Below are 138,634 nucleotides of genomic sequence, written 5' to 3' on the forward strand. Positions count from 1 at the left end.
AAGCCGGGTGGGAGGTGATTAGTGCGCGGTGCCCGGTGGGGGCTGCGCTGCCTTTGGGCGCCCCGTTGGCCTCAATGGGGCCGTGTGCTCGGGAGCGGCGTCTGGTGTCGGGGCTTCTCCCCTCACAGCTGCTGCGGTGGTTGAGCAGAGCTGTCCCGAAGCTTTGCAGGTGTCAAGTGTAAAAACGCTCGAGTTAGGTGTCTGGTAACATCTGTAGAGACAGCTTCAATGTCTTTTCTTTATATAATTACACAAATACATAGCGAAACGTACTGACTCACTTGAGTACAGTGGCTTAAGCTATCTGCCTTTGTAGAATGTAATTTGTCACATTCCTCACAACTACACGTTTTGCGGTGGGTCAAACTAGTCTTGGGATGGATTACGAAAATTCCACATCAGCAGTTTTTCACAGGAGGCACTCAATATCACATTGTGACAAGGACAATGCAGTGTCACTGTGCTTTTTTTTTTTTTCCCCCAGCGTATTTTATAGATTGTACCATAGCACCAAATGTGCCAGCAGAGAAATTCTCAAATGCTTGATTGGTGGCCCAGAGCTGTTTTGTGCAATGGGCATAGTGGTATAGCCAGAGCATGACTGCACCTTTTGTGGTGGCTTTTATCTCTGCTTCCTGCTGCTGGATTTTATCTCAACTTAATATTTTCCTGTCTTAGCAGTTTTACAGTTTCTTATAAGCATGGAAAGTGCTTCCATACGTAGGTGCCTTTGCATATCCAGTAAAAGCTGGTGTATGCCATGTGTCTTCCACTCCCATTGGGGTAACTGTAAATAAGCAGAGAGATAAATTACAGCAGAATTAGAAAGGGGCTTATGGTGAGGAAATTTTCAAACATATAGTAAATTTCAGATTAAAATAAAGATATGGAGACATAGATGAAGATAAATAAGTGGGTTCTGTACTTTGTATTTTAATGATTAAATGGCAAGCCTTATTAAGGCAGGTTTTGTGTTGTCCAAGTCGTTCTACATTTTATCTTCACATGTTTTGCAAATTCACATGCAGATTTTTATGTGAATACTAAAGTATGCATATCCAAGAATTCTACTGAAGATAAACCTGAGAATTATGTAGAATTGAGGCAGTGAAATGAGATTGATCTTGTACTTGCTGTGTGGTTCAAACTTCAGTCACAACCAGTATGTGGAATGATTAAACTTACAATGGGGCAAAATATGAAGAAGGTTCTATCTGTCTTGCTTGCTCTTATTAGTCATGCACTTGAGAAAGGAGGAGGTAAGCTCTAAATGAAAGGATTAGAAGCATGCGTTGTTCCCATACATGCAGCTTTAATCCAGTATCATGATAACATTATGGACTGGCTGATGATGATAGAATGAGGTAAGTGATAACTTTGTGCCCTGAATATTAAGACGACTTTTTAACTGTGGTGGTGTGATTAGCAGTATAATAATGTTGCGTTAAGGTGATTAATTTAGCAGAAGTTAAGCCCCATGCAAGGCGGCTAGATAGAACTCCTGAGTGATGCAAATAACGGCAAGTCAGCACTGTAAGTCTGATCGTACTCAATGGCCAGCCTGGCACGCAGATCCACAAATAGTATAATACATACTGTAAGTCTGAGCACATTAATATTGAATTCACACAATTAGATTCATGAATAGTGCAGGCCAGTCACAATCATTGAATCTAGGTGCTGTACAGATTCACAAATAGTATAATAAAATCTACGTGCTGCACAGATTCATGAACAGTATAACATATACTATAGGTCTGGGCACATTCAATGAGAAATTCTCATTAGTAGATCCACAAATAACCGTTTATTAAACCAACAGGTGCAGGTTCTTTTAGATGCTGTTGATAAACACTATCTGCAAAAACACACTTTAGTTGAAATAATGTTAGTTTTAAGAAAGTACTGGTACCATATATCTATATAAATTCTAAGATGGCTATAGAGCTCCATTAATGTGATTACAAATACGATCTTGATGTCTAAACTTGGAATAATTAAGTGCACAAATTTTACCCAAGAGCATCCTCCTGAGGGTAGGGGAGATAGGCTCAACCCATCGACTGGTCGCAAAAGTCCTACTAAACTGTGCCCTTGACTTCTGAGTGATGGTGTCTTCCCCCCACCCTTCCTCTGTTGTTAGGGTATTTTATACTATTTTCTATGTTTAGGTGGAGCTTGAGTGACTCTAGTCATACATACCTTTGTTATTATTTGGTTTGGAAATCCTCCCTTCAATTTTTAAGGTAAAAACCTTACTACGCATGCTTGAAGGTAGGCTGGAGGCAGGTGTCCTTTGAGATGGAGGTGTGTTTTCATATTATAATGAGATTATGAGCAATATTCATCCATCAGACAAATTTCTGGCTCAGTAACTAGGAATTTGGTCAGAAATGAACATTTATCCTCTTTAATTGACAGCAACTATAACTTATTTTCAAAACTTGCATCTACCTAAACTAGCATTCTACCATCTGCTTCTTGTACATGTGCCTTGTTAACACGGCCCAGCCATGACACCTTTGTATCACTCAACCCCCCAAGTCTTTTAATTGATGCTACATTGAGCTTCCTCAGGCACTACCAATTAAGAATGCAGGCCAGGTGTGTGGGGGGTGATTTCTTCCCCACTGTGCAGCTGCCTTATATGCTGAAGATGTGGATATAGCTTTATTCTCAATAAGTATATCCTTGATAATTAGTTTCAATAATTTGCCCTTTCAGTAATTATGCCACAATTAAGTACAGTCATACCACATGAGGAATGAATACTCACAAAGAATATCAAAAACTACTGTTGAAGAAATGTTACTGGTTTGGATGTTGTCTTTTAAATACAGCAAGACAATCTGATCCCTTATATACCTAGAGATGCTGTAGGTAATTTTGAAATTATTGAACACTTTAATGTAAGAATTCAGTTCAGATTCTATACAACAAAATTCCAAGCTTGATTATCTTCTTTCTTTCTTTTTCTCCAAGCTCACTTTCTCAGCCTTGCAGGCCAAATGAAGACGCTTCGCTGATTTAAGGCACAAGAGATTGTTTAACGGTGTTAGGAATACGACTGGCATAATAGTCATAATTCCTCAAAGTGGCAAGGACCCCAGCTGAATTCATGTGTTTCACTTCCTTGTTATACTGAAATGAATTTCCATGGATATCAGTTATCCTGCCTGAAAAAAAAACATATATATATATATTCTTGCAAACAGGAGTTGGGGAGAGAGATTCTATTTTATTAGTACAAGTGATATAACAAAAAACCCCCAGTCTTTCATACACATGCTGTCTTCAGATGTGAAATACCTTTGCTCCCAGTCTAAGCACAACAGTTTTTTATTGACTGAAAGAACTAATGGTTTTATTTTCTTCCAGGAATACTTAAATTCCTTGTGTTTCAGTAAAACAATATCTCTTACGGATTCATTAAAATGCTTCCTGAGTAGTTTTTACATTGGCGCTTGACAAGAAGGAAAGAAAAATCTTTAGTTCAAGTAAAAGTCAGAGTCTGTACAATAAACTCTTAACATAATATAGAAGCACCCCAGCTGGTTTTAAGTAAGTTTCTAGAAATCACTTGGCAAGAGCAACACAGATCTTTATGCAAGCTAATTTAACCACGAGATACCTACATAACAAGGAGGCTAAATACAGCCCTGTGCTGCCCCAGATTGGTTGGTTTTCTTGTGCTAACCTGTTTAAAGCTATCCCAATTATCAACAGTAGAGACTGCAGAGGAGTTAAATAAGGTCATTATGAAGCTTTTTATTCTTGCTTGACAGAATTTGGGAGATCAAAGCCCACAGTTTTAGCATATGGTGGTAGGTCTATCAATGTGAACAGTAGAAAAAGTATAATAAAAATAATCATTCTTATATTCAAATTCTTGTCAGTGAGACTTCTTGTAACTTTTGTAACCACTTACCCCCTAGAAAGGTGAAGTGGCTTATGTTGGGTGAAGACCACTAATTTTACGAAATTGCATGAATGACTCAATTCTGGAGTGTGTACATCTCAGGAACAACTGTATGATTTGGCCTACTTTGGTTGTTTTAAATAATTCAACATCCACATATTACATAATATGTTACTAATAATAAACTACTATATCCAGTTAGTAGGACAGTGTGATTTTACTGTGAAATAGTAAGAAATAGAAAAAAAAGAGTAAAAAAGAGTAAAAAAGCCATTTGCTTTGAAAATATTGAAATTACTATACTGAAAATTTTGGATTTTGGCTTTTCAATCATTTGACAGTTATTGACTGTATTAGTTCAGGGCAAAACAGATCATCTCACGCTTTCCAGAGCATAATTTACTGCTCCTTTGGAATTACTATTGATTTCAAAGGGCTCAAACTCCTAGTGAATTGTGACTATTTAAAAATATATACATACTGCCATTTTTCTTTCCAAAGACATGTTTGGAAGGTTTTTGGGGTTTTTTGTTTGTTGGGTTTTTTGGGGGTTTTGTTTTGTTTTTCCTATAAAAAGTATAAATAACTTCAAATTGATGCAGTTCCATTTATCTTGGAATTTTGAATGCTATTAACTTACCTCCTACAGCATGTAGAATAGCTTCAGGTGCACACGTATCCCATTTCTTGCATCCAGGACTGGCAAACACATAAGCAGATGCCTTGCCTTCTATAAGTTGAATGATCTGTTATGAAGAGAAAGTCGCAATCATTGCAAAGGATCCAGGCGTTTAGAAACGGGTAAAAATAACACCAGGAAACAGGCATTAGATCACTGTCAGAAAAGGAACACCAGCCATTTCTAATATTACAATAAATTATATTAAGGTTTAGAAAGCTATACCGTATTACCATTCTGCATCATCTATTTTTGATTGTTATAGATACAGTCTATAGGATGAAAATCTGGTTTTAGTTTCAGAAACAAGGATTCCCACCTTGTGGAAGTACTACAAAAATAAAGTGGAAACTATCTCCATGTTGTCTTGGTGCCATTTTGGGCCTTGCATTTGTTGGAAGAAGGAGATTGGAGGGTCTGTTATTGACAACCATGACAAAACTAGGCTTTCAAAACTGTAGCAAATGAGTATTCTGTGTATGCAGAGAAGGTTTTCAAAGGAAATATCACTGTTTACTTCTGGTTTTATCCTTTGGTATGTGCTTCTAGATAGCTGCAACAAAAACCATCTTAACATAGACAGGAGGAAATGCCTAAAATTATGTTTAAATTGTATTCCCATTTAGTCATTCTGGTCTTATTTTTTATTTTCTTCTCTAGAAACAGAATATTGGGGAAGATGGATCTCAGCCATGGCCAGCATGGCCACTGTTACAAATAAACCTGTACCAAATTCTGACTCTGTGCCCTATAGCCTGAATGCTAAGAGAGAAGTTGTGCTGGGGAAGGAGGACAAAGTCTCCGCCACATTCATGCAAGTAAGCAAATTAGTTATTTAAAATTAGTTTCAATAATTTGCCTTCAAGCATGCGTAGTAAGGTTTTTACCTTAAAAATTGAAGGGAGGATTTCCAAACCAAATAATAACAAATTAGTTATTTAAAAAAATATTTTTCCTTTCCTAAAAGTAATAAGGTTTCTTTGTCCCAACAACAACAAAAAAGATTCGGAGTTTTCATACCTTGTTTCCTGCCCCTCCGACTCTGATGACACTGTCAGGGTTCAGGGCACTGATGCAGTCATTTACAAGAGTACTGCTGTGAGAACGAGTGGTAACAATGATGTGTTTCCCAGCAGGTGCTTCTGTGAGCTGAAATCCAAAGGCACCCATGCCCAGGACCCCCCAGATTGTCCTGCCCAACACAGCATTAGCTCCTGCCTAGGAAAAAGGTACACAGCTCCAAGTAATGGCTTATCACAGGGATCAACATTTAAAGCACAAGTGGAGAGAAGTACCTAGACAAAACTTTGCTTATTAAGGAGTATAATATTACTACTGGGATATACATTTAAACAGTGGCACGTAAAAAGAACTACCCTAGAGCCCAGAGTGAGAAATTGGCTCTCTTTCCCTCTAAGGCAATGATATCATTTACTGTTTTCTTATCTGTCACATTGTGGTGATGCATTATGTCCTGCGTCTAATTACTGGCAAATTAATATTTGTGTATTTCTCTACTTCATGCACAATCCGTAAGTGAAGATATTGTCACTGTCATTCTATACATTTCATCATAGATATCACCTAGAACATATAGAATCAGCTGATGATATGCATTACATCAGATTTTTCTTTAAATTCTAGTGAGTGTCACTAATCAGACTGCTTCATGAGCTTTTCAACCCCTCACAGATAGTACTGAAATAATGTCCAAACGTGTAAATGCCTGTAGGTTGGACTTAGACCTGAAACCCGGCCTGATGCACTCTAACCCAGCTGTCAGTGACAGGTACGCTTGTTTTATTTAGGGTTGCATATTTCTGGCAGTTACCACACATCACAAATGCGCCTATTGCATGGATTTACTAAAGAATTTCTAGCAAAGACTGCAAAAATAACAATCTGTAGTTGTTTAACAATATGTACTTTGTATGTACTGTAGTAATATGTATAGTATGTACATATTATATGCTGTATTAGTGCATTACACAAGCCTTAGGGTTTAGTGTGGCTGTTAGTAGGTCCCTGAGATTCAGTTCCTGGAAACCAACACTCATAATTTTATATATTCAATAAAAACACCACCACTTTGTATTACAACATTAACTCCACTACACACTGCTTTTCAGTTGAGACTGTGCTAACTAGAAGTGACAATTAGAAATCATCTAATGCTTTTAAACATTATTTTAAATATTTTAAACTTAATACCTCGTAGTTGTAGTATGGCTGGTTAATAACTCCTGCTATTGCTTTGCCTCCATAAGCAATTCCAATTAGAACTGTTACGTGATCAAGGAGACCTGCACAGAAATAATATCAATGTAGTCATGCTTGAAAAAGAGAAAGTATATATATAAAAAAAATAAACCTTCAATAAAAGTCCACAAATCAGTATGCAGGTTGGTATCTTAAAAATGCAAATACTAATAATGATTTTTCAGGTGTAATAGGTTGGTTGATGTGATTTTTTTTAGTCATTTAGCCTTCAGGTCTGCAAAAAAATATCCCTTTATAGAATTCTCTTAATATAACTATATTATAAATAATAGACAACTAAATAGTAGTATATTATGACATTCTTCTATAATTGTGGTGTGAATTCTTTAATGGTATTCAAAAATAAGAACTTGTTGACAGCTGTACATCTCTTTCCCTGAAAACAGGAAAAAAAAATCTGCCTAAAAGATTTTACATGAATCAACCAAAAGATGCAACAAGAGGCTAAAGTAAGGTTTCAGCATATTGTTTCTTCTTTTTTTTTTTTTCTTCATTTTAGGGTTTATTTCAAATTAGGCTTTGCTGAAAACATTTTCTTCCCATAACTAAAGAATTATGAGTTAGGGGAAGATGTTTTATTATTACAAATACAGATGTGGTATTTGGGTTGCTTGAAGAGGAGGATGTATAATTCAGCATATTGCTGTGCGAATGGGAGATTTAGTCCCTCAATTCAAAGTATATGTGAAATTGTAAGTTTGACTAAAAACTTAAGACAACCTGCCAGCAATCAAAGGTAGCCCTTTGCTCCCTGAAATGATGAAAACTGGTGGACACTCAGTAGCCCATCAGGAATATTCAATACTGGTTAGAACTGAAATGAATGATTAAACAATTCCATAGAACTCAAAAAGTACAGAAACAACATCAACCTTACGAAACAATATTGTATATAAATTCTGTCATAAAACCATCTACATGTACATGCTGCTTTATTACATTGCTGTAATTTTTTTGAATCAGCAGAATTAAAAGAGAGGCCTACCTTCAGTGTACTCCTTGGTTCCATCCAAGGGATCAACCCATATTACAAGCTTTAAAAATAAGAAAAATTAATAAATACAAATCATGTACATTATCCAAGTATATATAATTAATGTAATGCGCTTATTTCCATACAGTAAGGAAATAAAATATTCAAATTTTTAACATTATGACTGAAGCCTACAATAGAGTTTTACACAAAAAAAGCTTAAAAACTGACTGGAACTTCCCAGTAAACATCTTAATAAAGGTATGAAAGCTTAAGCTGAACATGGACATTACATTACTTTATGTCCAAAGTAGATTCCTTCCAAATAAAACTGAATAACAAGTTGTTAGAAGCAAATTTCTATTTCCCACTATTGCACACAGAGATATGCAGCATTTCCAGCTCTGGAGATGTGATTCTCATGGTATTTCAGTTTTCAAACCAAAAAAGAAAAAATCAGCAACATTGAAATAACCTTTTTTCTTAATACGTTCTTAGCTGAAATCAGTAAGTAATAGGGACAGTGCATAACATGAAGACACACCTATAGCACATTACCTCTTCCTCTTTAATTCCTGTGTACTGAGCAGGACAAGTTTTCATCAGTATTTCTTCAGAGTGACCATCTTCTATTAATTCCTCATCTACATCATCAGCGGGCAGGTCCTAACAAAAGGATTCCCAAAATTATTAGAAAAATATGTTGGACTCATCTTGATTTGCCTTAGAACTGTGGATTTGCTTACAGCTTACTTGATAAAGCTAATGCAGTGGAAAGATAAAATGGGATGGAAATGATTTTTTTTTTAAACCAGATCATTTCCTAAAACCTGCCAAAGCGAATTCCACTGCAAGTTACAGTAAGTTAAATTGTTAGCATGAAATCAATTTGGTACTTACTTCTTCTCCTATGATTGTCACCTTGGGAAACTTCCGTGCCAGGGAAGCACAAATGCTCATTTGTACCAGTCGATCAGCTTTGGTCTGCAAGTCATTGGCTCCGGTCTGTCAAAGGAAGGACAGGATTTTGTGCATTCCAAAAGAACAACAACAAAAGAACCCCATGGCAAATACAACCAGGCTCATACATCACTCTGAATATCTACCTTGTAAAGAAAAGAAGTCTAATTTGATAAATTATCAATCTAGTAAGTGATCTTGAGAGAGGCAGGCTAAAAAATGAACAAAGCAGAGCTAAGATATGATATCAGAACAATATTTATGTGCTGTGTTCTTCTCATAGAATCACAGAATAGTTTGGGTTGGAAGGGACCTTCGAAGCTCATCCAGTCCAACTCCCTGCAATAAGCAGGGACATCTTCACCCAGATCAGGTTGCTCAGAGCCCCATCCAGCCTGGCCTTGAATGTCTCCATGGATGGGGCATCTACCACCACTCTGGGCAACCTGGGCCAGTGTTTCACCACTCTCATTGTAAAAAACTTCTTCCTCATGTCTGGCCTGAACATCACCTCCTTTAGTTTAAAACCATAACCCTTTGTCCTGTCACAACAGGCCCTGCTAAAAAGTCTGTCCCCATCAATTGCACTGGTGCAGTTGTACTGAATATAAAGTCTAGCAGAGAAGGACCAAGGAGGGCCAAGAAGCTACAGGGAAATTGAACTGGACAGTAACACCCATACCTTTTTTTTTCAGCAAAAATACTAGAGAAAAAACAGTGGATTTGGCGTCTCAAGATGATATGAAACAATGACTGAGAGCCTTTCCAAAAGATGTAGCCAAACACAGGTTGCCAGATGGGTTACAGTAACTTCTTCTTAAACATCAATAGCCTACTGTATACTGGAAGCAGGTAATTTATTAATGCTTTCTTGCCTTGATCTTCATGTATCTATGAACAGAGGAGCCCTTTAGGTTCAGAGACAGAGTCTCAGTAAGAAGTACTTATGATAGTACAGGAATTAAGCAAACAAGTTCATCCAAGGAATCAAACAAAAATTGTATTTTATCTGCTTGTATCTTATTTGGTGACAACATGAAAATTGTTTTATTCAGCTACAGAAAATAGCCATAGGAATGGAATATTCCTTTTAGGATCATGTTATGGGTTAAATTTTACATGCTCAAAACCTAGTCTGTCCCTTATCCAATTGCTTATTTTTAGGAAACCTGGTATTTTTCTTTGAAATTTCCTTCTCATCCCCTAATATATTGGGTCAAATTTAGCACTGACTTTAGACTTGGCAACATCAAGTTATTGCAGAGAATGTCCTTTGTTCCAGGACACCAACCTAATAAAACAGTATAAAGCAGTTCTTCAAAATGGTCATCAATAATGTACGAATCACTGGACAAAATGTCTACCTATCAATTGTAGGGATGGGGGTTACGGGGAGGAGTAAAAACACTTCAAGGAGAAGCAATACAAATGGAGAACTTGGAGTTGACTGGGGAAAAGAAAACTCTGGATATCAGGAGAGGGAGGAGCGGAGCTAGCCAAAAATTTAACTGAACTATCCTTGAACTATTTTTCTGCATCTAGATAAATGGATGGAAGGTCGATTGTGTTGACGGAAAAGGTAGACCATTGTCTTCCTCGCTTTTCTAACACTTTCTATAAGGCCAGTTGGACTTAGTCTTGATGTTTGGTAACTGCGGGAAGAAGAAGAATGCTGAGAAGGAGCACTTTCTGCTCTCATGCACCTCCTCCCTCCGGACTGTAAAGCAAAGGCACAGACGGGTTCTCCTCCATTCTCTCACTTTCCTCACCAGCCACCTTTGATACGAAGTTTGCAGGAATTCTGAGATCGCTAGTCCTGCAAACAGGAGCCTCTTCTGTTGCTCATTGTTTCGGTCTAATTTTCTGTGTTTCTAGTATTTGTTTAAACAACAACAACAAAGTATAACAAGTCTTATTTTAAACCAATATCCGCTGTTACTTTTGATCATTTTTGTTATAAGGCATTTACAATTATTTACTTAATAGATTACAGAGCTTAAAATGTGATCATTTGTGCTTTTTTTAATATTAGAAAATTATAATGATTGAGCAATGGATTTCCAGTGTACTGGGAAAAATATTAACATACCTGCATTATTTTAAAGTGAAACTTCAATAAACAGATAGAGCCAGCATGTACTTGAAGTTAAAATTACCTTAACCTTTCTGGGCTCTTAAAAAATAAGCTTAATTAAACGTGCTTAAACATTTAAAATTAACTGGTTAATCAAACAAAGTACAGACAGTGCTTCCTTTGTACCTCTGGATGCAAGTATTTTAAGGCTTTCTTGTAGTGCAGGTGATTAGTTTTCCCAAGACCCGAAAAGCAGGTTATGTGGGAAAGTATATTCTACTTATATGTCTGAGAATCCTATTATGTATTCAAGTACTTTTGAAAACACAGATCATTGTTCTCCATTTTTAAGTCATTTTTCCCCTCATACACATGAATTTAATTGCTTAGAAAAAAGGGAATAAGAAACTTGGAAATGTTTCCTTAGTGTTGAATATAACTGACCAAATGGGGAAAAAAGGGAACTTTCTTTTTGCATCTACTGTCTGAACTGACAATAAAAGTCATAAAGGATCAGGCTTCTCTTCACAACTGGCTGAAAGGGCTTACTTTTAGAAAAATGTAAATACCAGCCATTACTTCAATGTAAAGGCCAAAAATAACATACGCATTTAATGCAGTCCATAATCTTGTGAAAACAGCTGTAAAACTAGAATTAACTTTAAAAGTTAATTCCACCTATTCTAGTACCATAGTCAAAACAAAGATCCTGCCTTATCAGTGCAGCTTACTAACTTACAGAAAATTAAGAACCTTCATGCAGATGATTGTAGTTTCATTTCTATTTAGAATTAAACGTGAAGCTCCAAATTAACTTTGAAAACCATGATTTACAATAAAATATAAGGTTCTTTTTTGTTTTAAGAAACTAAACACTGATTTATCCTAATCCAAAATTAATCATGGGCACAGTACTTCAAGCTGTACTACTGGTGTTAGGACATAGGTAGGGAAAATAATGGGAAGGAGTACATTATGAATTCTGCCATGCTATCCAAAGCTTGTGTTTTGTGAGGGGAATTGGGACAAAGTTATGGTGTGTTTCTTCTAAGTGTCTGAACCTTCTTTAGAAATACTGGTCAAAAGACACTTCTCCAGTGCTCTTTTAATTCCTTTAATAAGGAATACTTCTTTTATCAGAGAAGTAAGGTTGAGCAACTTGCATGGACTGTATTTCCCTCCCTAGCTGCTGATCTTCAAAATTGCCACTTTGACCTGTATCTAATTCAGCATTAATAAGAGACATTAAACTGAAATGAAGTAAAAGTAATACCTTTTCCACTATCCCCAGATCTCCTGCAGCCATTACATTTCTAACAATTGTCGCAGCTTTTTCCGCAACAGAATATGCAGAGGCGACCACACGCATGAGTAGAGCTGGAGAAGCCATGCTGAATGCTGCAAAGAAACAAAAAGCAAACTTGTAAATTTCTCTCTTCAAGAGAAGACAAGAAGGAAAATATTTTACATAACATCCCAAATGTATACAGTTTATTTAAGCTGAGTAGGAAGGGGAAAGTGGATTGCTGCCAGTGAATAGTAATGAAGTGAGCTTTGACTTTCTTAAAAGTACAACTAATGCAAACGCAGTGAAATAAAGTTATTTTAGACAAGATTTTTTAAATGTTCATGCTGTCTCTGACAGTAAACCTAGTTCTCATTAAAATAAAATATGGCATTAAAGAACAGCAGCAGCAGCAGAAACTCTTTATCATAAAAATTAAGAAAAACTGCAGCCTACACACAGAACTCATTTTGTACATTTTGAACATACGTTCATTTTTTTTCAAAACTGAACCTACAGACTTGGTTTTTGCCCAGATTCAAGTACAAGGCTACCAGACAGGATGACAAGAGCAACTTTACTTACTATTTTTATTTGCATAAATATAATATAAGCTTTTGCGGATGGTCTAACTGTGGACACAAAATAGGTTAATGATATGGAGATACTGCAAACACTGTGCTTGTATGTGGAAGTGTGTTCATCTAAATTTTACCGTCCTTTCTGTATTTCCTTAACTTCATTTCTTTGAGAAAATCTATTGCATCTTCCTTTCTCCCATCAACACCGCAAGTCTCATTCTTCCTGTTGTATCGTCTTTATATCTGTTCCCCAGAACACTTCAGTTCCCAAACAGAAGAATAACTATCACGCTCACAGTCATCCATCCCTCCCAGCTTTTCTCTACCTCAGGAAAAAGAAGTATTGATAACCATGCTGTATCCTTTAAAGCACAGAGCTAATTGCTTTTTATTTTCTCTTCGCTTTTGTCTCTCTGTGTACATTACATGCTTTTTGCATTGGGCTTACATGTATGATATACTTCCAAGTAAACACTTGAGCAGAGAGAGAAAAAAAAAATACTGAGGAACTCCTTAATCACCACATAGATGATGAAATATTAGGCTTCCCTCACAATCCACATTTGCAGCAATTGTCGCAAGTGTTGCATAAGCGGCAATAGGTCATTACACGATGCCTTTCCTTTCTTCCTTGAGAAATCTACTTAGTAAATTATCATTTAATGAGGCGATAAGGCTAGCTACTGTAGATTGTATTGATGTGACCTCAAGTTCATGTCTGTTTACAGCAAACAGCAATGTTAGACATATAAAAATCCCAAATGTAGCTGCTTAAAAGCTTTTTCAGTGTTTTATAAACACTGTACAGGTAACTAAAGGTCCGCAGATCTCTGAAGCTAAAAGGGTGGAATGATTGTCTATATATATAGAAAAAGCGCAGTTGCTACTGTTAATTATTATTTACTGCTTATGGATGAGGGCAAAGTGCTCAGGAGTCCTGTAAAACAGCCAAGGTCCATGCCCAAAGCACACGTGCTATCTTGGACTGGTAACAACAGTTACAGAGGAAATTTGGCAACACTACCTGTGGCACAAAGCACCTCTCAAGCCATTGAGAGTCGTAGATCAAATATGTGCCATAACAAATGGGAAAACAGATACTATTTTAAGTATATACCATCATGTAAAACAAGTTAACAGGAAGGAAAATTGAATGGACTAAATTCCATACTGAAAATATCTGGAAAATGAGTACTTCTGAGGAGCAGTACATAAATTAGAATATTCGATGGGAAGTTTGAGTTAAAGAGTTGAGCTCAGAAGAAGATAATTAAGATTTTATGCTCAGCTTCTCATTCTTTATCTGACCTTTTCCTGCACATTTGATCCTGCTTTGTAAAATGAGGTTAAAACTTACCTAATTGCTTTTAAGCCTTGATTTATTTAATGTTTGCATGAAATTTCAAAATACTCAGAAAAGAATACAGAAATACTACCTTATGTTCTTGAAGCTTGACCCAAGGTGTTTCTTGGGTACGTTTTTCTTGGACATTCTTAGGGCAAACAAGTCTACTTTCTGTAGTGAACCTGTACCTGAAATCTCTAAGCAAACCTTAAAGTTAAAATATTCTTATGAAAAACAAGATTTATCAAGAGAAACTGAAATGGGAGGTTTAACACTCCCTTCCCCCAATATAGAGTAACTAATCGATGAAGTGCAAAGTATGTTATTACCGCAAAAGGTGCCCTAGATTTTTACAGGGCTGTGTGGCACATTTTCTGGTGTTTTGGGGCTTTTTGGTTGGAAAAGCATGTATGCTGGTTGGCCATAAGTTTCTCATCACTATAACTTTCTGATCTTAGCTAGTTTATTTATAAGTTCATGGCATGTTCTTTCTGATGAGGGCAATGTCTAAGGTGTACTTCCACAATACATTCAAGAATATATTCCTTGCTTTGGACAAAGAAGTTTGACTGTTACAAAAACTGTACCGTTTACAAAGACTGCAGAGCAACTATCCCTCAAATTAAATTTGCATAAAACTTTCAAAACTTGTCCTTCAAAGACTATACATCCTTTCTCCTAGCCTAGCAACCAAATTGTTGAATATAGCGGTTTCAACTTGGCAAATCAGTCTGCTTTGGTACCTAGAAGAAACTTCTTCACGGTTAGGGTGACAGGACGCTGGGACAGGCTGCCCAGGGAGGTTGTGGAGTCTCCTTCTCTGGAGACATTGAAAACCCGCCTGGACACCTTCCTGTGTAACCTCATCTGGGTGTTCCTGCTCCAGCAGGGGGAATGGACTGGATGGTCTTTCCAGGTCCCTTCCAATCCCTGACATTCTTTGATACTAAAATAAATGCGTTCTCTAGTTCTTGTTACACATTTTAACTTTGCAATGTTTAAATATTACAGGATGGCTACAATTAATTCATCAGAACAAATCGCTGTCTTAGTGTCTTTTCTACAAACGTCTATTTTGCAGACTTGTCATTTCACCTGATAAAGGGGGAAAACGGACCTCACGCACAGCACGTCTTTACAGTGCTAACTACGACTTCTTCCTCTCACCTCTTCAAAGCCCAGGTGACTAGAGCTCCCTATTTCTTTACAATAAACTTTGACTCACACTTAGTAAAAGGTATTTATTTTTCTTCGTAACGCAAGGACACGGCGTTTCCCCTGCAGACCTCCAGCGGGAAAGGGGTTGTGCCCCCTCATTTCACCGCCGTGCTCTGAAGCCTTTTCAGTTGGTATTAAGGAACGCTGCCCGAGGCCAGCGGGGTTCCCGCGGGCGCCGGCACAGCCCCCCGTGCGGTGCCGCAGCGACTCACCGGCTCCCGCCGCGCTTGGCCCCGCGATCGCTCGGCCGCTGCCGCTCCTCTCCGCCTCGCACCGCTCACCGGGGCTCCGGGACGAGCGGGAGCCCTTCCGACCGCTCCCTCTCCCAAGCGATGAAGCGCCCGAAGTTCCCTGCCCGCCCCGCGGCCTCCGCGCCGGCTCCTTCAGGAAGCGCTCGCCGCTCTCGCGTCAGGACCGCGCCGTCGCCTTGACAAAATAAGCTCGGAACGCCCCAAACCCTTCCGGCTCCGGGGGAGGCTGAAGCGTTCCCCTGTTCCCCCGCCCTGCCCGTGGGGTGGCCCCGCGACAGCCGCTCTCCGCGGCGGGGAGGAAAACGCGTTGCTGTGTGACGCGTCCCTTCCCGCGGCCCGTCGCGGCAGCGCCGCTTGCCGTAGCGCAGGCGGAAGCAGTTCCGCAGCGCAGGGAGCCCGTGAGGATGTTGTGGGTCTGTCGGGCGCCGCTGGCGCGGCCCGGGGCGCGGGTCGGGCTGCGGGCCCGGGCCGGGGCCGCCGCCTGGGGCTGGGCGCGCTCGGCCGCCTCCGAGGCCAACAGCCAGCAGCCCGCGGCGGAGAGCCGGCAGGACTCCCAGTACCGGGACACGGTGCTGCTGCCGCACAGCCGCTTTCCCGCGCAGCTGCCGGGGCGGCTGCAGCCACAGACCGAGCTGGAGACGCAGCAGGTAGCGGCGGGGCTGGGGGGGCCCGGCCCGGCCCGGGAAAGGCGGGGGAGCGGCGGGCGGAAGTTTGTGTCCGGGCCCGCGGGTTGCTGCGGGGACCCGTGTGTAGGCCCGGGCTGTGTGGGGCGTCCGGCCAGGCCGCCTGGTGCTCGCTGAGGGGGGCTGAAGAACTCGGGATCTTTAGTTAGTTAGTTAGTTAGTTGTAGTCTGGATACTCTAAAGCGTGTTGTAGTTTTGTTTGGAGAAAGACTAATGACCCTCCTCACAATGGAGAGCCAGAATAATGTTTGCCTTAGTATCATGCCTATCCACAAGTTTTTTAATACTTTTGAACTACTGATGCATTCTGTTACAGAGTTAGGAAAGTTAACTCTCCACTTTTTAAAAAATTTTCTTTTATTATTTTACCAAAATACCGACTTTGTTTAAGTGCAAAGACCTGTGATGATGTAGGTGTTTTCTCATTGTCTCTACAGAAATGTGGTTTTTCGGAACTGTATTCATGGCAAAGGCAAAGGAAAACAAAGCAGGAATTTTGTCTCCACGATGGACCACCTTATGCCAATGGAGACCCTCATGTTGGTCATGCGTTAAATAAAGTAAATATTTACGTGTTCAAACCGTACTGTTTTGATACTTCCCCTTATGTGCTGTGTGCTCTCCATTCCCACTTAAGTCAATTGCACTTTCATGTGTTTTGCATTTGGAAGATGAGCCTTTTAAAAAGCAAGTGGCACACTAACATAGATACTGTATGGTACCATGGTGATACAGATACCATACCATGAAAAAAATACCATATACCATTATATGGTACCTGTATGCTGAATGCTTATTTATGAGGCTGAATGTTTCAGTGGAAAGAGAATGCTTTTTTTTAGAGAAGATCCAGCCTTCATTCCTAAGCAATATGAAATGCACAATTTATTTGTTTGTTGAATGGATCACATACACACCGCTGGCTGAGTGTTTATTTCCATATGTAATAATGTTGTTGTAATGTGTGTTTGAGCTGTGTCTTGCTGTTCTTTTTTCATTTGAGTATTTCGTGAGTTTGTTAAACTTATTTTATCTGGGTATTATCAATGGAACCACAATGACTAAATGTTTATAGTTTTAAAAAAGTAAATTTCAGCTTTGAAATAGTACTCCTAAATGTGTTTGGATACATTTAGATTCAGTGCTGCGAATGACAGTATTACATTATACTACAAGGTGGGAAAGACTAAAATGTGACCCACGGCTTCTTAAGGTACAAGTGCTAAAGCTTGGGCTTCTGAAAATGACAGGTTTTGGTAGGTGATCACGTATATCAGAAAGCAATAATGTATACTATCCCAATGCTGTAGATGCAACTCAATACTTTAAAAATGAGAGCAAGTAGAATTTGTTTGCTTCAAGTCTTGCAAGTTTATAAACTGCGTCTTTCAGTTACACTGGATGTAAATTCCTTTGATATCTGAGGTTCTTTGAGGTTCTGCCAGAATATAAAATGATGGGCAAGGCAAAATCATAAATAGACGGTCTTAAATGTAAGTGTATCATTCAGCCCTTTTTTTTTTTTTTTTTTTTTTTTAAAAAATAGGAATATTGTAATTAATAATGTAGCTATTCCACACGGGGGAGCTAAAGTGGCAGCTGACCCTTGTGTCTTTTCAGATTTTGAAAGACATCACTAATCGTTTCTATGTGATGAGAGGTTATAAAGTACATTATGTGCCAGGATGGGATTGTCATGGATTGCCAATTGAGTTGAAGGCATTGTCAGAAGTCAGAGGAGCTGAAAATCTTTCACCAATGGAAATTAGACAGAAAGGTAAACTACTGTCAGTATCTTTGTAGAAAAAGCTGGCTTAAGTATTTGTACATGCTACTCAGTGTGTTTTGAATTTTATGCTTTACACATAGCTTTTATACTCTAGTGGGTGCTTTCCTATTAGCTGTTGGTAACGTTTTCTAGGATCACTGCATTTGCTGAGTACAATGTAATCTTATAAAGTGGGATAATTGAACACAGGCTTGATTTTTTTCTGTCATGAGCATGCGTAGCATTAACCATGTGTTTAAAAAAAACAAAAGGACTGAGGGTTTGGATTTCTGCTTTGCATAACTGTCTAGCAGTATGAAATCAGTATTTATCAGATCAGCATGCTTTTGGGTTTTGAAGCCTGAAGTTGCTGAGGAGCTAAAAAGAAGTTCCTTATAAACTGGGAGGCCCTGCTTGAGCAGGGAGTGGGACCAGGTGACTTCCAGAGGTCCCCTCTGACCTTGACCATTCTGTGATAAAACTTGGACTTTATCAGTACAGCTTGGCTCAATATCACAATTAGGGATGTATTTATTGACTGCTCTTAACAATACTACAAAGCTATATGAGTGGTCCTTTCAGAGAAAGTTAGTCTGCGTTATATGGAAATATTTTCGAAAAAATAATTTCAAATACCTTAAGTATTGAAAGACAACAACATTCAGCTGCAAAACTATTTATAAAGAGCAATTTAAACTTCTTTAGCTCGAAACTGCAGCAATGAAATGAGCTAACTTGTTTCCACATGCATGTTGCTTTAAAATGTTTGGATCAGCTATCAACAGGTGGTTAATTTTCACTCTTACTTATTTTACATTATTTGCAAATACATTTTGAGAAATTGCTCTTTTTAACTAAATATTTTTTCCCTCTTTCTTAAAAAGAAAGTTTATGTCCTAGAGACGTCTGCCATATGTCCCATTATTAGTCAAACAGGATCTTTTTACTCCTTGCAGTCATTTTGTGCAACAACTATGCTGAAATAGATATTTTTTGAGCCATAATAGTCTAGTTAATACACATCAATAATCGGTGCATAATTTCAATATGTTCAGCTTGACCTTTTCTAAAGATGTCAGTAACATTTTTTTAAATGGTGTTATTTTGATCTTTGTGGCCTAAACCTTGTGCTTAATGGGACTATTCCCTTTCAGCCAGAGAATTTTCAGAAAGAGCAATTGAGAAACAGAAATCCGCCTTCATTCGTTGGGGTGTAATGGCAGATTGGGATAATTGCTACCGTACATCTGATCCAAAGTATGAAGCAAATCAGCTGAGAGTCTTCTATAAAATGTACGATAAGGTATGTTGAATTCTTGCTGAAATGTGTTTTGATTTGTCATGAGCTTTGATTCTCCTAACTTTCTTTTTTCCCTCCCTTTCCTCTTTAGGGTTTAATTTATCAGGACTATAAACCTGTGTTCTGGTCTCCTTCAACAAAGTAAGAATCAACTTACTGTTTTGTCTGCAAAATTTTAGCAAGGATATCAGTAGCTTTTCATGTTCAACTGTGTTAACTTATGTTTGATATCAACCCAGAACAGCCTTGGCTGAAGCAGAGCTTGAATACAATGAGAAGCATGTCAGTCGTGCCGTGTATGTGAAATTTCCCCTGCTAAAGTCGCCACCTAAGCTGGCCTCTGTGATAGGTATGACTTCTCTATGGATTTTGAGACAGATAGCTTTTATTTGTTGTTATAATTGTGAGTAAAGTACTTCTAATTTACATCTGTAGATGGATCATCTCCTGCTAGTCTGCTGGTCTGGACCACGCAACCCTGGACTGTCCCAGCCAATCAAGCAGTTTGTTACATGCCGGATTCAGCGTATGTGTCTGACTTGGTTCAGTGATCTGCATCAGTATTTATCAGTAACTTTCAGCAAAATTAAAACATTCTAGACTGTCATTACATTTTATTTAAGGCATCTTTTTTGCAGTTGCTTTGTTTTTTTTAAGTGACACAATTGTAAGCTTTGCTCTGTAGCTCTATTAATATATTGATTTCTGCTTTGATTTTTATTTTTTAAAGTTATTTCTTCTTCCTAATTTTACATTATCTTGCAATTCTTTCGAGATTTAAGAGTGAATTTGGCATGTAGATCTTAAACCATATTTTGCTGTCTTGTAGAGATGGAGCATTTAAAGAATTTGTAGCTTTATGCTGTTTGTAATTATTTAGTATCACAAGTGTATATTTGTATTGTAGATACTCAATTGTGAAATGTACGACGACTGGCGAACAGTTCATTCTAGCTGCAGATAGAGTTGAATCTACAGCTGCTGTTTTGGATACGCAGTTTGAAGTTATGTCAACGTGTAAAGGTAAGCTTTAATATTGTCAGTTTGCCCAGAAATCTGCTTGTAGGTGTCTGAAAACTGCTTCATTTTCCATGTATTAAGTTTGTTTATATTTTGAGAACATGATTCACTGAAATAATACAAAAAGGAGTCAGACTTGGTGTATTGTAGCTCGAATTTTCATTTCTAGATTTCAAAGTACTTTTAAAAATCTGGATTCACACTTTGAAAACTTAAACATGGAGTAGAAGTCTGTTCAGTATGGAAATAATAATTACACTGAATGCGCTTGGTCTTTCTAGTCTTTTGCTGATGAGAACAAGGTGCTAATTACAAGTGTGCTTGCTGACTGCCTGATGGCTAAATTCTATGAAAAGTATTGAAATTACCTAGTGTAGCAGAATATATAGCTCTAGCTACATGCTGCTCTTGTTATTTCATGTTACTTTCAAAGTTTTTCATTATTAATGTGTCTTAAGCCTTCACCACAACCATGAAGGCTATTGAGGTACCCTAGTGACTGTTGTCTGCATGGAAAAACTAAAGCAGTTGTGTCCCAACAAACTGCAAAGTGATATTTCTTAATGCTTCTGAGTCAGTGTCATGATTTGGGATTTAACTGTCATTTGTGAAATTTATTCATTTGCATTTATCAGTGATTCGGTGATGGTTATATGCTTATCTAAAGGAGGTGAGAAAGCTGTTGCTGTCACTTTCTTTTCAGGTTCTTTCGGTGTCTTTCTACGTGTTCTTTTTCGGAGGGGAAAAAAAAAAAAACTGTTTCTGCTTCATAATCTTGTATTTACGTAATGATAAAACTACCTGAAGGTAGTTTTACAGATTTACAGATTCTGCCTTCTTGAATCACATGATTTGCAGATAACATACAACAGTAGTTCTTGAAAAGAAGTTTAATATTAGAACCTTTTCTTTTTATCTTCTCATATATTTAGTTACTAGTTATGTTTGTTACTTTACTGTATCTGTGTATCTAACTGACTGCAGTTTCTAAACATGTTCCTTCTAAGAAGAAAGAATTCAATGAAGGCCATATTGTCACATGATGTAATTCTCAACTTTCAGCAAGGCTTTACTACTAAGATTCTTTCAATGTTCTTTTTTAACCTTAAATTATCACTAGCTTAATGTGTGCTGTACTCGCTTTAATTGTATGCAATTTAGAGAATTTAAATGAATTGTTCATGATAATATTTGTACTTAGTGGGAGAACTAGGAATAGATCCCAAATTCAAGGATTTTAGCCTATTAAATCATTCTTGAGGTCTGTTTCTGGAACACTGAGATAATGATTGCCAGGGAATGGGCAAGTGTGGAATGTCTCTAGGTTGAATGTTACTACTAACAAAATACCATTGTCTAAGGTAGAAGAAAAGCTTTTCCTTCAAAGGAGAAAAAAAAAAACCCTGTTCAAGATTAACAGTGCAGAGAATTTGAAAGCATTTGGATGGGGACCCACAAACAAGATAAAGAAGTAGGACATCTGAATAGCATCCTGTGCATACACTTGCTGGTCAATTATTTTATTTCTTCTCCCTGATAAAAGAATCTGAATGCACAAATTGTTTCTCTGTTTTGTTTTCTCCTTTTTTTTTTTTTTTAACCCAACCTCCAGGTGTAGATTTGGCAGATGGGTCTTGTGCTCATCCCACAATTCCTGGCAGAGTCTCTCCTCTGTTGCCCGCAAATCACGTGACAATGGCAAAAGGGACAGGATTAGTTCATACAGCCCCAGCTCATGGTATGGAAGACTACAGCGTGGCTTCCCACCATCAGTTATCCACAGTACGTTTTGGTTTTGGTTTCCTACAACTTTTTGATCATGTGCTTTTAATGTGATTTTTGTAATTTGTGCGTAAAACTTGAAAATGTTTTGAGGCATTCGCGTAAGTGTGAATATCACTAATGGCCTGCAGGAATGCACAACCAGCCTTGAAGTGTGAATCAAAATAAAAGGATGAAGGTTTTCATCCATCTGCTAATTAAAACTCACAGGGAAGTGGTAGAATAGAATCCAGTTTCTCTTTTCTCTCTCTGTGTTTTTTGGTTTTTTTAAAGGATAACACAGACAACAGTTCTCAGCCACTGTCTTTCAGTGCTCAGAATTGTCTTCTAAAGCTGTATCTTGCAGACCTGTAAATCACCAGTTATGTAGGTCATTCGTACTATTCTTTTTCAGCGAAGCTGGTTTTAAATGTATACATAAATACAGTTCAGTTATGCATGATCAGTTTGTGTTTGATGGAAATGAAGGTGCAGGGTATACTTTTTCACCTTTTTAAAGCACTGACTCTTGAGATGTTCCAAAACTTGATTATACTCCTATTTCTGGTTGGGGAGTTTTTGGGGTATGTTTTTTCTTGGGTTGTTTGTTTATGTTTTTCACTGTCAGTTTGAAAAGTCATTGAAATAATAACCAGTGACTTGATGTAAGACAGTTGTGGTATACCTGTAAACATGATGGGGGTCCTTTCTTCTGGTGTATAAAATTCACTTGCCTGATAGATTACTGAATTGCGTTTAACTAAGTCTGAAGTGTACTGAAATACAACATACTTTGCTGTTCATCAGGAAAATAGTTACTGTGCAGAGTTCTTAACTGGCTTTTGAATACCAAAAAGGTAATTAATTGCCACATGGTTCTTTATTGACTTGATTAACATACTTATTTTTAGGATTGCCTTGTGGATGAAGGTGGTTTTTTCACTGAGGCTGCAGGTCCTCAACTTAAAAACAAGAATGTCCTTGAAGAGGGGAATGAAACTGGTGAGTATTTGGTGTTCAGCCATTTGTTACTTGATCAGTCGCATTCCTGCAGGTATATTTTTGAGGATTCATTCATATGAACTGAATATATTTTTAATACGAATGAGGTACAGGTGTTGATGATGGAAAGGGATGAATTGAGGTTAACAGTAGCAGTATGTTTAAATTGGATTTTAATCTTGTCTCATATTTTCTCTCAGTCATTCAGATGCTTCAAGCAGCCGGGAGTTTGTTAAAAGAGGAGAAGTATGTGCACAGTTACCCTTATGACTGGAGGACTAAGAAACCAATGATCATTCGTGCCAGCAAACAGTGGTTTGTAAACACAGCAAGTGTAAAGGCTGCAGCACAGGTATATAATTTGGCTTTCTTTATGGGGCATTTAAAAACAGCTGATGCTATTTGAAGTCAGCAAAACAATCTTACTACATCTCACTCCAGAATATGTTCTACTCTTGGGTTTACAAAGAGTAATTGAAAAGTGTTAGTTATGTGTTGAAGTGATGAATGCTGTTGTTTTTTTGGTCAATATTGAAACAATTCAGGATAAATACATTGCCTGAGGTATTTGTTTAGAGTGTTGACATGAGACGTATAAATTTCTTGGAGCTACTGAACTTTTTTTCCCAAAATAGATTTCAAGTAATTAAGTCAGAAGAGACAATTTTATCACTATTAAAATTACCTTTGTCATTACAGTAGCCTTGCATGGCCAGACATCTTTGTTTGCTCCCCTATTAATTTTGCTACAGTCTTATTTCGAATAACTTTAAAACATTTTTGGTTTTGGTTTTGTTTGGGTTGTTTGGGTTTTTTTGTTTTGTTTTGTTTTAATGCAGTGCTCTTTGCAATTATGTACATTCACACAGAAAATTTAGACCAGCACTTGGGCTGGCTTGGGTAACAGGGATTTCATTCTAATTTAGGGCATGAGGTATTTATTCCATATTCATCTTCACCTAGAATGAAGGGAAAATATGATGGTTATTCAGTATGTATCAAGATGTGGTTTCAAAGTAGACAAAAGCCCAAGACACAATGAGCTATTAAACTTCAGATAGAGCGCTGATGCCATTTATAACTCACTTTAGGGTCTGCTCGAGAATCAGAGCTGGCAAAAAAGCGTTAATTGCTCTGTGGGGACATGTACGAAGTATCTTATTGAAGAGCCACATGCAGTTAAGTAAAAGTGACAGTTGCCCAAGACACGTTTTTTCAATGCTGGGAGTGGGAGTGTAGACCTGTACCTTTTCTAACTGGTAGCATAACCAGTGTTTGTCTGAATGCTGGAGTGTGTTCAACAATTCACTGTCTACCTTACAGGAAGCGCTGAAAAAAGTGAAAGTTGTTCCTACATCTGCAGTGAACAGAATGCTTGAAATGCTGGACAGAAGGACGTTTTGGTGTATATCGCGGCAAAGATGTTGGGGTGTTCCAATCCCTGTTTTTTATCAGAAGAACACAGGAGAGAGCTTGATTAACAGGTATTTGTCCAGCTTTATATACTGAAAAATGAAAGAATGAGCACTCTCTGTTGTGCTGCAGTTACACAATATTATAAAACTTCTAACTATTTAAGTATAAGTACATGGGTTTACTTGCAATTGTTTATACGCAGAACTGATTCACCTACAAGTTAGAACAATCAGAAACTCATTGCTGAAGGTGACTTGTATGTAAGTGATAGGAATCAATTTACTTAGATACTTAAGTTACCTGAAAAGTCCCCTTGATAGTAATTGCTGCGTTCATCCCTCATCTTCAAGTGGGCTGCCAGTAATCACTGGCCTTTGCGTTTAAGCAAGGAGTAAAATGCAAGTTGTAGTTAGAATAGACTGCAACTGTTAGCACTGTAAATTGAATAATACAGATACTGTGTCAAAATAGCTTTCTCCAATTGAAGAAGTGACAAGGAGATATCTGAAATGGAATAACCAAATTGGTTGCAGAATAAATAACTGCATATTGTTTAGAAATAAAATTAGAGGGTTTTTGAAGAACCAGCCATAGAAATTGTAAGCGGCATTTAGCTTTATGATTTGGTATGTCTAAAGCTTCAGGTAGTAGTCTTACTCTGCCATCTTTTGATTAAGTTAATAGTATCCAGATATTGCAAACACTGCATTTCAGGAATTCCAGACAATGTAACTCAGAGGAAATCCAAGCTATGTTTTAAAACAAGAAACCTCAAACAAATATGATCCTTTCCTGTGTTTTGAGGAGTAACTGAGTTCTGCTTTTTGGGAACAGAGGTTTTCAATTGTGAATATCGTCTAAGAGATTAGTTCATTAAAATAATATTGTGGAGTTCCACATTCATAGTTTATTTCCAGAATTGTTTTCTGACTTGAGATATGCTAGTGTAACTCCATTTTATACATCTTAACCTTACAGCAGTTTGTGCAAATTCATTATGGATAACAAGATTGCATAGCTGGAGATGAACTGAAGTAGTGTTGCAGAATAAATACACTGCAGAGAGACCAGCATGCTTTGCAGAGGCTTGACTGAGCACTAAGTGCTGTAGTAGGCGAGGCTTAGGGTGTGGAGAGCAGGGAACGGACTTTAAGCAGTTGGTCTTCAGCCTCACTTAGTGTCCCTGGGTGTGTAGGTGCACAGATCTGTACTTTGACTCCCGCACAGTGGGCAATAGCTGTGAGAAAAGACCACAATAACCGTAGCCGTTTATAGTACCTGAATAATGCTGACGCACATCAGGAAATAAAGGGATGGAGGCTCTGTGGGTGTTAAATCATTCTACCTGCAAAAACTGTTACTGTATTAAAAAGGAAGCATATGCTCACATTAAAAAGTTACAGTTTCTGAGGAATGCTTATCATAGTGTGTTTCCAGAGTGTGCTTGAGTGTGTTAATTGCGCTTGCTTAAAACTTTTAAATATGTCGTTTAACAACAAAATAAGAGTGTACTGAAAAGCAGTTTTGCAGTTGGCAGCCAAACGTGAGGGGCACTACGAAGCAATAGCTCCTTCAGAACATAGAGAAGCTAACTCAGCTGGTACAGAACACATTTGAAAGGAGGCATGCATGGCAATCCCTTTAGGTTGCAGTAAAATTACCTTGAAAGCCAGTAACCTGTATAAAAAGCATGTCTTTTGTAAGTACTTGAGCTGTGGGAGATGATTGCTGGAGTTGTACGATATGTGGCAATGGGGGCATTTTGATGTGATAAACTCTGCAATAGCTGAACAAGTCGACCTTTGTGTGTAGGTATTGGCCTAGCATGTCAGTGAATGAACAAAGGGACAGTATGACAGGTTTGGTTAGAGTTGATCTGGCGAAAAAGAGAGACGTTTAGGGAAAACAAGCAAACAAACAAAACCAAAAACACATCCAATATGCTTGAAAGTACATTTATTTCATTTGACTGGCAGCTTCTGATGCTCATTTATAATTGGTACTCCTTACTTCTAAAACGTTTTACAGTAGAAGTGAAATTTTCAAAGAAAACTGTAAAACCACACATTTAATATTAAAAGTTAGCTGTAGCAGACTTCTGTAACTAGAGTAGTAAAAGTGTGCAGAATATTGGCCTATAGAAATGACAGGCAAGTTTAGAAAGCAGTCTGTCAATTCATAGGTCATTTTCCTGGACACCAGTTCTTATTAAGCCTAAATATTTTGTTATATTTGCATTATCATTTTGCAATCATATCACGGTAGGTTGCTGACATATTTCTAACGCTGGAGAAGTTTCGTGTTAATATTGTGTGAATAATTGATGTCATTAAAACAACATTAAATAACTTACATTTCAAAACATAAGCTGTTTTCTTATCTTGAATGCCGGATAAATGTCCTTCACTGGAAGCTGCTCCGGAGTTTTTGAGAGGCTATCAAAAGTAACAGCATCTCCACTGGAAGTCAGTGTAGTCCACATGGAGTTGCTGTTACATCTGAGAGCGCCCATGGTCAGTCTCGAGTGATCCTGTATATGTATCACCTGTAAAAAGACTTCTAAAAAAAAAACATCTCTAAAATCAACCACTGTGTTTCCCTCTCTAAGTCAGAGTTTCCCCTGAATTTGTTATGTGAAAATCTGCAGAAAGCTTTTCTGTCAAGATGCACCTGCTCATCTCTACCAGAATGTTTTTCTCACACCAACAATCCTGTTTTGCGCCCTTGAAAGCCAAGAGCCAGATTGTGATCTTGTGTGCAACAAGTTTGATGCAAGATCCCCGAGAGTCTTCCTGTTTTCTGCTGTGGCCCCGCATAGCCCTAAAACACATTTGATTATATGACACTGTTGTATACAGTTATAAATTTAATACACTACTGAAAATTGGATCCTTTCTGTAGAGCAGGCGTGTCAGACTCATTTTCACTGGGGGCTACATCAGCCTCACGGTTGCCTTCAAATGGCCGAATGTAATTTTAGGACTGTATAAAGTAACTACTCCTGTAGGGCAAACCACATCATATTGTGATGACAAATTTTAAAATTCAAAAAAAAACCCCAACACCTACATGAGAGAAAAGAGAGAACATTTTTTCCATTATTGCAGTTTTCAGTAAGAATTATGAGAGTACACAGGTAAGAGTCCGTGTGATTTTTCTGTGCAAGTGGAGAAAAGAATTAAATAGAATACATGCACAAATAAATGCGTATATTTTTACCAGCTTTCAGAATTTAGTAGACTTCTTGAGAAAGCGTTCTGATTCTAGGAAATTCTGTAGCTGGTGAAAGAGAGAAAGAGATCCAAACGTAAAACGAGATTTTTTGTATTTCCAGTAGTAGCTCCAACCAGGTCATAAACATGAGATTTAACCTGACCTCATGCAATAACTTTTTGACTTTACAAATTCATTGTTCAGATACTCGTAATAATAAGTACTATTGCAAAGATTGTTGTCCCCTTCTCTATGACTTTGATTAACAAGTAACTTAATGTAAAAAAAAACAACCAACCAAAAAAAAAAACCACAAAAAAACCAAACCAAAACAAACAAAACACAAAACAAAATTCAACCAAACGAAAAACCCCACACCTGTTTTTCAAATAGATCTGCCCCGCACTCTAATTTGTTTTTAAAATGTTAAGGCTCGTGACTTGTAAGCAATAGCGTCTTAATCTAAGTACTTACTGCTGAAGTATCAACGTTCGTGTAAAAAAGAAGATTAACTTGCCCTCTTTACTGCCTTTTGAAAAGAGGTTGAGAGAACATCAGGCACTGTATTCTTCTCTTCACGACTATATCTTAATGCTGCCTAATTTCTGTTAACACATTAAATAAGTGTTCAGCATAATCAATATCAGACTCGGGAGTGATTGGCTGGTGTCGTGGTAGCGTGAATTGCCGTAGGGCTTGCAGTGTTAAAACGTAGCGAGTGACACGTAATGCGAGTCCTTCCAGATAGCGTATGAACACAGGGCAAAGTTTTACAATGGTGTTTATTGCTAACTCGGGGAATTATCATGCTCACGGTGAAGCCCGCAGATTATAAAGTGATGAGTAGTTATTTGAGAAAGGTGGTTTTCACTTGCACCTTACATAAATGTGCTTTGCAAAAATCTTCCTCCTTACAATACAGGTACCTCAAATAAAGTTACTTCTCTCTCTCGTGGTAATAGTTAATCATAAGGATCATGGGAAAAGATTAGAGGAGTGGGATTTTTTGTTGTTTGTCTTGGGTTTTTCAGACTGTAGGAGGAAAAAGTATTTGTTGAAACAGTATCCTGGAAATCTTTGGTCTTAACTGTCTCCTTGTATAAAACACTTGCCTGTTAATGTTCACTTATATTCAGTAGGGAAACTGAATATAAGGAAAAGAAGCTTGCACTGCTAATTTTTTCTTTACTTGATTTGAAACTATGATAGAATTTTGAGAATATCGGTCAATAGGAAGTTGACTTCACAGTCATTGACTGCTTATTTCTTGTAGGTGATTGATGACAAAAATCTGACCTCCTAGTTGTCTTAAAACTTATCCATAGTGTAATTGTATGTGTTAGTTCGCATGTCACAAAAATGTGTCTTAAAAGTAATTATGCCCTCCATGAGTTAACAATATAAGGCTTTGCGTTGCACAGCAATACGCTTGGTAAGATGTCGGTGCATAGTGTGTTTTTTAGGAATGTGCCTCTGCGCTGGTAGGCACTGTTGTGTGGCACTGGCAATACTTACTGTAAATGAAGGCAGTCGTTTTATGATGGTTTCCCAAGAGAGACTGATAGCAAGGTTTTGTATTTCCTTCTTGTCCCTGTCTCCGGTGGAAAGGAGCACAGGTCACCCTCACCACAGGTCACACAGTGTGCACTATCACAGTGTTTCAGGTGTGCCCCCGCCACCTCTATTAATTTCTCCAAATATTTGTGCAATAGGTTTGACCTTAGTCATTATCTCTTCCATTGAGATGTCACTGCCAGTAACAGTTGCACTGTCAGAAAGCTGCAGGCACTTCAGACCGTGTTTCCTTTGCTTAAAGCTTAGAACGTCTGACAAACTGAGATTGCTGCTGTGATCAAACTGAATCCAGACTGTTCCTGAAAAACATTGTTAAGAGTATATTCCAATATGTTCTCCAAGGTAGCTGTTAAGTTTGGGTCTGTAGCTTCATTTATCAGCTTTTAAAAATCTCTACGAACACTGATGTCAACAAATACCTGTTGAATGCTTTAAAAATGTATAGATGGGAAATTAATTTGCCACTAGAGTTTATGTCCCTCCACTGGAGTGTGTTTGCAATACGGAAAAGTGAAGTGGAAGACAAGCTTAGTTCCTGTTTAAATTTTCTATTTGCTTTATAGGGCATGCTCGTAGCTTTTCTGTACTAATTATGGGTATGATTCTTGATTAGAAAAAAATTCTGGCTCTGGTGCCAGATCCATTAGGTGGACACTGATTGACTTATTCCATGAATCACTCAACATGCACTAACATTTTATGTGGTAATAGGCATGTTTTAGGGTAAATGATCCTCTTTTTAATTCAGCTATTGTGGCTTCTCCTGGTGACTTCCATGGATAAGATTTGGCCATTTACAGGAAGACGTTGAGACTGTGGGGAGAGCTCTTGAAATTTTAACTTGAAGCCAACTAGTTATCTGTAATTGTCTTTAAAAATACACTGATAATTTATTTGAGAAGAATCAAAGATGGAGCCTTCTGTTGGCAAGGAGTGAAAAATAATATTTTATATATATATATATATTTTTTTTTTTTTTAATATTCACAAGTTGTAGGGTCTGTGTCATGGCTGAAGGTCTGGGTGTAAAGCCTCTTCAGTGGAACATACTGACCTTGCAAGAGAGAGAAAAATTCAGTGGAGTAGTTTAGTCTGGGCTAAGAAACAAATTTCTCCTTGGCTTATTTGATTTTTTTTATTATTTTTTAAATTTTTTTCTGGGAAGTTTTCTGGATTTGGAGATTTAGCCTGAAGGAGGCAAGATGTAAGGGATACTTATCAACTGCGTGCCAGCAATCTGCCATGGCTGGAGTAGTTTGCTTTTGTCTTGGAAAAGTAGCAATTCACAACTGGAAGTATAGGCAAATAGGCTTCTGTGCAAATATTTCTGGAAGGAAACAATACTATTCAGAACCAGAGCTCCTAAATGTTGTTTCACCAAGATAAATGTTAGGAGATATTTTACAAAGCCATAAATTGTGTCCTGTCATCATGAAACTGGAAGGTGAGCGATACCCATTTTAGCCTGAAACAGTAAGAATGGTGGTGGCATGGAGTGTTACTGGGATTTCTCTTCTCTTGAAAACCTACTGGGATGCTCTACAGGAATATACTTTGAGAGGTAAATTCATTACTCGATGATTGATTCATTAATAAAAAACTTTTGGTCCATCATTTCCATTTTATTCCCAGAATGAAGAGCAAAACTGCATTTTCTTCTTAATGTTGCACCTCATGTAATGTAATTAAATAATGATTCGTTCTATATCTTCTTGGAAAATATGTGTTTTCATGCTTATAATCTGTGTGTGTTAGAGTCCACTAAATGTTGTGGTGATGTAGCTCAACTGATTTAGCAGTGGAGAAAAAAATATTATGCTGAAGTCCAAACAGAATATCAAAGTGATGATGCTAAAGAAGTTAGATATGCTATTTGTGTTCTCAAGGTAATGATGCCCAAACATTGGTCTTAAAAATCACCTCTTTATTGTGTTCTGTGAGTCAGCAAAACAAAGTGAGGGGGAGTTATGTTGGTTTTTTTTAAGATATCTTAATTTATGTCTAGACTTGGTATTAAATGATACTAAAAATTAATTCCCCGTAGCCTTACCTACTGGGGACAATGATTGAATGGATCATAAATAGTAGACAGAAGTGCACGCTTTGTGGTAGTGTTACCTGTTCGCATCAGAAAAAAGGCTTAGTTTATTTTTTAATTTTTCTTATTTCCATAGTATCTACTTTTTCAGGACCTTTGTCTTGGCTGGTGCTATACCATACGAACTTATGTGTTGCCTTCAGAGTGTATGTTGAATGGTTGTTTACATCATTCCTTTACTGGGTACAGGAGTTTCAGTTTCCCACATTGTTGGGACTAGTGTATTTATATATATGTTTCTTACAATTTAAAAAATAGATTGCTGAAAAGGGGGGATCCAGACAACCAGGAGTTGAGTATTTTTGTATGTTACTTGAAATGCTGCCATTACCGAACTCTCCATTTCCGCAGGAGTTCTCAAGGTCTCTTTTTGCAGTGGAGAAAAGAAGCCTGTTGTCAAAAAGACCAAATATTGGGGGGGTGGGAAGCAGTTGTTTAGTTTCTGTAAATCTAAGGTCAAGAAAGAACAAGGGAAAGGGATTTTATAAGTTTTTAAGCTGCTGGCATCTTTTTGGGGTCCCAGTTATTGAGTATTTGCAGGAAAAGCTGTTTGGAATACATGCAAGCTTCTGTATGTCTGGGTTTTACACAACTCTACCCATCCTGCAAAGATAGGAAGTCTTCTTAATACAGGTAGAAAGTTCTCTGGAGGCTTGTCTGTATTAGAAGCTGGAAAATCACAAGTTTAAGTAGCTTGATCTGTTTATCAGTATATTTCATCACTTTGGATTTGGGATACTTGCAGAAAGGTACAATTAACTCATCAATTCTTAAACCCCTTTTTTCCTTCTAACCCAGTGAAACTGTCACAGATGTCATCAAAATAGTGGAGCAGCAAGGAACAGATGCATGGTGGACCCTTCCTATTGAACAACTATTATCAAAAGAGGCTGTAGCAAAGGTAATTTTTTTACTTCAAATACAGAAAGTGCTCAAGATGGTTCAGTGATGGGAAATAATATAAAACTTTCATAGAGTCCCATGGTGCTTTTCAGTCTTGTACCTTCATGAGAAGATGTCCTGTGAAAGGAATATTCAGAAAGTGATATCCGAGTATGGCAAAACACACACAATCAGATTTGTGCCATTAATTCAGGGCAGAGATCTCCCTCCTCCCTCTTTTAGTTCAGGAGGCAAGTGACATCCTAATTAACCAAATAATGAGCCCAAATATATACTAAGTTTTTGTCATTAAAAGAGATTCAAACTTTCATTTAGTTCTTCTTAACTCTTTATTCTCCATTTATTTATTGTGTTCTTTAACACCGCAGCTTGTGTGCTAGCTTGTCTGCCGTCTCAGTGTTTTTTAGTCATCTTTCTTTGTTCTGTTTTGGGTTTTCATCAGTAATTATCTGAAAACTGTTGTGGAGAATTATCTAAATTATTTGGTATTCACTCACAAAGTTGGCAGCAGACCCTGTACAAGAGTGGTCTGTCTTCAAAAAGCATTGATGATACAGAGTGTTCTGTTTGTGTTATTTAACAGTTGTTTTTCCAATAGGCTGGTGGTCGTGATGTTTTGGATTATGTCAAGGGACAGGATGTCCTAGACATCTGGTTTGACAGTGGAACTTCCTGGGCTCATGTTTTGGAAGGTACAGAGTTAAAATGTTGATCTTTCTTTTAGAATACTTGGAGAACAAAATGTGACTTTTCCGTGATGATGTTGGTAGCAGCAAAACTGAGTGAGATTATTCCAGCAGCAAACTGGTCGTGACTTCTTACTGCTTTTGCTCGTAAAGATAAGGGTTTAATGTTGGCAAACTCATTTCCAGCATAGTTGAAGATGAGATTTTTCTAATATTCTGACTCATTCTGCTATGTGTCATACCATATGTCTTCTAATTGGAACATACTTGTTTTGAGTATAGAAGTTTTGTGACACAAACGGCCAAGGTACTCTGCTGCTAGTTGGTAACTCTTAAATTATTTTCAGTTAACAAATTTCAGTTTGTGCTTGTGCATGCTATTTAAAGCATAAAAAAACTGAGACCAGATGCTAAATATAAGTAACTTCTATAATTATAAGAGTGTAGGTATATTTTCCAGTTTTGATTACTTTCAGTAACCAAAGCAGTATATTGTCACTTAAAATATTTATACTTGCTATATGCTATTTTTAGCTCCAACTGCCAGTAGTTGCTACTCAGCAGGTAGCAGATACATATTTGTGTAGAAATATATAAAATACACACGGTTTGTCTGGAGGATAGTCCGAAGTCAGGCGTCTCTTCTAAAGGAGGAATCTGGTCCCATACTTCAAGTCTGTTGGACTTTAAACCCCTCAGTACACAATCGCGTGATAACAATCTTGTTGAATTGTAAAACACGTTAGTACCAGAGGTTTTATTTCTTAGCAACGTGGTCAGGCAATAGTACCATCAGCAAACAGTCATTTTCTAGAAGACCTTTACATGTATTAATGTTCATAGTCTTTACTATTTCCTCATTCACTGTTAATTTGTGTGGGGCTCCTTTATAGATTCTGTAATGTCTAACAAATGTTGGCTCTTTCGTAGTACAGACTTCTTCTTTCGTGGAACCATTGAAAGTTCCTCTTCTCTATCTAATTTATTTTCATGAGAGTTGCTGGAATTGGGGTGTGTAAGGCATCTCCTTGTGCTGTCTGCCAGGACCGGTTCTAAAGTTGGGGGAAGGACTAACCAGCATAAGCCTCTTTATCTTCAGAAATGACACCAAAGTTGCATTACCTTTTCTCCTCTATAATGGAGGCTCCCAGCCACTGCCAGAAGTTGAAGTGCAGTCTCAGTGATTCATATGAAATTACTGTTTTAATTGACCCTTTATGAAAAATGCACTTTGCAGGAGAAATTGTTGAATTAATAGTTTTGTCTTGTATTTCCCAATATATTCCATCTGTTCAAAAATTTTGCAGAACTTCCTGTGTCGATAAAAATAATTGGCAGGGCTTAGAAACAGGCTAAGCAATGGGATTCTTTTCCAAAGTGTTCTTGGGATGAAAAAAAATGGATGAAATTCACAGGGAAATCCAAAATTGCTTAGAGAATGTCACAATGGGAAGAAAAACTTCCTGTGGGCACACGGGAGCTGGCGTGCTCCCTGTGAAGTGCTGCAGGAGGTGAGTGATACCAGCGTTTATCACCTACCTTCTCAGGAGTTCTCAGACAGATGGTGTGAATTTTGGGGTTGTCATATGCAGGGCCAGGAGTTGGACTCGGCGATCGTTCTGAGTCTCTTCCAACTCAGGACATCCTGTGATGCTATGACTAATGTTTAGAATTGTTTCACTCTACCATGAACTCAGGTTATTGAAAATAAGAAGTGAGTGATCTGTCTGTTAGTGACCAGCAGGAATAAACTGTGTTGCAGGTTTCTCTGCCGCTTCCAGTCTCGCAAAAAGAAGTTGTTGTCTTCAGTGGCTCTGCAGCTTGCAGAACTTAGGCCTGACTTTTCACTGGACTGAGACTAGCTATGCCTGAGCTTAGTAGATGAGATGCAGCGGGTATAAAATGCATCCCTTTAGCTGATGGCCTCGCAGATTTCATTTCAAAAAATATGGCAGGTTGGGAAAGGGGTGAGGAAAAAGAGGAGAGAGATATTCGGCAATATGAGGGTTTTTAACACGTTAAAGGAATTGCTCAGTGACAGCAAGCTCAGTGACCTAAATCACAGGTTGCATGGATACAGTCATACTTCTAACACTTGCCCTGCTGCGTTTCCTATCAGAGACTGGTCATAGTTCTGATGGAAATGACATAAAGTTGCTCTTTTATTTCATTAAATTATGGTTGACTTCCTTTTTCCAGCCGAGGTGTATCAAAGGTCCCACTTCTAGCTAAATGACAAATTAACCAAACCGTTCTACATCAGTTGTATGGCAGGCAGGAGGGTGCGACTTACACACGAAGATCAAAGATTCAGCTACTGTAGTCACAAACCCAAAAATGTTCAGCTATAACTAGATTGTCTGTAAAATAAATCCTGCCCCACTTGCACTGTCGAGAGCAGATCCACAAGTGCAACGTGCTCTGAAAATCCCCACTTCTACTAAAGGTTTTTTGGGATATGACTTGCTTCCTTAATGCTCTGTTTGCCTAACACTGTTTTCACTGAACAATTTATTGTTGTGCTATGTGATCCCATTTTTTAAAAAAAATCTAATTATTTCTTATTTTTTGAAAGAGCTGTTTCCACATTCTTTTATGCAGCGTTGAATTTGAAGTCTGAATACTTCGTACATGAGTAAATTCATTTTCACAGTGCTGCTGTGGGGTAGAGGAGTGTTAATACCCTGCCTCTATAAAGAAGGTGTGTTGAAAGCAAAATCTGATTCAGAAGCATCTGCTGGTTTTGCATACTCAATGTACTTACTGCCTATGACTTTTTTTTTAGTTCTTTGAAATTCAGTTTATGTTCAGTGCTTATTTCAGTAGCTGTCCTTCTAGCATCCATTTTAGAGAATTCTTTTGTCTTAAAATTCTCTTATGGGTCTGGACATTTCATGGGCAGAGTTCCATCTGCACTACAAACTTGAGATGCTAATTTTTCAAAATACTTCATATAAAAAGGCACACGGGACCATACTGTGATGTGACATGTCATTGGTAAAAGCTTTTCACCCATAGTTTTCTGTCGCAACGATGGTGGTTTTCAGCATCATAACTTTTTTCCCCTATCTTATTGGCTAATATTTAACTGAATGAATGTGAGTATTTTACAACTTACCTATCTAAGTGTTTAAACTTTTGTGCTGACTGAGAGACTTGAATTTATCTTAGCTGATTCATTCCTGGCATTAAAATACAAGACTTTTGATCTAAAAGTCAAAGTCTGTAAGATCAAAGTTATGAACCAGAAGGATCATAAATCGTAATTGTAATTCTCCTTAATGACCTATGTACTGTACCTCAGTGTAAAATAAACAACTGAGAAGTCTCTTCTGGGCTGTCAGACATGCTCTTCCATTTGCAAAGAAATGTGCGCGGTGTTTGAATTAATTTATATATAACCATCGCAGCTTTAATGAAATGAGGTAGGGGGGGTTACACGAGCACTTACAAGGTTTTGTATATCCAAAGCCCCTGTTTGTACTTTACAGAGATAAAATGTTCAGGCGTCCATTCAATGTGTAAGCTCCATGAGCCAGCCTGCCAGATGTACTCCAGTTCCTGTCAGGAAAGACCAATACAGTTTGCTGTTTGTAATCACTTATATCTTTACATTCTTCTCTAAGTTGTAACTACTTGCATTTCCATGAGAAGCTCACCTTTCTAAAACCAGTGGCTAGTAAACCAGTTGTAATAACAAATGTATTGTTGCAGATTTTTCACTGTTACTTTCTTCTTAACCAAAAATGCCTTTTTTTTAATCTTGTCCTCACAAGTATTTTTGTGATCTTTCAATACAAAGGTTGATCCCTGCTTATTCTCCATATAAACCCAAGCTCTTTGTAGATTTTCTTGAAGGAATAAGCAAATGTGTAAAAGAACTGTAACACCCACCCACAGGTTTTTCCTGTGCTAGCTGGAGCCACATGGCCTTGACCTTTGTAATGTTGAACTGCCTTTTATTGCAGGATTGCTCTAAATATTGAAACTTCCATTAAGTTAAACAAATAAATGCAGTGTGTCAGCAGCAGAAAGGAGCATTGTTTCAGGGGTCCTTGGAGGAAAGAGGATAAAAGGAGCTACTAGATAAAAAATGACTAGAGAAACTTTTGTCTGAGTATCTGGAAAATTACATCACTAACTTTTAGAGTCAACACTTAATTCGGGTCAAACATGTGTGTACTGTTGCACATTTGTACGCTTTGAGTTGCATGTTGTGTGCGCTCCACGTTATTCTGGTCTCACTCTGACCTCGTTTAGGACCAGGAGGAACTGCCTGAGTCAACACGTGTTGTACCCGTTCGTATGGTGACTGACTCCCACCAGTCAAACCATCAAAGCTTTGCCTCAGCCCCTGGGGCAGGCGGGTGTGCGGTTGTGCTGGCGCGTGTGCTCGGCCAAGGGCCGCGCCGTGTGCCCCGCACCCCGTTTCCTTCTCTGATGCCCCACAGTGCTCAGCAGCTCCAGCTCTTCTTCTCCAACGTTCCTCTTCGTCGTGTGTTTATAGGGAATAACATTTCTGCTCAGCCTTCGCCTGGTTAAGCTCCTCCAGCCCCCTCTCTCCCGCGAGAGGCTGTTTCCCACCTTGTATTAATCCTTTCCAGCGACCAGAAGTGTCAGTTCTGTCACAGGTGAGCTGCAGTCACTGCCAAAGCTCCCCCTGGTCTCTTCCAAAACTCCCTGATGCCTTACACAGGCCGGTCGGGCGCGTTACATCTGTGACTTGTATCCTGAGTGATTCCCCACTGATGGAGTTCTAGGTGGTAGTGCAGCTTTTATTAATTCCAAAGTATGTGGTCTTTACTTGGGTCCTTCAGTTGGTTTAAGCGTAAAGTATTTTGAGAACTTCTTATGAAGTGCTCTAAGCACAGTAGCCTCTGTTTTCAAATGTATTATTTTGTTTGGGGGAAAGCAAGTTTATTTGTTAAATTTTGGAGTTCATCGATTCTTGGATATAAAAAAAATCGTGATACTAATGAATCACTTGTATCACGTTGAAGTAAACATACACCATTTGTGTAAGCAACTCATCTACGGGCTTTGAAGAGCAGAATAACATTTACTCACAGAGATTTTCTGTTAAGTGTATTAATTGTTTAAAGACTTAGGCTGATGGTTTTTTAAAAAAACACTCTTCTGTTTTTAAAGGTACAGAGCAAAGAGCAGATACATACCTTGAAGGAAAAGACCAACTGGGAGGCTGGTTTCAATCCTCTCTATTAACTAGCGTGGCCACAAGGAAAAAAGCACCATATAAGTAAGTGAATGGATTGCAAACACATTGCTAGTTCATTTATTAAATATCAAGCTTTTGATAGTGTGGACATTAGTGTGCAAACAAGAGAAGCCAAGCCATTGCTTAGTATCTGATTTATGTTCATATGTTTTCAGTATAAAGTTTTTCTCAGGTTAGATTGTAATGGATTTATTGTTTAATTTTTTTCCATCATAATTTTAATAGACATTTTCTTTCTCGGTGATTCAGATATATCCTGTTATAGTATCAGATACAAGTCTGTTCTTTTGCCATCTCTCTCACTCACATAATTTCTATGGGACATGCCGTAGGAAAATCTCTTACAATCACAGACGTGTGAATTGCATGTTAGGCTGTAAGGAATTCAGAATCACTGTGTACATGTCTTATGCTGGAGCGGTGACTATTTGTTGCCTTGAAGATGAAAAGCACAGGGAAGAGGAATGCGGGTCAGTTGCAAGGAGGGTGTGCAATTTTTGGACACATATTGGCTTAAAGAGTAAATAATACTTTCATCTTACTTAATCTGCAATACGTGTGCCCTGGGCATCTGCAAAAAATCTGTTGCTCGCATGGTAAAATTAAATGAGGGAAATAGAGTTATATGCACCACTTGGAGGGTAGTGCAGCATATTCATGGTTGATCGAACTCAACAGATGAAACCTCGGGCTTACCAAAATAAAATATTTCTGTATGTTCTGACTTAGGAGTATCCTCATTAGAAATATATTCTTAACATAGGTATTTTTTGTTTTCATGATTTTTTTTTCTTCAGGACTCTAGTAGTTCATGGATTTACCCTCGGTGAGAAAGGAGAGAAGATGTCTAAATCTATTGGCAACGTGGTTGACCCTGATGTAGTAATCAATGGAGGCGAAGTAAGTCAAGCTCCTTTGAGTTTCTTAGAGTTGCTGGTTACAATTTGTCACTACCAGACTCTGCAGCTGTCTTGTGGCATGTTTTTCTCCAAGCAGCTGTCTTGGAGCAGAACTCCATAATGCTTTTCTAGACTTTGGCTACACTGCACTTCCTTTTGGCTGGAGTAAAAACCTTGAGTTGTTTGGCTTCAGCTGTAGCACCTAAATAAAATTACAAACCACCTTTGTTCTGTGCTAAGGGAGAAGAAAATGCATTATATAGAAGGTGTAGAATGGTTCCTTTTTACTTAAGAGCATAGAATGATGGGGGTGGATTAAAAAATTAACCTTTGTTTCCAAATTAATAGAAACCTGCAAGCTGGGCCTGGCAGTCGGGCAGTCAGAGCGATCCGTCCGCTGCCAGCCTGGGCTGTGAATGCACAGCTCTGCTCACCTGCTTCATTCTGTGGTTGGGGGGTTGCACTGCAGGTGATGCTCTGAATCTTTCCCCTCCCCAGTCCTGCTGTTGCTCTTTCTGAGGCTGCTAAGCAGATTTTGCAACTCTCTAGTAGGATTAGTTACATGTATACAGTCCTAAAATTATATTAGGCCCTTTGAAGGCAACCGCAAGGCTGATGTGGCCCCTGGTGAAAATGAGCTTGACCCCCCTGCTCTAGACAACAGAATCAGTCCTCACAAAGACTTGCTTATCTGACTCAATAGAACACACAATAGTTTCTATTCTTTCAAAAAGGACAGAAGCCATTTTCAGAGTTGAAAATGAGGTGAAAAACAATCTGAAAGGGAAAAAAAAGTGTGTAGTTTTAGATGTTAACATGGTTATTTTAATGTTAAGCATTCAAAGGATTCAAGGCTGTAAGGTGAGTTTATCTCAGCTGAGTTCTAGCGCTGCCCGCACACAGGCAATTGCTGTGAGTATGTATTGTAGCCCTGGCTTTAGCTTCTTATCAGGAATTACCATGAAGCCCCCAGATGCAGTGGGTTCTGGGCACACTCCCAGCTGTGGCCGCAGCACTGGCAGCAGGGGACTGCGCCGCTCGCTGTGGGGCAGGAGCCCCAGCCATTTCACTCCTGTGCCTTTCTGTCCCTACCCAGGATCACACCACGGACCCTCCGTATGGTGCCGACGTTCTCCGCTGGTGGGTGGCAGAATCGAATGTTTTCACCGAGGTGCTGATCGGGCCTGTTGTACTTAATGCTGCAAGAGATGACATCAACAAGGTACGAGGCAGATATTCTAATGCTCCTCATGCTAAGAACAGGTCCTCTTTACATTTGCAGTGTCTTTGCTGAGTAGAATTCATTGCAAGGCTTTTCAGCTTTTAGAGTAAAGAAAGCTTTTCCAAACTCATTTAGGCAGGTGCTGTTGCTCTTTACATCTGTGGATAAAATAGTAAAGTATACTAAGGAAAAGACTCTTTTTTGCAGCATGTTTTGGCAATAGCCAGTCTTTTCATTTTTTGATAGGTCCTTTTGGCATATGTTCTTCTTGGTACTTTGGAAAAAAACCAGCCTCAGTTAATTCAGTACATAATATTATCATCTTGTGTTTCATCTGAACTGCGGACCATTAAGGTTTAATTTGCCTGGTTTGTTCCCAGCTTCGGAATACGCTCCGCTTCATGCTGGGAAACTTGGCTGGCTTCAATCCAGAGACCGATTCCATCCCTGCTTCAGAGATGTACATAGTAGATCAGTACATGCTGCATTTATTGCAAGATTATGGCAGCAAGGTAAGGGTAAAATGTTACATATATATTCATCTAAACACAATTTTCATTGGTTATACCCTCTAAGGAAAATTCTTTAGGTGTATGAGTAAAGAGTGTGTCAAGTAGGCAAACGACAACCACAAAGGTTTATTTGCAATGTGCAATTCCTTAAGTCTATTTCAACTTTTGAGAGGATGGCTTTGTTTTTTAACATTCTTAACTTGGATTTGACATGGGCCAGTTTTTCTGACTCCCCCCCCCCCCCCCCCCCCCCCAAGGCCTCAAATTAGAAGTCTTCAGAAATAGTTAGAATAGGATATAAAAGCAAAACAAAAAATTCCACAAACAAAAAAAGCAACAGTAAAACCCCACAAACCCAAAACTTGTAGAGCTTTGGCAGCCTGCTGTAGCCCAAAAATTAGTCATTTCTGCCAATCATAAGCGTTCTGCTGAAGGAGAAAATATGGACATAATTGCTGGGGTTGCTAATGTCCTCTCCCCTCAAATTTGAATTGAAATTATTTCATTGTTCTCATTGTTACCTGAATTAAAAGATTCTCCCAGACTTTGTGTCACTCGTTACAGTTTGCTTAAGTTCTAGCTCATTGGCATTGTATACCATGGATGAAAATTGATCCTGTCTCTGCTCCCTCTCCAGGTTACAGAAGCATACAAGGAATACGATTATAGCAAAGTTGTTCGATTATTGCAAGCGTTCTGTTCCAGAAACTTATCTAACTTTTATTTCACCATAATCAAAGACAGGTAGGTTCATCGCTTCTGCCTTTAAAGGAGTGAAAAACAAGTTAATCAGTTTGAGATGGAGGTAGTAACTTCCCAGGCAAAAGCTGAGTGACTACGGCTCTCTCTGAGAACATTTCCCAGTTATGTCTCGTTCTTTAGTGCACTGAAGCGCCCAGGTGAAAGTTAAACTTTCAGCTGAGTATCTTTGTCATCACTCAGCTTCTATATTCTGTCTGCTAGGGGTACTGCATCATTTGAAAAGGTAATCAAGTGTACACATTTGAAACTAAATGCTCTTAAAGACACATTCTTGAGTCTATTTCTGCCTAGAAGTGTGCGCATATGGATTTGGGAAGGGCTTTTAGCACTTATTGGGCAACCGATTGTCTTTCACTGATCTAAAAACCAGCTAAAGAATCCTAAGGATGTGATGGATAGCTTGGTAAATCCTGACAGGGCTGTCTGACGGAGGAAGGAGGTGGGGGATTCTACTGATCTTCATTTTCCAGAATGCAAGTAAAGCAGGAAAAAAGCCCTAATGCTCAACTAGAACAAAGGGCTGAGAGAGCTGCAGGCTCAGCTCCCTGACAACGTTCTCTTCAATATCAATGCAGCAAATCAACATCTCATGTACAAAATCTCCTTTCCTATGACAAAATGTGGCTGAATATGCAAATGGTCACATACTTGTGCCACAGAGCTTGCCTGGGAATGGCAATTAGGAAAAGCTTTCCTTAGAAAGGCAAGCTAGGCCTGACTTGTGTACTTTCAATGGCAGTCTGCAAAGCTCAGCTCTTGAGCGAGAACAGTAACATGAACGTACAAACAAACACTTTCATCTCTGTCTTGCAGGCTCTATTGTGAAGAAGAAAAAGATCCCAAGCGTCGTTCGTGTCAAACTGTGCTAGTACAGGCTTTAGACATAGTAGTCAGATCGTTTGCACCAATTCTTCCTCACTTGGCGGAGGAGGTTTTCCAGTACCTCCCTTACAAGAAAGGTAAAGCACATGTAATTTCCAAGGACTTCTTCTAGTGCACTGTTTAACTGCACAGTTAAAAGGAGCACAAATACAGAGATAATGCCATTATTTTTCACTCATGTAATAAACACTTGACTAGAAAGACACTAAATTAGGAATTCCTTTGTTTGCTTTGCTTTCCAGACTCAGAGGGTGTGTTTCGTACTGGCTGGATTAACGCAAGCTCGGCGTGGAAGAAGCCTGGCATTGAGGAAGCTATAGAAGGAGCATGTGCAATGAGAGACTCTTTCCTTGGGTCCATCTCTGGCCAGAACGCTTTGGAATATGAAGCTGTCATTGTAATTGAGCCTGGACTGCTCTTTGAATTAATGGAGGTAAAAAATGCAACTAAGCCAAGTGTTATCTGTGCAAAAAATACTAATTTCTGTGAACTTTCTTCTCCTTTGTACTTTCCAGAAAATCAGAGAATCACCATCTCTGGAGGTGTTTAAAAGATGTGTAGATGAGGTTTCTTAGGGACATAGTTTAGTTAGTAATGTTGGGTTAATGGTTGGACTCAATGATCTTGAGGGTCTCTTCCAACCAAAATGATTCTATATTTAGACACACAGAGGCACTAACATGTGTAAACAAACTTGTGCTGTCATCATGACAAGGCTCTGGCAGCTCTTGCAGTCACATACGCAGTAATTCTGCTTTTGCTGTAACATTTTCTAGGAACAAAAAACAGGTTGCAAGTCTGAAAACTAACTCTCTTCCTTAGGCACTGCAGGCTGAAGAAACCTCTAGTGTTTCACAGCTGAATGAAATAATGATGGCTTCCCAGACAACCCTGCTGAGTGAGCTACCTAAAGAAACACCTGCAGATGCAAACATCACTAAAGGGACCTTTCTGATCAACTTGGAAGGTGAGAGAACTATTTCAGCCAGGCTCTGGTTCTTTTCTGCACTACTGCATATTTCGTTGTTGGCTTTGTTTGAATATCCAAGTATGCCGACTCCACCTACGCAATCTCAGCAGTAACGCTTTCTTCAACAGGTGGCGATATCCGTGAAGAATCTTCCTATAAAGTTATAGCCCTACCAATTGCCAAAGCAAAATGCCCTCGCTGCAGGAGATACACTTCTGATTCCTCCAGCACTCCCTGCCCGCGGTGCCTCAAAGTCATTGCAGGGAAAGGGAGCACGTGAACAGGAAACGGCTCTGCACAAGCTGCTCCAGAATCATAAGGACTGAGGTACGCAAAAGCAGCGGCTCAGCGGAAGGTTTGTGTACTAAAGCCTGTAGAACCAGATGCTTTACGCCCCAGCCTGAGCAGAATTATCATGTATTTGGGGAGGGAAGCTTATGTATATATACCCAATTGTGTATATCACTTTTCAGCTTAATAAAAAGGGTTGTTCAAAATAACTGACTGATCTACTTATTTTTAGCAGCCTGTGTTCTTCTGAAGTTCACCTCTGTTTAATGAAACTCCACAGTAAACCAGCTATTGCTTCTTATACTGTCAGCAGGTAGTTCTGCAGAGCCCCAGAGAACCAGTCCTCTCTCTCCTGGAGTGGCTACTCTTGTAGAACAGAAAAGGTGGTGACCACCATTCCCTGAACAGAAGGAAAAGACACAATGAAACCTCAAATTTTATTTATTCAATTTACACAAATCCACAGCAAATTAGACACAAAATAGCACTATATACAGAGTATTACTTACAATACATTACAGATTTGATTGGTGTAGTGTGTCCGCTCTGACATGATACTCAGTTACAGTAAAATCCTTCACACAGCTGTACCAGGATACAGGAATGTAAATGCAACTAAGAAACATTTTTGGTTTTCCTCAGGTTCCATAATGACCAAATCTCTGGCATACTCATTTCTGCAGAAGTCTGAAGTGCTGTCAGGCAAGGTAGTAAAGCCACCTGTACAATCTTGCCTTCTCCCATTTTTCCCCTACAGCTGTTTAAACCTCAGTCATGGAAGTATGCAAAACACAGATCAGGGCTGGCCACTTACTCTTATTAGAATTCTTGCTATTTACGCTGTCTGATCTCCTGTCACTATAGGAAGCCACACATTTAATATCAAAACATTTCAAGAAGCCTTCATCAGCTACATTAAAGTGCAGATGCTGAACCCATGAAGGAGGCTGTAGAACGAGCCACCTCCGTAACCTTTTGTTTTTAAGGGGAGTCTAACCCTTAGATGACAGCAGCACATACTTCAGAAAGGTGAGACCAAATTCTATCTCCGGCCAGGCAGAATACTATGAAAGTTTCTGACACAAAACGCAAGAGGAGCGGGTCACAAGATGAGGATGGCAAGTTCAGCTGACTTCAACACAAAAACAGTTTACAACAGTTCTGTTTTTTCCTCTCCTGGCTTCCTTTAGGTAGAAAGTAAACATTACTAACGGATGAAAGATAATCATGTTTAATACCACTCCAAGAGTGAAGATACTCACTATATGATTCCCTGTAGGTACCGTAAATAAAAGTGGTTTCTTTAAGGCTAAAGTAGTAAGTACTATAGATCACCAGTGAAGTTGGGTCAACTACGTAAGCAGTTTTTGACTACAAGTTAACATATGCAGAGATTTATAGCATACTACGTCTTCTACAGTGATAAGATGGGGGAACAACCTTACAGCAAGACACTCCTTGACCTACTTAAACTCAGCAGAGCATAGTAATAAAGAAGGATGTAAATCCAGTTTTAGCTGAAGCCCGGCAGCCTAGAGACAACAGCGGGAGATCCGGACTAAAAGCTGAGTCTGTATTTGTGTCTGGAGAATTGGATTGTCCTCCCCAAGCTGTTTCTGAGTGTGGGCTGTTCTCCCTTTGCATAAGGCCCCAGCACGTTTCATCCTACGTCTAGTGCAGTCGTCATTGTCACATATAATGCGGTTACAAGGCGTGAGCCCAACACCAGCTCGAGCTTCTGAAAAAGCAGCATTTGCTTTACATGGTAACTTCAGAGACTGAAGTTTTTCTCGGGTCTAATTCTACAGCTTGTTTTGAAAAACAAATCATACATGGAACATTGAAACCGCAGCAGTGACTGCCAGCATGAAATACAGAATTTCACAAGATGTGATTTTGTAAATGGACTAAAACTGCTGTCTAATATATATCCAATTTAGACTACCGCAAAAAGCGCTCAAGTCAGAAATAAATAACGAAGCATTTCAGATACTGACAAGTGTACTAGAAACTAAACATCTTTGTACTAGTGCAGAATTTAAAATATACTCCAATTTAAAATTACCTTCTGAGATAGGGAGCGGTGTTTTTAACAAGAGCCACACAAAAGTTTACTACTTCTGTAAGGTTCAGCCTCGTTGTGTAACATCATGCACTGTCGTGCTGCATCCACAGCAGAGCTGCACTGTCACGATGCGATGGCCTCCACGGCCTCGATCAGGTTCAAGGCCAGGCTGTACTGCCCATGGTTCTCTGGTAAGTGCTCGATGACCTTGGTAACCAGCTTTGCTGTCGTTGCGATTGGCACTTCAACGTTCTGAAGTTCCTGGGGATCCTATATAAAATAAACATGGCATTAGAGTCATTTTACAGGTGATCATCTGCATATATGACCTCCCAAACTTGTATACAACAGATTACCAAGGTTTATTAACTCAATTAAGCTGATGCATTGACCCACAAAACTGCTTTTACCATTCATGAAACAGAACTAGCAACAGGAAAAATGAGAACTAACTCTTGTTTCCACTAAGAAAGGGCCATTGAGATGTAATCTCTGTCTTGGTGAACAGAAGCTTCTGAAAAATCAAGCTGTTTTCCTAAATCGAGCTTAACTTACCATAGCTTTGATCCAAGTACACAGTGTCGGAGGCAGCCTAGCGAGGACTTCCATCCCCTCCTTTGTCTGCGTATGAAGTAAAGCGAAGGCCAGTCTCTGCCCAGCCAGCACGAGCAGCTGCGATGCCAGCACTTCTTTGTCAGTCACCTGAAGAAAGGCCTGAAAACAGAAAAATAGAAGGAACTAGAAACCAGTTGAGCACGACACAACTCATCTGGGAGCTTCAGAAGCTGTATCAAAAGTTTCTCAATACTGAAAGGACAAATAGTTTTGAAACTGTTTCTTGTGTTACCAGATACTGTAATAAAACACGTTATTAAATGCTTCAAAACAGCAGAAAAGTGAACAAAGGCAGAGAATTACTCTGTACTTTACACAGTGATTAGCACGAGGTCTTTTTTACAATGCAGCAACATATTCCTCACTTACATATAATCTCTGGTTTGCTTTTTCTTCCTCTCACGGAAGGGATTTTTCTTGTCCAAGGACTGGTAAACTTTTAGGAAAACAAGAGATTGCAAGCAAAAAAAGCAGATTCCTGAAACTACCAAATACAGTACCATGAAAAAGGTTGTACTGGTTCAGACTAGTAGTGTAACTTCCTCTCGTGTTTCCACTAGTTGCTATACAGAGATTCCTGTTGGAAAGAAGCAGAACTGAGGGTAATCATGTGTCTTGAAAAAGTACTTTTCCAGCCTGGGATTTTCTCTGAGCCTGATAATACTTGCCTAACCCTTCCAGGCACCTTAAGTAAGTGAGAAAGTAATTTTAGCAGAATCTCTGACATACTGCTGTATTGATTTATAATCACTAAAAGCTTTTATTACCTCTTCACCAAGATGATCCATCCCGTAACTATACAGCTCACAGGCATAATGCCTTCTGACCACATCCTCAGAGACTTGAAGATACTGAGCCAGGTCCACAGCCAAAGTTGGCCAATTCTTCCCCTTTTCGAAAGGAAACAATTCCTCTTCGGAGACTTCTTTGGCCTTCTGTGATGAACATAGTGTTTGGACCGCTGCACTCACAACTTTGACCAAGAACTTGGAAGCAAAACATGTCAAGTTACTTCAGTATTATTTGAAATTTTAGCAGTTGAAGAACTTTGAGTACAACAATTATACCTACCTGTTGTCGTATGGATAACACATTTGGATCCATATCCCCACTAGGTAGCAGCTGAATTGAAGTAAGGTCTTTGAAAAACGCATTTTTGCCCTAAAATTGAGAAGCAAAGTCAGGCCTCAGAGATACTGGGGAATAAAAGTAATCCATTTTGATCCAATACTAAGAAGCCCACTTATTTTTTACATTTATTTGTATGGTATCTTCTCTTAGGGGACAAAAATCAATATTGCAAGTTAAAGGAACAGAACGAAACAAACTTTTGTCCATGTAATCATAACATGTCAAGGATTTGCTTTCAAATTTAAAACTACCTGCCTGCTAAATTAGATACCTGATATTCTACCAACTAGAGCTGAGTTGGGATGCATTTCGCGGTCCCAGGCTCTAGACCAACATGCCAAGCATAATATGTAGGAAAAAATGCAAAGCAGCTGATAGAAAAATACATTTTCTTTACTACTTAATGATATAGTTGATGCCACAAATTTAAGGTCTCTTGAACTACGGATTAATCAAATTTTAGGTAAACTGCTGAACCATGGCATGTGGTAGCCTTTGTTTGAGCCCACCATGTGCCAGCAGTGATACACTCAATGCCAAGCAGGGAGTGGGGAAACTGGTACCCAAAAATGCTAATGTTAAACAACAGTGATGAACGTGTGCATCTAGACAGTGACCCGCCGTGTTAGAAACAAAGTAAGAAATGGTCTTTGAAACCTTCAATCACTTTTGCAGTCACCAGCCAAGGGCCTCTAAAGACCTGTTAGAAATTCTCACATAAAGCTCACAGAACAAATGGGAATCTTGCGTGACTGATGGCAAAAAGGCAGCAGCTGAGAATAAGAGTTGTAGTTGAAAGAAAGGAGGCACAGGAACACAATTTCATTTTATTCGAGACGTAATGTGCATTCTTAAGTGACAAAAGGTAGTATAATATAGTGCTTTCTGTTAACAGGTAAGCAAAAAAACAGGCGTAAGAATGATGGAATTTGATCAATGGTAAAAAGCTAAAACAGGATCCAACTGCTTCATCAGAGCTGGCACACAGACAAGAACCTATGGCAAAACAAGAGTAACATTCTGCATTTATAAAATTCTAGTAAATCATTAAGAAATCTTCTGCACAGTATTACAGAATTAAATAATTTTCTCCCCAAAAGGGATTAAATGACAGTCCACATCAGTATTTCAATTTCTTTTAGAATTGTGGTGTGGTAGAGCTCAACGTGTGGTACCTGCTTTGTATTAGGGTCACACTCCAATATACTGCATTTTAAATGCAGTGACTTTTTGTTTGTTTGTTTATATACATTAAATGTCAATCTCTTTAATCTCTTCAAGATGCTCAGAATTCTGGAATAATATTGGGCAATAACAGGTACAACAGTGACACTACCATAACATTTCTGACCTTAAATATTTATGTTTTCTTTGATCTGACACTTCTCAAGGCAACCAGAAGACCCTGTTTTTCAATGTTCTTACCATGCAGTATTTTCAGGCCAGCTAATCATGAAGGAGCTGATTCTCATGCACCTGAGGTCACTACAAATCTTTTATTCATCAGAACAAGCATGAAGTTTGGGTTTCAGCCTGAATTATGGTGACAACTTCAATAATGCACCACAGTGGAGTAAATGTCTTTCATAAAATTATGCATGGATTGTTTAAAGAGTAAAAGTGTGCATTATAGATACCAAGAGGAAGGACAGCAATATTAAGATGTACACACACAAGCTTCCAGAAGACGTACCTTGCTATCAAACAGCGAAAGAGGCTTGACGCTCTTCAAAGAAAACCTCATGATGGCATACAAGATCATACATAACACAAACTGGTGTTCGACCAGGGGGTAGTGAATGCGTTTCTGCTCAAGGGCGAGTTCCACTATCGATACTGGTCCTTCCACCGACATCCAAGCATCTTCGGTGTCTAAGACGGGGGCCTGCATTTCATCACTGCTAACGTCAGCCTGCCAGGGCAACACAGAGAAGCGGTCACACACAAAACGACACGGCTTTAATAACAACTTATCGCTTATCTGCGATAAAATTACAAAACAAAATGTCATGTTTTCTAAAAGCTCATGAACATTTGTCTGAACTGAATGGTACGGAAATGAGTATAACCGTATTCTTTAAAATTAAATTGGAATCAAGTAGTTCCTTACTTTCTACAGGGAAAAAAAACAACTTACCTCTAGCAACGTTTGCAGAAGATCTGAACAGCAGCCAAGAAAAGCTGTCATTGCAGTGTCACCCATACCTACGTCCTGTTAACAGTATGAGTTAAAGCGTTTCAGTTGGAATTGAAACAGGCTTTTATTAGCTCTGTATATTTGAGAAGACAGTTGTTGGCATCAAACACATTGTTAAGCTCAGTTTATTAACCTATTCTATTTAAAGGTAAACAGATATTCACTTAAGTACAATAAAGAATTGGAAATAACAGGGAAAAAATAAGAATTAAGTTAAATGTAGCCATTTACAATATTGTATCTCTAAAGAAGGCTAAATTGCTCAAGTAATCACATTCAGTAAGTTTTATTTTCTGAGCATATCATATGTCTTCCAAAAATGTTAACTAATGAAGTTACACATGAAAAAGAGTAGTAATCAGTCATATTATAGTCTCAAGTCTACCTTCTATAATATTTGAAGTTATTCTACTGTTCAAATTTGCTTTGTCAGAAAAAGATTAATTTACATTTCTTAAAATTAGTAACATTTTCTCTAGGGGCGCATTTTGAATTTTTCTGAAATTCAAATCACAAACTGGTATTAAAATTAAGGCATTTTTATTTATTATTTCCATTTTGACAGAAGTAGTATTACTTGCCCTTCTGCACAATCTGTCCTTTGGAGCTTTTCCAACCTGTTAAAAAAAAAAATCAGCATAGTTGAATAATTTTCATCATAAGGTGTTTGTTATACAGCATTTTAAATTATTATTTAGTATTTTCCTAGTATAAAATGAGAAAATAGTTCATTATGGCTACAGAATGCAACACATTGCATAGCTCGCTTTCAACAGAAGATTTGATACAGATCACACAACTCAGAAATGAACATCACTGATGCCAATATTTGGTTCATCCTTCTAAAAGTCCAGGATGGGAAAAAAGGCCCCCCCAAGGTCCTCATTCAAATCTCAAAAGGCCACTAAAAAGTCCCCAGTGAATTCTATAATCCAGGACTAGAGCTATAATACTAAGTGTGATATTAGAAAGAAACACTAGGGCACAAGGGCAGAAGAAGAGTGACTGCTCCACCACCTTCACTGCGATGCAGAAGGTCTAATAAGAAAGTTACGACACAGTTTTCATGCTTTGCCCATCTGAATTCTTCAGAAGAGACACCTAAATCACAACCTGTTTAGGAATATTACTACGAGGTGCAGTTTCTACAGGTTGAATCACATGCTGCACATGATGAAGCACACGCTCATCAGTGGAAGTTCTCCCGTAGAACAAAAAGATGAAAGTAATGATTACAACACCATGGCAGAGCCTACACAACGGCTGAAGTGAGATGCCAGAGTCCTGAGTTAAGGGATTATTTCAACTGGAATTCAAGTCACCTATCATGCTGTTTCAAAGTCTGAATTCAAGACAACTTTCAGCTGTCACTTTTGGGACTGATTAAGTGCCAACAGATTTAGAAATCGTATTTTTCTGAAAGTTGGTGAGAGATCAGTTGTGCTACTGCTTCTGTAACACAAACCCTGTGGCCTAATTCCCAGCCTTCAAACAGACCTAAAAGAACTATTCAAAGTGAGCAAAATTTGTCATTACATGATATTTGCTTGATGTAATAATTTACACAAAACCAGTTAGTGAACAAGCTGCACACTAGTACAGAAGCTGATTTACAATGCTGGCAATAGTTAAGAATGCTCAACAACATCCACAAAATGTTCCGTATTTTGCAGAATAAGAGCTCACACATGCAGAACTTGGATCACAACACTGGGTAAAGCTGCTGCTTGTGGGAACCTGAAACTTTCATGGCAATAACTTAAAGGAAACAGGCACAGAGAAAACACTTTATTCATTGTTTTCTAACTTAAAATTTTATATATAGTCTCAAATTGTTTCACAATACTTTTTATTTACCAATTAAAAGCTAACACTGCATATAAACCCTCAGTACACATCAGCCAGTCCTGACCAGCTATTACTTAAAGCTGCCTATTGCTGGTCGTTCCACAGATTTCATATTTTACAAAATGCATTCCTTCATCAGTCCCCAAAGTTAGCTACAGAATAAATCAAACAAGCAGAGGGATTTCAATGCTTGAATAAAAGATATTCCAAACTTATTAAAAAAACCACAAACACAACGGTTTAAAAATACTAGTTTCACTTTTCAGTTAATAATAAAAATTCAGCCTCAAAAATACTGTCACAATACTGCACTCACCTTGTCCATTAGATAGGTAGCAGAAGAAAGCCTTTTCACTATGAATGTATTCCACATCATCAGAGCGATACCTAGAACCATTACAAACTCGTAAACTTCACGTGAAACAAAAGGAGATATAAAAAGTATGGAGTGAAAAGCAATAGAATGAAGGTGCTTTAACAAGAGGGAAAAGGAATTAAAACAAGATGGTGAATGGAACACGAAGGAATTTTGAGTCATCCTCCCTGCTTCAGACTTAGACTTCAGATTTCTCAGGAGGAGACCACCTTGGTGATCAAATACAATCAGAAGTGCCATTAATAATTCATTAAAATTATTATATTATGCAGACTGGGTTAAACATCATAGGTACACAGAAACTTTGGCAGTAAGCGTGAGGGTTGAAGACTGGTGCTTTACGTATAGAGTGCTCCTTATTTATGTACACAGGCTACAAAAAAGACAATCGTCAGCACATTCACTGAAACAGAGTTATCAAGAAATGCATGAAATGTATGAAAAAGTGTCAAGAAGCATGTGCCACTATTTAAATACAAATTAAAAAAATTAGTTTCAGAGCAATTTTATTTTAAATTGTTTTTAGTTACGCACACTAACTTTATCTAACCAACTTATTTTCACACTTTTGATCGAACCTGAGTTTTAACATGAAGAACAGAAGCTTGAATGTCAGCAGAAAGTTTTGGGCCTTTTTTTCTGGGTTTGGTTTTTGGTTTGGTTGGTTTGGTTGGGGGGGGTGGTTTGATTTTTTGATTGTTTCAGTTTTTTTAGACAAAGTGTTCATCACGACTACGAACTGCATACATTCACACTAGTTAACAGTCATTATTCTGTTTTATAATTTCAAAGATTAATAATAGCTTCATACTTACCATGCTGAACGTGAGCATTAATGATGGATCTTAGATGATCTATAGACCTAATGAGAAAACATGCTTCCTTATGTAAAACAAAAAAGCAAAAGAACAAGTTATTATGTTATTCAAAACTTGTTTTAAATGTAAAATATTGATTCTTAAAGGACCTGGGTAGATTATTTTAAAGCTAATATTTTGACAGTTATAAAACTTGGAAGCTATTCTGATATTGCAGTCATCTCTGACAAACATACCTGCACGTGATAAAGTATGTTTCAGTAGTCATGAAACACATTGTCATTTCAGTGCTATTTTCAGGGCTTTGTTTTAGTGTGTGTACTGCTAACATACCCTTTGCTGAAAGGTACCACCACTGACTACAGTAACTTGTCAAATACAAAATCCACTTGTGCTAGAAGGATTAATCTTTACTCCATTTCATTATGATGGAGTAAGCTTTTAACAACCTTAAAGGAATCTTCCATTCTATAGCAAGGTGTTATGTTGCATAGATCTACGTTGTGTTAATCTCAATTTTAGGACATTTTCCAATCTTAGAGAAGCTACAGAAGAGCAGTGCAAAAAAGGAATTTTTTTTTCTTTTCACCTATGACAATTCCCAGCAGTGGTGATGGAATCCAAGAATATTCAAGAAAACTCTTCCCTCTCTAAATGGAATCAATTCTAGTCTATCAAATTTAGTATTCAGTGGCCTGCTTTAGCACATTGAGAAAAGGTGCATCGCTATTTTGCAGTACTTAAAACTGTTTTGTACTTGCACAAAATAGAGTCAAAATCCTCCTACACGATGCTTATTTGAATCCAGCTTCCACACTTTCAGTTCTGAGAATCTGATAGCTTACAAACAAACTGTCCTGTCTTGGTGAGGTGCCACTCAGCCTCAGGACCTGTATTCATTTTCTCAATTCAGTTTGCTCTTGTCACTTATCACAGAAAAATTGTAATATTTCTTCATGAAAGTTTTTATGAACTATTACAAACTTGTGAAACTGCTTCTATTGAGTTGGTCTTAACCATTACTCCCCACAAATGAAATTCTTTTACCTCTGGATCCTTATTCCACTGCACGACATATTCCCAACAGCAGTGGGCGTGGAGCACATCCACCTTGAGACTACATGGAAATTGCCGATACGCCAGTTGCAGCAGCTCTAGAAAAAGAAAATCTGAAGTTACAAGACAGACCTCTTCCACCATAATTTCTGCTACTTCACAACAGTAGCAAGTACAACTTCTCTGCAGACATTTAGAATTCAAAAAATCATGTTATTTTCTTACCTAGGATTGTTTCCAAGCCTGCATCTGCTTCTGGTTCCTCAAGAGAGATATTAGTATGTGCTTCCATAGATTCTTTAGTACTATCTGCATTGTTCCTGTGTTGGGCCAAATTCAGTACAAGAGGACTGAAGCCTTGCTTAAAAACCCACTTTGCTACAGTGTCAGCAATACCTCCTAGGACATTAAAAAAAAAGTTATGAGGTATAGCCCATCCCAGAAGCTTTATGGCTCAGAATCAAAGGGCAAGAGAAGAGAAAGGAGTTTTAACTTGCACCGTTAATCACATAAGGATAACTTTGCCAATTAGAAAACTTCCTAATAAACTTATTAGAGGTTTTCAGTGCACTCTTTACAATAATACTCTTTAACAATTTTAAAACGTTATTCTGTGTGGTTTGCTTTGATTTTTAATTAAGAAAAGTAACCAGCAGAACAATTTCCAGTGCACTGTATATCATAAATTAAGGTAAGGATGGCTCAGAAGGATATTAGAAAGACAGTCAACCGTCTTTCCAAGAGGAAAAAAAAATGTACCTTTTCCAGCTTCGAGCAATTTCTTTACAGAAAGCCTGCCCAAAGGCTCAGTCTGGAGTGAAGAAACTCTTTTTGTCCTGTTGCTCACTTTGCTGTGCAGCAGTGTTTGAAGGATCAGACAATCCTCTAACTGTTTCAGCAAAAGATTCCAATATTCACTATCAAAGGAAAGTGCTTCCCAGGATTCTGTGTCCGAACCTACAGTTATTTGGGAAAACTAACAGAACACGTGAACTGGTTTAGATCTCCTCACTTCAAGTAGCAAAGTTTTGTTTAAAAAAAAAAATGCATAGTATTAAAACAGAAAGCTATATCCTAAGAGCTACTCCATTTTAAAGAATAATTTAGTTCAAGACATGCACATTTAACTCTCATGCAACCATCAATTAATATCCCACACTGCTCACAAGATGCACAGATTCTTAAACAAAAGCATAAGGAAATAAGAGGACCTGAAAGATCACCTTATAGTTCCATTTCAAAGTTCATATTTAGTTGAAAAGTCTTTAAAATCCCTTAAAAAAATACTTTAATTCTAAATCCTCCACTAGATACACATTCCCTACATATACAATTAAGACACCAATATTTCAATTTCCTACCATATTAAAAAGTATAAAACATGCACCACGAAATACTGCATCATACCACATCACACTTCTGTGCATTATTTTGATAATTTTCATGTTTATCAGCAAATGCCCTACTAGGAACCTCAAAAATCTTCCCAGTAGGGTGCAGATCTGATTTTTAGCTTTGTGCACCAAGACAGCAAACTCCAGAGTTCTCAGAAGCCTGGCCATAAACACTTCTGGGATTCAAGCCAAAGGATGGTAGGAAAATGAAGAGTAAAAGATAAACAGCTTCATGGAAGGTATATTTTGAGGGAAATAAAGCTGTTCTTCATTCTTTTAAGAGCTTAAGAGAAAAAAATGTGACAAAGGAGAGAGCAAATGGGTAAAGCATAATATGTTGCAACACACCAACATTCCTATTTGGGCAGTGCTGACAATTTTAACATAGACAATTGCAATAGTTAAGATGAATGTGCAAAAACACTAAAACACTTCCCAGCAATCTAGTTATAAATAAGGAGTCTATTTACTAAACTGAACATCAACTAAACCCCATCTAATCTGTTAAGACAAGCAGTAAAACACACATATGCCTGGAATGGAATAACTTTTTCCATTTTGAATTGCAACGCTGTGTGTAGTTTGACATTCTTAATACCAACTTTGTGAAAAGATACTTCTTGCCAAGAAAACTAAACACCCATCGCCTTAAGGCACAGTTACAGAAGTGTTACGAAAACCCACCAGTATATTTAAAAAAATAATAATAATTTAAAAAATCACAACTACGTTAAAACAGGCTTACCATTCAAAGTTCAGTGAACTTCTCAAACTTATGTGGAAACTGTATATGCTTTAAGTTTGTCAACATTACTCGCTATCAAGAGAAAAATCTCACTGTACAGTTCCCATCATATATTTAAATACATTTAGTAAAATTCTGATATATCATTCATTCATTCTCCTCAGTGTATTATTATTCAAATACAAATTTTCAGGCATGCAAGACAGCATGCTTGTGCTCACGTTACAATGTCGACAAATGAGCGCTGAGGATGTTATTCCACCACAAAGACAGCAGTTTGCAGAAGAGGGAGGTCCAAGACGACTTACCTTTTTCTCTGTCACGCTGTCCATTATCTGCGCAGTTACAGAATGTCCAACGTGAGCAGACAACAAGGCAGCGGCGTTACTTTCAGACTGAACACAAGCTGAACGCATTTGCTGCCACCAGGGGGAAACCGACTGTGTATCCCACGCCTCATCTATAGCAACTGCAGAGCAAGGGAGAGAGGGGACATCAATCTCTGTCACAGGGTGTTAACAACAGTAAAGCAGCAACCAACCCTGAAAGCAGCACTTACTAATACAGCTTATATCAGGAGCGATCTCCAGTTACTCTACATTATCTCTTTCTAAATATGTAGCATATAATTTCTAGATTATAACTCAAATTTAAAATAAAGAGCAGAATGTGAACTATTCATTCTCCAAATTCCATTTGTGGGCAGCAGGCAATAGATTTAAATCACAAGGCAGTAAAACCTGCTGCATGCTTACTAGATCTAAGGAATACTACAAAATGACACTTCATAATGCAGACAGCTTCTTTTGTGATTTCAAGATGCCACACATTTTCGATGTAGTCAAGCTGGCTCTCTTCAGGCTACCTCATGTTCATCAGAATTAATTTATTGAGACAGCAGCAGGAGCTTATCCACGCTTCCAGTTTCAAGCTGATAATGGTACCCGATGGTGAACCAGACATAAAGGAACCTGGCACAGACACAGCCGTAGCAGCTCTGTGTGAGGATCAGTATTTATTGATTACACAACTTACCCAAATAATGGCAAGGTGACTTCATAGAGTACCCCTCGAGTTACAGAGATGTTCAATATACAAATGTTGCCAGAATAATGGCATCTAAACAAGTTAAAGCAGCTCATAGCAAAGCCAGTCAGCACAAGAGAGAGGGACAGGACTATACACTCAAAAAAATGAGGAGGAGGAGCTGGAGAGCCACCTTCTGGTGCCAAACACGAGTTGTGTCAACTTAGTGGAGAGTAGAAACTACAGGGCCTTTAACTGTGACACTCCCCAAATTGTATATTTAGTTGGTTCATTAACATGCTTCATTTAGCTCTGTGACAGAATTTGTGAGGAGGGAACAAGCCCAAGGTGATAATACAGGCTAGTCAGAGTAGCAAATTTCTAATAATAATTAATATCAGTTTTGTTTAAAGTGTTCCAAATGCACATTTCACCTTTCATTTTGCTGAGAAGTGACAGTATAGTGTGAAGGCAACTGACAGAATCTGGTTTGTCTAGAATATCTTTTTCCTTGGAAAGCCATAAATTAAGAAGGAGTGACTGTGAAAAAGAAAACAAAAAGATAACATGGAATTAAAGCAATAGAATGAAACTCCATACTGCATACTCTATACCTAATGCAAACACTTTCTCAAACAAATTTTGTGTCATGTAACAGAAATGTTATATCCATGAAGCCTTAATATATGAACATAGCAAGTAAAAAATATATTGCATAAGGCACTCTATGACAGACTTTGAAATGAAGCAAACTGTGTCTTTCATTTAGAAAGGTATCTTAGGAAATGCCCTCTTCTGAAGGTACAACCAGCTAACACCAGCATGCTAGCAATCTCAAATTGGTAAACATTAGTAGTTATTAATATTAGAGCTGAAAATCTTAGCACAGACAAGTTATATTGAAATAGATATTTCCACCATTATGTAATGGATGGAAGAAAAGTAGCAAAAGACTAAAATTACATGCAGATGAAAGATAAAGATGATTTTCTGAACACTACTAGTGATTCAAAAAAATTTACTTTTATTTCTTTTTAAACTTCCTTGCTTGCAAAAGGAATTAGAACAAACGTATCAGTGCTCGAAATCAACTACTGTCGTAATTTTTGCTGCTTTGTATAAGAAATGTTCTGCAAAATTTTACATCATTTGTAGTCCTAAGTCCATACTCCAATGTTCTTATCAGATTACCCACATTTTCTACTAGAAGATTTTCTTCTTTTTTTGGTGACATCTCTTAAGTGGGAAATATAAGCACCGAAAGAACTAAATGTGGGCGTATTTGAACATAGCCTGAATACAGCATTAATCCAAAAGGTCAATATACTCCAAATTTTTCTTTTCAATGTTTTGTTTTCCAAACACTAAATCCAAGTTTTAAAGTATGTTAAAAATATCTTACCAACAAGCCTTGAGGTCTAAAATGTGCCGATTCCAACACACGACACATTTCTTCTGTGGAACTCTCCCCACACAAACACTTCCAAAAGAAAAAGCTGCCTGAAGGAAAAATTAGTTGATGTTATATATGACACCTGGAGCCACAGCCTCTCCCCTTACACTTATACAAAAGATCATCTGCTGATCAGGTCCCACTGAGCGCAATATGAAAGACCAAGTTACACCCACAGGATACCCTGACGGTTTACCCTTAGGGGGACAAGTTGCTGGTAAGCCCTGTCCAAGGCCATGGGGAGAAGAGTATTTCTACACCAGTTCTTAAAACCAAGTACGGTGTTATAGCAGAGGAATGCAAATTCTAAGATTACTTAGAAATAGCCTGTGACCCTCATGCACATGAAAGCCAAGCTTTTCTGCCTGACTTTTCAACCCCAATTCCTCTCAAAAGTCTGACAATTAAAGCCCAAAAAAGTAAGAGGCTACAAAGTGAACACCATACAACACCTCTGCACAGAAACCTGGTTTTGCACCAAAATTTCCACAGAAAATAAATCACCTGGAAAGACAGTGCCTTTGAGACAGATTTAACTGAAGCTGCCTTCATTAGTTATTTCTCAAGAGCCCCTCAAGGACAGTCAAGAAAAGATTTGCAAACTAAAGCAGACTACAGAAAGTAACCTCATCCCACACACCAAGACACACCCCAGACACTCTCCCCATCCCTAATATTTCAGATTAATGTCGTCCAAAACCTCCTCAACTCCACAAATGAGGGGTCCTTATTCCCTCACCTCATGGTCCTGTGCTGCCCCTGGTCAGCCCCCTCCACTCTCAGGGGAGATGTCCTGTCATGAAGTGAACTCCTCAGGTGCTGTGACCATGAAAGAACCACAGCATCCAGCTGCTCTGTGAAGAACCTAATTACCACTGCCCAAGTTAGTGGCATTAATAAATGAATGAACGGTGATGACATGGCTTTAGGATAATTATATCCACAGATGTAGTTAGCCTGTATTAATATCATCTAGGTAGAAAGACTTGTTCTATGGCTGAAGGTAAGAGTGATGCACTAGCACTGTCAGACACTACCTCAAGGCAAAGTCAGCTTGTTAAAGCCCCAAATTAAGGATAAATGTTCATACCATCTTAGGTTATAATCAGTCTTTAAATCATTTTGCAAACAGTTCAGTATCTCTTACCTAAAGCCACATATTCTCCGTCTTCCATATTTTTCACATTAATCATGTCCTTCTCACATTCCAAATATTCTAAGAACATTTTCACAGACAATACACCATCCTTCTCATCAGCAAACTGAACAGGGGTTTGAGTGTTTTCTTTCTTGTAGTTCTCCAGTAAAGTCTGGAGTCTATGGAAATCCTTTTCTTCTAGTCGAAGCAGTTTAGCCAAGTCCTTAAGAGCAAAAGTCCCCAAAAATCACACAACACATGACTAATGCAAAAAGATGTTTATCAAAACACAGTAAAAGCTGAAACAAAAGTCATCAGAGTAAAAATATTTCATTTTGAACACTAAATTTCATTTTTAAAGGGCCAAAATGATGGAAGAATCTCAAAATCAGTTATTCATATAGCTCAAATGAAGACCTCGTCCAGCTTCATTTTTAAGGACTTCGCACATACATTTCACATATTTAGATCCTGGTTATAGTATAACAATCACCCAATCAAGCAAATAAGCCCGTGTCATACCATTCCATATTGCTTTTATAAATGTATAAGCAGTTTTACAAATTATATCAAAAGCAAGCCAAAGTATGATGATACACAAGCAAATGACAGAATTTGTAATTTCTATTGGTCTCAAAAATAGTCCTCAAAAACTAAACAAAGTTAAGAATATGCTATGTACTTAGGATAAAGGACTTAAATCAGGAGATCCTGGTTCTATTTGCACTTCTATCTCAAATTCATGTGACTGCTAAAGAATATTAGGTGGACGAATTACTAGGCATTTGAATATGAAAAAAAAAGGTATTATGAAAGAATTACATCTTTAAAAGTCATCGGCCACAAAAAGAGGTAGCCTGTTTACCTATTTATTTTATCAGAGGCCCTGAAAACCTATTTTTATGCTTAAATCACACGATTCTATAAGACAATTGAATTTTGAATTTACTCACATTGTCCGAGGGTGGAGTGTCTTTCCGTATGCTTTGGGAATTTAGTTTGTTAACTAGTTCATAAAGATGTAACAGCTTTAACTTGTTTGCACAGAACTGCAATAGTCCTTCATCCACACACTCAAGCTCTGAGGAGACATAAAACTACATTTGAACTTGAATATATAGCCCAGAATAGTGAAACATACCTTGCAGCTGCATTAAACTCCTCCTTCACCAGAACCAGAGGATTTATGTCGCTCCGTGTAATTTTTTGAGGCACTGCTGTTTGCAATGATAATATTTCATTCACAGCAGTACAAAAAAAAGAATTACTTTTATGAGAAGTATTAGAGAAAGGCATCAGGCTCATTTTTAAACCTGAAGAGGCTGACGATGTGGAACCAAAGACAAATTTACTGTTTTACTCGTTTAAGGCCAAACCAGAGACTGCCAAAAATTGAAATATACCAAGTCTCAAACATGTTTTCATTTATCAAAAATACCAAACAATAATATTTTACTCTTTTTGCCAATATTTTAAGCACATTCCTTGCATGAGAGCTTGATATCTACTGATATCAATTCAATTTCAACTCTGCAAGACACTGCCTTTTGTATTTCTACAATCTTAGTCTCAGGAATTTCATGCCTCTATTGGCATTCAAATTTCATTTACAATTAAAGCAATCAGAATTTAGGAAACTGACATCAACACAATGTTGGCAAAAACCCAACAACACTATTCCAATGTACTTGTTTTAAAATAAAGAATTTTACAGAGATCCTAAAAGGACCTTTCTATACAAAAGATATCTGTGAATATATCGTCTTCACCTGAAACAGCTTCTAAACACAATCTTCTTCTTCCAAACCCTTACACATTTTGACACATTGCTACTAAAAATCCTACAAACAAAAAAGAAACACACAGAGCTTGATCTTTCCTTCACAACCACAGTACTGACAGAGCCGAGCATCTGCTTCACATTATCTTTTATCTGCTAAGCACAAGCAGAAGGATACACCGCTACTCTTCTGAAATTAGAAGGCTGGAACATGAGCCAAGTTTGTTCTTTTTTGTGACTGTGAGGAATTAATGTTACGTATGACAATAAAAGATTAATGCTGAAAAATACAAACTCAAACGGACCTCAGTAAGTATCCTGTTTCCCCAAAAATAAGACACAGTCTTATATTAATTTTTGCTCCAAAAGATGCATTAGGGCTTATTTCAGAGCATGTCTTATTTTTCCATGAACAACAGTTTACATTTATTCTTGAACAAAAAAGAAAAATCAACATTTATTCAAATCTAGTCATGTCATCACATTCTGGAACATCATCACAACTCTCTGATCTGTGTGTGAGAGCCTGGCACTTGCCAGCCCTTATTGTTTTGGGTCTTGTGGGGTTTTTCGAGTGCAATTCTCTTGGACTTGTCTGCTTTTCTTGGTGAAGGGTCTATCTGCCCTGCTGCTTTCTATTGCCAATTAATTTTACTTTTTTACATGTATAGCTGCCTGGATGCTATTTAAATTTACTTTTTTTATGAACTGTAACTAGGGCTTATTTTTGGAGTAGGTCTTCATTTTGAGCATCCTCAAAAATCCTGAAAAAATCATGCTAGGGCTTATTTTTGGGGTTGGTCTTATTTTCAGGGAAACAAGGTATACAGTTCTGTCAATCCCTCTTCAGTGTAAATGGGCATGTTTCCATTTTTCTTTGCTAGTTCTAATAGAAATGTGTAACGTTAGTGGTTTAGAATGCCAGGCCAAAACTAGGTAGAGAAGTGCACATGTGAAGCTCTCGATCAACTCTACCTATTTCAAGAAAATAGTGGAAAAAAACCAAACCCTCTGGATGCAAGTGAAAGAAAGATTCCCTCTCAAGGCTTTGAAATGACAAAAATCTGTTGTCAGGTTCTCACTGAGGTAGGACAGGTGACACAGCCTAATTGACAGGTGGTTTATTAAGGATTTCCACACAACAGCCTTGGGGATTTCTTGACTCCTATTGCTAAAGCCTCTTCTTCTAAAAAGCTGAAATTAACCCAGTGACAACAACAAACAAAAAACACAACAGATTTCTATTGCTGAGAAGCCTCAGTACATGCAAAAGAAGGGGCAGGCACATGCTTCTTCACTCTGGTCATCAACATCCAGCTGGATCTCCAAACTGGCATCACCTCCAGTACAAAGAAGGTTCTCCCAATTTAGAAAGATCCAAGTGTATCATTTCAAAGAAACAATCTCAGACTTTTGGAAACACGATTTTGAGTGTGTAACAGCACTTCCTGACATTGGCTCTGAATCTCTAGCAAAATGTGAAACACAACTTCTGCAATGTTTACCAAGAAAAGATACCAGGCATCTGGCCAGAGCTCAGATCCTTAGTGATAAGGATTTTGTGCTTCCAGTATATTAAAATTTGCAGATCTAAAGCACCATGTGCTTACTGCCATGCTTGGAGAGAGAGAACAGACTAAAACTTCTACAGGCAAAACTCTGTGAAAGTTTCTTTCTGAAGGAAGCTTTTACTGGATGCAAGTACTCAGCCCACTTGGGTCTGTTTGTTTTTTAATATCGTGACAAGTTAGTATGCACATAGCAAGCATAGCAAAGCATACTTACTAGTAAGCTATTTGCAGTCTGCATTTTAAAAAAAGTATATATATGTAGAACCAACATCCTAAGATATCTAGCAGCAAAACTAAGCACACCAGGTCTGGTCTCCCTGTGGAATAAAATAGTTCTACAATAGCCTTACAGCACTGCAGACAAAGTGCAAATGCCTCTCCATATTCGCAAAATAAATATCCACCTACCCTGTTTTTTTAAATTATCCATTAATGTCTGAGTGATGTTTGTAAGAGATGAAAGTGGCACACGTTCACTTGTCAATATACTTTCCAGAGCCTGTTAAGCAGACGTTCAACAGAATTAAACATTTACTTACTTTTACTGTCAAAACATATAAAGTAAGCCAACAAAGCACAACTTTGACAACGATTTTTCATCTGTATTTTGTCTTCACATATACTTGTGGCATAATTTGATCCTACTGAAACATCTGCTCTCTTTTTGGTATTTTGACTTTTATTATGCCATATGCCTTGGGGAAGTCACAAGTCAAAATTAATTCCAGTCGAAATGTTGTCAAAAAACCCAAAACCACCAAAACAGCTTGATTATTTGTTTCAAGTAATTCTAGAAAAAATAATAGCATAACCTGAAAGATTAAAAGGATTTAGTACTCTAACCTGATAACACATTTTTTTTCCTAATATTAAAGTATACTGTCTTCTAAATATTCACCTGTTTCTTTGTAGCAGGGTATTTGATATCAAGTATTAATTCCTTTGCTTCAGCTTCAATCAAATCTGCAAAGACAATCATGGCTTTAATTCATATTTTTCAAATGCATTCTGAAAAGCAAGTCAACATGAACCACAATTAAGATTCATGTGGGTTCATGCTATAGAGATGAAGACACTAAAAAGGTTGCCAAAATAAGCTTGGAGAAAATGAAACAAAACAACAGTTCAGTGGCATCTCGTCCTCCAAACTTGTCTTTTTAAGAAATATACATTACTTACAGCAAGGAGGATATCTAGAGTCAAATGCTGAATTCTGTTACACAGCATAACAGATTGCAAATAGGTCAGCTTTTATGTAAGCACTCAAAGTAGAGTTAAGATTTACACGGTAGACAAGGCTTATACTGGACCCTCATATAATATAAATTAAATCTGGTAGCTTATAAAAAAATACAATCTACTTGAAGATCACAATTCATAGCACATACACCTCTCAAAATGCACCACAATCATATCTGTGGTTGTACACTTACAGGACACGTAATACTGGAACCACGTGATAACATACAATCTTAAGAAATGATACAAAAGAACCTACCCGGATCTGAGGTTTTAGCTTTGAGTAAGGCATTTAACTTCTTCACTAGATGCATATCCTTTGCTCGCTCACTCTTCTTATCACTGAAGGGAAATAATTTTAATTTTATAAGTGACAAGAACTAAAGTGATTTGTTCAGAAATAATATATATTTTTTTCATTATTTATGCTACTTTAAGGTAACATCACATAAATAAAAATTAAGCTAATGCATACAAACCAATAAGATTATTAGCAGAGGACTATTTAACTTGAAAAGGAACAGCAGAATTGCTCTAAATAAAACATTGTTTCCAAAAACAATAATGAAATTAATTTGGTTATACAGAGCACAAAAGCTCCTTACCTCAGTGCTAAATGGAAAGGTACATGGACAGTTTTTACACTTTTAGAGATCGGATCAACAAGGCATATCTGGTAAGTCTGGGGCTGCCAGCCCTGGCTGGTAACATTGTTTAGACCCATTATTTTATAACCAGGATACAACAATCTGAAACCAACAAAAAACACAGCTTTTACAGTGAGGAACAAAATGAGCTAACTTCCCTTTCCACACACTGAATAAAAAGAAGAGAAATTTTATAAAGCTAACATTTAACAACTGCTAAATGTGGTTATCAGGAAAGACTGTAGAGTGATGAAACATGGCAAAATCTCTTTCTATAAAATAACAAAGCAGCTGCATTCAGTAGAAACACCAAGGGCAATGCAAGAAGTCTCTGACAGCACCTTGCACTTTTATCACTGGCACTATCCACAAATGGCTTTATTGCAGCAGCACAGCCCACGTGCCCACCTGCTAACTGTTCCTTACCTACAATACTTCCCCACATTGAAGGCTCCAACCCGAGGCCCCTGCTGCGTGCTCCACACTTCCAGAATGCCCCTCCTGGGAGCATAGATCACAAGGAACTGAGCCACTCTGCTGGGACCTTGAGCATTTCCAAAAGGAGAAAAATCCATCTTCTCAGTTTCCCTCTCATGGAGGTCCTCTACAGTCTGTATCCAGCCAACTTCTGCATCACGGTATCCTTTGTAAGAGAAGACAAAAGTTCTTTCATGTACGGAAATTAATACATGATTAGTAGACATCACTGCCCGCTTCAGTACTATTCCAGCAGCAAACTGTGTCTCAAACTGCGCAACTCTGGCCAGCAGCAGCACTGCTGTCCCTGGTCTATCTACTGGGAGTTGGGCCCACCAGAGGACTCCTCAGAGCCAAATGCAGCCTCCTGCAAAGCTTTGGGAAGAAACAAGTTCTTCCGGGAGAAGCTACAAAAAACCCAAACTCATCAGGTCTGTGCTCTGGACTTTACACCAATGCAAAAGCTTTTCAGAGAGGAAAGATCTGTAGTAAATGCCCAGATTTCTCATTTTTCAAAACAATAAAAAAAGATTTAAGGAAGGAAATTGCATAATCTATTCAATAGGATATAAGTTTTTATTAGTATATTTTCAGCATTAAAATGCAATCTCTAGTAACCCAATAAAAATATTAATCTTCTCTCTCACTTCTCTCTGGGTAACACAAATACTTTCCCTCATAAAATGTTCTTAAACAAGAAAGGCAGAGATGCTCTAATGACATCAATAAACTATGTAATGGTTCAGCAAGTACAAATGAAGGCTCCAAACCACAAGTGAAATACTAATGTATAAAACAAGTTTATAAGAACATATATTATACTGACAAGGCTGGAAGTATTCACAACTCAATTAACAAGAAAAGGCAGGATTGAAAGTATTCCATTCAGCAGACAGTTTTGCTTAAAAAATATAAGCAATTTCATATCTCAGCAGCCTTACTGGGGAAAAGCTGGTAAATTGTAAATATGTGTCCGACTACCAAATAAAGTTTGGGACTCTAACAGCACTTCCTAGAAAATATCAAGCTCTCAGTAATGAAGGAAAAAAAATGTCCAAGAATATCAAGGAGCACATATTATAGGCAATATGAGAGAAGGAGAATGCACAGAGGAAACATGATTATTCTGCTGTTACACTGTTAGCATGTCATTATGCTTGGACTCCATGGTCCTAAGGGTCTCTTGCCACCAAAATGATTCTATAACGCTATGTCACTGAATTAGCTACTACATTCATGACCATTAATCTTCTGAATTGGTAGTGCAGGGGACAGATAAGAGCTAAAGATATTCTACCTGGTCTTAAAACTTACATTCCATCTCACAAAAAGCTACAAAAGTTTAATTCAATAGAGAAGATAAGAAGTGTTGTAACATTAGGTATAATTACAATTTGAGAACTTAACATCTGCATTACTTTACAAAAGACCTCAGTTTAGAAGAGACTGAGCACTCTCTTCTTGTGCAGTCACCGTGGTGAAATTAAGAGTCTAACAAGTTGTACGTCCTGTTGCTGATTTTCCAAACTTCTGTTTATTTTCCTCAACAGAATTTAAAAATATGCTAGAACTTATTGAGAGAAAGAATCTTGGAGAACACAGCTAAAGTTCTTCCCAAAAAATTATTTGGTCAGAAGCTTTCTGTTGGGATACAGTCTGTGAGGAAAAAAAAATTTAAAAATCTATTGAATACAAACCAAAGAGAACAGTTTTCTTCTATAAGCCATACCAGAATTTCAGGGATTGCTACAACAATACCCTTATGGACATTTTATTCCATCTGCCTTTGATTTGTAATAACGCGGTGTAGTAAAGTCTGTGTTAATAATGGAAAACCACTTGGAATTCTAAGTCTGAACATAAGAAGCCACACTGTTTTGAAGAATATTATTTGCTATACTAATATACACTGTCATACCTTTCCACATCCGGACTGCAAGTCCTCTTGTAACATCCAGTAAAATAACCCTTCCAAAAGCATCTGTTACTGCTGCCAAAGTGTTACAAGGAGAAAGACATATTCTTTCACCATGACGACGGGAATCTGGAAGTCCAAATCTAAAAAAAATCAAACAAACAAAAAGTAAACATACTAGGTATCTATTTTTTCTTCAGAAATAATAAACAAAATATCTTATAAGGACTGAAATTCCTTTTTTTTTTTAAGGTAAGATAAGGTATGGGTAAAATGAAGAGCAAATGATGAAAAAGGTTGTGCTGTCTGATCTCACAGATCTATTAAAGTCCTACTGAAAACCAAAGTTCAGTAACAAGGATAAGTGATTGCCTTGTCATGTGTTGTCAGGCAAGGATCTCAGAGCAGTGGGTTACTTTATAAGCTCTCTTATTGCTGAATAGTCTTGAGAATACTTTAAAAAAAATCAAGAAAAGCAATCACGAATTTAGCCTTTATCAGCTTCCTTGATAACATTAAGCTACAACCTGTTGTGCCTATTCACCCCTCTTCACAACAGGGAAGCAAGATACCTCCTAGTTTTTGTGAGGGGCTTTAAACTATAAGCAGCAAACACCTCATGAAGGTTCTTTGAAGCACTTCAGTGATAAACTTCAGGACTTCTATTGATGTATTTCTACTATCATTAAACTGCGCACTGTTCTTTTATAGTAACAATGAACCCACACACTGGAAGAGAAAAAGATGAGTCATTCTGAGTCCAGAATGATAAACAGAAATGAAAGAAAGCTTAAAACAAATGACCTGCAAACTATTATCATCAAGAAAAACAAACATGTTCATCAATTGTACACCTTTCAAAATAATTCCAATAACTAAAAGCACAAGAGCTCTAAAGCAATTGACACAGTAGGTAGAGCTTACCTCACTGCCAGTGGGGTTGCAGGTTCAACTTTTGGTTTCTGTTTTTGGGCAGGTTCTTCTTCATGTTTACTCTTCCAACCAAGCCAGCCACTTGCAACAGAAAAACACATTAGGAGAATCATATTAATGGTCTTAAAAATCCTCAAACTATTATGCAGCTACTACAACAAAAAAAATTTTGTGTCATTTCCTTTTTTATTACCTGGCAGCATTAAATAATGCAGAAGTCAGTTTACTTGCAACTGCTAAGGCAACATGAGACAACAGCGGCTGTGAGCTACCCTGAAAGAAAGGAACAACGTGTTTAGCAAGTCAAGAAACAGTCAGCTGTGAGCCACCCTGAAATGAAGGAACAAAGTGTTTAGAAAGCCAAGAAATAGTTCTTACACTGAACTCAACTGCAGAATAGTTTTTCAGGCCTCCTATGGACTTTCAGCTCAGAAAGCATAGCTTTAAGACTCTGCAAAATTTTAATTCATTGCCCCCAGAAAAGCCATTCTGACATCTCTTTACCATTTCAAAATCCTCCTGCAAGTCACTGGTAGCTCAGTATGTTTGTCTGCAACAGAAGTTAAAAAAACCCTGTGTATGATTTATCATGGAGAGTTAGCTGGTGTATGGCTTTGGCATCCTTGCAAATATCAACATAAGCAGTTTTTTTCATAAGCATAATGGAAAAGCAAGTTACAAATCAAAATTCTGATTCTAGCATTTTCAATCAACTTTCAGTCCTGATAAGGACAGCGCACACATAGGGTCTGAATGTACACAACACACAGCTATATTGTCGTCCTTCTCCTCCAGTACAACAGAAGATGATGTTAATTGTGCTACAGGTTATCATCAAGTTGCAGTTTTCTTCTACAAATAGTCATTCCACTACATGAAATCACCACAGTTTACTCAGGCCACATGTGTACATTAAAGGCTTCCAAAAAAATCCATAAGATGCATGTTTACACAATCTCAACATAATTTAAAATAAAATTTAAAAAAACTTTGGGTTGCTTAATCAGCATAAATGAACAACTGAAAAAAATTTTAAGATACTTGTCTAACACCTTCATTTTAAGATAGAAAATAAAATTTCTCATTAGCGGGAACCTGTGGTGGACAGTACTATCACTTGCACTCCAAATCATTCCAGTCTCAGAAGATCAAGAAGAAGGGGAAATGTCAGCATAAAATGAACACAAGAACACTTCAGAAATACCCATAAAGAAAAGAGAGGGATTAATTATTTAAAGTTTCAGTTAAGTCAGCTTTATAGTACATACCTCCAGGGCAAAAAAGAAACCAGTGAAAGGATTGGATCCAACAGTAACATACTGAGACATAGCGGGTGGGTTGTTTTTTATAGCTGCATTATATCCACCTATATTGGAGGCAGTCTTCATTTGATCAAAAGGAGACAGTGTCATGATGCCTAACAAAAACATTATAAAGTGAATGTCTTATACTTTCAGAACAAAGACATGCAATTGCTCTAGGAGCCTGAATATATCCCAGCCTTCTTGACTGACCAGCCTACATTCTGGATGGAAGAAAAGCAGTTTTAACCACAGAAAATCGAAAGAACACGGTGAAATAATCTAATGTAATTAGGTTAATTATAAAGCATAATTGGTTTGTTTAGAAGAGAATTAAAAAAAAAAAAAAAAGAAAAAACCCAAAACACACAACAAAAATCAAAGTTCATCAGTAAAAGCACATCTACCGAATTCACTTCACCTGCCTCATTAGCCCCCTTCTGACCTTTTACCTGCTTTTGTGAAAAGGGTGGAAAAGAAATGAAGCTTACTGTTCCTCAGATCTGCCTGTCTGACAAGAACCTGGGAGTTCCTAAGGAGCAGAAGTCTTTGAGAGCCTAGAAGTCACTTTGTCTTTTTTGGAAAGGAGTAATCTCAAATTCTAGTTTTCTCCATGTGGTAGATTCAGGTAAGACCCCTACCAGTCTCCACCTGCCTGCCAGACAGTTGTTTAACCTGGCAGAAAGGGAAATAACAGTATCCAATTTAGTCTCTCTTCACGGCTTCTTACCAAACAAGAGAGGACAAGACAGCTACAGCCGTAACGTCCTTTCCCCTCTCAAGTGGAGAGGGGAGGTTCAATCAGACTAGAAGTGAAATATATTTTTGATGATGGTTTATGAGATCATTCACTACGACAGCTTTCTCCCACTATTAATTTCTATCCAACCAGTACCACTAAGTGCTCTCACACCAAAATTAACAGCATGAAAACATTCAGTTTCATTTAAGCCATATATTTGAAATTAAAACAGAAATGCTTACCAATACTAGCATGGTCAACAATCGTATCCACATCTTGCAAACCCCATTTCTTATAAGCTAATGGTGGAGGCTGAACATTCTCATTGCCAGATGCTGCAGCTGACAAAAGTTGATAAAACAAAAAAAATTCCTACTGAGTCAAAGACAAAGGAATAGGATAACAGAGGAAAAAAACCTGATGCAATCTGAAGCCAAAAAATAACCTAGTTTTAAATCAACATACATTTAAACACTCGCTGAACTAAAATGGCCTTTTGAAATACTTGCCTTAAGGCAATTAAAATGTTTTTTAAAAGTAACTGAATAAAACTGCACCTGATATTCCATCACAACTGTATTTTCTTCTTGCAGAGTTCTTTGTTTTACTAATCGTTCATGGTTTAATATTCTGTACAATTTTAAAATGCTACTACAATTTGTCTCTGTGGTCTGGGCATGTTTAAGTGGAAATCCCTCAGTCAAACTACTTGCAAAGTCAGCACATTCCCCAGGTACGTAACAGTATGAGGTAAGAACAGTGACAAAACTAAGGTAGTGATTGAAATTCCTCAAAATACTTATTACAACAAATACAAATAATTAAGAATTAAAGAAGATACAGCACTGTGGTTGCAGATACTACAACTAGCTGTAAGTGCTTCTCTGCAAATGGTGATCTCTTATTGAAAGAGTTGAGTGTGTTCTGGTTGTGAAAATAGATGGATATTTCTCATCATAGTGTCTGTTTCCTTTTGTATGTGTTGCATGATTCACAATATATAAAGTTTTAAAGTTCTGATCTACAGGAGTTTTGCCTTCTCTTATATTTGATGGAAATGCTACCTTTTCATTAAGAGAATAAGAACAGACATTATGAGATAGACCCAGGGATCCATTTAGCATGGCAGACCAGGATCTGAGCAAAGCTAAAACCAAATGTCTAGGGAAGAATATTAGAACGAGGACATATATCTGATGCCTCTTCTAAACCAGCTTCTGAGAAGTCCTTCTCAGACAGAGGGAAGCTCTAAGCAGTCAGTAAACCTCCAGAGCCACCTTCTCCACTGATGTGTCACAATTTAACCTCACACTGTATAAAACCACAGCTATTTCTTATTTTGAATTTACTACCACATAGCTTCATTTTATGCCACTTCACCCTGAACTGGAAGAAAAAGTGAGCAATCCATTCCTGTTGGCTAAGCCCATATGATTCCGAAAAGAGCTGCCTCACCACAGTAGCATTTCTCAGTTCTTTACCACTCATCCTTCTACATTAAGATTCAAACTTAGTTTCAATGTGCTGCTGTCCCACCAGTTCCTAATGCTGTCATGCTGGTAAATCCATTGTGCTTCCGACCTACACAACCTCGTAATTGTTGATGTGGCTTGCTGTAGATGAAACAAGAATCTGACAAATCCGAGGTTCAATCAGAACAACCATCAAGAAATTTGGGAGAACAAATCAGCAACAGCACCTGTTTAATATTTTATCTTGCAGAATAGTAACAGCACCACACTTACGCAATCTACCACACAGTACTGTTATGCAGTTCTCTTCTCACACCAGAAAACTGACCCTGTATCCAAATTAGAGTATAAGCAGCCATTATACTAAAGGAACTGGATCAAAGGCTGCACAATCAAACCAGGTATTAAAAGCTCTTAGACATTAACACAAAGAGCAGTGACCATTACAGGCATCATCATCACAGCATTATCACTTCCCAGAACATCCTTACTGGTAAGAAAAGCATTTCAATGACAGTAAAATCACCATCCTGACACGCTAAGAAGCAGCTTAGCAGTATGCTGTGGGTTAACCTCCATGGGCAGCTAAGCACCATACAGCTGCTCACTCCCTCCTACTGAGATGGGGAAGAGAACTGGAAGAATTAAAGTGAGAAAACTTGTGGGTTGAGATAAACACAGTTTACAAGGTAAAGCAAAAGCTCTGCATGTCAGCAAAGCAAAACAAGGAATTCATTCATTGCTTCCCATCAGCAGGCAGTTGAGCTGTTTCCAGGAAAGCAGGGCTCCATCACGCACACCAGTTACTTGGGAAGTCAAATGCCAGAACCCTGAATATTCCACCCTTCTTCCTCCTCTCCTCCCAGCTTTTATCACCAGGCACGACATCATATGGTGTGAGATATCTTTTTGGTCAGTTGGGGTCAGCCATCCCAGCTGTCTCCCCTCCCAGCTTGTGGTGAACCCCCAGCCTGCTCGCTGGTGAGGCAGTGTGAGAAACAGAAAAAGCCTCAATGCTGTGTAAGCACCCCTGAGCAATAGCTACAACATCCGTGTGTTGTCAACACTGTTTTAATCGCAAATCCAAAACACAGTACCCTAACAGATACTATGAAGAAAATTAAACCTATCGCAGCTAAAACCAGTATACAGTATTATGGGGAGAATGTACAAGACAGTCAATGCTACTCAGACAACTTGTGCTCTGGAAACATTTCCTTGTATGCAGCAGGTGCCAATATATTGATGGACAAACAAGGAAGATCCAAATTCCACCTTGATTTGATATTTAACAAACATAAGTCAATCTCACCTAAAGTATTAACGGAGTCAGAAATAAACATTTCCTCTGAAACATACCTCTTGCTACCTGATTGCGACATGCACGAAGGGACTGAAATAGGCTGAAACCATCAATTGTCACAATTGCTGCTGGATACAAGATACTTAGTTCTTCATTCTGCGCAAGAAAATGGGAGAAGGGAGACAAAACAAACAAACAAAAATCACTGTTACTGTTATAACAGCCTCTTTTCAGGCTTTTTATACTAGTAACTACAGGAAGACAAGGATTACATCCATAGAGTTAATTTCTAACAAGCCACAGGCAACAGAATAAGGACAAACTACAGAAATTCAGTATTAAGCCATCTAATATATGAATAAGAAAGTTATTTAGGCACATAATTTTATATTTTTATCTTCTTTCAATGACTTTTACATTTGCTTAATATGTTTCATGGCTTAGGGAGAAAACACAAAAGTTACAGCAGCTTGTGAAGGCCACAGAAAAACAGGTTTATCTAGAATGCAAGTATCAACATTTTATAAGCCAAATTCTGAAACTGAATTAGTGCCTGAATTACCACTTGGGCACACAAATGCTAATTTGGTGATATAAATTCAAGACTCAAATTCCTTAATGCTTCTATATTTCAAAACTGATCCCAAATGTCATGCTAAATCACTTGAGCATTTCTATAAAGCAAAGCTGGAAACTTCTGTAACTTCATTAGTTTTCTTCATAAAGCATGTAAACTCAGCTAACAGAAAGAAAGCTGGCTTTTCTATTAAACAGCTTAAGCTCTGCATGAAATACTCACAATGGCATGCAGTTTCCTAACACTATCTCTTATAAAGATTGACTAAATTTTTAGCTATCTTCTCCATTAAGTAATTAAAATAAGTTCTTATGAATGAGTACATACAGCTCTTGGCTTATTGCATTTTCTCCTTTCATCCATACATTATTGTATTTTGTGCACGTACATGAACAAACAAGAAATGAATGAAGCCTGCCTTTGCAAGGTTATCACAGAGAAAAATGAAATCTGTAGAGCTAACTAAATGCTCCAAAAAATAAAAAGAAATTCGGAATCCTCAAACTATACAGGCATAAATACTTCTAGAACAAGAAATCCAGAGTATCTTGTTCTAAGGAATTGTCCACCCATCAAAAACTGGTAAAGGACATAGAGGATTCACAGAGAAGACTCCCTTCCATACCCCATAACACTGCCACTTCGCTTTTGAAATAATCTGACAAAACCTGTTCTGTGACACCAGGATGCCTGGGAATTTCATAGGTTCTGCACTTAAGCTGTAGGACAGGATCTTCATTTAAAAGCTGGGCAAGAAGCAGAACGCCACTCTAGAAGAGAAAGAATATTGAGAATCAACATTTCTGTCTCATTTCTTAAGGAAGTCAAAAAGCACTATCTGCAGAAACAAGTTTTATAGAATTATTATTATTATTATTATTATTATTATTATTATTATTATTAAGAAACAGCCAGCTTGCAGGCCTGCCATGCCGAGAAACTCACTTCGGTGTAAAAACGAACATAGCCAGAGGTGAAGCCAACAACAATGCAGGTCCAGTCAGGACGGCCCGTGGAACTCCTGTTTCACAAAGATATACTAAAAGTTAAAAACATAATCCTGCTCAAAGCTGCAGACATACAATAATGTAATGTAAGGAGACTGAAGATGTATTCACATAAGAATATTGATCCTTACCTCTTCTGACTTGCCAACGGGATACACAATACACTACTCACACATTCACTAGAAACAGAAAGATAAAATGAGCATATTTTTTCTCCAGTTCTGAAATTTTGCTCAAGAGATATTGCTGAGTCACCATTTTAATACTTTAACAATATATTAATGCAGCACACAGTTTACCAAACTTATACTAAGGAGGTGAAAAAAACCTTTTCATTTTGAAGACATTTTCAATTACAAGTTCAAGAGCACCCAAATAGATTGCACAAGTGCTTATTACAATCTTCTTAATGTTGTCTTTCATCATTCACAGACTGATTACTTTGCCAGTACTCTTCAGTAAAGATTGAAGTTAAATCTCATGTAGCTATAAAGATACACCAAGAACAAACACTCAAAAAAAATAAACCAAACCTTACTTATCAAAATAAACTTTTGAAATACATTGCACAATAAGGTAGATTTTCAATCCATTGCATTTCACTACTTTATAATTTGAGAGCATTTGAAGAGCTAACAGTCTTTCCAGTTAATGCAATAACTGAGCATGCTTAATGCGTGGCAGGCCAAGCATGCAGAAGGCAAGCAGATGAGGCCACCCTATCTCAAATCAAGTCATTTAACTGTTACCAGAATAGAAAGTTTTACGCTGTCTAGGGAAACAGAGGCAGTAAAAAGGTTTAATGAAAGAGCATATAAATTCAAAACAACATCCCAAACAGCACTTAAAGTATAAATGCCTACAGTACCGTTGAGTATTTGCATTTCAGGTCACCTCCAATACCCAAGGAGTGATTAAATAATCAGGCTAGACAATTATGGAAAAAGCACGTTTTAAAGACAAGTTTGACATGAGTTGCAATTCGATTACAACTTCAAAGCAATGCTAAGTATCTCAGTGAAATCTCATCTTCCAATAGCAAAGATTAGCCACCACAGAATATTATCAGCTGAAGGCAACTTTGGGCAAAAAGAAGAAAAACAAAAAAAAGTCTTTTGCCAATCTGACACCAATTGACATATTTACAGTTCCACAGAAATAAAACCTTCACCTACAAGAAACACCTGCAAACCTTAAATCAAGATGTAGTGAATATAACCGTGTCTATCTGAGCAAAGCTACCTGTTCCGTAGGATAGTGTCTCGTGGGGCTGTACCAGCAGTAAGAAATACATCCCCAAACAGAATTTCTTTTCCTTTTTTTAATAAAAGATGACAGGGTAATTTCAGTGGTAGTATGGGGGAAAAAAAGAGATGCACGTAAAACAGTTCAAATGTGTGACAGCAGCAGATTTATGAAAAAGGATTATGATTTTTACAGATTGGAGAGAGGCTGATTAAGTCAACGCCTCCTGCAGCATAACAGAAGGTTGAACCGAATAGGGAACATGTTCAAAGGCAGACAGCAACTCGAGGTTGCAAACTCCCTAGCAAAATGCAAAATCTTCTTCCATATGGGACACTCGAGAAAAGTCTGCCTGGTTATCGAAGGCATAGCAAGCAGAAATATTGTATAAACAGCAAATGTGTGACCAAAGCAAATTTTCCAAGTCCACTAAATGCCTTGGAGCTCAAAACCATTCCTTGATCAGAGACATTACTTTATATTTGCTTGAGGTTTTGAAGATGAAGAGAAGTATTTCTAAAACAACTTCATACATTTTTGGTTGCAACATCCCTTCACAAAATTTCATCTCTACTATAAAAGTGGATTTTTCAAAAATGATACTTTTTTTTCCTTCGATAACAGGAACTTATAAGCAGCATGATAAGTAAATCTATTAAAATGTCTAAGTTACATACAAATACACTGATTTGCATAGAAAGTACTTTGGCTAATTTGTATGAACTTGTCCTGAGATACTACATTATGCATGAAGAATGACCTTTGCAGACAATGTTTCTGATCACCCTGGTTATTCCATTTCTGATTTCAACCTTAAAATGCATAAGACCATGAATGCACTTGAATGAAAGTACAACCAAAGAAAAAGAGTACAAATATTTACTACTAATTATTAAATGTGAAAACGACATTTTAATCACAGCTGCATATCAACACCTACCCTTCTTCAACATTCAGAGAGCCGCTCCAGCCAACAGCATATTGCATTTCCTCTTTTCCCTTGTCACTGTGCTTCCATTTAGCTGCAGTTAGGAATAAAGACACCATGTATAAAACATCTATGTATGTTTTGCATCTCACAGATTTAGTCCTATTCCTAATCCTTCTCTTTTGTGCAATGCATCCTACCATACTTCAATTAAGTACCAATTACAAACCTTGAAGACCATAAAAATACTACTACATTTTCAGTGACTTTTCTAAAGAACTCTTTTCTTAGAAATTTACGTGGAACAACATGCTACTAAAATTCTGAAATGCCTAGTTTCATTTAAAAAGATTTATACAGTAATATCTACTTCATCAGATTTTTAAAGGTTCAATTAATTAAACAAGGATCCTTAGGAGAAAAGTATTAAGCAAGAGAAAACTGCTTCTGGGAAAATTACTGAAGATGAGCTTAAACAAATAGGCAATTTTATTTTTAACCACCAAGAAGGACATGGGAATCCTACATTAAATCTGACAATGAGAACTTTCCAAGGAACACTGCTACCTTTTCATTTTTGCTGAAAAATTAGCAACTAGCATGCATTGCTTTTGGAATACACATTTTTGTGTAAACATTTTAGGGTAAAATATAATGGCGCACATTCTTCAAAATGGGGAACAATTTTCTATCAAATGTGGAAATCTCAAGAACAATCCACCTCAGTACTGCCTCTGCCAAGTGACTAGCTTAGCTGGCACATTTTTTTTCAAGAAAAAAAAGAAAAATAAGGTCAAGTATTTCTTAATGGATAAAATTAATACAAAGTTTCCTTTTCCTTATTGAGCAAAATTAATATCAATATCTCTGAGCATCTCAAACAGCCAGGTATAGTATATATTAATTATACAAGATAAAATGGTTTTCTCAGATCAAAATAGAGCTGAGAAGTAAAGACAAAAGAACTTAATTGCCAACCAGCATCTAGAAAATGCAACATGTGTACTAAAAAAAAATCCTTGAAGATATGACTTGGGGGGAGCAGATGGATGTGGGAGAAACAAATCTTGTCCTAATTACAATTAAGCATACTAGTATATATACTTAAGAGAACGTATACTTACGCACTAAAAAGACTGCTTTCTGTTCATTAGCTATTACCATCAGGTCATTTGTTGGTGACAAGGACAACACACAGTCCTGAAGCCAGTAATTTCTCTGGTTCTTGGAGTTAGATTCCTCTTCTTCCTACAGGTAAAGCTTTAGTCAATGTATACAACAATTTCTAAACATAGCAGAACTTGCAAGATTCATGACAACAACTTGACTTGCATTCAACACCAGCACTGAATGGACTGTTACTTGGCAAGACACTAGAGTTCCAACTTGCATGAAAAGCCATGAGAAATGCATCAACCATGCACTAATTCTATCTGTGCATTTACAAAACAGAAAACAAAGAAGTGCTCATCACTAACTTTACTCCTCAAAATCCTCTTTCAAAGAGGAACTAGAAGAATGAGACTTAAAGTTTTTTTATTATTATTGATTAAGGATTGGAAAGAATCTCTTTAGTCATTCTCATTACAACGCATACTCAAAATGAACAATTTATCCCAGTTCATACACGGACCAGCACTAAGTAAATATATTCACATATGAAGAAAGTAACTAAGCTGGCATTCACACTAAAGCTTCATGGTAACAACCAATAGGTACCAGATGCCTTTCCACACCAAGGAACATTACAAAGAAACAAATTCAAACGACGAAGTGTCAAGTTTTAAGAGTTTAATGATGGGTACATAAAGACTTAGATACCATCGTTATATAAAAAAAGCAAAAAGATTGCATCTTTTTGCCTTAGAACAACAAGCCAAATATTTGGTTGCAGAACAACCAAGGTAGCTCCTGCTAACCATAGTGCAAAGGCAGCAAGTAGCTAACAGGTTCTGAGCAGGCTGCTGCATGGTCTCTCAGAGATGCTACCCCTGCTTTCTTGGCTCCATCCTTTTACCCTGATCACAGCAATACAAACACCTTCTCTTGTCCCCAGTTCCCACTTCCATAGCCACCTACACAATGCTACCTCTCCTCCCACCCCTCCAAAATATTACTCCATCCTCTAGTATCTCAAAGCAGTTATGCACAAATGGAAAGAAAAAAACCAAACACACACAAACAACAAAAAACCAAAAACAAAACAAAAAAAACCCAAACCAGACCAAAACAAAAACCCAACAACTTCAGCGTAATCATTTTCTGATCTGTGTGACTTACTCTATTGTAATAAAGTTGCACTTACTTGAAAATATACACATTTCCTTCCAGAAGAAGAAGAAAACACACCAAACTAACCACAACACAAACAAACAACACACAGCACAACTGTAGAAGAATTTGCATATCATACTCTTCATCAGCTATTCACTTGTATTTATTTTCTTTCCTAAGGAAAACAGTCACTTTGTGCACATAAGAATACCCTGTATATCCACCATGAGGTCTAGATTAGCACACTACAAACATTCTGCTAACTATCTTTGTCCACACTATCTCTTGATTTATGCAAGACAACAACCAATTTTTATATCATTTTTGTCTGTTGAGGGATGCTAAGTTCTGTAACATTTTTCTCCTAATTACTGGCATTTTTCAAGACTTTACAAAAAGGTGATGAAGTTGCCTGGGATACTCATTACAACTTTAACTTCTCATGACAGAGGTAAATGATAAATGTATCATGTGCAAAACACATAGCCAAAACCCAAAGAAAAGCCTTGTACTAATTTTTAATGTAATACTTTTCAAACCGAGGAAAAAGCAACAGAAATGAAAGGTTTGTTTTAAAATTAAAAGGAATTAGAATTTTATTTCAGACAAAGAAGTTAAATAAAATTATCTGTATGCATAAACAACGAACTTGAAATCTAAAGACAAAATATGGCCATCTTATACTAGTGACAAAAATAAGCTAAGGGTTAAAACAATACAAGCAATGAACTTGCAAAAGAAACTACTTTAAAAGGTGAAAGACAGAATTATTAAAATCAGCACTTAAGATTTCAACATAATCATCCCTACAAAATGGCTAATCAGTTACATAAAGAGAAACCTTACTGAAGAAAACTTTTCCCCCTTTCTTTTAATTTTCAATGTCTTCTCAAAAGTTGCTGTGTTCCATGAAATAGATACTTGTCCAGGTGATTCGAGTAATTCCAAGAAAAAAACCCCAAGTTTTACACCAACTGTCATGCAAATCAATGAACAGTTAAAAGATTAAACATGGGAATTAATTATTATATTATACTAATAATTCTCAACTCTGTGCTAGACTGATGCACTCATTTTGGTGTGTGTTCAGACATACAGACTCATGTATTTCTATGCTCGTACAAAGAACAACCTGTTTGCTGTGGATGACACGTTTTTCTTTCTGAAGAGTTTGACCTGGAACCACTAGCAATTTTGGAGGGAAACATGTAAGCGCAGGAGAAAGAGGTTCTTTGACAAGAAGGGTATGATCCACCTGGCAGAAGAGTTTGACATTTTAAAGAAAAGAGAGAAAACTAAGACAATTTCAATTTAGCAATACATGATGGTTCTTTCAAATTAAAACTTAAGTAGAAAATATAGCAATTTTTGTCCTCATTAAGGAAGTTATAAACATTACAGCACACTTAACAAAGATGGGGCCTGAGAAACACATTCATTTCATGGCAATTATAGTGGAGCTGAATACTAGTCCCCTTTAAAACTTCTCACGCTTGTCATTCCCTGACATCAGCATTAGTGATTCATCCCTGCAAGACACCGTGCTCATTTCAACTTGTCATCACAGCTGAAAAATCTGTTTCCCTGCTGAGGTAAGTAGTTACAAGGATTCTGCCCAACTGCTCGGGCACAATTCCTGCATATTGAGATAAAGAAAGCAGATAAGAGAGTTTTGTTGACAAAGTGAGGTCTGGATTCCTCATTCTACGCTTTCTCTAACATAGAATTAATCAAGCAATTCTGTTCAGATGACTCATTCAGATGCAGACAATTTCTACACACACAGCTTCCCTAACATCTTATTCAAGTCAACTAGAAGCCTCATTCTTACCAACAATTACAGACTGGCTGCGTTATTCTTAGGTGAACTAGTTGGGCAGAGGGATGTTTCCCTCCCTTTAAAAAGCAACTGTGCTGCCCCATCCTGCAACTAGAATTTGACCCCTCTTGTGACAACAGCCACACAACATAAAAGCAGTACTATGCGATTATCAGAAAGACACCTCTGTCAGTGGTTCAGGATTTAGGAGTTTTTAATTTATTTTGATACCTGGTAGATTACTATAACTTCACTGCCATGCCCTACTGCCTGTGGCTAGCTATAGGACAAAAAAGATGCTCCCAGCTGCAGCAGCACAGAAAGATGTATGTATACTCTAGTGAGAAAAAAAACCTATAGAATACAATAATAGGAATAATTACAACAATAGATAACATCCAAGCTATATTTAGAAACAATTACAGGAGCAAGGGACAAACAAATAGCCACATTTAAACCACTGGTCAAGACCCTTCTTGCCCAGGTGATAACTACGTAAGAGAAAAAGCAACACACAAACAAGTGGAAAACTCTTTTAGAGTAAGCAAGATAGCAATGAAAACTCGATTAGATATAGATATAAACTTACAGGTTCTTGTAATTCTGCTTCATCCCAGGCTCCCCAGCCACCATCTTCCCAGCCTGTTGATTTGCCTGGTAAAAAAAGATTTGTCATATGGATACAGCATAGCCAAGGAAAAACACAATCAAAAAGGATTTTTGGTGGTCGCTTTCCTTTCCCCACCAATGCATTATAACCTCATTTATGGCAGATACTAACGGGGTTCTACAGAAAGAACCATGAAGTGGTTGAAATATGTGTCTTACTTCTCTGTACTTTCATTTTTGACACTATGGAAAAGTCATAGTAGAAGATGTTACCTAAGTACAAATTGGAAACAGGTGTAACACCACCTGTGTCTAATTCTGACAGCCTGCATCTAGAACTCAGGCCAAGTAACACCTTACAGTGCCTGGTACAATACATAGGTGACCCTTCAAGGGGGCTTCTCCACAGTTTACTAGAACAAATTATTCAATCAAATTTGTCTTTTTTAGTTTCTCCACAGCCATTTCAAGAGAGCCAAGACACGTTTCTAGTTTTATACAGCAAGTTGAAGCAAAGAGTGAGGGCATAGGGGTGAAACCCTATGTGTCCATTTAACAAAAACCTTCTTTGATGGGTACAGAGACCTAAGACCTTACTGCAAAATGAAAGCTTTAGCTTATCTGATTATTAGAACCCCAGAGACAACAAAAGCCCCATTTTGTACACATTAGGCAGCTACAGATGTAAAGAGGACAGCAGTCTCTCTCCAATCCTGGAGGACTCCATGTATATGACTCCTAGATGTTTTACTAACTGGCATAAGATGACCTGTAAGACACCATGAGAACCTCATATGCACAATTTCATGAGAAACAGTATTTCTATAGATGAGTAAAATATCTTCCTTTCCATAATGGTGGATTTTGTTTTGGTTTAAGTCAGTTGCAGAATTAGACAGTAGTAATGCCTGTTCATTTTAACAGGAATGACAGCACATGGAAGTTCATCTGTGACAAAACACCTAAGCCCAGGATCACGCAGAATCGACCACCACCACTCTCAAAGCAGAAGCTGAAGCTGTGGCCTCTGGGGGGGAAAACGAGCATAAGGACCTTGGGCTGCTCAGGGTTCAGCAAGACACCACAGAGGAAAATTAACAAGACATTGATCAGATTCAATTCTGTCATACAGAAACCTCAGAGAAACCACGAGCTTACAAAATACCTCCAACACCTGAGAAAACAGAGATTCACAGAGACAGGCCTACTTCTCAGTTGTCTTATAAGAGTTAATGTAAAAAATTTACATAAAAAAGCACCTGAAATCCTTTCATCTAAAAATATGAAATTTGATGTGAATTTAAAAGCCTATGCAAAGGGCAATTATGCACAGGCATTTCATGGTAGAAGATGTACAATTCTCAAACACCACCATCATTGGGAACTTCAACAAGTTAATTAGATATCACTGGAGTTCAGTAGAAAAGCAAACACTGAATTCCACCTGGAAGCATAAGCATGAAATCTGAAGTAGTAACATCAATTAGATTTCAAGAGTTTTCCAAGGATTTCTTTCAAGTTTTTCATTAACTGGTGCCATGGCTACTTGGACCACAAAAATTAGTTTAATGCCATGTCTCAAATTAGTTTAAATTTAGTTTTAAGCAAGCATGATTTTGCTATTTTGGATGGTCAAACAGTACAAACAAGAAGGTTTCTATCAACAACACTTTATTTGGTCTAAGAACTCTAGTTCCTTTACCACCAAAGGCAGAATCCAATACAACAAAACAGAAATCTGTATTCTCTCTAAGCAGATTTTTAAACTAGTGTAATGGCTAATGAAGACAAAAAACTTAAAAGAAAAAAATTAGCCTAAGAAACTTTCTACCAATGTTGTTCAGAAGGTATTTCACAAGACTGTAGAAAAGGCCCACTCCTTGAATAACTTGTTAAAATTGAAAGGTCTGCACTGTCTCCAAAAAGAACAAGTCAGCCAGTTTTACTTCACTTCATCATCATCAATACAGATCTGATTGCAACAGCTCCCAAGGGTCATGATCTCATCTTGTATTTGAGGTTGAGAATGTTTCCAGTGTACAAATATATAAAGGAGAATTATGGCAAATACTCTTGAATACAAACCACAAGAAGAAAACATTAACTAACTTAAATGTTTAGTTTAAGATAGCTAACAAAATTCTACCTCTGATTGTGTCTTATTATCTCAAAAGGCAACAAAATCTCCATCCTATAAAATTCATGGAGGAAAGAAATCTGTCAGTGTGCCACAGTCCACAGAGGAACATAATCATATCCAAAACCAAAGTCAGGGCCAATGCCCTCCCTAGAGCACAGAGCAGACCAATCTTTCCAGGAAACCCCAGCTACTTAAATTCTGAGATGGAACACCCAAAATAAAACTGCAACTGTGAGGATTCTTGCTGCCTCTTCACAAACAGCTACATTTTCATGGCTGTCATCATCTTCCTTGGATGAAGCTAGATTAATCAGAAAACAATGGAAAAATGAGGTAACAGTGAGTCACCATTCCACTGAATAAGCTGGGGAGATCCTTCAGTACTGTGACACGCTCTGCAAAGCCAGCATCCCCTCCAGCTTATAAGAGCTTACAAATATGCTCCTTCATATCCATCTCCACATTGTACAGAATGCCCTGTATAAACTAATCATACATATTTCTCAAGCCCCTGCATCATTCTTTCCTTTCTTCCACATATTAATTCTTCAATTTTTTTTTTAAGTATTTCCTGATCCATATTATTCAGACACTTCACCTGTGCAATGACTAGTGAAGACAGGTATTAAAGAATAGGCAACTAATCTCTGAAAATATGGACAAAAAGGAACAGAGGAATACTCCACCTATCATTCTTTAACTCAAGCACACTGTTATTCACAGGTCCCAATAAAATACAAATTATCTTACAGAAGCTGTCAGCTTGCAGAGACTTTCCCATGCACCAGCACCTGATAAGATTGGTCAAGGATCCAAGTTCTGTTTACAATGAAGATTTTGAAGAAACACCCCACCGTTTCCTTTAGTAACATTACACATCAAAACTAGTCACTGTGAAATGAAAGACATAATCTAGGTAACCAATACCTAAACAAGCCCTAAAGAGTTCTTGACTTGTAACATATTGATTTTTCCCAACAGGGGACTGGAAAAAAATAAGCTTTCCTGTGCAAATGTCCATCTCTGAGCAGTAGTGGATGTCTGGGAAACAGTTCTCCCTATTTTGATAAAGCAGCGGCAATATACCAGATTTCACTTTACTGCAGACATTACAAAAATAAAAACTACTGGGTCTGCAAGAACCAATTCATTTTTTAATTTGAAGCACACAGCAGTAAAACTTCATCAGCAGCACATCTGAAACATCAGAGCTGCTTTAAACGTTGGCCATTTGCAGCATTGATGTTAATGTGTAAGAGAATTCATTTCAAGCATATTTATCATAAACTCAATACCCTAAAGAACAATTTCGACCAATAAGCATGTTTTGTTTAAAAGACAAGAACAAAAGAGAGAGAAACTTTAGTAACAGCTCTATACCGATAAAGTCTAATTGGCATTTAACAGGTCAAATTCTGTATGAAAGGTGTTTTCACTCAGTTTAAGACTTCCTCCCCAATTCACAGAACATATTTTTGAGCACAGAAAACTGCCAGTGTTCTCACTTCCCATGTGACAACCGGGGCTGGGCAACAGAAGCCTTTCTATCCTGCCCTCACCTCCAGGTTCCAGCTCTGCAGCAGGTACCAGAGGACATGGTTGGAGTGGTGGGCTTACCCAGAAGAGCCTATGTTTGCCCAAGTAGTAAAGCATGTGTTGAAAACTGGACCTCCAAAGCCAAAACAGGTCAAACTACCCCTACCTACATCAATATATAGTTTTAAAGTGCACAAGTTTATGTCCATAGATTTTTTTTTAATATATATATGAAAAGTTTTGACTCATGGACAAGCCTAATATAGCCTTTACCTATTAAACTGTCTTTATCTCCAGCCACAAGTTTTCTCACTTTTACAACTGTCTTTCCAGTCCCACTGTAGGAAAAGCATCTGAGTGGCTATGTGGGCTTAGCTGCCTACCAGGGTTAAAGTACGACACTTAACTGCATGCATGTAGTTTGTTGGATTTGGGATCTTCCAGCTTGTTTTCCACCCATGCTTTAAGAACTTTTAAAATGAATAAGCAATCATTTCTTGCACTATTATTTAAGTTCAACAGTTTCAGATTTTTTTTTCTATGTATATTCACTGTGATTCTGGTACCATTGGATTGTATGATTAGCGAAGAACTAGAAGCAGTTTCTTTTCTATTCAGACTAAGGAATTTTAGAAATATTTTAGAATCTTCTTGCTATTCAGTAATCATAGGCCATTTATTTCCAAAGCTCCTCCAACATGGGGACTGACAAAAATGTTGTTTTGCCAGCATTACTAGGAAACCCCTTTTGAGAGTAGTACTACATTTGTTTGCTCTTTATCACTTCAGACATCCATAAGTGGGGAAAAAAAAAAAAAATTACACTCAAACTAAGCTCACTAATCTGAAGAACCACTTGAGCAATTTATCTTCCTTTAGATGGTCAAAATTGCTTTCAACTACATAGACTCATTAAAGTAATGCTGCAAGTTTCCATGGCCTACAGTAGTAAACTTAACTCCAAAAATAAAGTTTGAGATACCATGGGGAGGGAGGCAGGGAAAAAAAGTTTTGTGATGCTATACAGCACAAGTAACAAACCAAACAGATTACACACAGAACATAATATTTAAGCTTTCTTTCAGATAAAAGCAACCGCTTAAGATACAGCAAGAAGAATGAAGTCTATCCAGTAAAGGGGGTGCTAAAACAGAAGAAGAATCAGGTGCAAAAATAAGCCAGACAAAGTACTCTGACACTGTCCTGTCATGTGTGTTGAGAGCATGTCATTTAGTCTTGCCCATATCTCAGGATGTATTAATAATTACAGATGTAACACAATGCAGGCAGAGTGTGTATTTTTATGATATATTACATGGAAACTGAAAGAACATTAGATTTATATAAAGCATTCTGGAGAGGGAGGATCTGATTACAGAGGCAATACAAAAGAGCTTGTCAAAAGACTCTTCAATAGGAATATAACAAATTCAATAAGAGAGATACAGAAACAGTTAAGAAGAACCCCCATGCTAAATGCTATCTAGAATTTGATTTTGTAATTCACTTTTTTCTTTGTAACCTTGTTTGTGACTCTGAAATAAAAAGCCTGGCCTTCTGTATTACTGAGTCAAATTAGTTGGTCCACATAAAGCAAAGTGTGTGGGCACAACTCCAAAGATGTTGTTTAGTGGAACCGAGCTGAAGAGCGTTTTTCAAGGTGCTGTCGGTGTAAGAGGGCTGGATTTTGGAGAAGTGTTTCTCTGCCAGGCTTAAGCCATCATTCCCACTATCAAAAGAAGCAGTAAAGTGCCACCTCATAGCTCCGAGCAACCTCCCAAGTCAGAGGGTTGGTTTTTTCCTTCCCTCTGAATAAGCAGCAGCATCTCAAAGCTGTGTGCTCCACAATGCACTGCTCTGAAGCGACCAGCTCGCTATCACAGATGCAGGTATCCTTGCTTGGGAACTCCCAAGAACAAGTTTGGCTTTGGTTTTTTTTCTTGTTAATTTCATTTAGGTAACGGGAGATAAACACATTCGGAAACTAAAAATATCTGCACACCAGAAAAGTACTATTTTTTTATTTCATATTAATACCCCCAAAGTTTAGCTACCAGCAGTCCTACCTATGTCAGTGAACTGCTGTCACCGAGCCCATCAAATGTTTTAAAACAACACACAACTCAAGATCACAGTCCACAGGAAGAGACATATCAATTTAAATCAACTGTAGTCAATCAAATTATAAAGATTCTAAAAAATGTTATGTGTTTTTATTGATCAGTTTTCTTCCCTTTTCAGTTAAATATCCATTAATGTCTTAATGATAAAATTCTGTTGTGCTTATGAAACTTTATCACATTTTGCAAACAAGATGGATTTTTTCATTCATGTGTATGCTTTATTATCGACAGTTGTATAACGGAGTTAACTGTTACAGTTGTTTTCTGACCTAGCCAACATGCATCCTAAAACACCTTCAACACAGCAAGCTGTCAAATTAAATGTAATGCAAATACTTTCTTTTCCCAGTATTTACACATTTGAAAAAGCAGCTTTCAAAGCCATTCAAATACAGCTAGGCTCAGGTTTAACACAAGATTTGTGTAAGACTATTAAATTCATGTGCTTTATTACTCCTGTTCATTAAAATATGGAAAAGCATTCAAACCCTTTTTATTTTTCCTAGAGAATAAAGGACTGGGAACTCCATATGAAGCATCTTTAACCAGTTTACTCCATAATACTGTTTTTATTTGTCACCTGAGGCAAGATCTACCCCAACACCTTTTATTCTAGTATGTAGAATAAAAAAGCAGCTACATTTTACTTCACAATCAATGGTCACCTCAAACAGTCTAAGAACATTTACATTATTTCAGCATTGCATCATTTGCAATCTTAACGTATGATTGCATAACACAAGCAAGGAGAACATCTCAAACCCTTTCTTTCAGTGTTTCCTGACCTGAAGAACTGGCTTGTTGGGCTACAGAAAAAGATTAAGTGATGTGGTAGTTGATAATATGCTTTCCAACACCTTTTTCTACAACTGAATGTTTTCAACTGTTTAACTGTTCAACAGAAGGAAAAAAAAAAAAAATCAAGTTCACTTAGAACAAAAATGCAGATTTTTTTGAAGTCAGTTACCTACATCTGTATTTTTAATCTATATAGTACTTTGATAAGTCTATTCAAATAAAATTTGAAATTGAAAACCTAGGTTTACCTACTATAATTAAATGAAGTACGCTGCTATGTCAAACACGACTAAGTTAGAAGGTACAGCGTTTTTACTCATATGAACTTTTATTAAGATCACAGTATCACATAGTGATTTAGAAATACACGCTTCTTGCATTTTCAGAAGCAAGCAAATTCTTTTCATTTAAAGTGCATCTAGAAAAATGCTTTTACATTAACCACCATAGATTTTAGTGTAGCAAATATACTAACACAAAATATTTTAGCTTTGTTAGAATGAAAAAGTGGCCAAAGCTAAAACAGCAGAAAAAACTTCTTTAATCTATAGCTAAAAAAAAAGACCTACAGCTTCTAACAAAAACCCTTTAATCCTACACACTGAAGATCCTGGAGGCACCTTTTCTAAAGCATTTGTGAGGCAAAATGTGACATGAGCTTTTGAAAATTCTACTAAGCACCTAAAACATTGTTATAACTCATTAAAAAAAAGTAATCAATTTATTAATTTAAATACTCTTTGTTAAGTAAAAATATTTAACAAACATTAATTTTACTAAGATAGTCAGCACTTTCCATTTAACTATAAAGTTTAAATACTAGTGAAAAAGTTTCCCTACAAATGCAGCATAACTTAAAAAGAAATGCACAAACCAGAAAAAGTAAATAAAAGGTGCTAGTTCTCTAGTTTAAAATAAAAAATGCTTATAACTTTGACATGTGTTTATTAAGCCATGTTTATTCATATATAAGCAATGACATAAATATTAAGTTTAGTACAAAAGCTGTATGTGATAGGAAATGAATACATTTTCCTTGCTGAATTTATCAGGAAAAACTACTGGTTCAAAACAGTACGTTCTGCCAATGGAACAGTTTTTACTAAAGCATTCCCTGATTAAAAAAAAAAAAAAAAAATATATATATATATATTTTGCTTAGTTAAAAACATTTGCCTTGGCAATATGCACTTTAAAAAACAAAACAAAACAAAACAAACTTGTCTGGACAAAATTTTTTTCCTTCCTTGGTGCATAAGTTCTTGCACTTCCTCACTCAGACTTTATTTAGAGCAAAATGTTCTTCCATGAGAATAATGTAAAAGTCAAGGTACACAACAATTAACAAAGAGAAAAGGGAGTAATTTTGTACTGCCATGTAACAGGTCAGCTGCTTACCAAGATAAATGAGTGGATTAGTATATAGGCAAAAAAAAAAAAAAAGGAAGAGAGAATGAAAAACTGAATAAAGTCTTTCCAATCAGAGCAGTAACTGTGGGTAGAAGACCAGGAGACCAGCAGCAACTGCAGGATCTCTACCATTTCATCACAACCTGAGTTTCAAAACAATGCAGCAGCTTGGCTGTTTAGCTGGCCAGGACACAAGGCAGCAGCAACACGGACTCGGAGGAACAAGCCTAAGGGGAAAAGAACCTCCAGTGCCAAGCAGCCAAACCCATTTTTTTCTAATTTAGGATACCTCCACAATTTACTTACTTCTCACTTAAGATAACTCTGCAAGTTTTAACAGTGTTTCTCCTCATCAAAGATGAACACACTAAGGATTTCTGCTTCAAAATTACTAATTTATAATCTCATGTAAAAGTCACTTTTGGAACTCTCACTTACATTTAAGCTTATTTACCCTGAACCATGAAAACAGCTGCGGTATCAAAAAATTAAAGGCATAAATCCAAAAGATTTAAAGAGTCTAAATGAGTAACATCCTGACACTTTGCCTTGATGACTAAATAAGCAAATACAGAAATAGTCCAGAATAGAGTCGACTCATTAAAATGGAAGAACAGCACATTTCAAAATGTGTATCTTCTTTGCTTTATCGTTTTTGTGGTTTTACAACATACTAAATGTTTTCTCTCTTTACAGTTGCTATATCCACTCCAACAAAAGCATCTAAGAGTTATTTTTCACAAATTTCTCTCACATGTACCACCAAATATGAGAGAAATATTCAATTTTTTTCCAGCACATACTTTTAGAAACACAAACACATTACAACATTTTGTTTTTATCTTCACTATGCAAGAGGCACTAACAAGACCCTAACCATTTCAGAATCTCTCCTTTAGATATGGATGATACCAAAAGAACAGTCTCGTGAAATCTGTGTGCATTTTTTAGAGCATTATTAGAGTCAAACGAGCAGCGCAGGTAGCAGCACATAACTGTTTTCTACCAAAAGTTATGGACAAAGATGACTGGCTATATAAAATTCTTCCAGAATTCCTTTCTTCCAAGTGTGTTTCAACAATAAATTAAATCCAATTTTGAACACAAAAAGAAAGCAATAATAAAATAAAACAACATGCATACAGAAGTTTAAGTAGCAAACTTCACTAGCTGAACATACAGTGTACTTTTAAAACTTTTTCACAATTGTTGTGTCATCTTTTCACCAGGACTCGTAGTGACAGGACAAGGGCCAACAGTTTAAACTGAAAGAAAGTAGAATTAGCTTGGATATAAGGAAGAAATTTTTTTACAAATAAAAGTGGTGAGACACTGGAACAAGTTGCCCAGAGAAGCTGCAAGTGTTCAAAGCCAGGCTGGATGGGGCTCTGAGCAACCTGATCTAGTTGAAGATGTCCCTGCTCATTGCAGGGGTTGGACTAGACGGACTTTAAAGGTCCCTTCCAACCCAAACCATACTATGATTTCCCCACTTTTTAAATTCCCTTATAGACTTCTAAAGCTTTTTAAATAAGCATGTTGCTGCTTGCTTTCATCACTCTGTTTACAGTGGAGGAGACTTTACATGCGTTTTCATCAACCTCTTCAAACGCTTTCCTTATACACTGTTGCCAGAAAGCCAAAACATCAACCAACTATAGTCAACACAGTACAGCACTAACAACACACAGCCCAGTGTTTTGTTTCCCTGTGCTCTCTATCCTGGGCACGGATCTGTTGGTTCCTCTTCTCTGTTGAGAATATCGCTTCTGTTCCAGACAGCTCAGTTTGCTCTGTGCGTTGCCTCACACAATGGAAACCTGGACCACAGCTTTGGACTGTAGCTGCTCTATGATTTATTGTATTTTAATTTAAGCTGCCAAACTAAATCTTAAGTGCATTCTGCATTATTGGACAATCCTGCACACACAGCGTTTGTTAACTGTACTAGAACATATTTAGACAACTGCACACTCTCTTAATGAAAAAATTACAAACTTTTATCTCCAAGTCTGTGCCACGGAGGGTCTGTGGGCAAAGAGCTTCCATGCACGGTACAGGATAAGGACCGACAGGTGAAAACAGACAAACACCTGAGACTTCCAGACGGCAGGAAAAGCAGAACTCGTCGATGAAGTCGCGGCACTTTAGCAGGACAGCCCCTCACAGCCCGTTACCACAGCAAGGCCGCCGAGCGCTCCGCTGCCCGCGGTCACCCCCGCACGTCCCCGGCTGCCCCTGCAGCGGACAGGGCGGGTGAGGAAAGCGGGGCCGAGCTGCCCACAGCCGGCACCGCCACCAGGCTGCGACCCGGGGCACGGAGAAGCCGCCGTCGCCGGCTGGGTCGAGACTCCCGCCGCAAAGAGCCCTGAAAGGGCCGCGGGGAACGGGACCACCATCGCCACCCCCACACCCTCGCCCCGGGCCGCAGCGAGCCCCCAGCTCCCCCGCGCCGCGGGGCGGACTCACCGCTCTCCCTGCCGGCCGCGGCGCTGCCCTGGCGGCGGTGCGGGCACAGGAAGTCGCGGGCCGCCTCCAGGTCCTGGAAGTGGCCGAAGGGAACCAGGGCGCACGACATGGTGCCGGTACCGCCACCGCCCAACCCGGAAACGCTCGCCGGACTTCCCTCACGCCCGGCGCCGCGACACCCTGCGCAGGGCGCATGCGCAGCCGCATGCGTGAGCGCCACAGCACTTGGCGGGAGTGCGGGCGGCGGTCGCGGCGCAGCCCGGGAGGTGGCGGCGGGGCTGGGTCCGCCCGGGACGGGGCGGTAGGGCTGGGATCCCGCTTCTCCTTCTCTTCCAGGCAGCGACGTGGCTGCTCGTGGTCGCGTAGCAGCGGCCCAGCGGAGAGGCGGCGAGATCGGCGGTGGCGGTGAGACGAAGAAATAAAGCTTAACAGCAGAGTCAGTTATACTGTTAAGTGGCATTCTTTATTTTATCGGCTCTGGGGAACACTAGGGGTCATCCTCCATAAGTGCTCCAGCGACTGCATGCTCTTGCATTGCTTATATTCGTATTATTGTTACACATGCGTTATAATTTTTGAAAATTTTGGCATACAGTACATATATACTAAGAAATAATAAGATGTTAGTTATAAAGGCTGAGGAAGCTGGGGCTCTTTAGCTTGGAGGAGACTGAGGGGCGACCTCATTAATGTTTATAAATATGTAAAGGGTGAGTGTCATGAGGATGGAGCCAGGCTCTTCTCGGTGACAACCAATGATAAGACAAGGGGCAATGGGTACAAACTGGAACACAGGAGGTTCTACTTAAATATGAAAAGAAACTTCTCAGTGAGGGTGCCAGAGCACTGGAACAGGCTGCCCAGGGGGGTTGTGGAGTCTCCTTCTCTGGAGACATTCAAAACCCACCTGGACACCTTCCTGTGTAACCTCATCTGGGTGTTCCTGCTCCAGTGGGGGAATTGGACTAGATGATCTTTCCAGGTCCCTTCCAATCCCTGACATTCTATGATCATATGATTCTAGAATTGGTTCGCTTATCACTTACAACACACCTCTTAATTGTTAGTTAAATATAAACTGAGCACTCTCTTTCTAAACAATGTATCACAATCTTCTGTCTCCCTCTTGTCATGCAGAAGGATCTAAAACTTGAAAAATATCCCCTTGTTTTGCAGATGGTCAGAAAGCATTTATCTCATGTCAATTGCTTAATGATGGGTACATCTTTTATAACTTAATCACAGTATCCATGAATTTGGCAGCTTCTCTTCAGCGGGATCAGCGGTGCCAGGCGCTGCTGCCTCCCCACCGTGATTCCCGAGGAGAACTGTGGTCTGCGTGTCCGTTTTGTCCCTGGGGATGGAGCCGCTGGGGTGCAAGCTGCTGTTTGCCCCCCGGGGCTGGCTCTGCTCACGGCCCCGGGCAGCAGCACCGGAGAGCAGCTGTGAACGCCCAGCCTTGACAGACCCGGGAGGAAGAACAGCAGCCAAGTCCTGTGCTGGCATTTTGAGCCCAACTCGTTTTGCGGTCAGTGACAGTAATTGGCGTGTGAGAGTTGCACTGATGACAATGAGCATGTACTTGGCAGGGAAACCAAAACCGCTTCTAGGATGAGAGGAAATGGCCTTAAGTTGTGCCAGGGGAGGTTTAGATTGGATATTAGGAAACATTTCTTCATGGAAAGGGTTGTCAGGCACTGGAAGAGGCTGCCCAGGGAAATGCTGGAGTCACTATATCTGTAGGTGTTTAAAAGACGTGTAGATGAGGTTCTTAGGGACACGGTTTCGTGCCAGAGTTAGGTTATGGTTGGACTCTGTGATCTTAAGGGTCTCTGCGAACCTGGCACTTGACCCCAGCTGAGGACTGAGAGACATCTGACTAGGAATCTTCAGTATAAAACAAAGTCTCTTCAAACTAGTCTCGGAATGCATACTGATTTGTGTATTTAAAAAATTAAACTAGAGGGAAGGGTAGCCAAAGAGCCAGGAATCCATATTTTAAATAAATCAATAAGGGGAGTGGCTTGCTAGAATTAGATAAATGAGATAGATAGACTGAGGCAGGTGTCAGGTAGTCTGTAAACCCTGCAGTACCCAACCAATGGGAAACAGCGAAGGGAGTTTGCAGCCGGGATTCGGGGGGATATAAGCAGGGGCTTTTTGCCCTATTCTGTGTGCCTGCCTTTAGGTAGAACACCCGTGTTTGCAAAATCATTAATAAAATATGCTTTGCTGAGAAATCCTACCCGAGCCTGTTACATTGGCAAGATGATGGTTTCCTACAGTCTTTTCCAACCAAAGTGATTCCATGATTCCCAGCCAGCTTGCATCTAAAGGAAGATGCTGTGAGGTGTTGATACAATTTTATCATCCAGGCCTAATGATGAACCAACACAGCCCTAAATGACCATGTTGCTTTGATGAACAGGGAACACCTTTAACAGGTCACGAGGGTAGGCTTTCTTTAAATCTTAATTGCTGTTGCAAATAGAAAGCTTTTGTTTGGGCTTAACGTCAACTAATTTTTATTTCTTTTCTGGACACTGAGGCATCTTAATGGCAGCGGTAATTATGATGAGTGAGATTTGCTGTGGAGTGCCATCACTATAGCGTTGACAGTTGATCCGCAGCCTCAAAAATCTCCCCTTAGGGCAAGGTGTCAAACTCATTTTTACCAGGGCCCACATCAGCCTCGCAGTTGCCTTCAAAGGGCCAAATGTAATTTTAGGACTGTATAAACGTAGGAGTAGTTACACAGTCATAGTTATACAGTGGAAGAAGAGCACCAGGGGATGTTTTCTGGGCCCTGAAGAAATAGCAATTGCCCTGTCCACAGGACTTTACAATTTTTTATTTAATGGATCCTACTTTATCAGGCTTTTTATATATATATAAACTACCGTTGCTTGTTTTCACACAGATGTCTTTTATTTGGTCAATAACAGTGTGTGTGTCTTTAATAGTTGAAAGTAGAAATGATTGAGAGCAAGTAGTCAAAGTCATTCTGAAAGTTTGGTTTGTGGTCTAGTTTTTTCGAGTGGTCTTTAAACACCTTCTAAGACACATTTTTACTAAGTGAAGTTTCATTCCAAACTGGAATCCATTTGGGCTGTCCTGAAGGCACAGACTGTAACAGGCTATAAACTCTAGAAAAATCTGTCAGATTTTCAAAGAAACTGGCTGACAATGTTAAAGGTCTTCTGCTGTTGTACTTTGTTGCAGTTATCAAGACCCAATAGCAGTTTTACCCTTAGCAACAGCAGGGACATTTTGGTTTTTACACTTAAAATCTGTGACTCCACCCACAACACATGGGTTAGGTTTGAATTTAAGCACATGAATAATCCTGGAACTGTTCACTACAGAGCTGTTGAATCCTGTTTTTCTGAACAGGCATAAAATTACATGCTGTGTACCAATGGGAAGGAGGTGCTTTGAAAATAAGGTCACAGTGTGGGAAAGGCTGAAAGCAACTGGTATGGAGGAATGGCCCAAGACTTGGTAGATGCTTTAAATTTGTAAAACCTGTAGGGAAAAAAAAATAAAAACATTTAATAATATGTAACATGCAAAGTCAGTAGTAATGCCAAGTGAATAAATAAAGAGTATGCAAAAAATTAACCACCTGGTTTGTCATTATTCAGTGATGCTTTCATCACATTATTAATATTTTCTTATTCAGAGACTAGTGAAGAGCGTAAGACACTGTCATATCCCTGCCTAGTTCACTGTACACAAAGAAGTCCAGTTACAAAACTGCCAAGATACTAATTAATGCAGAAAATAAGGCAATGAATAATTCAGCAAATGAATATTTCAAGATAGGGTTGAGCCCTGATGAACTACTGTTTTCACTTTGGCTACTTTGTGTGTTTGTTATACCTTCTTCAATAGTTATTAATTTTTAAATATTCATTATAATTATGTGGGAGGCTGTTAAAAAAAAAGACTTTGAAAAAACTTCTGTCGTGAATATTAAGCAAAATTCTTGAAGCCATTCATGTAAATGCTTAATATCTAAAATTAACCATATGTTTACAGTTACAACAATACTTTGCATTTGCATAGGTCCTGTCTTTTGGAGACCTTAATGCAGTTTACAAAAATGCATGATTATGCATGTTACAGATTTTCACTTGGGGAAATGAAGGTAATGAAAGATTAAGTGATTTGCTCAGTGTCAGTCCACAGATCTGTGAAGTACTGTGAGTAAAACCCTGCTTTCTTCATCATCAGTTATGATCTCCACCTGTCGTTCATTCATGCTAGTTAGCATAAATGAATGTGATTATACTATCATACACAGAGCCCTGCATTTTGTCTTTGATATTATAAGAAGGGAAAATGAAGCCAGCAATTTAATAATAGTTAAAGCAGACACATCTATATCATAATGTCAACTTGATACAGTCACCTTATTGAATACATGTGTAAGTGGCTTCCAAGTAATGCAGTTAGCACTCCTGAGGAGGGAGCAAGAATTAATCAGTGTTCAATAAAATGCAGAGAACAGAGAGAATACGGAGAGTCTCAGTCAAACCTTCCTGCTTGTGCCAAGCTCGTCGTTGCTGTCTAATCACAGCTGAGCATAGAACTGCATCCTCAGGGGCCTGAGTAAGCGACATCTGTCTCACATATCCCAAATATCCACAATTCCCAAAGCTTCACATTTAGAAAAATACATATATTAATATATAACAATCTAAAAAAGAGTGGTATGTCACAAAATTACCTATCTTGGGATATGTGCAACAGACCTTTCTATCCAGTGGACAAGGCATCTAATTCTTTGTTCCGAGCTCCCACATAAGCACAAGGCAGAACCGGGGCAGGGCTAGAAGTGTGAAGATTCATTACTGCTGTTACAGACAGCTTATGAAATTTCGTAATTTTTTTCAAAATTACTTCAATTTTGTCCATAAATTAGATATTTTGACTCACAGCAAAGGCAGGATAGGAATGAGGATAGGGAGGGCAAGGCAGTACATCTCTTCTGATCATTCTGAGTTGGGTTAAGTCTGGTTTTAAGCAACCTTTATTTCTTTTTGCATACTTAGTCAGGACGTTCCAGGCAGCTCCATCTGGAACTTATCTGGAACTTATCTTAAAAAGATTCTGGCTGTGCCTTTCTCCAAATTCATGCTTTGCAACTTGAGGTAATGTGGAAGGCATGAAGACTAGTGTCTTGGCTTGACTACTCCTGAGATTTTTATTCACAAATCTTTCTGGAGAAATGTGTTTACTATCCCGGCCTTCAATTAAAATAAAATTTTCATCCAGATGCTAGATAATCTGAATCCTGAATTCATATTCCAGATTTTTATTTTTGAAGCAATCAGATTTTTAAGATAACCTGGATCTTTTTTAGTCATTTAATGTTTATGATTGATGCTGCCCACTCAGAGTTTTATCTTTTGCATGTCTTGATTTGCACCTAAAGATGTGGTTTAAACACTGTTTTAACAGAGAGCTAAGGTATATTCCCACATACAAATACCTAGAGAGGATGCTGAAAACCCCCAAAGTTTTCTTACCACAGTTTCCTCTGCATTTTTGGAAGGCAGTCTTGGGACAGAAAGGATCTGTACCATAAATCCTACATATCCATCTTGAAAATGCTAGGCCTTCTGTTCGCAGATTGCAACACTTAGTCCCCTAATTTCTGTGTAATAGAGTTACCCACATTCCCCTTTGGCACACTTTGGGCTTATGTGAAGCTGCAAGTGTTGGGACGTGATTAATGGTCCATGCTTCATGCTGGTTTAGATCTGTATATATGCATCCAAAATATACAAACACACACTGTTGTACATACTTAATTCGTGTCCTGAGCCAGTATTTTTTATTCCAAAAGCCCATTCTGGGAATGAAAGCAAACCCTATCCCTCTGACCTATCTGTCAGCATGGAGCAGTACGACGTGCAGCATCAAAGCCTAGAGGGAGACAATCTGTCTTATTCCTTTTTTTCTCACCTTTCTGGGCCAGACTGACACACTGGCATCCCTGCCTGCCTTTTATCTCTGCCTGAGGAGGGTAGCTGTTGCTAAGCAACCATGGACCAGGCACCACAGCCTGGTTTAAAATGGAGAATTAACTAAATTAGCTTTGATGAAGACAATTTACAGCCAAAGAGCAGGCAGGAGCAAGATAAAAGAATAAGGCAGTTATGATTTGCACTAGAGAACAAAAGGTGTCCAAGAAGAAAGGGGAGTTTTGAAAGCAAAGAGGGAGGGATGTATGTGACCCAAGTGGAAGAAATAAATAGAGAATCAGGCGTTCTTCAGGACAAGCGCTGTCTCCATAGCTGTACATCACTTAGCACAGCAAAGCTCCAAATGTATGAGTCTTCAAGGACACTATCATAGTATGAAAAAAGTGAACAAAAAGTGCTGCTGCAGAACTTGCCACCTCCACCTCTCGCTGGTCTTGATTTAAACACAGCCTCACAGCCACCTCTAATAGGAGGTAAAAATATGGGGAAAAAAGTAAGGGAATTTAATAATTCAGTCATCTGTCCTAGGGGTTTGTTACCAATGTTGACTCCTTGAGCCACCATGGCTGGCATGACATCAAGCCTGCAGCAGCCTTGGGTGACCGCACAGTGACTGGGGACTTGCCACATTTTTTTCGTAACTCTGCAAATGTCACTGCGGCATTCACGCATAGAACATAAACTATTTTTCTTCCAGTAAGGGCATTCTGTGCTAACTAAGCGTGGCCAAATCTCATTCTTTGTATTGCCCAAGAATCCAGAATTTTGAATTGCTCCAGAATCCAGATCGTAGCACTCCATGAAAAGGTACATCAGCTATTGGGCTCAATATCTTATATTATTCTTCTAGAGATAAAAAAGCCAAGCAAAAAATATGCAAGTTTTTAGAAGCATATTAATGGTTTGTCATTAATTTGCTGCAATAGTACTTACTCCCAACTATGCTCACTTTTCATGAATATTTCAACAAATAATCTCACAGGCTGGAATAGTCTTAGAGAAAAAAAAAAAGTATGCAAATATTGAAGAATGTTGCCAAAAAACCCTTGTACTACAACTGTGATTCTACCAGTTACACCCCCCATCCATGGAGCATATGTGTACCCCACTGAATTTTTGGTCTAGTCATGACAGATCAGTATGAATGAGAATTCAAATATCAAATACTCAGACTCTAAAATTGACAGGCCAATAATTCTTTGTTATAATGAACGTGTGAGTGGATCTAAACAAGCTTAACAGTTTTCTGGCATTCAGAACATTGAAAACAAGAGCAAAGAGAAATAACTAAGGTGATTGTTTTTCAGCAATGCAGCTTTGCTTTTAGTGGCTATCAGTCAATCATTTGTTGCATTTCTCTCCTGCTCTTAAATGTCAGCAATAGTTTTTTAAGAGATCTTAGTTTACAAATATATCTTCAGACAACTTTCAGGTACTACTTTGAGTTTTACATAAAGGAAGATATCTAAATCTCATAGGTTTATTCAGTGACAGGGTCCACTAAGATGCATTTCTTATATAATTCACGTCACCAAAGTACATTTTTAAAAAATAATTTATTGTCACCGTAGAATGTTATATATCCAGGTTTTCAGTATGCAGGCTAGAAATCTCCAGAGAGATGCTTGAAAGTTAGGGACTTCTCTTGGTATTATTAAGAATGCAGCTGACATACCTATAGATGTTGTGTCATTCCTACTTTGCTAATATGCTGTCAACTAGGGAAAAAAAATACTCATTTTCTGCATTTGAAGTTCATCTTTTCAACGTCTTTATTCATTACAATGAGACTTTGATGTCACAGATCTGAGGGGAAATATCAGGAAGAGATATAAACGCAGAGAAGAATGAATGCCTAGTCTTTGTGATCCTTAATGAGCAAAAACCTGAATGTCAGCAAAGCAATTTTACCATCTCAGAGGATGAGTTCACAGTGCCATCTGGGGGATTTAGAGCTGATAAATCTGACTGAAGGGTTGAGAAATTTAGCCTGCGTGGTGGATCTAACTGGATACTTTCCAGTAGCCAAAGTGTTCACTGCAAATATCTTGTCCAGTAAGCTTTCTACCGAGTTGTTCAGTTTGCAACCTCTTTGCAAACCTGGCCTGATTTCTGAGTACTTGTGGAATTGTTTGGATTAATAATTTTCGAATCTACAGCCTGTTCTCAAACTTGTCTTCAATGCGTTTCAGATCTGTGACTTTTTACTTAATTTACACAAGACTTACGTACAATTTTTGTTGGATTTTCTCCCACATAATCTCCTTTTAAAGAGAGAAGTAAAATATACTGAATGATAAAGAGTGATTAATAAACAAAAAAATCACGCTGTCTTAGATCACCTGTCTGTCATCATCGGCAGAAGAGCGAAGAACATCTGTCTCTACCCAAAGTGTTCAAAAGAAACTGGGGAAACGCTTCCCTAAAGTTTGTGTGTACAACATTGGGTTTGTGTAAAAATTTATGAATAACCTAACACAAACACTATCTAACATAACAACCAGCTTCAGTGCTAATCACCCCCCACAAATGCCGGTAATTAAATCATCACTGAGGTGCAAGCAGAAGGTGGGCCTGAGTTCTCAAACCACAGTGGTGTGACAGGAGATGAGGGTGCCAAACAGCTTGACATGGTTTCAGAAGTTCTTGTTACAAAATAGATCAAGCTACCACATTCAGCCACATCATGCTGGTTCCAGGTACCACCATAACTCCCTGGAGCAAGGGAAAATCTCCTATTCAGAGTAGTGGGTTCTTTTAGTGTTGGTTGGATATTTTAGCTTCTTGCCATATACTTCTCTAGGGAAGCCATTCTAGGGCAGGGGAAGGTACTCCTGGATCATTTAATGGAATCATAGCATAGTTTGAGTTGGAAGAGATCTTCAAAGCTCATCTAGTCCAACTCTTCTGCACTGAGCAGGGACATCTTCACCCAGATCAGGTTGCTCAGAGCCCTGTCCAGCCTGGCCTTGAATGTCTCCAGGGATGGGGCATCTACTGCCTCTCTGGGCAACCTGCTCCAATATATTACTACCCTCATTCTAAAAATCTCTTCCTCATGTCTAGTCTGAATCTCCCTTCTTCTAGTTTAAAAACATCACCCCTTGTGCTATCGCAACAGGGCCTGCTAAAAAGTCTGTCCCCATCTTTCTTATAGGTCTCTTTCAAGCACTGAAAGGCTACAATAAGATCTTCCCAGATCCTTCTCTTCTCCAGGCTGAAGAACCCAAACTCTCTCAGCCTAGGGATGCAGGGACACTGCAAAAGTGAGACAGTGGTATCTATACTGTCTATACAAGTTTCCAATGTCTCTGATTTCACATACTGTTTGTCTTATCTTGCTCTTAATAAATGTGTCTAGCCAAGACTTTTGAGAGATGGGGCAAGTTTTGTTTCTAATGGGGACTGATTTATCACAGCTTAGGCAAGATGCTTCATTTACTTGCATCTGCTTTCATCTTTCTTGAAGAGCAAAACCAGAAACTATCCTAAGTCGCTGCAGGCAAATAATCCTTCTTTTATCACAGAATCACATAGAATGTTAGGAATTGGAAGGGACCTCAAAAGATCATCTAGTCCAATCCCCCCACCGGAGCAGGAACACCCACATGAGGTTACACAGGATGGCGTCCAGGTGAGTTTTGAATGTCTCCAGAGTAGGAGACTCCACAGCCTCCCTGGGCAGCCTGTCCCAGTGCTTTGTCACCCTCACTGAGAAGAAGTTTCTTCTCATATTTAAGCAGAACCTCCTGTGTTCCAGTTTGAACCCATTGCCCCTTGTCCTATCATTGGTTGTCACCGAGAAGAGCCTGGCTCCATCCTCGTGACACTCACTCTTTACACACTTATAAACATTAATGAGGTCACCCCTCAGTCTCCTCCAAGACCCAGATCCCTCAGCCTTTCCACATACGGGAGATGCTCCACTCCATCATCTTCATTGCCCTGCACTGGACTCTCTCCAGCAGTTCCCTGTCCACACAATATTCCAGATGCAGTCTCACCAGGGCAGAGTAGAGGGGAAGGAGAACCTCTCTCGACCTAGTAACCACCCCCCTTCTAATACACCCCAGGATGCCATTGGCCTTCCTGGCCACAAGGGCACAGTGCTGGCTCATGGCCATCCTGCTGTCCACCAGGACCCCCAGGTCCCTTTCCCCTATGGTGCTCTCTAACAGGTTGTTCCCCAATTTATACTGGAACCTGGGCTTGTTCCTGCCCAGATGCAAGACTCTACGCTTGCCCTTGTTATATTTCATTAAATTTTTCCCTGCCCAACTCTCCATCCTGTCCAGGTCTCTGGATGGCAGCACAGCCTTCTGGTGTGTCAGCCACTCCTCACAGCTTGGTGTCATCAGCAAACTTGCTGACAGTGCACTCTATTCCCTCATCCAAGTCACTGATAAATACACTGAATAGTACAGGTCCCAGTACTGACCCCTGAGGCACTCCACTAGATACTGGCCTCCAACTGGACTCCGCCCCATTGACCACAACTCTCTGGCTTCTTTCCTTCAGCCAGTTCACAGTCCACCTGACTACCTGATCGTCCAGACCACACTTTCTCAGTTTAGCTGCGAGGATGCTGTGGGAGACTGTCAAATGCTTTACTGAAATCAAGATAGACCACATCCACCGCTCTGCCATCATCTATCCACCTTGTTATGTCCTCATAAAAGGCTATGAGGTTGGTCAAGCATGACTTCCCCTCAGTGAAGCCATGTTGACTGCCCCTAATGACCCTCTTATCCTTGATATGCCTTGAGATGGCACCAAGGATGAGTTGTTCCATCACTTTCCCAGGGATGGAGGTGAGTCTGACTGGTCTATAGTTACTCAGGTCCTCCTTCTTGTCCTTTTTGATGACTGGAGTGACATTTGCTTTCCTCCAGTCCTCAGGCACCTCTCCCATTTCCCACAACTTAGCAAAGATGATGGAGAGTGGCCTAGCAATTACTTCAGCCAGCTCCCTCACACTGGAAGCAGTTCTCTATGTTCTTGATAAAAACAAAATTGACATTCTATCAACCACCAGCTTAAAAGGTAATTATAGTAAGATCTGTAAGACCTGAATCTAGCTGTTTTCTGCAATAGCTTAGATGATGACATGAACAGAACACTGAATGAAAATAGGGGTGATCGCAGATACCTCTCTACATAGATGTAAGCAGGTTGAGTAAAAAGCAGATCCTAAACAAATACATTGTATAGCCTGGTTTTGAGATATTTTTTTCTGAAATAAATATAGCTGGTTAGTGGTTATTAGGCACATTTTCCTATAGATAGAGAGAAATCTCAACCTCAGCTGTGCCAGAGTAAGCTTTACACACATTTGGTTTTCTTTCACAGGTTAAGAACAGAGGAGCTCAGCACTGAATATCAGTAGTCTTCTGTAGTGTTTATTTGAGAACCATGAAATTTGCTGTTTGTAAGCCAGCAGCCTTTTCCAGCTGTGATCAGGGTAGTGGTAGTATCTGAAAAGTTTCTGCAAAACTGGAGCCTGCAAAACTACCATTCTTTCCATACAACATTCATTTTATTATTTTATACATTCAGAAGCATGAAAGAAAAAGATAGAAGATTAAACTAAACTAAGGGAAGTCTATCTTAGAGATGCAGACAGATACCCAATGCTGTCTATAATTTCTCTTTTTTGTTTCCACATTGATCACTACATTATTTCCTTTTTCCCTGTGGAGGTAGTACCCTATTAGCAGGAAACAACTGAATTTCTCTTATCATCATCAGAATAATCTTTCTTCCTAATAATTATTAATGTAGCAGCGGCTTATTCACGCATGCACAGGAGGTTACAAATCTACAGTTAACACTCGAAGAGACTCATGGATATTTTAGAGAGGAAAAAGCTTTGCTTGTCCTCTTGACTCTTCAATCCATAGTAGAGGTTATTCAAGACCAGAGCAGAAACAGGATTGGTACTACCTATTATTGTAAATAGTGTGAATGTGGTTGGTGTGACTGGACTTGCAAATTGCGTTAAGGCTATAGACATAACATTTCTACTGAAGTGTCTTCTCTGTCATCTTCCCACCTAACCATGGTAGTGAATCACATCAAAATCAGAATGCCATTTATTAAGGTGTACTTAAAGATCTGTAAACATGCTTTCCCAAATGCTAAGCGAATAGTAATTTGTCTTTTAAATCCCCAATTAAGAGCATCAGTAGATAACCATCTGTTTATGTAATCATGGAGAATTAGTGTCTGTTAAGATATGACCAATTTAGATCCTGTTTTAATCTGTCACTCAGTGTGATTTTGCTAACTTTTCTTCTATATGTAACTCCAGAGAAGTGGAGAGACCAAAGTCAATAACTTGTTGTTCGAAGACATATGGAAAGGGAACAACTATAAATGCCTCTGAGATGATGTAGTGCATGCACAAAGCAAGCAGCTGTGTATTGCTGAGCTGGCTAACACGGTTAGGAGTCCAGGGCTTGGCTGTAACGATGAACATTGCACGATTTGTGCCTCCTGAGAGAAATAAACCATCTCTAGATAGAGAAGGGAGACAGACCAGCTGCCAGCTTTAAGCTCTATGTAATTCATTTAACTTCATAGTGCCATGGGCTTGTTAGATTGGCCAGCGTCACAAGTACCGAGTGTGCCAGTGGGCTAACAGTTAATCCCATTAGCATTAGCTGCTTAGTTTCTAAAACTGGAACTGAAATACTGGATGACAGTCTTATTCAGCTTCATTATTTTAGCTAGAGCTCTCCTTCAGATTTGAAGACATACATATCATGAAAAATAAATTCTTAAAAGAAATTAGGTTGGCAGGGAGTTTCTCTCCCCCCTTTCAAACTGTCTGCCCAGAAAAGTGTGTGTTTATCGTGCAAAAAGAGAGTGCAATTACAGTGTTTACATAAATGGCTTTCTGAATTGGTGCTTTAAACAAATGTTTCGAGATGATCTAATCTGGATATACCTGTTATACTAATTTAAAATGATTTTTTTAAAATGCTAACCCCCTTTTTATCCAACTGTATTTGTATAGGTTGCAGGAAGAAAATTTTATGTCCTGCATTTTTATCTTTGTCATTATCTTTTCAAGAGTCTATCAGAGTATTACGTTCATGAAATAGAAGCAAACTGAGTAGCTAACACAGCCACCTTTTCACAATCTTATCTCAGAAATTACAGTAATTCTTTTGATATATCAGCCATGTAGTTGTAGGGAGAAGATTTCCTGAGTTCTGTAGCATGGATATCAATACCTTAGCCTTTACATTTTTTTCCACAGGTTCAGGAAGATAACATGCCTTTGAAATTTAGTTTGGCAGGGTTATTTTTTTGGTAAGTGCAACCGCAGCTGTGATTCACTCAGTATCAACTAGACTTTGCATGTGTGCAGGAGGCAGAGCTACTGAGGGAGTAAAAAAATCAACCCAAAAAGACCTTTAATCCCTAGAAGAGTTATTTTTGTTTGGTTTTAAAGTGGGACGGTGTTGGAGGGAAGACTCCAAGCTACACATTTACTGATAATCTCTTTACATTTCTGATGGCTGATTAAAATCAAAGAAGTGATGGCTGATATGCAGAAGCAGAGTGCAGTTTGCCTTTTAAGCTACAGCGAAACAGCAGCAGCACACGCTTCTGGAGTGACAGCAGGGTGTACAGCTCAGAGCAGGATCTGGTCCTGTGTTTTCTAGTTTACTAATAAAAAACAATATGTGATTCCCATATATTGCTGTTAGAGGGCAGCAGATATCCTAAATAAGGTCTCCGGACATTATGACCTAGTTCTACCAGGGCTTTGTGGCATCTGCAATAGCAGAGAAATGTTGCCCAGCACTCAATTCAACCTTGGTGTCTAGAGAGCTATGAATTTTCTAGGTTTTAGTTTTTCAGGTTAATATTTTCCACACTCTGTTTTTCATAACTCAGGCTTTCTTGAGGATTTGAACAGCTTTCCAACCATCTTCAGCATGGTAAATCATCTAAAATCTATCATTTCTGCTAATGCCAAAAATACTCCTACCAAACATTTCTTCAAATCACCTGATGTTTCTAACATTCAGAAGTGAAATTTTTAGAAAAGTATAATGCTGAACTCCAGAGCTTTTTAAAATTTCCATAAACATACCGAATTCTACTGTAAAATTCTGATACAACTACTTAAATCTGGTTTTTAAGCTTGCAGATATTTAATCAATACTGTGCTTTTACTCTCTTAATCAGAATACCTTCATGTCCATCTTCTCCTTCAGTTCTCATCACATGTCTGTGAACTTGGGGGTGGGGGAAAAGGAAACAAACAAAAAACTGGCCTTGGATTCTGGAGGTTTTTAAAGTTTCAACTCTTTCAATAATGGCAATTTAACAATTAGTTAAAGTGCTAAGCAAACCTGTGTATCCTGACCTAGGAGATCATCCTGCGGCAGCTGAGCTAAGTCCTGCCCATTCAATTTCCAAGTACATGAAGTATATCTTTAATTTTTGTCCATTTAACTACACCACTTTCCAATGAAATTGCCTGTTCACCTAGTTCTGTTACCTATAAATGCTACTTTAAAAAGGCATTTAATTGGCTCCTCTGGATTTTTTTGTTTAAACAGCAGAAAGTTCAGGCCTGAGCCTTCAAAATATTTTCTTTCTGGAAAAGGGTTAGATCTCCCTCTAAAGGTACCATGCAAAATAATTTTTTAAAAAAATATAATAGCTTATTACTTTACTGACTGGTTGAACTCAACAGCCCAAGAAATCTAATAAATGGATTCAGGAGTCGCTACTGTCATTCCAAATCAGTGTCGTAGAGTCAGATGTGTGAAACCTCAGTTTTCTTTCAAAAATTGTGCAGTCAACAGCATCAAGAACAAACTAGTTTTGTTATTACTTTACATAAATAATCAAACACCAGATACCCGGAAATGCCACAATTAAGATCATAGCCAAGACCTGCAAGAACATTTGTCCCCACATCTCATGACTCATCATCTGCCAACCAATATTCACGTGTGAGGTAAGAGGGATCCTACAGAAACCAGCTCATCACAAACACATTCCTGCTATATTCTCTGTCTGTGCATCTGAGAGAACAAGTGTCTCCTGGAGAACGCAGAAGATCATTATATAGGCTGTAATGCAACACATGCACCTAAAGGAAGAACTGAAGGTGCACACATAGCATTAATTCTGGCATTTCTGATGCCAGGTGCTTGATTTTAAAGTCCTTGAGTTATGTCTTCTGTTAAAAAAAGGACATCACTTACCTTGTTGACCCAGGATTGACCCGAGAACTCACAGGTCCTGATTCCATTTAAATAAGCATCAGAAATTCTCACCAACTAGAAGAAAAGCAGGACGAGCCCATATTAAAATAATGGAGTGCCTGAGCCACTTTGAAAACTGCTTTTCAAAGTTGGTGGGGAGGTCACAGCCCCCATGGATTCTCCTCTGGCCACAGCAGTGTTTTGATGGCAAGGGCAGCAGCATCTCCCATTCATTTCACAAAACAGGAGGAGTTATTAATACCATAGCCAAAATAATGCATATAAAAGATATAGATGTTGTATTCCTTTCTGGCTTCTTGTCCCCTAGAAAGTACCACTAAACAGCGTGCAGTTAGAATTTTAATATCTCTGGGTTGTATTAAAAACTCAAGGGATTTGTTATTGCACAATACCTTTCTAGTGGTAGACACCCAACATAAAATAGTAGAAAATTTAAACTGTAAGTTGCTATTTTAATAAATTAATACAGTTTTTTCTTCCCGGCATTGAAAATAAAAGCCCTTTTAGCAGTGCAGAGATGCATAGGTTTAGGCCTTATTAAAATTTCTATAAGTGTGTGCATAAGTAGATCAAGTTCACTGCTGAAATAAAATCACTTGCTTCAGTGCAGCTTCTTCAGAAAGTTCAGTTTCAGCTAGAGAACATTCCCCATTGGAAGCTCTTTGCTTACCACCCATTACTAATTGCTGGATTTATTTAAATAAATAAATTAATACATCTTGTTGGATATGGGGCATCTCATTAACAAAGAAGTTAAACAAGAGGAATACCAACAGACTTTTTTTTTTCATTGTTTGTGTTAAAAAGAAAGAAAACTCAGCAATGAGCTGACAGTAAACTTTGGTTTATGCAGGCCACATTTTAATTTGGAGAAAGCAGATGCAAACGCTTTGAAAAAATCCATGCCTGAATCAGAAGTGAAGAGTAGCATTTGTTAAGAAAATTTATCAGTATAGCAAAGGAGTGAACCGTTTCAGTTCATGTACTTGGTAGATCTTCTATGGGCACTGGTGACTTCTGCCCATGGGGGCCCAGCTGTAGGACCCCAGCCCATCTTGCTGGGCCCCCCAGTCCTTCTTATTCAGGGACACTCAGAGGAATCACAGAATCATTTTGGTTGGAAGAGACTGTTAAGATCATGTCCAACCATAACATAACTGTAGCACTGAACCATGTCCCTAAGAACCTCATCTACGTGTCTTTTAAACACCTCTGGGGATGGTGACTCCACCACTTCCCTGAGCAGCCTGTTCCAATGCTTCACAACCCTTTCCATGAATAATTTTTTCCCAATATTCAATCTAAACCTCTTCTGGTGCAACTTGAGGCCTTTTCTTGTCCTATCACTTGCTACTTGGGAGAAGAGCCCAACCCCCTCCATGCTACAACCTCCTTTCAGGTAGTTGCAGACAGCGATCAGGTCTCCCCTCAGCCTCCTTTTCTCCAGGCTGAACAGCCCCAGTTCCCTCAGCCGCTCCTCATCAGACTTGTGCTCCAGACCCCTCACCAGCTTCGTTGCCCTTCTCTGAACTCTCTCCAGCACCTCAATGCCTTTCTTGCTCTTGAAGACGGTGTTTCTGCTGATCTGTGCAACCAAGCCAGTATAAAAGAACTAAGATAGGGAAATAAATGTCTGCATTCTTCCACATTTAGCCCTATGAGTTCAGAATCTCACCTCATCAGGTTTTGGGAGTATTTTTGTTTTGGTAATGCAATTTTCGGATGCAAACTCTGCCTAGAAGTTCTACTTCATCATGTGATTTTGCACTTCAGGGACAACTATTCCTTTGGAAGAATTATTCAGAAGAACATCCACAAATAATTAGTGTATGGCACAAAAAAAAAAAAGACCTTAAGCAATTACTTAGTTTCAGACTGTTTTTCTCAGAAACCCTAACTAAACACACCAGCTTGATTAAAGATACTGAATATAAAAGTTTTCTCATAAATAAATTAAGAAAGTCAGAAGTTTTCAAGTGCAATGACGACTTGCACCCCCAATATGTAAAAAAAATCCATGTCACAAGGGATGTTGGAGAAAAGTGTAGGCTGCAGAGAGAGGACTGTGCTGTGAGAGATTTTTAATCTGGACAATAACCAGGAGGCTTTTTTATAGGCTCAGCCTAAATAAAAGTTAGTTTTAGTTTTGAGAGAGAGAGAGAGCTGGGATAACTGCAGGGGGGCTAGAGGAGGCACTCAAAGGGATGTGTGGGCTGTGGAGAGACCTGTGCTGTAAGAACCCTTTTTTCTGGGTGATGACTGGTTGCCTACATTGAAGGATAATCCACAGGCTATTATTACTTTTAGCATTAGGTTTAGTAAAAGCATAGAACTGCAGCTGGAGTGGGAACGCAAAGGGGCTGACGAAGGGAAGTGTGGGCTGCAGAGAAAAGGGGCTGCAAGGAGTTTTTCTAGTGGTGAAGATGACAGAGGGTGGACATCAGCCAGTCCAGTGAAATTCATATGCTCTCCTGTTGGATGAATGAGCTGAGCTCAAGTTCAGCAAAATACTATCTAGTGTTGTCTCCTTTCTAACATTCATTTCTGTGGATGGTTAATAAGAACAGCCTATTTAAACAGAACATTTTATCGTTTCATATGCCAACAACCAGAAGATCCAGGCTCCTGTACCACTTTCATTCTAACCTGTTAAAGGAATTATGCATTACTTCATTAAATACCTTACTTTCTTTTAAGCATTTCTGCCTGACCTGTGGTAATTTAAGAACTCGTTATTTATTCTCATATTTTTTAAAGTCCTCTTCTTTCCTAATGTACTACTATTTTTTTTCCCTGGTACACAGGTATTACCCCAAGGTCAGTGACAGCAACAACTGTATTTCTGATATATGCATTTAGTTTTACAAAATAAATCAGTTCATGACTGCAGAAACAGCTATTAGCAGTAGTAGTAATTTGTTTCAGCTGAAAGCAGAAGAGAAAATGTCAATATAGTAGTTTTGTGGGTTTCTTTAACTGAAAGGAAATGTTTATATGCACCAGTTTCTCAGTGTAGAGTCTGAGGCTGTCTAGGAATAACTCTCTATCTGCTTCACTGAGACCAGACTGCAGGTGGGGAATTAACAATGATGCATTCTCAAATAAAAGCTTCAACCTGCAATCCAGACACAAATACCCCTGGATTTTCATAGCATATAGAGGTTCACCCAGATGTCAATACCACAGCTGGTACTTACTTCCTGTATAAATAAAGAAAAGCCTTCAATCTGAATATGGTAGATAGCAACAACTTTAATGCTTTTTAGCCAATGGACATCTCAACAGAAAACAGGAGACATGTAACTGCCTGTGGACATTTGTAGAATACAACAGACCTTAAGGAAACAATACAGTACAAAACAAGCAGAGCACAGGTTATTAATATTCAGAACAATAGGAACAGAATGAGAATATTAAATAAAGAAAAATAAATATATATTAAAAAAATAAATAAATCAACACCTGTTACCTTGTGCCAGATCCAGGAGCTTTCTCTGGTGGACACCTTTCTGCATGCAGGTTAAGCTGCCACACGCCTGCTGCTGCAAGCTTTGTGGTGGCTGCAGCAGATGCAGAGAGGATTCTTCCCCTGGCAAAGCTTCCTGTGAGGTGTTTTGGGCTTGGTTGCACATCAGAGAAGGCAGAGAATGAAAACCTGGAACATCCAGCTCCTCTTGGGGTATGTGGGAGCCTATGTTCATTCAGGAGCAGGTCCTGGCCTGAGGGCAAGGCTGCTCTCCTATGGTCTCCACCGACACCTCTAGCTACAAAATTTGTTCAAGTAATTTCTGAAAAAAGGCTTGAGTGAGGATAAAGAAGCAGTCTATCATCACTTCTAGACAATATTATTATTATTTAGGTACTCTGACCTAGCTGACCTGTGTACCCTCATCTGGGTGTTCCTGCTCCAGCAGGGGGTTTGGACTGGATGATCTTTCGAGGTCCCTTCCAATCCCTGACATTCTGTGATTCTGTGAATGTAGAGATATAGTTTGAGCAGACAGACGAAATATCCACTAATTAACTTCCACTGATGTCGCTCCAGGAGCAGGCTGTAGCTGGAAATCCTTAGTTGTAGAAGACCTCTAAAACCTTACTCTTTCATTTTTTTAACTGCTTTGTCCTAGTTGAACCTGTTTCACAGCTAAGGGAATAAACCCACATGCACTTTCTTGCTAACACTGGCCTGTCACGGAGAGCTTTCTCTGGTTTCTGCAGACAGGGGGAATGTGACTTAAATGTCAAGTCATTATATCAGATTAAAATGAGAGATGCTGAGTTTTGCAGACCACCAGCAGAATAAAAGCCTGCACCATACAAACGTAAACCAGTAGATGAAGCACATTCCCTCAGCCCAGGGAGCACAGGCTGAACCTCCGCGAGCAAAGGCTGAAAAGCACTTTTCATCTGGAATTAGAAAAGGAACAGAGCCAGCAATGCTCTTTCACCTCTGTACAAGGCTGTTCCAGGTATTACCCCATAATCCCCCAGAAATCAAGGACAATTTCACTTATGATCTTTATAGGCGGCAGGCTGGGCTTTTATTTTAGCTTGGGGAAGATTAAAAGATTCAAGACAGGTGTACTAAGATCACACAGCTGCACTTATTCCCCTTCCCAGGGAGACAGGAGCTTTCCCCCTCCCCGAGGTCCTTCAGTGGAGATTTCCTTTCTGTATTTCTTTTGATGGCACTGGCAAGCACTTGCTGAACATAACAGAAGAAAAGATAAACCCAGTGCAAACAGACTAACTTAGAGAAACCAGAAATACCCTAGCCAGGTAGGGAAGCAAACCTGTACTAGTATTCCAACTAAATTCAGTGTCTTCCTCTGGGGTTCAGTGTATCTGTCTTTTGAACTGACTGCAGTAGACTTATGGTTTGGATTTTTTAATTGATCTAAACAGTGTAGCAATAGCCTGCACATTCTTTTCCCACTCACTTTTCCCAGCTATCTGAAATGACTGTAAAATGATTGGTTTTCTAGAGCCCCTGTTGCATCCTGTGCCTTTGAACAGCCATTCTATTGCTAATAGGTACTTCTGCCTCAAGGGAACATGCAGTATGACTGCGCAACCCCAGAGCTTTGGGAGTCTGCTTTACTGTTTCTCTTTCTGCCATATGTAAGAAAATCCCTGCTGAAAAAGGTTCCCAACTGCACTAGCATAACTGAATTTAAAAAGTGGCTTATAGATCCATTTCTCATCATGATGCAGACTCCTCAGCAGTCACACTCTTTTACACCATCCTGGTTCCAGATCGGGTCACTGTGCAGAAGGAGCCAGGGCAACTGTCTCAGCATAACCCTGAGCCAGGAAACATATATCTACTTTATTCTAAAAATCGATTTTCAATCTACCTGCACTTGTTCTGAACAACAAACCCCACCTTTCCCAGAAAGGATACAGCCCTTATCCTTCTTACCACCTCTACAACTGCACTGTCCTTCACCCCTAAATAGGAGGCAAGCTTTGAGTGCCGCTCTAACCACATCCCCATCATTCCCAAAAGCACAGCCCACCTCTTCAAAAGAAGACACCCTTCTTGACTGTAACATTCTCCACTCCCAGTTTCAAGCCTCCATGTTTCTCTCAGGTGGGTGTAATTTACATTGAATACCAAAACCCACCAGGTTTATTCAAGTTATGTTTGGTTTAGGTGAGATTTTCTTTGAACTTTGAGCGTCTATTATACAAAGTAAAGTAGTAGGCAAGACATTACAATAAAAGGCTCTCCTACATCATGAAAGACAAGATTTATTTCATTTTCACTTCAAAGCTGACAGTTGTGTTGCTTTTTCTCTTCTTTAATTAAGTCCAGAGTCTTTCTGAACTTCATTTAATTATATTATAATAGCACTATAAGAAGTGATCTTATTTAATAATTTACAGTGGCCTCTCCTGTAATAAACTTCAATATATTTTCAAATTCTCTCTTGAAATAAACAGTGCCGTTTCTGTCCAAATCTACTCCATGCAGAGGAACATTCATTGCGTATTTAATAGATGGTATAACATAGAAATAGGCATTTCTGCAAACCTTATGCTTCCTCTCAGATTTCTGGAAGTTTACACTTACAGTGGTCGCAACAATAAGTTGCTGGGGAAATGTTCCAGCTCCACCTGGCCTTCCTCAGCTCAGGCAGAAGGGGCTGAAGCATCCAGCTATGTCTTGGCTTTCCTCACTTTTGGAAAAGCACCTGCACTGGCTCACCACTCCAGTCTCGTTGGACTACGCAGGCAACCTCAGCTCTACCCTCTACTCTGCACCTACCAGCCCCTTACAAGAGTCCTGTTTCCATGAACTCATACCAAGCCACAATTGTCCTCTCCAGCATTGCACCTCAAAATAAATCCAGCAGTCCTTCTACAGTAATGCTTCACCATAAACAAATTTCTGCATGATCACTCCCACAAAAACTCCCCACCATCGACAAACTCCTACGAGAAAAATGCCACAACAGCATTATCCCATCAACAAATTTCCACTTGAAAATTGCCACAGGAATGCTGCACCATCAGCAAGATCCTACATGAAAATGTCTACATTAGTGCTACGATTCCACCAGATATTATCAAGAAACTATGACACACCTTGCTCCACTGGTGAGGAAGGTGGACATACTGGGAGGAAGACAATGGGAACCACTGGACTGCCTCCAGCTGCCCCTTTGCACAGGGCTGGAGGGATCATTCCCAGCTGAAGCATGGGCACCGAGCTCATGGGGACAATGGCTGCAGAGCAGCAGGTGACACAGCCTGGCTGCAGGGCTCTCACTCTTGCTTGGCTCCTAGCCTCAGCCCTCTCTCAGCCAGGGCAGGAGTTGGTGCCAATCTGCTGGTGCAGACACTTGCAGAGCCCAGGTGGATGCATGAAGGCTCAGAGCACCTAAATGAGCCAAGGAGCTTCAGAGGTTGCCGGGAGGCCAGTGCTGTAGTACTCTGAGTACAAGGCTGCCGTACTGCTTAGACTGCCAAGGGTGGTGAAGGGTCCTCTCCTGCTCACAGTAGGGCTCAAGTCCCCTCCTTGGTGAGGGGACCTCACCCTCATTACATCACCTCAAGGAGCCACCTGGCAGACCAGAGGTGTGGAAATTGGAAGAAAAGTGTTTTAAATCATAGAATCACAGAACAGTTTGGGTTGGAAGGGACATTCAAAGTGCATCTAATCCAAACCCCTGTAATGAGCAGGGACATCTTCAACAAGATCAGGTTGCTCAGGGCCCTGTCCAGCCTGACCTGGAATGTCTCCAGGGATGGGGCATCTACCACCTCTCTGGGCAACCTGGGCCAGTGTTTCACCACCCTCATTGTAAAAATCTCTTCCTCATGTCTAGCCTGAATCTCCTCTCCTTTAGTTTAAAACCATTACCCCTAGTCCTATCACAACAGGCCCTGCTAAAACGTCTGTCCCCACCTTTCTTATAGGGTCCTTTTAAGCACTGAAAGGCCACAATAAGGTGTCCCCAGATCCTTCTCTTCTCCAGGCTGAACAACCCCAACTCTCTCAGCCTGTCCTCATAGGAGATGTGTTCCATCCCTCTGATCATCTCAGCCTCCTCTGGACCCTCTCCAACAGATTGTTTCCAAGCAATAGAAATGGAACTGTCAGCAGCCTCCCATCACCAGCCCTCTTAGCCATGCTGATGCTGCAGCAGGTGAAAACAGAAGCTGTCCCATCCCTTGGGGGAACATCCTGCAGGAGCGTGGGCATGCCATGTGCCACAGTTACTGATGTTGAAAATGACTTAAGGCACAGAGAGCAGTTGCAGTATAATGTCTCCAGTGCACTGCCAGCGCTCATACTGCTGTTCTGCTCATCCAGTGGATTAATACAGGGGTTTGGATTCAATCTCAGCTGTTAATCCTTTCAATGTCACAGGAATCAAACATATGCCTTTTCTATTAAGGTTGGTTGTAAGGTTATGTGGGCCTGCTTCTTGTCAAATTATACATAATTCCTTCTTTCTAAAGTATCCTGGGACAAGCATTGCTCCCAGGAAGAGCCAAGTGGCCCCACAGAAACAGCCTATTTCTAGTCTGAAAGAAAACATCCTCTTCCCTTAGTGCATAGTTGTGGGCTTGTGTAGATAATGGATAGAAAGCTGTGTTATAGAAATTTGTCAAAGTCTATTCCCTGTCTTTATTTTAATTTTAAAAGGCCAACATAGCTGCTGAATAACAACTTACAGAAAAATCATTTTCAGTAATCCTCCATTAAAAGCCAACAGTCAAATTACCAGGTAGACAATGGTGAGAGAGAATCACTTCTTAAAAACATATTCAAAGCATTCAGAAGCATTTCTTTCAATGATCAACTACTGAATAGTGTATCTTTTTCTAACAGTTTTGCAAATAAAACTATTACTTTTTCTTCACTGAGGTTATCTATTATTATTATGTATAAATTTATAGCTCTATCACTGTTTTCTGAATATAAATTCATTTAGTTATCCTGCATAAGTTAGTAAGACCACACTTTGCTCTCCTAGCCTAAAGCAGATAATTGCTTTTGCCTATGCTAAATTTTTATAATTCTTCCTAATTTTTTCATGCACATCAAGGTACTTTGTTGCTGTAGTTCAGGTTACTTTATTTCTGACAGACTGAAATCACATTTGCCAAAAACCAAAACTAAACAACGCACCCAACAACTTAAACATCAAGTGAATTTATTGATGTGCATCAAGTTTGACATATTACCAATGATTCACTAAGCTGCAGTTAGAAGGACAAATCTGCTATTTATTCTGTAATCCCTTCAGCTAGAGATCAGACATCTGTTCATAAAGTAATTTTTTATAAAAGCACAGGGAAGTCTTCCTGGCACCCATCTGGTTAATATATATATTCCCAACTATATTTCAAGTTTCTGGTAAAGTAATCTTATCCACTTGCTTTGAGACTTAAAATACCTTGCAGTGGCCACTGACAACAAATCATGTGTCTGCATGTGTCTTATTTCAGAGCTCTATTTCACCTGATTTATTGTGAAATGTAAAGAAGGAGTAGCTACGGGCTGAAGTTTTACAGCAAAGTGCAGCCTTGTCTTGCTTAAATAGCATGTACACTGATAGCTAAACTAAATATCAAGTACACCTGAAATTCAATATCTATTAACTTTGTTTTGTCCAGAAAATATCTGTGTACATTTACCTTTGGTCAACAACTGGTTTTATCCCAAAATATTAATTTATTCTTTTAAAAGTAGCTGCACCAGACTGCGGGTGTCAACACTGCCAGGGTGCACCTTGAGAACCTGCATTCACTCCTGGCTTGAAAAGGCCATTACAAAACAAAACATTAAACCTAAATTATCAAGCCTTCAGCAGGCATTTTAGGCATCTATCCAGTATCCACCACTGCTGTGACTGGAGCACGAGCAAGTCACCGCGAGTTCATAAGCAGGTTCCCTGTGTTCTGTGTCTCCAGGTTCTGGTGCAGCATCCTCTGAATGCAGTCTCAGAGAGGAGGAGGATACTCTCTGAAGTGCTGACTCTAAGGCCCCATTTTAATTCCCTTTGAAATCCCATTCTTGGTTTCTGAGGAAGGGCACACCAAAGAGTGCAGCAGCCGGCTGCAAGGGTACAGCCCGCTATAATACAAGGACACTCCCAGCTGTCAGAGATTAGTTAACCTGAGCAGGTCTTTGTTATAAGGAGGACATCATCTCCATCATTTGAATTCAGGGCATGATCATGGCTTTCTGATTAACTAATAATTACAGAATTAGAGAAAGTACTACGTCCTTTTGCCTTTTTTATTTTTTGCCATTTAAGTGGTCATAAAAGTTATTTGGATGAGCTTCAAAATTTAAAGCAAAGGCTTTAAAAATACGTGGATATTTATGCACATGTGCATTCTGCATTAGCAACACCTGCAGCATAGCTATGAACACTCTGCAGAAATGTAGCCAGATCCTCAGGAAATATTATGTCTGTGGAGCTATACCAGTTTGCACTAGCTGTGGGTGGAGGTCAAAGAATCCAGTGACCTCTGAAATAAATCTGGTAATGATAATGCAGCTTCTGCTGCAACAAACTGTATTAAAGAAACAATCTCCCTGCCAGGTGCTGTTTAAAGTTGGAATGTTTTATCAGTCTCAGAAGAGGCCAAAGACTGAGTGAACTAAAAATCTTATTCGTAAATACAGGCTTTTAAAGTCCAAGCTGAGAGGCGCTGCGATAGAAGAGAGAGAGAAACTCCAACTTTCAAGCAATAATAGAGGGAGCATCCAGAGTTTCCTCTGAATTGGATAAAACCTTCACATCTGTGAACCAAGCACCTCACAGTGGAATTTAATTCACACATGGATGTGGAGAAAACAAAGCAATTCAGCTGGGTGGTTTTGTTGTTTGAACAAGGAAAGATGAAGAAATATTAGTACAGAATATTGAAAACTTCCTGTAAATTACTCTTTCCATTCTTTGGCCCGGTTTAACTCTGGACTGAATCTGTGAAGCTGCATGGGTGTATTTTATAAACTTAGCTGAGAGCATGATGTGGTTTTATATACACATTTGTGCAAAACATCTTGCATAGTGCTCTATGAACAATGACTTAGATACTGGTAATGCATCAGCTATGTAAGCAAATGTGGCAGAAGCTCTGTTTCACTAATAGCTGGCACAAAGTCGATCCCATCCTACGGAGAATGGAATGTTGGCCGGGCCATCAGAAGGAGAATTATTCCCCAGCTTATTTTTAAGGAGTGATTGATTCCCAGCCTCCTCCTGGACCCTTGGAGTGCAAGGGAAGGCAGGATCCAGATCACAGGAGCAGGTGCTGCAAAATCTCACCCTGGGTATTGGTGTTCTCACTTTTTGCCCCATCGTGCTTTGGGTATTCGCGATGCCACCTCTTCTAGTTCCTGCTTAACAGCATTTTACAAACACTCCTTAATTTTAGCTTTTAAGTACTTTTCAAGTAATAATGACAAGTGTTGAAATGTTTACATTTCCATCTGAAGTTGAGGAGCATATCTTATCTTTAATGACACTGCTAGTCCTAAGCTCTTCCTTTTTGTCAGCAGATTTGTAGCCGTACGCTTGCTTTATAACAAGAAATCTCTGATCAGCTCTCTTAGGGGAGAAAAACACAGGAGTTATGTAATTACCATAGTAGAAAGACCAACTGGTTGAATTAATGATAATGCCACAAGATGGTGCTGGACATTTCATTGTCATAGGTCCTTGAAACTTTTCAGCTTGTTGCTTCGGAATTGTTAGCTTTGTATTTTCTCTGACTAAACCTCTCCCCAGTTGAAGTTTACTTTGAATCTGTGCTGGCTTACTGCATGGGAATACCCAAATGGGCTGGCATTTCACCCAGACTGGATAACACATTTTCTGTTTTATACTGCTCTTAACACAACATTGGTGCTGCTTTATAGTTGTACATCCCAAGATGATTTCAAGGCAGGTCAGCAAAGATTTGATCCTACTATGGAAAAGCCTCCCAGATTAATACTGCTTTCCAAGAACCTCTGTTGATCACAGCAACCTGGGATGGTGACCTGACAGTACAATTCAGTTTTCATGGGCATTGTGATGCTTTTTTTGTTTTGAAAGAGAAAAATGTATACAAGCAGGAGCTATATAATTTCATCCAATGCAATAAAGACTCTAGAAAAAAAGACATCTCAGAAAAGAGATTACCTGCCTGCTGTAGGCTCCAATGCATTCTCGAACACAGAGATCTCATCTTTACATTTTTTCAGCTAATGCCTCTCTAAAATTAAATTTTCAGTACTGTGAGTTTTAATGAACCATTTCTGACATTTCCAGTTTATGACCGATAATGCTCTTAACATCTCCTAAACAAATGTTTAGGAAAAAATAGAGCATTAAAACTTCTAGGTCAGATTCTCTGTGAGATCAACGGACCTACAAAGATTTATAGCCACTGCAGATTAGGCCTTTAAGTATAAAAAGCATTTGGTTCATGCTTTTATGAGCTTGATGGAGTTTGGATTTGGATCCTGAAAAAAAAAAATGTTCTGGATTTTCCAATGGGGAGCATCCAAATCTGGAATCTGAATATCCTGAAGTCTAGAAATGTTTATGTACCCATCTGAGCTTGAGGAGTACATCCTTTCTTTAATTTGTGGTGCCTCTGTGCTCTGCAGGATTTGCGGTCTCCTTTCCCACAGACAATACCTCCTACAGTCTCTTTTTCCAGCTGCTCTGCTGATTTTATAACCAATCAGCCCAGAACAACACAGCAGACACAGACTTCTAATATCCAGCATCAGCTGCATCTCTCCACTTGTTTGTTTTCCTTACTGATAGAATGGTTTCAGTGGCAACAAAAGCAAAGTGTTCAGCTCCCCTTTGACCTCCAGTTTGGAATATCGTAGTCATCTCTCGTCCTGCTTCATTTTTACAGCACTTCACTGTAATAGAGTCTTTTCACCAAAGTGCATGCCATCCCCTTGAGCACACGATGAAAGCAGAAAGGGCGTGACTTTTGTTTATATACAACATCGCTCCCAGTCCTCTGTTAGCGATGTTGGTAAAGAGGAGAAGTGAAAAACCACTTGTCCGTATTCACTGAAAATCCTGACCATCTTTTCTGTATGTAAAATTAGAATAGTTTGTATTTATCAATAAAATTGTATATAATGATCTTGTGGAGCTTTATTAAAATACATTATTTTCTCAGATTGAAAGACAGAAAAATTAGGACACAGGAAGTTTAAGAAAATTATAGAAAAATGAACAGGGTCCAATATCACATCTAAATTCCTGGATTTCTAATGGTCTGTTCATTTCTTTCACAGTTTGCACACACTAGAGTATTTCAAATAAAAATTACTTAGCATTTAACACTCCATTTTTAACAATGCAATCAACTGAAAAACCAGCAGCTCACAAAGTAGTAATTCCAGCTCACTTTTTAAATAAAACCATCCAAATATTTTGCCATAGCTTCTCGTTCTTGATTAAGTACTATTTGGTCATTTTGCAGTAATTAATGTGAAGTTTTTGTTTTTAACTGGTGAGAATACAATTGTTCTTAAAATGGCATTATGGAAAAGAGTGTATTTTCCTAAGCACTCTTCTACGCATATGTGGCAAGGTGTCAGGTTGGCTTTCTCCCCTTCACTCTTCAGTGTGGCTGGCAGAACACATTACTCAGTTTCCTATTGTTATTCTAAATGGTGATGGAAACATGGTAGATTGCTACATAAGTAAAACTAAGATTTTTAATCTAAAGAATTCTGTGTTTTCCTAAGCACATTGAATTTAGGAACACTACTTGGATTGCAACAGATTCTTAATGGGAGTGAGAAGCTCCATGTTTACAGAATGTCTTCTGTAGCAGCTGTCTGGTTTCTGGAAAAAGTGGTGGAATATTCATGCTCCACACCCTACATGACCGATATAGTTATTGTAGCATTCTGACTAGTGTAAATTACAGAATAAAATCTGCATTTGAAGTCACCCATAGCCCTCTCACACTGTCTGTCTCTGCCGGTATACCTGCTTGATTTAGGATTCCCTTGCTCTACAGGAGCCTAAGAAGGCTTTAATGAAAATGAAGCTCATGGTGTAATGCTTTGATCATCTCGTTAGCTTCTCCATTATGTAACCCTTTCAACTACCCAGCCAAAGTCAAAGGCAGGGAAAAAATTTTGCATTGCAAAATGCTACCTAATTTATCATGACACTTGTTACAATGCTGTTATTACGATACTTCCTAAATAGACCTGGCTATAAGTAATGAAATAATGAAGATCTAACACTTTGAAACTTCCTGCCTTGTCCTCAGGACATTTAGAAATATGGAGAAGCCATATTTTCTTGTGATTTCCATGGGAACAATCTGGCCAGCCACCATTCTCTCTGCCCTTGGCCCATGGTGTCAGGCAAGGGAGGGCCAAGAGATGCAAAAGAGATTCTACATTTAGAACTTGATGTTCTGTTTCCCTCAAACATATGGGTTGCTTACACCTAAGTGAAAAAGGTGCAAAGACTGCACATTTTCTGCCTTGTTGATACCTATAGCCAGGATACAGTCACTTTCTGCCACCGTACTTGGTGCCTAGCTTGATCCTTACTTGGCTGGTTGTCCCAGTGCCATACCTCTCTCAGGCAAAGAAATCTATGAGTTTGCTCATTATGTACCATTATGTACCATTCTGAGGGAACATATTCTGTGAAAACCATACTGAGTACAAGATTTGGATCAATAAGGCAACCTTCACAGAACTTCGGGGAGTTTTGGTTAGAAACTGTTACTGATTATCTGGAACAACCATCGAGGTGGTATAATTTCTGATCTGAGTGCAATAAAAGAATAAGAATAATACTTCCTAATGCTGAGGGTATTATCATTATTGCAGATAATGTGCACCACCACAATACCGACTTAAAATTTGGCTTAGCAGAGTGTAATACATGACTCGGAGCAGTCATTGAAAACTCTTTGTGAGTACTGTGGCAAAGGCTAATGTAAATAAAGGAAGATCAAAGTAAACTTTGAAGTAGGAATAGAGCCTGACATAGCCTAGCAAGACATACTGTACTTAGGCATAACCCAACAAACTGGAAATATTTCATTTTCAATTTCCTGTCCAAGATACCAGCCTTAAGACTTACTTTATTATTATTGTTATTATTATTATTGCATCTTTTGTTTCTCAGTGCCATTAAGTACAAGCTGTGCTGGTAACTTATTTTACAAGCTTTCCATAAAGATATGAACTCTATTTTCTTTTTTGTAAACACTGTTGATAGCGTTTTACCATAGAGAAGACCAATACAGTTCCCCAGCTCCACTAGCACACAACGAATGATGTCAGTGCCCCACAAAGCCACCGTGCAGCAGAAAGATGAATAAAGGCCAAGAGAAGGTGTCAGGACGTAAGTGCCTCAGTGCACTTAGCAGTCTCCTTTCATCCACCTCCATTTTCATCTTCACGTAGAACTTCTCATACAAGTGACAGCGCTGCAAGCAGTCATGCCAAGGGGCATTTTCCAGACCTGTCAAATATACTTGAAAAGGTTTATTTCATGGTTCAAGGCATATATGTCTATGAGAGAAGCAACATACTCTTCGGTCATAACCATATAGGTCTTCACAGTTCTCTATCTGCAATGCTTGAGCCTCCACGGGACATTTCTTCTGCCACTATGACTCCTCAATGCCTACAGACGGAGCCTTCTCCTGCCTTTCATTCCACAGAAGAAGGTGAATAAGCATTGGCTACAGAAAAATCTGCACCAACCGTAAGAACATGCCACCCCTGACACACAGTCACACACCTGAAGGCATACTCCAGGAAAAGCGTCTTCTCACTAACGTGTGCAATGCAGCTAATCGACCACTGGGCTATAGCAATGAGCTGGAGAGAAGGCAGAGTCACTCTTGGTGAGTTATGGCTGCTGGAGACAAGCCTGAGCAAGAAACTCCCCATCCTAACCTGGATTTCTCCAGAAGCCTTGTGTAGTCACGTCCTACAGGGTAATGGGCGTCTTTTATTCCTGTGTGATAGACAAAATTCAAGTGATTTTTATTTACTACTTGGCAAGCCATTAATAATGACTTCTGATAATTTTCTCCTCTGCACAGAGAGTGCTGGCTCCACTCTCCTCCTGCTTTGGCGGTGTGAACATGGTAGAAATATCCTGCTCTGTCTGCTCCTGGAGTCCTTGAAGGACATGGTGCTGGGGGAGATGCATGGCTGCTCTGGACTGAGCAAGATGACAAACAGCAATCTGGCAGCTGCTTGCCTCCAGCCCTCCTGGCTGCCCTCCCAGCTGAGAGCAGAAGCCACAACGTAGCAGAAAACTCCTTTACATTTCCTCTACGTAGCTTAGCTGCAGCCTGCAAAATACCTGGAAATCAGACCTCATTCTGCATAGTTCTTGGGTGTAACATAATGACAATCACCATGAGAAAAGCTCTGGATCTAGGTGATCCTCAGTGGATCAGCTATAGCATAAACATTGACATCTCCAAACAGTCCTACTCACTTGTGGAGATTAAAGTGAATCCCAGAGTATTTTATTCTGTCTATAATCCTAAATAACAACAAATCTGGATCTGCTGTATAATATTAAATAAGTCATCCCTTACTTTTTGTCTCCCCTATGTCAAAGAACATCATAAGCTTTGACAGTCAAGTACTCAGAAATAAGGAAATACTCAAACGCCAGCTGTTTATTTCACACAGAGGAGTGGCCATCCCCTAACATGCCATGTACCACTGGCTGGATTAATGCATTACATGCTCTCTTCTAGAGAAAGAAACTACACCCAGCTGAGCAATCTCAGGGCCTGCACTTCAAACACTGATTGCTAGGTCAGTGCTTTCATTATTATGAGTTCTTGATGGAAACATAAACCACGAGAGCAGAGAGTTCTCGTGGTTTGTACAGTTCAGCAGAATGTACAGACTATTCAGTTTGGATGTATTTTATTAACATTGAGCATTCACCTCACGCTCAGATAGCTTTTGACATTGTTGGCACTTAAGTAACAATAAGAGCCCCTGTTATCCAGCGTACTTTTTTTTAAGTCTTTTTCAAAGGCATCTGTATCATCTCTCTGCCTTAAGGGATGTGGTATGATTGGTGTATCACTGCTCGCAGGAAACCAGGCTCTGGGGATGCAGCTGTGTTGCCAGAAAGTCTGCACACCATAGACATATCTTTTGTGCGTTGCCAGTAAGTTGTGGCTGTGGCTGTATCCCTAAGGGTTCCCGAAAGGTTTTGTACTGTAGGTGTATCCCTGTGCTGCCAGAAAGCCTGTGGTTGTGGATGTTTTTGTCTATAGAACCGAAAAGTTGTGGGCTACTGATAGATCGGTATGTGCTATGATAAAGCCTGTGTGCTGTGTGCTCTCTTCTGCTAGAGGCATTTGGGCAGTTCCAGAGCTATTTGTCTCCAGGGCATTTGGGGCACACGCTGCTCCATTTGCCCTAGCGTATCTACATGGTAATAATGTTGTAGGTGTGATAACACATTTGCGCCAAATTACTCACTCTACCAGCGTATGTGCCATCCCTCTGAGGATCTCAAGATGATTTGAAATTGCTGATTAAGCTTCCTACACCAGAGACAAGTAAGGATTATTATGACCATTTTACAGATGTGTGCTGCTGTTTTCTCCAGAAGGCTGGTGTGCTCCCTGCTGGTGGTGTAAGTAAAAAACCCTGTACCCAGGGTTCTGGGTCCCTAGCTAGCTCTTACCCAGATAAAACACTGATCTGGGTAGCAGCTGAAACCAGGACTCTGCAGCAAGTCATAAATTTTGAAGCTGAGGGCAAAGGGAGCTTGCCTGGCATATATACAGCAGAAAATATCACACGCATTCATTTTCCTGATTTCAGGAACTGCAACTTTTGATTCAAGGACAAGCACCAAGAGACTGCCCAGGCTCTTGCTGCAGAGCCTGAGCAGTCTCAACAGATCTAAATACCAACTTCGGTATAACTTTGTAGCACAATATAGTGGTCTGCACTCTGTGGATTCCCAAAGGAATGAAGTATTCTGCAGGAGACAGTGTGCAAATCCATAACAAGGTTCCCATCCCACAGTCTGCTGTGTATTTGCCCCTGAACAGTTAATCAGCTCTAAGGATGCAGTCTAGACAACACTTTCTCTCTCTTTATCAAGCTAAAAATAAGGAAGTGTGAAAAGATGCTAAACCCAGACAGACGTATAACAGACAAAAACTTTCAAAAGGTCACGGGGATTCTGCTTTTTATGTTCACTTATTACAGTTACACATTATTTTGTCCTCTGCATGGAAAGAAATACTGATCGTCCCATTCAGTAGTAACATAAAGCTGACCATAGTTTTCTCGGAATACTCAAAAAATACAGATACTGATATATGTTTAGCCAAGAAATATATCTGATCATGTGCCCAGATGAAAAATCAGGCTCCAAATACCCATCTGGATTCAGAAATAAACTCAGCACCTTGAGCTCATCACTAATGGAAAGAATTACATGCACAAGCATGACTTCATGGTCATAAGGCCTTGAAGATGTACATCCAAAAATGTTTGTAACAATAGACATTTTATCAGTTTTGGAAGCTGCTAAAAATAAAGAGCCAAATGACAAAGCAGTGTAGAGTATCTGCAGGGAAAAGGTGCTTTGTGCCAGCAAGCTGGGGATATTACATTTGGCTCACAAATCTGCATTATTTTTTGGCCATACACTCAAACTTGAATCATGCAGATCTTGCAAAAATGTAGGAGGAGCAGAAGATGTGGCTTGCTTCCTTAGGCTCAAATCCCACATTTTGAAAACGGTATTGAACATTGCATACAACATAGATTTTTCTACCTGTTTTTCTTCCCTTGTAATAAATATAGAAAAGCAGCCCTAGAATTGGGTGAATATTACAAGAAGTTTTTGCATAACTGTTTCCTGGTTTTAGAGTTTAAAGGAACATACTTTTGGCATAGCTGTTAGGTGTGCAACTGCACTAAACTTGACAAGCTGGAGAAGCCCGGGGGATGGGTTGTGAAGATAAAGCAAGCCATGGCTTTTGTACTGCTCGTGGCTGAGATGAACTCTGCTATTCCACTGGTTTGCTTTGTTTTGAAGGGATTTCTACCCATTTTGTACTTCCACTTTGTAAGGACTCCAGGAAATGACACATGATAACAATAGCATTGTAAAGAAATATCACAAAAGGGCTTGTCAAAAGTTTGGTTTTTGAACCTGCCACCTTGTGAGCTGTGTGTCAAGGCAGCTGAAGATGGGAGGTGCAAACATCCCCGTGAGCCATGGATACTCCTTATCTTGCAGAGACACTTGTTCAGCCCAGTGGAGGGGACTATCAGCTCCACCTTCAGTTACTTCCACAAACAAGGCTACTTCTACCTCCCTGACGCTACCAAGGAAAGCTGACACTAGTCCCAAATCTATTCACAGAATCATAGCATGTCCTGAGTTGGAAGGGACCCACAAGGATCATCGAGTCCAACACATGTCCCTGCACAGGACAACCCCACAGTTCACACCATGCATCTGAGGGCATTGTCCACTCTCTTCTTGAACACTGTCAGGCTTGGGGCCGTGACACCTCCCTGGGGAGCCTGTTCCAGTGCTCCAGCACCCTCTGGGTGAAGAACCTTTTCCTAATGTCCAACCTAAACCTGCCCTGGCTCATCTTCCTGCCATTCCCTCGTATTCTGTCATTGGTCACTAAAGAGAAGAGTTTGTTGCCTGCCCCTCCTCCTCCCCTTGTGAAGAAGCTGTAGATCACAATGAGGTCTCCTCTCAGTCTCCTCTTCTCCAGGCTGAACAAACCAAGTTACTTTAGCTGCTCCTCATATGACTACCTCTCCAAACCCTTACTCCAGCTCTCTCCCAAGGCTGCTACAGATGACCTGCCAGTTGGGCTGATGGCCAGGATAAGAGGTTAAGTGCCAGATTGCAACGCTCTTCCCTCAGGCAATGACCACTCAGCCCAGAGTAAAATGAGTGAGAAGCTTGGGGTTGGACTGAAGCTTGGGCTTTTTGTGGCCCACAGAATAGGCAAGAGTCTATAAAAATGTATAAGGACCTAGTATCAGGCAGTAGAGCCTGCAGCCTGTCTGCCATACCAGGAGAACTCTATTCCAGGGATGTGGTAAGGAGTAATGCGGGGAGAGGATGGGGGAGGCAATAGCTTGGAGGATCCTGTGTGTCTTTCAGGCGGGGAACACCACCAGGTGATGACTGGAGAAGCCTGGACTCGCTCTTCCTTCCCAGACCTGCTGCTCCATCTGCTCCGGCAGGTTCCAGGCACTGCCAGTGCCATATCAGTTCTTGCAGCTGCGTTGGTGGTATGTGAATCCCTCTCCTGAGAATATCTGTAGTCAGCTATGATTTTGATGTGCTGCCAATGCTTTTTCTTTCAGCAATTCCTCCAGGAGTGAGGAAATAGTAAGTTTTCAATAATTTCTTTTGTGGCAACACCTGAAGAGAAATTCACAGAAGAAAAACGAGGTATTTTTCTGTGCTGATCACTTTCTTCCTGCCAGATTTCAAAGCATGAGACAAAAAAGAAAGGTGCTGGAGCTTCTCAGAATAGGTGGCAGGAACCTTTCACTGCATGAAGTGTTAGCCCAGCGACAGGGATCACGGTGCATTGCCTATCTCTATAAAGCTGACAGGTGAATTTGGCCTACATGGATTAAACAGACTAATAGAAGGTGACAAAGGAAATCCAACATTAGGTAAATAAAATAAAGATGCAAAGCCCTCAAAGTCAAACTCCCTTTTGTGAGAAAAGTCCTCTCTCGCAATGGTGATCTTAGTCTTCCCGTCCTCCTGTCCTAAGAAGGTGTCTGTAGCAAGACTTGGGGAGCTGCTCTGGTTCTGTGACACCCTCCTGCCTGCAGATAAAGTTCACGGGAGCTGACAGTGCATCAGAACTTTATAAGCAATTTTCCATTGCATCATACCAGACAACCACCAACATGAAAACTAATGTTACTTGAGGTGGTGTGACATGGGTTTTGTTCTAACTCAGAAGTATGTCCAAACCTATTCCATCAACACTTTTTGTCATGTATGAGACATGTAATGATTAATGTAGAGAGACTTCATCAAGAAGGGCCATTCCACGCCCTCATCCACGTATTATCAATTCCCACCTATAGAAAACAAGTCTGGACAAGACTCAACTGTAATTGCTCAGTGAGATGTTTTCTCAGGAAAATAATGAGATTATTCATCCAGAAATTAGGGAGCCTGATTTAACTTCTCCTTTGAAGGATGGACTCTTTAATGACACGGTACTGTCCTGGTGATACCACACAGCTATATTTTCCATGTTGGACTCAGACCTGAACCTCCTGACTCAGGTGTGTGGATTGTACTAATTACTTTCCAGTAAGAAAACAGAGATGGAGGATGCTTAATAACTTCTAAGGACTGTGTAGAAGGAGTCTTGGGCTTTTTTAAGATAAATTTAATTAATTATTGTGATTTATTTTTGTAAAGTGAAAAATTAGACATAATCACTGCTGCAGATGCGTGAAAATACTTCTTACCAAGGAATAACCTAGATATTGTGGAAATGCTTCAGTATTACAGTTGGGTTTTATTTGTTTGTTTATTCTTCTCTTTCAATTATACCAATGTAGTTAAAGCTTTTCTGTCTGGACAAAGGTTTTTGTTTTTGATGGCTATTTCACCAAAGCTGCTATTGAATGTTTGTAAATTCTGGTTTAGACGTTTATAAACATTTGTTTCCTGGATGCCATCAGTTAACTGAGCCCAGACTCTAGCATGGAGATATTTTTACAGCGAGAAGGTAGCTATTTTCACTTTATGTGATGTTTATTTTGACAATTCTCCTTGTGCCTTTCCCCAGCTCCTCACTCGGGGGCACCTTCACAAATGTTTGCTGCGCAGGTAGTTGAAGTCCAAACACAAAAAGCAGGGCAGTAAGCTTTCATTTCAAACCCTGTCTCAAGACAGCTGGAATTTTATAGAAGCAAGCACATATTTGTTATTTTTTTTTACCCCCTTAATTGCCTATAATTTGTCATTTTGTTTGTTTGTTTCTCGAGGATTGTTACTAGAGAACGGCAAACGGATAAAATGCAGTGTGGTTTGAAGCAGATTGACTGCCAACTAGATAAAAATAATAAAAAGGCTCTAATAAATCAGTGAGTCATCTGACATTCGCAGGAAAAATGTGGGATGTACAGTAGGAAGGGAAAGTAGCGAATGGCAAGGGTTGCTGTGGCATGCCCTGTTCTCCTGCCGTGCCTGTGTTACTGACAGCTGGAGACTGGATCTTAACCAGCACGGCCATTCTCTTGGAAGAAAGAAGCTGCTTCACAAGTATTTCACAGAAGGAAAGGGAAGAGGAGAGTTCATAGCTTGCATACAGGGTATCATCAGAAAAAAATAAAAGTTGAGAAAGAAAAATTATACAAATCACCTCTGGGTATTTTTATGTGTGGCACAGGTTGACAGAGAGCAGAAAACCTTTCAGAAAGCCAAGCAAAAGTCATTAGTGACTGTGACAATGGGGAGACAGTAGGGCGGGAATAAAAATGTATTCTCTCTTAATTACACCATAGACTTTTTCCCTTGGGTTCCCTCTTGGTTGGAGTATTAATGCTTTGTAGTTAATTAGCTCTTCCCTCCTGTAAAGCAATTTTATGATATTAATTAATATAGCATTATTAACTTATTAATCCTGCCAATTGGCTTGAGGTATTGCACAAATGGTTAAAAACAAACAGCAACTGAAACAGAGCTATTACTTATCGAAGTTTTTTTTTAACTTGAAATAGGCTGCTCAGCCCTATAAATGCAGAGAATCCTGGATCCTTGCCTGTAGTAGATTTTACACAGGCACACTAAAGGCCATATAGAAATACAGATCCCAATTCTGAGATACTGTCTCAGGTAAAGCCTTAAGTACTGGTCCAAGAAGCCTTTTCAAGTCATATTTAGCTGTCAAGAGGTGAACTTTCTGATGGAAATTGAAAGAATTAAAGAATTTCCAGAGAGCTAAGTGATGCATTGAAACCTCAGTGGTGCTGACCCCTACTGCCCAGGTTCACTTGAGGGGTTTCACATGGGTGTGCAGCTACAGCATTGAGGCCACTTAAGCTAATAGATACCAAGATGCTTTCAAATTTTTGAAGCCAACCTGCGGAAGTCATTATAAATGGCTTCAGGGAAGATGTGTGAGACAGTAAAGCAGGATAAAGAGTTAGTTTTGAGACAAGCCATAATTTCATGTTCTGCAGAGGGTCATGGGTAAAATATAGAGAGTACTGTGGTTGAGTCTAGACAGCACTAGTACTGAGCTATGCTTGTGGTATGACACATTGGCACCTCTTGCGAGCTTCTATTTTGCTCTCCAGAATCTCAGGTTTCTTTAAAAGAAATACAGAAATGTAGGGAAAAAAGTGAATATAAATAAAAAGGCATAAAGGCTGGGTGGAGACCAGACTGGAGCCTGCACAGAGTTTGGGACTCTGCCACAGAGAGATCAGAGGAATTAGCTCAGCAACTATAGATGAAATATCAACATTTTAACTGCTGTGTTTTCCTGTATAATGGCTGGATGTGTGGACCAGGCACACCCTGCAATCACACCCCCAGCTGACAGTGAACAAAAGATCTCTGGTGTTATAGTTTTGGATTGTGCCCACACAGTGGAAGATCCCTCCATTTAAAACAACATCCAGGAGACAGGATAGCTCTGGCCACTGCATCAGCACATTTTCATCACACAAAAGAGAAGGCAAAGGAACACAGATCTACCCCACTGATCGCAACTTGCTGTCTCATAGAAATGTGCCTTTATTTTTATTTTTCCTTTTTTTTTTTTTTCTGTAAAGAAAGGACCAATCCTTCAGTATCTACCAAACTTCCTGGATACATTTGTTGTGTGCAGCCAGAGTTCTCCCTTCTTAAGCCTTCCTTCCTCCCAAGTGAGGATAACCCATGGAAAAACATGGGAATTACTTGGGCATGTCAGTTCCAGGTGGAATTTTATTTGGAAGAAAAGCATGATTCTGTCAGAATACCACCAGCATTATTCCTTGTACTATTAGACGATAAACTGGAATGCATTGCAGTGCAGCTTTAACAGAGAAGCTTCACAGTCATATTATAAACAGGAACATTAGCAGTTTTATCATCTTGTTCCAGGTAATCATCATGTTCCATATAATTATTAGCTTTCGCTTCTTGGATGAAGTAATCTTTGAAAATCTGTTCCTATTTAATTAGCCACATTCCCTACTAAGTGCCACAGGCATCTCCTGTGCAGGTGTAGTCTTGAAGCTGTAAATTCATTTTCAGAAGCCATTCCAAGAAGGAGCTGCTCGGGCTGGAATCTGCAGCAGAAACCCTCTTTTGCATCTGTCTTACCATGTAAGACAGGTAGACGATCTGCTCTGAGGCTGTGTCACAAGCTCATTTCTGAGCAGGGAATCAACAAAGTAATGAGACCTGGTCAGGGGTGAGTTTTCCTGTTATCCTTCTGTCTTCAGTGTCTAGAAGGCTTGGTCTTAGGTCCTGTTACTTGGAAGTTACTTGGAGTTTAGATGTACTTAGCATCATCCAAATGCAGGTCTTAATTAAATGATCAAAAGGCAGAACTCCAAATGAATAATGTCCTGGGGATGGGCTTCATATTCCCACTGAGGGGTAAATCCTGTGATTGCATACACACGTTTATACCCTGTCCTTGTCCGCTATGATCTGCTCCACGTGATCTTCAGCTTTAACGCGGATGAGAAGGATGTGCGTTAAAGCTGACAGCACCATGTGGCCACTCCCAGGATTTCAGTCTGTTTCCTGACTGGATGGGGTGTTTTTTTAGGCAGAGTGATGGCAGTTGTGATAGTCACGTAAAGAAGACACCGGAAAAGTGAATAAAGGATATGAGAAAAAATTGTGGCTTTAGTATCTTCCACAATAAACCAGAAATCAGCCTCTGAGCACTTCTGCAACATCAGAATGTAGAGCACAATCAAAACAGAGTGACAGTGCTGTAGCCATTTGACTAATAGCAAAGAAGGAAAGTTTCCAGCCCTCTTTCATTTACAAACCATAACTATGTCGACCTGCCTAGGATGCAGAGATCACACAAGCTCACGGCATCTCCATTAGAAAGCAAAAAAAGGCATATACTGAGTTCAACCAGCCATGTTGATCCAGCAGTCTCCAGAGTTCAATGAAACAAGGGGCTGGGGGAAAAAAGGGAACAGAAGTGCTGTGATAAGGCCAGACCCCTTGCGGAGGTCCTGCTGGCGAGGATGGTCTCCTAGCATCAGATACCTTCTCTAGGAGTTTCCCATTTGTTGCCTCAGTATAATTGTGTCTACTCTGAAGCACCGAGACTTCGATTTTAGGAAGAAGAAAACAGCTCAGTATTTATAATAACTGCCCAGCTTGAGCTTTAGGTGATGTCTGATTTAAAAAAAAAGTAATAACCATCTGCTAACAAATATAAGTAATTTTTAAAATTTTGAAAGAGGTGACAAGCTGTTTGACTCTGACCACAGATTCCAAAGAATTAAAAACAAACAAACAAACAAATAAACAAAAAAACCAACAACAAAAAACCTGTTCAGTTTATTTGTACAGTTTTTTGTTGTCTTTTTTTTTGGAAATCAGTTCCTGGCTTCTCTCTGCTGGCGTTGCCTTTACAGGAGCACGTATTTCCCCTGATATTGGCCCAGCCTTTTCCCTCCACAGTGTTACACAATGTGCTTTGGGTAGTGGCAAATTCAGCTCTAATCTTTTCATCTCCAGAAGCAGCTCATTTTCTTTAGGTGCTGTGAGAAGAGACTTTGGGGATCCTCTGGAGGGGAGAGACTGGTAGGTCCAATTCTGCTCTGTTTTCACAGTTAGAGTGAATAGCCTAAGGTAAAGAGAATCCTCCTCTGCTCCAGAAGGTTTATTCCCCTGACCTCAGGCCATAGCAATAAAGAAGTCCTTTGAAATTATTCCCCACTCTATGATAACCTTTGCAAATCCCACATCAGGAAGGGATTTGGCAGAGTTATAGCTGCTGGCAGTGCCATTATTCTCTCTTTGACCCGCATCCAAAGCATGTTTGTGCTGCAGAAGACAGAGTGAGTTTTCCCTGAATGCCTGTGCTCTGCATTGATGGGGAAAAGTCATGAAGGGTCTTTCCTCTCTCCTCCTTGCTGCTGCGCTGGGCTCTGGTAAGGGTAAAAGCCAACCTTCCTGCGATAGTATCATAATTATTATTAGTCTTGGATAATATCCCAAAATGACATCAAGCTAACTAGAACATATAATAAGTCAGTAAGAGGATTAAACCAAATTTAAGCTCTTTCTCACTGTCAATATCTATTGCCTATGTACTGGCATCTGAAGCTGAGGAGAAGAGTCTCTGTCAGTCAGAGCCTCTTTTTTGTTTCGACTGAAGGAATTTCACAGAGGCAAATCCATCAATTTCAGGAGAGATGCTCTTGGTTTGAACAAGTACAGAAAAAGGATGAGAATCAGTACCCTGATATTAATAAATTAAACTTCTGCTTGGCTACCCACCATCATTCCTTATCCCTCCCATACAGACATTGATGCTGCTGTGATTTCTGGATGTAGCTAAACAGGGGCCTGTTCAAGGGATTTTGTTGGGGGAAATTGGTGGCATACTGCTCTGTGCCTGCAGTTGGCATAACTGAAGGCTTATCAGAGCCCTATTCTACTTTTTCTATATATTGCTGTTGATGTACACATGGTAGTGTCCAAGCACTTCAAAAGCAGGCAAGGGTTCAACCTCACAATAGCCTTGTGTGATGGGAGGATATCCCCTTTTACAGGGGACTGCATATTCACATTGCCAACCTTTAAGCCTCTGGCTTGGCACATGGGAGCCTTGGGGTCCTTATAGTATCAGTCAAGTCCACAGTCACCTTAATTCAGTATTCTGAATTATAGCAAAGATATTAAACCCCTGACTTTCAAGCATGGCTTCTAACCTGGGGAGATGCCATTTCTGGTTGTTCCAGGAGCATTTTGATCTTGGTTTGCACATAGCAAAAGCCCTAGGACCCATGGACTTCATATGAAGTTGGAGGCTTTAAAGGCCAGGCCTTCAACTGGGCAAACAAAACCAAACACAACAAACATCAGAAGCCAGTTTTGAAAACAAGCCCTACAATGCTCTGCCAAAGGAGGCCTGGGATAACTGGTAGGGAATTGCTGCCTTATATTTTGAGCCCAAATGCCATACCTTAATGATAATACTATCCTTTCCTCCAGTTACAGAAAAGTCTAGAAGCTGTGGGTCAAGCCAAAATGTTTCAATTTATTTTTTTTTTAAGCAATAATGCAAACCTCAGGAAAATAAAGTATGGTAGATACGGACGAGCAGTTCTCTGTCTGAGAAGTTACTGGCTATTTAAAGAGGGGCAAAGCCATTTATTGGGAGAAGCGTAATATGTCTGGCTTCTTCCTACAAATATATCACTTGTTTGTAATGACAAAGTTATGAATAAGCATGTCGTTTCTTGATCTGTAATTATTGAATTTTTTCTGTAAATGTTCTTGTGGTTGCCCTGCCTGTCTCTGCGAAGTGCAGGGTTTTATTGATCATTATGCAGTTAACTACATAGCATTGATTCAGTCTTTTACCTTTTCTCTCCTCTTTTTTTTTTCTTTTAAATATTTTCATTTGCTTTCCCAGAACACCTATGTGGCTGCTTAACACTGTGTTCTGCCTTTCCTACAGTGAAATATATTTCTCAAATAGTATAAGCTATAAAATGTGCTGGGCCATGCAAGTAAAATACCTCACATATATTCACTGCATATATTTGGTACATCAAGCATCAAGCACTGCTGGAAACATGCAGTCTAAAAGGATGTTCTTGTAGTGAAAGAATAGGCAGAAAGTTACATTCTAAGGCCATGATCTACTCAGAATGCAAGGAAAACGGGGTTCAGGGAACAAAATACCACGGAACTGCTGTAGTCAATACTGCTGGATCCATGGGTAGAACTGAGCCCTAACTGGCAGTGCAGGTGAAATACCATAGAAAGTGAGAAAGTAAAAGCTATGCAATGTGCTGGGATAAAATAAAGTCGAGAAAACAGCTTTTTTTTTCTCTACTCTCCTCCAGTTACTTTACTCTCAGACATCGCTACAAAGAATGGAAAGATAAAAATAGACAAAATCATGGCATTTTCTTAGGACATTGAATTATTAATGGACATCAAATAATAACATTCATATTAAGCTGTATGACACACCTCTTGACATAAAACAACAATAAAACCAGTGGGAAATTCTGAAATTGCCAGCCTGAACTACTTGACAGCATAGAAACAAAAACCTTTTGAAAAGACTTCTACAAATCCTCAGTAAGCCCCTATATCTTAGGTAATCTGGAACTGACTAGCTGAATGATAAAAAAGTAAACTTTCATATTTTGTGGTCAAAGATAAAAAAAGTCTCCAAATGAGCTTCAAGTTTTCTTGTGATTCTGGTCCAATTCCCTTAATCTCTGCTTCCTGAGCAAGCAGAAAACTACATGAGTTGCAAGTCTAGGGACAGAAGATTTCACAAGCCCCAAATCACTAGGTTTCTCCTCTTAATTTTTAAGGTTATCTGCCTTGAAATAAATGATTTTAAACTGAGTTGTCCTTTCTCTCTCCCTTTCCCTCTTTATGATGTTCAAATGCAGCCTGAGAAGATTTAACCTTCAAATGATATTGCCTTTCCTTTCACCTTATATCATCTGGATTGTCAGTTCTAGGTCTTCACTAATTCTGCATGAACATCTGCTGGCATCCTCTAAGGATGCGTATCAATACTTCTCACACGCTGGTTAAAATTGTGATGTGAAGAGAAAGACACGCTTAGTGCTGGATAGCTTTTTAACCAAGGCTTCCTTCCTCCAGCAAATTAATTAATTTAAAATCCAAACAGAAAAGTGCTTTTCATGAGAATACATGAGTGGAAACACAAAGCCATCATTCCCTCACTCCTTGTAGGCTAGCACCACCACCTGAGTGCTGTTGTTGTGCCATCAAATGACGGAAGAGTCAGTACAGTCACCTTGTTTGTTCAGGGGCTACATCTAGGCCTTGATTAGGGCAGAAAGTTAGAGAGCACATTTTGCATACATGCAAATTGCAAAGGACTAAAATCTGCCTTTTAATATTTGTTTTTTATTGCTCCATGGCAGGTCATTTTCAGCTGGTATTCTGTGAGTGGCACAGTAACCCATCCTGTGTGCTCACCCTCAGACATATTTGGACATTATGAAGCAGGCTGTGCTGCTCGTGTCTGTCATCACTCGTTGCTTTTTAATTAAAAACTGACAAGACCAAGAAGACTTGACTTATGCAGTTGTCAGTGATTGATTTACAAGAAGTTTCTTGAAAGATGTCTCTATGAATGGAGGTTCTTTGTTATTCAACCAAAAGGAGAGCGCACAAGCCATGGACATGTTCTCAGAATCAGAGAAGGCATTAGTCATGACCAAGTGAGAGTATTCATTTGAAGTGCTCAGGAAATTTGGCACAATAGGTCTCATTTTAAAATCAATCAATTTTCTAAGCCTCAGGGGCACAAAGTGAGACACAGAGGAGAAATTTGACATCATCCAGTTGTCTGACAAATCAGATGACTAGTAGAGTTGTTGTTCGAACAAAATGTTGGGATGGGTAAATGATTCATAACACTATCCAGGGAATAAGCTATGTGGAGTCTCTGGAATGTGAAGTCAGTCAGTGGTATTTTTAAGAGGCTGATATGTTGCTCACCACTAGCAGTAACTGCTTATATTTGTCTTAATTTCTTCTGCTAAATTATGTACATGGTGCTGTTGGAAGAGAACAACACCACTTGAAAATTATGGTTCTACGATATATATTTCTGTGATAATTTGTTCAAGTTCCTAATTCACTCTCTTCCACTGTAATAATCATCTGGCAAGGATAATTGCTGTAATATTTTTTGTTGCCATAACCCTGTGTGCTCGTCAAATTACTTCATCGAATGATAATCAGCGTTCATTTTTTCAGAAGAGATGGAAATGTCCCCTTTATGGATGTTAAAATGAAATTAAGTGTTCCTATGTGCTGGTATGCTATTGCTTCCTGCTTGAGAATGCCCAACAGGCCACTGTTGCGGACAAGGTTGTCCAACATGGTGGTAGAAACCTCATCACCAGCCTGCACCGATTTCCCTATAACTTGCACAGGGAAAGGGAAATATATAACGGTCATTTGTGATTTTAACAAAACAGCAAAGTTGTACCTTTTGGATTGGAATAGGAGATGCATGCATTGATCACTTAGCTTTAAGTCTCCAGAAAACACTGAACATGGGGATAGCTGTTTAGAAGATTACAGAACCTGTATTTTCACACAGGCAGGCAGGGAGCAGGTTGCTACACACATGCAAATATTCAGTCTGAAGAAATCAGAACTAGCTGCTCTTTTAACAGAAGTGTAGACTGTAAAGTTGCAGTGTGTGGCTTGTGACCATCACAAGCAGCCATACAAAATGCTGGATTGCAGTCTTGCAATGGAGCAAAGTTGAATTATCTTGTGATGTCTTTGAGTTAAAACAAATTTTCCCAGGTAAAATGAAAACTAGAAAAGCAGCAAGCAGATGTGTCATGCAAGGTTAGTTACCATCAGGAACAACTTAGCAAAAAAACCTCAGATGTTACGGTCACATTCTCCATACCTCTAGTTCCCAAAACTGTTGCTATAGCTCATGGACTCACATATAGGCCACGGTCACTACCACTTCACCCCACACAGCTCCATGGTATGGAAGAGTTGGCAAGCTGTGGTTATGGCTGGGACTTGCCAAGTTTCCCAGGCTAGACTTAGGTTAGGAGCTAGAGGATTTGGGGTCAGCATTTCCCATGGGGCTAGTTTTGGGGTCTATAAAGCCCCCAGGTTGGAATATTATGTATGAGTTTACTACTATTCAATATTTTAAAGAAGAGTTACTGCCAGCACTGTAGCAACTATGCCATAGTGTGACTTTTCTGAGATAAGGTTTTACTGGCACTCGTACAGACCTTTGTGGTCTCTCTCAGAAGAACCACCAGAGTGCAGACATCATTAGAGAACACTTTCAAGGCAAATAGGGAATAATAAATACACCACGCTGGCCGCTCTAACAAGGCAAAGCTAGAGAGCCGCAGGCGAGTTACCCAAGGACAAGCTGAATCACCTTTTTGTAAGTATTGCAGGCAGAGGCTCTGAATCTTAGGTGGTGGTTATCTATTCACAAAGCACCCAAGGCTGCAGCACAGGCACTGAAGGCAGCCAAACAAACATCATAAAACCCGCTGCAAGCGCCTTTGATCTTGTGTGTGCATTGGGATTCAGTGGGGAGATTTACGAGAGCAGCCAACGCTGCACAATCCAACAGGGCTGAGAATTGCACAAGAGTCCAGCGCAGAGAGGAATACTGAAGCCACCAAGCCACTGTCGTGACAAAGTCCTTTCTCTTGCACAAGACCCTTGCAAGGGTCTTTCTGATTCCTGAGGCTGTGACAATCTCCTGTACAAAGAGAACCTGGGGTACAGCGGAATTGTTAACCTGCAGACTGATGTCCTCTGTTTACATGAGCCACCACAGCCCCATCACTGCTAATTGCTCCCTGTCTTGCCATATTCCAAAGCATCTTGTCTTTGCTACATGAAGACCTACAGCAAGCGAAAGCACTTTGCATGATAGTTCACTGCTTCACTACAGAGTATGAACTGAAGATGGGGTAGTGTTAAGGGAGCAGTTTTGTTGCATTTAGCATGAGGACTGATATTAAGAATGCACAGTTTTAAACTCTTTCCTCTTTTTTTAAATCTGCTTCAGGCTTTCTGATGCCACAGCTCCCCCAAAGCGGTAAGCAGTGCACGCAGATAGAATGGCCAACAGGCAGCTCAAAAAGAAAAAGGAGCAAGAGAGGGATCTGTTCCAGCAACTACTGGACTTAACCCAACAGAAGGCCCT

The 138,634-nt window shown here is 39.0% G+C and overlaps 3 protein-coding genes across 7 annotated transcripts; 1 reads left to right on the forward strand and 2 right to left on the reverse strand.

The window, feature by feature from the left end:
- Positions 1 to 1,896: 1,896 nt before the first annotated feature.
- BPNT1 (3'(2'), 5'-bisphosphate nucleotidase 1) lies at positions 1,897 to 15,660 on the reverse strand. The gene is made up of 9 exons (XM_080343004.1): positions 15,527 to 15,660; positions 12,159 to 12,283; positions 8,752 to 8,856; positions 8,410 to 8,517; positions 7,864 to 7,912; positions 6,810 to 6,901; positions 5,619 to 5,816; positions 4,560 to 4,665; positions 1,897 to 3,176 (listed from the first exon to the last, which is right to left on the reverse strand). The coding sequence occupies exons 2-9, from the start codon at positions 12,273 to 12,275 to the stop codon at positions 3,028 to 3,030; spliced, it is 924 nt and encodes a 307-aa protein (XP_080199130.1). The 5' UTR covers positions 12,276 to 12,283; positions 15,527 to 15,660; the 3' UTR covers positions 1,897 to 3,027.
- Positions 15,661 to 15,967: 307 nt separating this feature from the next.
- On the forward strand, positions 15,968 to 43,918 carry IARS2 (isoleucyl-tRNA synthetase 2, mitochondrial). The gene is made up of 23 exons (XM_080343003.1): positions 15,968 to 16,212; positions 16,686 to 16,808; positions 17,869 to 18,025; positions 19,171 to 19,319; positions 19,408 to 19,457; positions 19,556 to 19,665; positions 19,752 to 19,842; positions 20,224 to 20,339; positions 21,949 to 22,118; positions 23,009 to 23,099; positions 23,300 to 23,451; positions 24,423 to 24,583; positions 32,200 to 32,302; positions 32,903 to 32,996; positions 38,139 to 38,247; positions 39,024 to 39,126; positions 40,222 to 40,347; positions 40,728 to 40,859; positions 41,497 to 41,603; positions 42,435 to 42,580; positions 42,746 to 42,936; positions 43,326 to 43,470; positions 43,602 to 43,918. Exons 1-23 carry the CDS (start codon positions 15,970 to 15,972, stop codon positions 43,751 to 43,753), a joined length of 3,021 nt encoding a protein of 1,006 aa, XP_080199129.1. The 5' UTR covers positions 15,968 to 15,969; the 3' UTR covers positions 43,754 to 43,918.
- A 151-nt stretch (positions 43,919 to 44,069) lies between these two features.
- Positions 44,070 to 92,060, reverse strand: RAB3GAP2 (RAB3 GTPase activating non-catalytic protein subunit 2). 5 transcript variants are annotated; one of them, XR_013921949.1, is made up of 36 exons: positions 91,942 to 92,060; positions 81,446 to 81,510; positions 77,888 to 78,011; positions 76,776 to 76,857; positions 74,722 to 74,769; positions 74,529 to 74,604; positions 74,252 to 74,353; positions 73,063 to 73,162; positions 70,474 to 70,572; positions 69,457 to 69,605; positions 68,382 to 68,461; positions 68,180 to 68,269; positions 67,259 to 67,398; positions 65,290 to 65,506; positions 64,822 to 64,965; positions 64,476 to 64,558; positions 63,876 to 63,940; positions 63,386 to 63,476; positions 60,580 to 60,707; positions 59,636 to 59,849; positions 58,438 to 58,535; positions 57,470 to 57,575; positions 56,318 to 56,478; positions 54,630 to 54,846; positions 54,096 to 54,269; positions 53,862 to 53,968; positions 52,812 to 52,878; positions 51,937 to 52,007; positions 50,354 to 50,389; positions 49,713 to 49,787; positions 49,269 to 49,487; positions 47,516 to 47,605; positions 47,212 to 47,430; positions 46,385 to 46,543; positions 45,830 to 46,099; positions 44,070 to 44,164 (listed from the first exon to the last, which is right to left on the reverse strand). XR_013921949.1 is itself a non-coding variant. In XM_080341357.1 (35 exons), exons 1-35 carry the CDS (start codon positions 92,048 to 92,050, stop codon positions 45,953 to 45,955), a joined length of 4,152 nt encoding a protein of 1,383 aa, XP_080197483.1. In that variant the 5' UTR covers positions 92,051 to 92,060; the 3' UTR covers positions 44,188 to 45,952. The 5 variants fall into 5 exon arrangements, 2 of the variants coding, with proteins under 2 accessions (XP_080197483.1, XP_080197484.1); XR_013921948.1 differs by lacking the exon at positions 64,822 to 64,965; XM_080341357.1 differs by lacking the exon at positions 44,070 to 44,164 and having other exon boundaries at positions 44,188 to 46,099.
- Between the last annotated feature and the right edge of the window lie 46,574 nt (positions 92,061 to 138,634).

Source organism: Nesoenas mayeri (genome assembly GCF_963082525.1).
Source record: "Nesoenas mayeri genome assembly, chromosome: 3".
Lineage (NCBI taxonomy): Eukaryota > Metazoa > Chordata > Aves > Columbiformes > Columbidae > Nesoenas > Nesoenas mayeri.

What these genes read in the sequence shown, in the direction of transcription:
- BPNT1 (XM_080343004.1), bottom strand. Translation starts at nt 12,275, where the DNA reads ATGGCTTCTCCAGCTCTACTCATGCGTGTGGTCGCCTCTGCATATTCT. An exon ending in ATCTGGGGATAGTGGAAAAG is followed by an intron (nt 8,857 to 12,158) that starts GTATTACTTTTA and finishes TTCCTTTGACAG; the next exon opens with ACCGGAGCCAATGACTTGCA. An exon ending in TATTCTACATGCTGTAGGAG is followed by an intron (nt 3,177 to 4,559) that starts GTAAGTTAATAG and finishes TTTTTTTTTCAG; the next exon opens with GCAGGATAACTGATATCCAT.
- IARS2 (XM_080343003.1), top strand. Translation starts at nt 15,970, where the DNA reads ATGTTGTGGGTCTGTCGGGCGCCGCTGGCGCGGCCCGGGGCGCGGGTC. An exon ending in AGTTATGTCAACGTGTAAAG is followed by an intron (nt 20,340 to 21,948) that starts GTAAGCTTTAAT and finishes CCCAACCTCCAG; the next exon opens with GTGTAGATTTGGCAGATGGG. An exon ending in CAAGAGATGACATCAACAAG is followed by an intron (nt 40,348 to 40,727) that starts GTACGAGGCAGA and finishes GTTTGTTCCCAG; the next exon opens with CTTCGGAATACGCTCCGCTT.
- RAB3GAP2 (XM_080341357.1), bottom strand. Translation starts at nt 92,050, where the DNA reads ATGTCGTGCGCCCTGGTTCCCTTCGGCCACTTCCAGGACCTGGAGGCG. An exon ending in CCTTTCCATTTAGCACTGAG is followed by an intron (nt 64,559 to 64,821) that starts GTAAGGAGCTTT and finishes ATTTCCCTTCAG; the next exon opens with TGATAAGAAGAGTGAGCGAG. An exon ending in ACCCTGCTACAAAGAAACAG is followed by an intron (nt 63,477 to 63,875) that starts GTGAATATTTAG and finishes TCTGCTTAACAG; the next exon opens with GCTCTGGAAAGTATATTGAC.